This window comes from Anopheles gambiae, chromosome 2, assembly GCF_943734735.2.
Source record: "Anopheles gambiae chromosome 2, idAnoGambNW_F1_1, whole genome shotgun sequence".
Lineage (NCBI taxonomy): Eukaryota > Metazoa > Arthropoda > Insecta > Diptera > Culicidae > Anopheles > Anopheles gambiae.
The window spans coordinates 23,972,423-24,110,743 of NC_064601.1; the positions used below are offsets into that span (position 1 = coordinate 23,972,423).

The 138,321-nt window shown below is 48.7% G+C and overlaps 14 protein-coding genes across 27 annotated transcripts; 10 read left to right on the forward strand and 4 right to left on the reverse strand.

Annotated features, from left to right (window-relative positions):
- The first annotated feature begins 13,252 nt into the window (after positions 1-13,252).
- Positions 13,253-17,514, forward strand: LOC1273350 (peroxisomal N(1)-acetyl-spermine/spermidine oxidase). Its single transcript, XM_312316.5, has 3 exons — positions 13,253-13,857; positions 14,276-15,634; positions 15,704-17,514. The coding sequence occupies exons 1-3, from the start codon at positions 13,636-13,638 to the stop codon at positions 15,884-15,886; spliced, it is 1,764 nt and encodes a 587-aa protein (XP_312316.4). The 5' UTR covers positions 13,253-13,635; the 3' UTR covers positions 15,887-17,514.
- Positions 17,515-21,572: 4,058 nt separating this feature from the next.
- Positions 21,573-23,221, forward strand: LOC5667408 (protein Aster-B). The gene has a single exon (XM_001688321.3). The coding sequence runs from the start codon at positions 21,847-21,849 to the stop codon at positions 23,011-23,013; it is 1,167 nt and encodes a 388-aa protein (XP_001688373.2). The 5' UTR covers positions 21,573-21,846; the 3' UTR covers positions 23,014-23,221.
- Positions 23,196-27,404, reverse strand: LOC1273349 (symplekin). Its single transcript, XM_312315.6, has 4 exons — positions 27,029-27,404; positions 24,330-26,961; positions 23,517-24,259; positions 23,196-23,437 (listed from the first exon to the last, which is right to left on the reverse strand). Exons 1-4 carry the CDS (start codon positions 27,113-27,115, stop codon positions 23,327-23,329), a joined length of 3,573 nt encoding a protein of 1,190 aa, XP_312315.5. The 5' UTR covers positions 27,116-27,404; the 3' UTR covers positions 23,196-23,326.
- Positions 27,405-27,593: 189 nt separating this feature from the next.
- On the forward strand, positions 27,594-32,144 carry LOC1273348 (uncharacterized). 2 transcript variants are annotated; one of them, XM_312314.6, is made up of 4 exons: positions 27,594-27,708; positions 27,827-28,441; positions 30,034-31,438; positions 31,513-32,144. In XM_312314.6, the coding sequence occupies exons 2-4, from the start codon at positions 28,364-28,366 to the stop codon at positions 31,551-31,553; spliced, it is 1,524 nt and encodes a 507-aa protein (XP_312314.4). In that variant the 5' UTR covers positions 27,594-27,708; positions 27,827-28,363; the 3' UTR covers positions 31,554-32,144. The 2 variants fall into 2 exon arrangements, with proteins under 2 accessions (XP_312314.4, XP_061497158.1); XM_061641174.1 differs by lacking the exons at positions 27,594-27,708; positions 27,827-28,441 and adding an exon at positions 28,592-28,777.
- An 11,689-nt stretch (positions 32,145-43,833) lies between these two features.
- On the forward strand, positions 43,834-44,684 carry LOC1273347 (uncharacterized). The gene is made up of 2 exons (XM_312313.3): positions 43,834-43,987; positions 44,128-44,684. The coding sequence occupies exons 1-2, from the start codon at positions 43,961-43,963 to the stop codon at positions 44,557-44,559; spliced, it is 459 nt and encodes a 152-aa protein (XP_312313.1). The 5' UTR covers positions 43,834-43,960; the 3' UTR covers positions 44,560-44,684.
- A 2,534-nt stretch (positions 44,685-47,218) lies between these two features.
- On the forward strand, positions 47,219-49,299 carry LOC3290653 (keratin, type II cytoskeletal 1). The gene is made up of 2 exons (XM_563533.4): positions 47,219-47,346; positions 47,942-49,299. Exons 1-2 carry the CDS (start codon positions 47,329-47,331, stop codon positions 48,626-48,628), a joined length of 705 nt encoding a protein of 234 aa, XP_563533.3. The 5' UTR covers positions 47,219-47,328; the 3' UTR covers positions 48,629-49,299.
- A 4,798-nt stretch (positions 49,300-54,097) lies between these two features.
- LOC1273345 (sodium-coupled monocarboxylate transporter 2) lies at positions 54,098-58,726 on the forward strand. Its single transcript, XM_312311.6, has 5 exons — positions 54,098-55,540; positions 56,538-57,038; positions 57,110-57,469; positions 57,540-58,202; positions 58,276-58,726. Exons 1-5 carry the CDS (start codon positions 55,338-55,340, stop codon positions 58,370-58,372), a joined length of 1,824 nt encoding a protein of 607 aa, XP_312311.5. The 5' UTR covers positions 54,098-55,337; the 3' UTR covers positions 58,373-58,726.
- A 1,838-nt stretch (positions 58,727-60,564) lies between these two features.
- LOC11175680 (protein pygopus) lies at positions 60,565-69,231 on the forward strand. Of its 7 annotated transcripts, none has more exons than XM_061652800.1 (3): positions 60,565-60,952; positions 64,453-67,854; positions 67,934-69,231. In XM_061652800.1, exons 2-3 carry the CDS (start codon positions 65,312-65,314, stop codon positions 68,052-68,054), a joined length of 2,664 nt encoding a protein of 887 aa, XP_061508784.1. In that variant the 5' UTR covers positions 60,565-60,952; positions 64,453-65,311; the 3' UTR covers positions 68,055-69,231. The 7 variants fall into 7 exon arrangements, with proteins under 7 accessions (XP_061508784.1, XP_003436178.1, XP_061508787.1 ...); XM_003436130.2 differs by having other exon boundaries at positions 60,574-60,893; XM_061652803.1 differs by having other exon boundaries at positions 60,890-61,014.
- Positions 69,232-71,288: 2,057 nt separating this feature from the next.
- On the reverse strand, positions 71,289-78,937 carry LOC3290654 (tubulin polyglutamylase TTLL13). Of its 2 annotated transcripts, XM_061652797.1 has the most exons (7): positions 77,798-78,937; positions 77,234-77,724; positions 75,152-75,220; positions 74,429-74,722; positions 74,110-74,367; positions 72,389-73,559; positions 71,289-72,294 (listed from the first exon to the last, which is right to left on the reverse strand). In XM_061652797.1, exons 2-7 carry the CDS (start codon positions 77,626-77,628, stop codon positions 71,746-71,748), a joined length of 2,736 nt encoding a protein of 911 aa, XP_061508781.1. In that variant the 5' UTR covers positions 77,629-77,724; positions 77,798-78,937; the 3' UTR covers positions 71,289-71,745. The 2 variants fall into 2 exon arrangements, with proteins under 2 accessions (XP_061508781.1, XP_061508782.1); XM_061652798.1 differs by lacking the exon at positions 75,152-75,220 and having other exon boundaries at positions 77,798-78,936.
- Positions 78,938-80,854: 1,917 nt separating this feature from the next.
- On the forward strand, positions 80,855-83,914 carry LOC1273342 (zinc transporter ZIP3). 6 transcript variants are annotated; one of them, XM_061652807.1, is made up of 3 exons: positions 80,855-81,141; positions 82,184-82,856; positions 82,933-83,914. In XM_061652807.1, the coding sequence occupies exons 2-3, from the start codon at positions 82,387-82,389 to the stop codon at positions 83,546-83,548; spliced, it is 1,086 nt and encodes a 361-aa protein (XP_061508791.1). In that variant the 5' UTR covers positions 80,855-81,141; positions 82,184-82,386; the 3' UTR covers positions 83,549-83,914. The 6 variants fall into 6 exon arrangements, with proteins under 6 accessions (XP_061508791.1, XP_003436180.1, XP_061508789.1 ...); XM_003436132.2 differs by lacking the exon at positions 80,855-81,141 and adding an exon at positions 81,184-81,917; XM_061652805.1 differs by lacking the exon at positions 80,855-81,141 and adding an exon at positions 81,265-81,998.
- Positions 83,915-84,445: 531 nt separating this feature from the next.
- On the forward strand, positions 84,446-89,430 carry LOC1273341 (uncharacterized). The gene is made up of 3 exons (XM_003436133.2): positions 84,446-86,652; positions 88,071-88,546; positions 88,633-89,430. Exons 1-3 carry the CDS (start codon positions 86,462-86,464, stop codon positions 89,238-89,240), a joined length of 1,275 nt encoding a protein of 424 aa, XP_003436181.2. The 5' UTR covers positions 84,446-86,461; the 3' UTR covers positions 89,241-89,430.
- Positions 89,431-91,044: 1,614 nt separating this feature from the next.
- Positions 91,045-108,242, reverse strand: LOC11175989 (uncharacterized). The gene is made up of 6 exons (XM_003436134.2): positions 105,981-108,242; positions 101,965-102,074; positions 101,743-101,875; positions 101,428-101,629; positions 100,865-101,083; positions 91,045-100,341 (listed from the first exon to the last, which is right to left on the reverse strand). Exons 1-6 carry the CDS (start codon positions 106,634-106,636, stop codon positions 97,114-97,116), a joined length of 4,548 nt encoding a protein of 1,515 aa, XP_003436182.2. The 5' UTR covers positions 106,637-108,242; the 3' UTR covers positions 91,045-97,113.
- Positions 108,243-108,398: 156 nt separating this feature from the next.
- LOC1273337 (presenilins-associated rhomboid-like protein, mitochondrial) lies at positions 108,399-110,285 on the forward strand. The gene is made up of 5 exons (XM_312303.6): positions 108,399-108,882; positions 108,956-109,175; positions 109,238-109,535; positions 109,607-109,929; positions 110,013-110,285. The coding sequence occupies exons 1-5, from the start codon at positions 108,833-108,835 to the stop codon at positions 110,202-110,204; spliced, it is 1,083 nt and encodes a 360-aa protein (XP_312303.5). The 5' UTR covers positions 108,399-108,832; the 3' UTR covers positions 110,205-110,285.
- Positions 110,247-111,422, reverse strand: LOC1273336 (S-formylglutathione hydrolase). Its single transcript, XM_312302.5, has 2 exons — positions 111,251-111,422; positions 110,247-111,179 (listed from the first exon to the last, which is right to left on the reverse strand). The coding sequence occupies exon 2, from the start codon at positions 111,175-111,177 to the stop codon at positions 110,326-110,328; it is 852 nt and encodes a 283-aa protein (XP_312302.4). The 5' UTR covers positions 111,178-111,179; positions 111,251-111,422; the 3' UTR covers positions 110,247-110,325.
- Positions 111,423-138,321: the final 26,899 nt, after the last annotated feature.

Here is a 138,321-nt window from a genome sequence, read left to right on the forward strand (position 1 = left end):
GACGACTGAGAACCACCCGACGCGGTGGTGTTGGCTGTTGATTGGGCGGGTGTGAGTGACAAGGGCGATGGAGGATGATTTTTGTTTCTTCTAGGGAAAAAGACTTATACCTAGATTGCTACTAGCTTTTTACATAGACTTTTACTTCAGATATACAAGGTTATTGTTGGGTAGAATATTAAAACTATGCTAAAAATACTGTAGCGGCCACCCAAAGTCGGACATCTCATATTTTCACCTATCTGCTGACTTTGAGGCTTCCTGCAGAGTTCCGTAGACTACTGATCGGACAACTGTCTTCGTACAGTTGCCGAAGATACTCTATAGCTATGCTTCTGCTAAAACCAGGCAGATATCTTCAAAAATCCCAGAAATTCATTAATAAATGTCAAAAAAGATTTGAAATTTATGAGGCTTACTGAAAGTCAAACAGTATCCAAGCCCTAGCGAAATGATCACAATATTGCTTCCCAATATTAGCCCAATCTGATACTGACGCTGAACAATAATAGTTATTAGTCAATGGTGCTGGTCAATAGGTCTCTATTACAGGGTTTTCCAAGTCACTTTCGAATGTAAAGGTTATTATTTACCACATGCAATATGTTAACCCACATCAATCAATTTCATTTCCATTATAATAAGTTTCTTCAGTTTGATTTTCAACAATTAAACTGTCTATTGCCATCTTTTTTTCACTGCGAGTTTGAAATCTTTTACAAATGTTCATGAGATGCGGCTTCAAACCCTCGGTGAAAAACTGATGACAATATACCGTTGAAGTGTTGAAAATCATACTGAAGAAATTAAAAAAAATATATTACAGGGTTTTCCAAGTCACTTTCGAATTTGCACATCATTATTCACCACATTCAAGGTGTTTTTCAACAGCTGTCAAATGGTGTATTTGATACAAAATGAAATTTCAGTTTTTACCCATGATTTTCAACACATAACAAAGAACTGTCAAACTAAATTCCACCTTGCAGCGTGTTGAAAATCATGCTGATGAAATTAAAAATTATTGTGATGGAATTGAAATATCAGATTGATGTAGATTGACATGTTGCACGTGATGAATAACAACGTTTACATTCGAAAGTGACTTGGAAAACCCTGTAACTTATGTTTAGGGCACAAAGTTCCGATTGCCGAATTTACAAAATGTCTATACACCTGGTTTTCCATCATTTTGTGTAGATAACAGCCTGAATTTTATTTCATTAGCACATACATAGAGTATCCTAATCGATATGTGAAGACGGTATTTTGATGTGCAGTTAATGATCTACCCATAAAGCGTTAAATAACTGCCCAGGAAGTCTCAATGATTCTCATGATTCTTTGTTATCTCCATCAGAAATCTGCAGGGTATAGCAAATGTGTAGAAAATGAAACTAAATCCATTCAATATGTGATCCAGCCATAAATACGTACTCCGGTTCGTGTCCCTGATTCACAAGAATTAAACTAATTTCGTTTTTTATAACGAATAAAGTATAGAAGAGTCGCATTTTTCTTAGATGTAGTAAAATCCTTATCGCTTTTCAAAATATAAACCTAAAACTTGTTAACCAAATCAAACCAAATCAAAAAGCTATACCACGGTTGGTTAAAAAAGTCAAACCCAGATGACGAAAATCGATTTAACCCGATCCCAAACCATCGAGCCAAAGGTCGATCGATCGATCGATCGATGGCTGACAATCGGAAGCATGCCCCTCCCTCCCATTACAGCCACCCTTCTACATCTCTATCACCGAGCGAGCAAAATAATGAAGCTCACACAACCTCACACACACAGTCGATGAAAAAAGAACACCCCCACTCGGGTGGAGCATGATGGAAAGGGGTGTGTAAAGAGGTCTTGGTCGCCCGTTTTCCACAGCCACAGCCCCCTTGTGTGGTGCTGTGGGATTCGCTTTCTGGTACGCTTTTCCCATGCATGATGCCCTGGCGATCAGAGCAGGCATAGAATCGACTACTACCACCACCACCACCACCACCACGGGCATGTGCTACTCTGTGTGTGCGCCTGTGTATGTGGGGGCTGTTTTTTGTTTATGTTTCTCCCCACCGCCCCCCACCCAGCCCAACACCAAAAAAAAAATCCACACACCCCGCCTGCCAGCAGCGGCTCTGTATGTCAGTGAGGCGCGCCGAGGGAAACCACGACCGGTGGCAGCACTCCGGTCGACAATCCGGTTTGCTTGCCGCGTCACACACCCTCCACGATGGAGCGAAAAATGCGAAGTGTGTGAAGGCTGCGAAGGGGGGGGGGGGGACGGGGGGACAGCCTCTCCACTCCCGGGCCACCGAGAAGCAGTTCTTTCCTGTCTAACGCTGTGCTGAAACAAACCCCTTCCATTCTTGCCGTTTGCCGTTGGCCATTGGACGCACGAAGCGTTGGCCATTCCTTTCACGTTCCCTTAACGTCTTCAAACCTCGTTCCCGCCCCCCCCCCCCCCCCCCCCCCGCAGCCCTTTCCTTCGATGGTTTTTTTTCAAGAGTACACGGAACCGGTTTTCAATAGCTTTGCTTTTTTCACCTTCCTCTTTACTGTCCCGTTCCGTGGTAATGCGCGCTCGTGTGTGCGTGTGTATTTCGCTGTGTGGCGACTTCACGCAACAAACGCGTTGAGTAAAAGTCGCCATTGGCAATGGCGTGCGCGCGCGCGCGCTCGCTCACTTGCTCTGTCTCACTCTCACTCTCCTGTTTTATTCTTCATCACGCTCTGCCTCCGCACTCTAGCTCTCTCTCTCTCTCTTTCTTTTTCCATTTCACTCCCTTATTTCGCCAGCCACAGCCACCATGCGTCTCCACGATCACGCGCACAGCCGACTCCTACGCTACCCTTTCTGGTTTCTTCGGTCGCTTGGTTTTCTTCTTCCACCGGTTCCAGCTCGTGTGCACGCGACGACGAACCGAGCGAGCAAAGCAAAATGTGCAAAAAGGGGAGGTGGGGGGGGGGAGAGTAAAACAACAACAAAAAACACACGCCAGCAGACCCGCCCCGAAACGCGCAAAACGCGCGCGACCCCAAACGAACGAATCGGAGGATACCACCGTTGATGATGCGCATGATGGGGATGATGATGATGATGATGATGATGATGATGGGTTTGCTTGATGATGACAGTGCTTCGCTTCTTGTGGCACATACACACACATTCATATAAAAGCGTTTCCACCTACTTTACATTGCGCGTATTGCCCGCTGTGCCGATGTGTGAGTGAAGCATCAGGAGGTGGTTGAGCAGGAGGGGAAGCGTAATGGTAGGAGGAGAGGAGATGGTAGAGAATGGCGGGTTCGGAATGTGTAGACAGTTTTGCATCGCAGCAACCCTCCCGTCCGTACCAATCGCTTGTGTGACGTCACATTTAAACGGCTTGTGTTTCTTCTTGCTCTCCTCCATCGCTTTTCTTCCCTCCGCCCCGTGTGTCTTTCGTTTTGTACTGTGTAAGTGTGTGTGTTTGCATGGATGAGTACAACGCCGTTTCGAGAGAGTGAGAAAGAGAGGGTGCGTATTTGTTGTCTGGTAAGCAAGCGGGTTGTAGGGAGGGTTGGGGGGAGGGGGATAGCCGTAGTCGGTCAGTCGAGTCCATCCCCCCTCCCTCAATTCCACTCCCATGTTCCCTCATAGCACCCTCCGACTGTAACGAACGGATTGGAACGCGTCAGCATTTCAAGTGGCGGGGTATGTGAGTGTTTGGAGCGATGTGTGTGTGTGTCTGTGTGTGCGAGTCTGTGCGCAGTCACGCCGAAGAATGTGACGAAGAGAGAAGGGTTTTGCTTGTTGGGTGTCGCACGGTAAGAAGAAAAAGAAGCACCAACATGGGGGGGAGGGGGGGAGGGGTAAAGCAAAGCGAAGAAGAACCTGACCTGAAGTAAGCAAACTGAGCGCGTTCTGTATCAACCCCTTACCACTTCTTCCCACTTTGCCACAACAGCACTGCCAAGGGGGCCATTGGCAGCGTTGGCAGTAATTGGCAATTCATTGTTTTATTTTTCGCACACAGCCCCACCAACAACAACAACAAAAATAAAACCACCCCACAGACCGGGGCGGGTGGGCAAAAACCGGTTCGACAACGACGGCGACGACGACGACGACGTTGCCGCACTGACCGCTCGCCCGGCTGATGATGGTACAAGTTCACAGTCGTCACGTCCTCCCCCTTCCAATCGCGACTGTGGGGTCACGATATGTTGTTTGGCGGGGTGTTAGTGGGAAGTGGGGGGGGGGGGGGGGGGGAATTGATTCTGCCTATTTTTTTTCAATCTTCTTGTGTCTGTATAGTCGGTCAAACACGCCAGCGTCAGGCCCGCGATGCAATGGCAGCATTTAAAAGTATTGCTTCAACGTGTAGCTGAACGTACAGAGCTGACAGAAGGAAGAAGAAGAAGAAGAGTACGAACGGCGATCCAAGTGTCTCCTTATGCCCGCTCCTCTTTTGCCACCTCTTCTTGCCGTAGCCTTCTTGGATGCTGATGAACGCTTGCCCGCACCGTTCTCCATACCGAAGGCAAACATCTTGCGTACGAAGGAGTGGAGCAAGGGGGGGGGGGGGGGAGGGGGGTGTTGCGTTAAATGTAGCACTCGCTGTGCCGTTTTGGGTTCGATTTTTTTATATTTCGAGACGAATCGATTCAAGAGACGTATGCCAGAAGTGATGTACTTCAAGATTAGTTCAGTGGTTAGTTTGAGGATTTATTAAAGGAGCTTTTTATTCCATGTACAACGATAATAATGTTTAGTACATAAGAGCACTATTTGATGAAATCAGAGTGACCAGAAATACCGATTTATCTGTATTCCTGCCGATATCTGTATTCCTGCCGATTTTTGATATTCCTATATGGAGCTTTCGTTTTGCAAATTAGATCTAAAGACCTAAAGTAATCATTCCAGTACATATTGTAGCAAAAACTTGAACATACAGGGATTTCCGAATGTTCAAGCAGCGCAACCTTGAAGTATGCTTCATTTCCGATCCGTAAAATCCCATTCCAACTCTGTCAATTGTTTGCTGAATGCAATAAATCCAAGCAACCGATGACAGTTTATTCCAGTTGCTATTGGCATTGTTGAATACAGTGAAATCTCTCTGAGGTGAATTTTCAAAGCTTAGTGAGATCTTCATTTTGAGGAAAACTAATGAAGATGTTGCTATGAAGTATCCAAGAAACCACGAGAAAAACTTGACCTCCTTTGACCAATATTTTTGTGAACTGTCCCCCAAAAATTAATCTGAGATAATTTGAGCCGCCAAATCGCATATGCAGGTTGGAGAATATTGGCCTTAGTAAGATCTTCGTATTTAAGAGACATAAAATGTATGGAATATGACGGGGCCGTCTAAATGTTCATCTTAAACAAATTATTCATCTTGAAGATACTTCATCTCAGACTGTAGTATGTTACTGCTTTGAAATACAGCTAAATCTCTCCAAAGGGAATCTTCAAGGGACATACCACAACATCAACTTAGCTAATCTAGGCGGTCAAATTGCGTATGCAGTTCAGAGAACTTCACCATCGAGAGACATTCTCAATATTGAAGAGATCAAAAATGTATGGAATGTGACTGTGAACAGGCTCGTCTTAAACAAACAATTTATCTTGAAGAGACTAAATCTTAGATAGATTGCACTGTTGTACTTGCTTATGGTTTTACGAGATGTTTAACTTAACATTAATAACTAATTTCTTTAACATAATTTTTAACCTGGCACAACCTGCTATCAAACTGAATCCAAATTGTAGAACAGAAACATTACTGTGATGAAAAGTAAAATATGTTGCAGCTGTTGAAAAACATCTCGTGCAACGGGGAATAATGCTGTTCACATTGGACTCAGAAACTTCTCGAATAGTAACCGTGCTTAAATATTCTCATGGATATTAAGTTCAAGCCAGGGTAAGAAAGACACAACAATTTTATTATTTGCCATAAAGCGTCTCCCATGTGGTGTATAAATATCCACTCAAAAAGGAAGTTATCAAACTTCTGCTAATTTTATAGTGTCCAACATCTGTTGCACATCAACATTAACAGACAGAGGATAATTAAAAGAGTGAAAAAAATGGCATCCATTTTGCTCCATTTTTACATTTACTTTGCATCGAAATTTTGCTGACCGATCGTTCTGTATGCTGCACTCATCTCATGATTCACAACCGTTCTAACCGTTTGTTTTTTGCCAACACCATTGCGACATCTGCTATCCAGATTCCTCGAGCACCAGCGCAACACCGGATCGCCGGTTTGGTGTATGCAAACACGCCGACACTGTGACCATTCAGACACGGCTTCCGCTGTCCTCTGTCTTGGCCGCTGCTTAAACGTTACTTTGCAACATGCGCTTGTACGCGGCTACGTAATTCGCAGACGAAACACACAGATGTGAGTAAATAAAGCAAATCTACCCTAGCCGGAGCCGTTTGGCCTCAAACGAACGTGACGTAAACCTGTCGTCAGCTCCCTTTCCCCTCCGGCGGGAACAAACCTAAAGGAAGGTTTTCAAAACCAACCAAAATAACGAAGGGAAGAGTAGTGTGGGAAAGGGGGAAAGAGGGCGGTAGAGGCAGATAATCTTGCTCCTTCGTTTATACCCCTTTCACATACCTCCCCCCCCCCTGCCCCTCTTGAAACCAGTCACGTCACCAGCTCAACGTCATGTGAAGGCACGCGAGTGACGTACGCCGCGCGACGAAAACGACTTTTCGCCATAGCTTGCTTAGCTGCAAATACGATTTGCAAGTTTCATTTCGCACACAAACCACAGCAAGAGCACGAACGGTTCGTGTTTGCGGCACAAAGTGAAGGCACAAAGCAAAAACTGTCCTGCGACCCCGGGGGCTGTACTGCAACCGTCCAAATCGATTTACCGTTACCGTGGGGTTGCAGTTTTTTGTTTTGTTTTTTCTTCTCTGCAAGCCTGATTGCATCCCCCATGCAAACCTACCCGACTCCCCCTCCCCCCCTCGTTCCCCTATTTTCCCCCACACAGGGTCAACCGGGCGAACTGTGTGTGTATGTGTCCTCATTTGTGTGTGCGTGTGTGTTCTAGCCATCTTTTTCGCGTGGCGCACATGACGACAAAATGCATTTGCATTTTGCGATGCGAAGGTTTTTCATTCGCCACATTTGGCCACATATGTTTGTGTGCATTACGCTGATGATGGTATTATGACGATGATGCACACGCACGCCCCGCCAGAGTCCCCAGAAAGGCGAAGAAATGTGCCATACCCCTTTTGTCTGGGACAGGGCAGGGTTGAGACGGGCTGGGCGGTACATTCTCCACCAAAGTTCAATGTCAGCCGAGCTAGGTGGATGGAGCTGAAGGTGGATGGGCGCGGTGAGCTGGTGAGGAAACTTGCAAGCGATGCACAAAATTTAGCTGAACCGGAAAACTCGACGCTTTCGCTATTGCGATGTGTTGGGTGGTACCGTGGAGTCACCCGGGTTGCAACCCGGGTCCGGCACGTTTTGTTTGCCACCTGACGACCGGGCTGCAGGGATTAGGCGTGTGGGTGTGCCAGGGAGCCAGGGAAAGGTGTTACGTTTCCGGTAGCGGTTCGTTTGTTTGTTATGAATGACGGTGGAAAGACAGACAGAGGGTCCCTCGCTCCCTCTAACCGGCTTGTGTACCCGGTCAATGGCGCCCTGGTATCCTGGTGCTCCCTCCCCGCCAACCCATCTAACCGTGTGGTGTGTGAACGCTGCGGATTCGGGCGTGTCGTGTTTTGTCGCGTTGCAATACCCAAACTTGACCCTGTAACCCAGCACCAGCGGCACGGCAGCGTTGGCCGTGATGTTGGTGGTCAGCCATGCGATGCATTTGCGAAAGCGAACAACACTTTGACCTACCTGCAGACTCGAGTGCAAGAGATTCAGAATTGCAATACGAAATACCCGCCCTTGGATTGAGAGTGTTTCCGGCAGATTTTAGACATTTTCATATTTCATTGCAGTTTCAGGAACCTTTGTGAATTTGAAATCTTGAATTTTCAGCCAATGGTTGGCATCAAAAATCTTCAATTTCTCAATATACAGAGTCTCCCACACAATGTGTTAAAGTTCTCAATATTTTCTATACCCTACAACACTGTCATGCGATTTCCAATTTTTCCTTCCCAGCATCTCCATTTTACCAACGTATACACACACACACACCTACTTACTGGACTCGATCCGGTTTCGATCGGCCACATCATGACCTGGGCTTACAAGAAGCGACGATCGGCTCGGCCGGAGAATAAATATTCCGCAAACCGTGCGTCCTGCAGCAGCAAAAAAAAAACAGCAATAACACACATACACACACAGACATAGTACACATAACCGGTTCTTGTTGCTTGAGCAAACGCCGGGAACGGAAGATGGTAAGCGACGGTGTCGCCGTTCAGCCGCTGTCTCTCCCGAAATGCAAAGAAGGCCAAAGCAAAAGCGAAATTCTTTCCACCTCGCTCAACAAAACATTGGCAACAGCGCGCCCGAAGAACAAATCCGGCCATAGTGGCCAGCTAGTGTGTGCCTGGTTTGGGGCGAGTGAGTTGTTGTGCTTCTTTCCGTTCCTGCGCCTACATCAATTCAGGCTTCTTCTCCTGCACACACGCGCACGCACGCGTTGTCTTTTTTGTTGTGCGAAATTGTTAACCAGCCGGAATTCTCATTCCCGCACCCGGACGGGAGACCATTCCATTCCGCTGGTGCTGGTGGCTGTATGTGTATCGTCCGCGTTGGAGAGATCTTTGCACGCAGCGGCTGCTCGGCTGCCGGGCACGATATCGGAAACGGTTTCGTGTAATGTGTGTGGTTTAGCTGTTTATTTTAGCGTTCTTTGGCTCCACTACCGCCCCTACAGAGACGCGCTGCTAGCTTCAAACATTCGCACCAACACCACACACACACACACACCCACCGACTCCGATTCCTTCGGCCCGTACCGTTCGGCGGCGATCTCCTCGATGATACTCACACACAATGACGCGGTTTTTAACTTCTGGTGCGTTTTTGTTCGTAGTGCTGACGGCGGGAGTGCTTGGATTCTAATGTTTATTTATACCATCCACACACATAGACACATCCTACACTGACTCAGTTTCCCTCTAGAGATACAAATCTACCGTGCCGTGTACCTTTACTCTCTGTACCGCGTTTCAGTTTCTATTTCTATTGCACTCCTTGGTGCGCTTGGTTGCTGGGATTCATTTTCAAGTTTTGGAGTCGTCACTATTGTTCTTGATGCACAATTTGCTTCACCCACTGCGAACAGGCAGCGGCGAATCATGTTTTCTTCTGCGTTTGTTTGCTTCACCCGCGCGATTGTTTCTACTTCAGTATTCTTAGTAGGCCTGCACTCTAACCTTGCTCTGCATACGTGAAGAGACAGTTGGACATACCGATGTAGTATTGTGTGCAGTTAAACTGTATGGCAACCAGGTACTCTCATAGCCTGTTATGACCAAATTTGAATTCAGTAAAACGCCGTTTATCCGGGCTCATCGGGTGCCTCGACCTTGTCCGGTTACTCAAATAACACGGATAATCGGTCCACATTTTTAATCGGACTACATTTTTAACAAAAATTATTTATGGAATCTTTGTTATATTTTGATGAAACCTAGCCAGATTTTATTACCTTCATGAATGATTAATGAAAAAAAAAATTAAATCTGCCATGAATTTTAGTGTTTTTTGTTATGACAATGTACTATGAAAATGATAAATGATTTTTTTTTTTCAGATTCTCCTCAGCACGCAATGTCGCCTTTGTATTGACCTGTCGTTTCTCAACAACATGGATATGCGGACAGACGGATAAAAGGCGTCCCATTATACATTAATATTTTCCTCTATAGGTGGCCAATATAATATGTATAAGGTTGGCGATTCTAAATAAAACGATACGATTCTATAAAAATTCATTTCTAATTCAAATATATAAATTCGATTGTGTCCCAATAATTCACACAAATATATATTGAACAGTAGCGCCATCTCCACAGAGACTTGCTTACTAATGGTGACTTCTTACTTACTAACGCGACTTAAAGTGTCAGACCTCCTTTTTTTGTAATTTATCTTCAACTCTACAGATTCACTGTGTGTTATCCACTTCTCATATATTTTGTGTTGATTTTAAAACGTATGGAATGATTTAATAACCTAGCTGTTCTTTCGTGTGGGATTCTTTTGTAACGCCACGTCAGTGTTTTAGTTTTTGCAATCAGTTGCATAAGATGTAAAAAATGTGGAGCTCATGAAATGCCATTTGTAATTTTACTGTCGAAAAAAAGTTATTAAAACTAGAATAAATAGAATTAAAATTTAAAATTTAATTCGTTACACCTACGGAAGCTTGGAAAGCAGATGATTTAATTATTTTTTTTAATTTTTTCCATTATTTTTCACTTGATGCAATCACGAAATATTCCCTATGAATAGTGCTTTAATAGTGACTAGCGTATAATAATCTCTGATTTATTAATACACCAATTAATACATAAGTCGTTCAATAATTTTAAAATCCAAAAGGTAATCAATGTATATTATCAACACCAAACACTAAATTCTTACTTTATGTACATTTGCATCATAAAAGAAGCGCCCACAGTCTGGAAAGCGTAGCAGCGATCGTAGAATCTGGGGAGCATTACAGAAAAAAATTGTTAATGTTTAAAAAGGCAGTAAAAAATGTCTAACCCATTAGCATTTTGTAAAAAAAAAAAAAAGTAAATATAGATGTTATAGAGCAGCATCCCAAACACACTCATGCACGGTTTCCGTCGGGAAATAAGTTTCCTTTTTAAACAACAGTTTGCCACGGTGCTTGGAAATGATTCAAATCTCATCCTCCACCGTAAGACACACACCTAAACATCCCCTCCCCGGGTCCTGCACCTGCAATTGTGGGACCACGTGGGGTTTAAATTGTAAACTTTGTACAGCAAACAACAAACAACAAACACATACATTTAGTAGTAGTAACCACTGGCCCCGACCAGAACGCTCCCCATCGTCGGTAATATCTGATAAACAGACCGGGGCAGCAAACCCAGACCGGGTGGTGTGTTAATTATTTTCTTTATCGAACGGCCCCCGAAACGGTCCCGAACAAATGGGCGTTCTGGCTTTCGGAACGATTTGCGAACGAAATGAAACAAACGTGTTTGACCCTCAACAACGGTATGGGTATGGTGGTTTTGTGCGTGAGTTTAGATAATAAATTTGCTATTAAATAGCGCTCTTCGCCAGCAACTCCCCGACGGCTCTTTTGCTTCTGGAATGAGATACTTTAGGATATAAATGGAAGATGGGGGAGTTTTTTTTTCTTTAAATATATGAATAATGATACAATTTAGCGCACCCAGTTTACTTAGCGCTATCATAAAACGCATGCACGAGCGTACTACTGCTCTGCGCTGCTTTTGAACTTCATCGACATTTCCTTCATCAGTAGCGCGGACACGTAGCATTTCTCATTTCCGGTGACAACTTCAAACCGGAATCAGACAGAAACATTAAATTCGTTTCTGACACTGAATGTTTACGTGTGCGTGTGTGTGTATGTGGTTGTCGGTGGTAGAATTCGGCGTACGCTCGCAAGTCATCTGGCGTCACGTTTCTACGATGCGCAAACCGAGCGAACACGCCAGCAACGCCCGAAAGCGGAGAAGGTAGTCGAAGGTTTTCAGGTTATTGTGGTCTCAGGCGAGTGTGCGCGACTCTGTATGGTGCGAGAAGAACCAGCTGTGTGTGCCATTTACACAGGCCATAGCACCACCGGGGGAGGAAACGGAAGGGAGTTCGTGGAGGGGATGGGGGGTCGGGTAGTCGATGCACGATGCTCCAAAGAACAGACTTCACATAGCGTTTCGTACGCGCGCTATGTGAAGAGATGCAAGCCGGGATCAAAGTAACCACAGATGGAAGAGAAGTAGTACAAGGAAGAGATGGAAACCGTCAACGCCGCCACCGCCTTTCCGGATGATGGTGCATCCCGAGCTGCTGCCGGGGCTGGATGGTATTCTTCTTCTTCTTCTTCGTCTTGCTTCGCTTTCGCTAACGATCGCCGACACTGGACTTGGCCTCCTCTCGCACAGGGTTAGCGCACTGGGTTGCGTTGTTTTCCCGTTTTCTGTTACAACGTGTCTGCCGTGTGCTGCGCCGATGGTGATGATGCTGCCGACGGCCGTGCCTGTGCTCCAATTACTTTTACTCTTCCCACCGCTACTACCGCTAGCTGCAGAGGGCTAGCAGCACTGCAATATGCGTCGACTACCCACTGCTGCTTCTACTTCCTCGGTGCCTCTTGGCCGTTTGTTTTTTGTGTTTGGTTGGTGCGACGTTCAACGAACATTTCGTCGTTTATTTTTGGCATCACGATTTTTGCGGCTTTGTCATCGCCATTGGCTGCTCTCAGCTTGGTTCTAGCAATTCTCTCTTTCTCTTTCCTTTTTTGTATCTCTTTCTTTTTCCGTAGATCTTTCACCATCTGCTGTGACGTGTTGTTCTATTTCTTTCATGTTCCCTCTTCGCCCCCCGGTTCCCTTTCTCGGCCGTTGGGGTTTCTTACTTCCTCAACACGTCTTGGACTTATTTTTATCCTGGGAGCTTCATTCGAAACCCACACACTAAAGCAGTGTGCACGCGTTCTCGGCTGTTGATGTTGTATGTTTAGCTCAGCTTTTGAGGCGTGCTACTCGCATAATGGAGTTTTCATACGCATACGCGAGAGGTATCTTCTATACGATGTTTTCCCGATTGCTGCTGTTACTGTTTGAGAAAAGTAGAAATGTTGTGAATTCCAATCGCAGCGAAGGTGGGTTGGAACGCTGTTTTGCTTAAGCAGCACGATTGTTTATGCGAGAAATTCTTTACGTTTTGATTAGTAATGGTCAAGAATTCAGGTTTATTTTTGGTGGGCATACCTTATAGAATAGAATTACCTTAAAAATAGAATTTATACTTTAATTATTGTATATTTTGTGTTGGCAATGTCTTAATTTGATTTATTGATTAGTAAAACCTTTTAAAATTATGAAATATATATTTTTAATCGGATTAAAATTATGTTTTCATTCAACATCAAAATTACACCATTTAACCGTCAATTTGAAACGCGCACGATAAAAACGTTCAGCTGCGTGCAGCGCCCTCTACTCACCACTTGCGCCGGCCCAAACAACAACTCACCACCTTTACGTGGTGTAGCTCCGCCTTAATTGTTTTGATTGTCACATTATGACAGCGACCAGAGAAGGAAGAAAAAAAAAAGTGTTGCACTCTCTGTTGTTGTTTTCTTTGCCGAGAAAGTGGTCACGGTGGTGCTTGTGAGCGTGTGTGCACACGAATGGTTTGCTCGCCCGTAATTCTGTAAGCCTTCCCCCCAAAGGCGACACCATCTACCAAACGCCCGTTCCGCCGGAAGTGTCCTTTTCGCCCGGCCTTTATCCTTCCCTCGACGGGAGGGGGGCGGACGCGAAGTGAAGCAAGACGACCACAGCTCTCTCTCAGCTGGGCTGTGAAAACTTGCCCCATTCCACATCCTCAACGTATGTGTGTGTGTGTGTGTGTGTGCGGCTCTCGGGAAAACGCGTGAAAAACAGTGGAAAACTAGTCATGAGTGAGGATGGGACAGCGACCACCAGCACCGATCAGACGGCCGAAACGATGAGCAGCAAGGAGAAGCGCAAGCTCAAAGTGATCATAGTGGGCGCCGGGATGGCAGGCCTGTCGTCCGCGAACCACCTGGCAAAGAACGGTTGCACGGATTTTCTCATCCTCGAAGGGCGCAACCGTGTCGGCGGTCGCATCGTGTCGATCGATATGGGATCGCAAAAGGTGAGCATGAAGATGCGGCGGCCTCCCACCATAAACACATCCGCCAGAGAAAGACACGGGATGTGGGGTAGGGGGTTGATGAGTGTGTTGTTGGTGTTTGTTGCATTTTCCCGTCCCGGCCTACTTATGTAAGTCGGGGCCCTGGGGGCTCCCGGTGTATCGATTATTTATCAAATGCACCTTTCGGTAGGGGATGTGACGATGGTTCGGAACGTTGCGCGGATTAGATTGCAATATCAGTTTGATGCCTTTTTCTCTCTCTCTTTCTTTGTTGAAATTTGGCGATAACGATTCCGTGCAGTTGTCGCTGTGCAAGAGATAAAAAGGGTGCAAATAATCGGTCGAAAATGCTAAAGGGTACACATAATAATAAAGAAACAATACAATATATCGATAACTCTTGCCTTCCCGTCGACAGATCGAGCTCGGTGCGAACTGGATCCACGGTGTCCTTGGCAACCCAATGTTCGAGCTAGCGATGCAGCACGGGCTGATCAGCATCATCAACATACCGAAGCCGCACAAGGTGGTGGCCGCGACGGAGGACGGCAAGCAGGTGCCGTTCCAGATACTGCAGGAAATCTACGAAGCGTACGTGTGCTTTCTGCGGCGCTGCGAGGAGTACTTCCTGTGCCAGTACCTGCCCCCGCCCGACATACACAGCGTCGGCGAGCACATCAACCTGGAGGTGGAGCTGTACCTGGACGGGGTCGACTGTGCGAAGGAGAAGCACCTGCGCAAGCTCATCTTCGACTGTCTGCTGAAGCGCGAAACGTGCATCACCGGGTGCCACAGCATGGACGAGATCGATCTGCTCGAGCTGGGCAGCTACACGGAGCTGCAGGGCGGCAACATCGTGCTGCCGTCCGGGTACAGCTCCATCCTGAAGCCGCTGTGTGACAATCTGCCAAACGAAAACATCGTCCTGTCGTGCCCGGTGCGGCGCATCCACTGGAAGCGGAAAGCGACCCGGCGTGCCGGCGGTGCGGCTACCGCCGCCGCGGCCGACACGATCCTGGAGGAGGATGAAGAGGAGCAGGACGATGGCAACGAGTCGGACGATTCGGATCGAACCGTCACGGAGGTGCCGGTGGGGGCAGGCGGTGCTGAGCCGACGCAGGAAGAGCGCCGGGTGGGCGAGGAGGCGGCCAGGCGCATCAAAAGCTCCACCGCCAACGTGGTGGTGGAGTGCGAGAATGGAGCCATTTACGAGGCGGACCATGTGATTTGCACCCTGCCGCTGGGGGTGCTGAAGGAGCAGGCGGAAACGTTGTTCGTGCCGGCGCTGCCCCAGTACAAGGTGGAATCGATCGACAGCTTACTGTTCGGCACGGTGGACAAGATATTTCTCGAGTACGATCGGCCCTTCCTGAACGCGACCATCAGCGAAATTATGCTACTGTGGGAGCAGCAGCAGCAGCAGGAGGATGATGGGGAAGGGCAAGAGCGGGACGGACAGTGGCTGAAGGACAACTGGTACAAAAAGATCTGCTCCTTCTCGAAGGTTTCCGACACGCTGCTGCTCGGCTGGATATCGGGCCGGGAGGCGGAATACATGGAGACGCTCTCGCACGAGATCGTGGCCGAACGGTGTACGGACATTTTGCGCCAGTTTCTGAAGGACCCGTTCGTGCCGAAACCGAAACGCTGCGTGTGTACCAGCTGGCGCAAGCAACCGTTTAGTCGGGGCTCGTACACGGCCATTGCCGTCGGTGCGTCGCAGGACGATATCGACAACATTGCCCAGCCGCTCTACTCCAGCCCTCATCAATCGAAGGTTGTGGCGGGATCGGGAACTCTCGGTGCTTCGGTGTTTAATGTTTCTCCTTTCCCCTTTCCCTTTCAGCCCTCGGTAATGTTCGCCGGTGAGCATACGCACGCGAACTTCTACTCGACGGTGCACGGTGCCTACCTGAGCGGTCGAACGGCGGCCCAGATCCTGCTGACGCCCGACTCTCCGCAGGAGATTGTGATGGAATCGGACAGTAGCGATCTTAGCTCGTGGATTCAGGGCATTGCGCTCGATTAGTCGGTGGCCAGTGTGGTGCACATTTCCCCCACCGGAAAGTAGCTTATGCTTCACTTCCTTTATCCTACTCTCCCTGTCCTGTCCTATGTTTTCAACTCCCCTGTCTTCCTCGTTTCGATGCAATGTCGCGAGGCTAGGCGTTCGTTTTTATTTTTACCTTTTCTGACGTGTACCAAGTGACTGAAAACTGCTTACGATAAACACAGTGAACAGTGGTGGCTAATTGCAGCAACGCGACAAAGAAAAAGGCACACACAAACTCCTAATAGCTTCGTAGCATTACGATTAAGATATACGAGTGTTAGGGTGCGCGTAACGATAAAACGAAAAACTTACCAAAAAAAAAGGGAAAACAATTAGACAGGAGAATAAGGTCGCTGCTCGGTTTAGTTTGTACGTTAACTTATTAGTTTATTAAGCCAAAGTGTAGGTGTGTTGGTTTGTGAGGACGATAACACGATCATGACAATTCTCATGCGCCTTGTGGGTTGTAAAAAACGGCCAAACCACGTACATTTGCGCACACTTACTTAATGTCAGGGGGACCTCCAGAGAGGGGGTACTGCTTTCTGCTGTGTTCAAAACGCTGCACAAAAGGTGAATTTGACGCTCGATGTATTTGGGTACAACAAGCGAACATAAGTGATAAGTGGAAGTATTGTACCGAGGGCCGATTGGGGGAGGCAATCGCTTTGCAAAACAAAAAACAAAAAAACAATGTCCCTCTTAAAGATGGCACATATACCTTACACGTGTCTAGTATTTCTTCTGTAAGCGAGCAAACAAGGCAGACGCTTAGCTTCTGCGGGTGTTAGGTAATGTTAGGTAATGTTAGTTTCTTTCCTTTGTCCTACGTTTTGTGTTATCACTGAATTCTAGTCTTCGGAAGTGAAGATTCGCTTCAGCAATAGTTTAGTTAGTGCTTTTTTTCCATTCGTTGATAGTGCGTTTTGCTCCCTCACTACCCCTCTGAAGGCATTTGCGACACGCGCGCGCCCCCGCAATCAGTTAACCAGATTAGGAGAATAATTTTATGCCAAGCTTTTTCGTTACCCCGCGCACACACTCGCGGCTAAATGGCCCACAAAGAGGCCCCGCACACTCACTTCGTTCGAAGACAGAAGCGTGTGTGTGTGCGTGTGTGTGCATTTTCCCCCCATTTTCTTCTGGTCGCTTGTAGCAGGTATCGTTTAGTAGAAGTTGCATTTAAGTATGTAGTGCTTTTGTTTTTTTTTTGTTTTTGGTAATCCTGCTGTAAGTTATTGCGTTGTTATATAGACTATCTTAACGGATTTCGTTAGCATGAGTTTCGGTATGAGTAAGCGGGATTTTAGGAAAGAGGGCAAGAGGAAGTAGGTGAAGACAAATGTGCTGGAACATTATCGAACGTGATAGACACAAAAAGTGTAACAGAAGAAAAAAAAGTGCGCGCCGGTATGAAACGTGCTGTTCGAAGGGACAGGAAAGGGATTGTACCAAAAAATGAGAAAGAAAACAACCACACACACACATAAGTATTTTGCTAGAAACAACAAAAAAGAAACAAGTATGTTTTGCGGCGAATGATGATGAAAGAAATAAAATAAAGAATCACAAATGAACTGTTGAAAAAAAAATCAATAAATGAATTATTTCGGTTTTTTTATTTGAAAAGAACGCGTTCTACGCCTTAATTGCCACCCTGTGCGATGGTTGTGTAAATTAGTGATGGGTAAAGTTTCGTAAAAATCCGGAGTCGACTCCGATCCAACTCCGAAAATTTCGGAACCGACTTCAGAAGGTAGGACCGCCCAGCATTAACGGGAGTCGTTCGGATTCGGTCGGAGTCGGCTGGAGTCGTCTGGAGTCGTTCGGAATTGCCCGGAGTTGTCAGGAATCGGTTGGAGTCGGGCTTCGAAACAAAGGCATGTATGCGAAAACAACACAACGAATTGAAATGCCTGATCACTAGCACCTCAAGTGCCATAACTCCACTAAACGACCACTAAACGTGTTCTAAACGACTCTAGCTCTCAAACTAAAAGGAAAAAGACTTCGTTTAACAGACGGTGGTGAACGACTGTTGCATTCTAAAAATAGCAAAAAAAATCTGTTGGCGACACCTGTTGGTGGGATAGCTAGCCAGTGAAGCTTTCCTCGCTTTGAGAGCGCTCTCATTCCCTCTGCACTGTTGTATGGTTTCGCTTTGAAGTTATACGATTGTTTAAATACTAAACTCCGATGTGAACCATCAAAATTGAAGCAAGTGAAATTTGAGTAATGGTCGATGGTGTTGATATCCGCGTATCTTACCCCACACGACCAGCTCGAACTATATAGCTGATTTGAGGCTGTTGAACGAAAAATCGTTCCGATGTCCTACATTTTGTGGCTGATTTAAGAGATAAATAAGGGGTACTTTGCGGAACTATGGTGCTTTTTAACAAGCACTTGGTACTCTCATTGAAGTACTTGGGAGAGTGAAGGTGAGGATTACAAATTTGTACTTTTTAATACGAGTTTTTTTTTAGTTTGAGCGAAGGGGAATTTTTTTTTTACTGATATTTGATGCGTCAAATCAGTACATTTTGCTCAAAGAACTGTAAAATTTAAACAATCGCGTATATCGCGTATAGCGTATGTAGGGAAATACATGTACCGGACAGCTCCTGTTGACTCCGACCAATTTCGATTGACTCTGAACGACTGCGGAAGACTCCGACTCCGGTCGACTCCAGACGACTCCGGGCGTCTCAGGACTACTCCGGACGATACCGAACCACCGACAAACCGACGTGATACTGGCGTTACAAAAGTGTCCCACACGAAAGTACTGTCATTTACCACCCAAGCGCCACAGATTAAGCTTAAACGACTGGAAAATTGAATATCCATAGAAAAAAAATGAAAGCTCCACAGCTTCATTGGTTTGATCAATAGATGGCGTATTACAACTCATCATTATATTGCTATCCTTTTCTTGCAATGTGTTTCGACAAGTTTCATCTTATCATGACCAATATAGCCTTCTAACTTTCTGAGCAAAAATCTATATTACTGGTCGTGTGATCAGATACGTGGGTATCAACACCAACGACCATTACTCAAATCTCAAAATATATTTTTAAAGAATATTTAATCGAAAAAATGGGGTTGATAAATTATATGAACAAATTTAATAAATGTAAACAAAGTTTGAATCCTGGGAACCTTACGTCAAGTGACGAATTGTCAAAATGCACTAGAGTCCACCACCTGATATTTTTTAATCCACCTTGCTTGCTTCAGTGCTGGTGGTTTCCGTTGGAGTTTAGTATTTAAACAATCGTATCGCCGTTCTAGTTCTAGCGATGCATAACTTCAATACGAAACCATACAACAGTACAGAGGAAATGAGAAAGCTCTCCTGCAAGCGATGAAGCTCAACTGGTTGGGGTATCCCACCAACAGAGAGCGCCACCAGCTTTTTCGCTATTTTTAGAATGCATGAGTCGTTTGCCGTCTGCTAAACGAAGTCTTTCTATATTCCGTTTAGGTAGAGAACTTGAGTCGTTTAGAAGCCGTTTAGAGGTCGTTTAGTGGATTTGTGGCACTTGGGCAGTGAGACGATCACTTCTGTCACCGCGCGGCTACACGAGGTGAAATATACAGCGAAATGAACTATTTGACAGGCGAAATATCTGACGGATAAAGCATCACAGCAACCAGCTGATGTGCAATGTAAACAAATAACGTGCACAAAATCGTAATTAAATCCATTAAATAACTTCAATATCGAGTACTTCGTCAATTTTCAGTCAACAGTTCATAATTTCTTCTAATTAGGGAATTTTCTACTTATGAATATATTATTTTTAATAGAATTTCGAAAGCGGATGTTGTGTCTCCCCCAACCCTTTAGCTGTACCTGTCAGATATTTCACCTGTCAAATAGTTCATTTCGCTGTATATTTCACCTCATGTAGCCGCGCGGTCAAAGTAAGCTCTGTTCACTGCTGCTTCGATGTAAACAACTTTTTAATATACAAATTGCGAAGGAAGTGTGAGGCACGATTTTGTGAGAATTATTGGACAAAACACCCAGGAAAATCATTTTATAAGTTTCCAAATCAATGCAAAAGATGTGAGAAGTACATGAAACAATAAGCATTGAAATTTGCGAAGAAAAACACCCAAGTAGCACAATCCTGTTAAGAAACCGTTAAAAGTATGCCTAAAAGTATTACTTTTAGCTTTCCATACAGCAGTAATTTCGGGGCTTAAAACACTGCGTAACGCATTCCTGGCTTCGTCAATGTTTCGTTAAAATTTAAAATTTAGCCGGTATTTTCAACGAAAAAGATCAAAATTAACGAAAATATCGACAGGGATGGCTGTATTGCTGTTTCTCTTTCTATACGAATTTTCTAGATCTTCGTTAAGTTACAACAATGGGTGTTATTATTTCATGCATAAATGCAACACGAATGCTTTTATTCGACATTTAATCATTTTGCCACTGCATATTATTGTCACTGTATCACATAAGTTTCATTCATTCCATGGGTTTCTTCCATCAATTTAGCATGGAGGTTAGCTGCAGCCGTGGACGGAAAACATGATGTCCAAACGCTATCCGAATAGAAAATGCTGCGAAATATAAAACTTATGTAGCTCATGTGTAGAGATTGGTAATATCGATACACTGACCTGTTGTAAAAGCATGATGATACACAAATTAAACGATAGCTGATAGAAATTGTCGCAGACGCTTGGTTTTGTTGTCATCTACACACAATACACACGAAGCTTGACGAACTTTTTGACATAAGAAATGGAGGCGCCATGTACGTGACCATATACAGTATGTCTCAAAAATTATCATCATCAAGAATATATTATTTTGTACAAAAAATATTTTTTTATAAACATTTATCTCATTAGCATATCCTTCATCAAACTCATTGCATATAATATTAAAAATTTTGAAACATTATTTTTTATTATTTTTTTTTATTAGCACCGTAGATTCAAGTCAAGGAAAAAAAGAAAAACATATTGTACGTACCGTTTAACAAACAAATATATTGTTGTGAAAATAAATGCGCATTATTACATAAATAAGAATAAAAAAATAATTTTCCGAATATTGAAACAATAAAACTGGTGTAGATAAAATTTGAAAAACACTGTGTGTTATATTGGCCCGAATCGAAAAAAAACAGGGTAACGGAATACGTCGTTATGCTGTGACGCTGACAAATGTCACATTCTCTTAAGAAACTCTATTTGATTTTTAAAGGCTTTAAAACACTGTTAATAATCAAATAAAGTTTCTTAAGGCTACTTGGGCAAAAAGGGGATTTAGCAGTTTCTTCTCTGTGTCAGTGTAGTAAGCGAATCATTATAAAGATGGCGCTAGTGTTTAATGTATTTTAATTTGAAATAAGGAGACAACTTTTGAAGCTCATTTTGTTCGAAGTGTCACGTCGGTTTGTCGGTGACCGAACACCGACACCGACTCCGAACGACTTCGGGTGACTCCGGACGATTACGAACGACTCCGAACGACTCCGGACGACTCCAACTCCGGAAGGAACTAGAGGTTCGGATTTTGCCGGAGTCGGAACTGGTCTAACAATAGCCGGATTCGTAGGTTCCCTCCAAAGAGCACATCACTAGTGTAAATAAAGCAAATGTCAAAACAGTGCCCTTCACACACGCACACAACCCCTTATGTCAGTACACGCACACACACGCGCATGAAAACAGATGACACAAAACAATGTTATCATCAATTTCGGGTGTACCTTTTTTCCCGTCCGTCTGCTAATCGCTCTTGAATCATCATCCAATTGGGACTTTGCCTGGTACAGGCGTTATCGATTTCTGTCGCCGTGCGGTCATTCGCTGCTTTAATCGACAAGTGAAGGAGGAAGTTTGGTGTAGTGCCTGAAACGGTCGCAATCATCTCGCTAAGAAGGAGGAGGACAAGAGGCAAAATGGTATCGTCACCCTCGGAACGGTTGGCCACGGATTCGTCCGACACGACGGACGAGGAGCCGGAAAAGACGGAACCACCGAACACGGCCGAATGCGACTCGCTGCACAGTGGCCGCCAGCTGGTGCACACCATCCTTCCGATCAATGTGGACGTAATGTTTGAGCTGCTCTTTTCCCGCTCCAAGTTTCTGACCGAGTTCCACGAGGTGCGCAAAACCACCGACATGGTGCCGGGTGAGTGGAAGCTCAACAAGGACGGGCTGAAGGAGCGCGTCGTCACGCTTACCATTGCGATCACGCAAACGATCGGGCCGAAAAATGCCCACGTCACCGAGACGCAGGTGATGCGCAAATGCTCCCTGCCCGGGCAGCTGTACGCGATCGATGTGACGGCGGTGCAGGGCGGCATCCCGTACGCGGACAGCTTCTACGTCACGCAGCACTACTGCATGTCGCGCACGGTCGACAACCATACCGTGTTTTCCGTGCACGCCCAGGTCCACTACCGCAAGTCGATCTTTGGCTTCGTGAAGGGCTTCATCGAGAAGAACACCTGGGTGGGGCTGGAGGATTTCTACACCTCGCTGTTGCGCAACCTGCAGAGCGAGTACTGCATACCGCCGGCGAAGGGCAAGGGCCGCCGGACGCGCCGCAGCGGCCATGGGCAGAGCAAGGCGATGGAGGAGTCGCTCATCCTGGCAGACCATCATCATACCAAAGCGAAGCCGATCCGGGTGCCCGCGATTGTGGTGGGCGGTGGCGGTGTGGGTGGGATTGGAATTGGTGGTGGCGGTGGTGGTGGCGCTCCATCGAAACCGGCCAGCAGTGGATGGCGATGGATCGTCGCGTTCATGCTGCTGGTGCTGATCGTCGTCAATACGACACTGTACGCGAAGCTGCTCGAGATGGAGGATATGGAGCGGATGTCCCGGTTGGATAATAGCGAGGAGCTGGACTCGCTACTGCTAGCGAAGAGCGTCCGGACGCGCAACGATTGGTTGACGATCTTCCAGCAGCAGGAGTCCCGGTACAACGACGAAATGCTCGAATGGCAGAAGGTCCTGTCCACGGTGACGGAGATGCTGAACAAGGCGAGCGTGCTCTGCACCAAGCTGTGCCGGATGCCGGACAATGGTACGGCCAGCAGTGGCGCCAGTGGTGGGTAAGCCGCGCAAAAGAAGGGGGAAGGTGGTTGTTTATTTGGCTGTTCGTCTGTTCCTTGTTATAGTATTAAAAAGAAAAACGCGGTCGCTAGACGATCGTATATGCCCCGTATTCACTTTCACCGTAGACGGTTCCAGGGAGATGGCCAAGGGAGGATATGTACACTTTTAATGTAAAATATACATTTATTTTTCTGTGAAGTTTTGCCAACGTTGTGGTTTCATTTCTATTTTCTTCATGTCTTTAACAATAATCGTTTCATCGGGTTTCGATGGGGGGAACATACTAAGGAAACAGACATACTAAGGAATTGGGCTACTCCTTGCTTTGTGGCGGTGTTGGAGCGGCAGGTGGTTCCACATCCTTTTCCTGCTTAATTTTCACCGGCATGTGGGAGGACATTGGCGCCTCTTCGCTGTAGTTACCCTGCGGGAAGGGAGAAATAATACGAAAATACCATTAAACGAACGATCATCACGACACCGTTCCCACGCACCGCACTTACAACAATCTGTAGGTCGGCCGATTCCGTCGTCGAGTAGGGCGAGATGCCGAGCAGCACGTCCATCACCTGCTGCGACACGTGCCCAATCTGGTGCTCCATGATTTCGCGCGCATGCTCCAGCATCGGCTCGCGGAACTCGGGACAGATGGTGATCGCGTCCTGCAGCTGCTGCGCCGGCAGCTGTATCAACACACCGAGGCTTTGGGGCGTCAGGCGCTGGGCGCACTTGATGAAGCCATCCCACACCACCTTCTGCTTCCACACCTGCTTGAGGATGAGCCGCTGCAGCAGGTTCGTCACGAAGCCGGCCAGCCGCGGGTGAAGCGTTAGCGACTGGATCACCGTGCGCATCAGTAGCGTTGGTAGCGGCGTAATCTCGACCAGCTGCTGCAGCACACTCCCCAACACATCGTGCGTGTACACTTCCTTCTCGGCCAGGCACAGGGAGGTTGCTTTCACGATAAACTTCAGCTCCACCTTGCTCGTCTCGATCGTGTGCAGGGCGACGAGCAGCTCGACCGAGGTGAGCGGCAGCTCGGCCGGCCCGTACTCGACGCCGATGCCCAGGAGCCGATTGAATACCTCCTTGACGACGCCCGGGTTCAGTTTGATCAGTTTGGGCAGTGCCGATAGGATCTCCTTCTTCGTCAGCCCATTGATGACGGGGATGAGCAATCGCACGTCGGATACCTTCGTTTGGTGCAGGGTGCGCACACGCTCCACAAGATCCGGCGAAGGAAGGGCTAGAAAAAAAACGGCAATGTTACACGGGGTATTAGGAAATAAAGTGAAAGAAAGAACACTTTTTCTTACATTTCTCCGTGAGGATGTAGATGATGCGTATGATGATCGTTTCCGAGCCCTTCGGGCACTGTTCGATCAGCCGCAGCAGCTCCTCGCTTTCCGAGCCAATCTTCCGGATCGGGCCCTCGATCGCCCGTATCACGGCGCGCTTCATCTCCGACGTCGCCTTAATGTACACCTCCGAGAAGCGCATGAGCAGCGTCTGATCGTACACCATCACCTCCAGAAACAGGCCCAGGCAAACCTTCGCCAGCTCCTCCGTCCACGTGCGCGGATGTTCCGCTCGGCCGTACTCGGCCGCAAACATCGACTCCGGCGGCAGCTCGTTCTCCAGATGGGCCAACCAGACGAGGGCCTTCTTCTCGATGTCCTCCGTCATGATGCGATGCACGGCAAACACGCTCATCACGTACTCGATCGCTTTCTCCCGGATCGTCCCATTCTCGTAGTACGCGTACTTGAGCAGAATGTCCAAATACTGCTTCTCCCTCGGTGGCCGCCGGATCAGCAAATCCTTCACGATCTGCATGCCACAATCGACCAGCTCCTCCAGCTCGCACATCCGCACGAGCATATCGATCAGCTCCTGGGGCAGCATCGGCGCCTCCAGGTAGAGCCGCTTGAGCAGAGATTCCTTCTGGCGGAACGTATCCTTCGGCCGCTCGGTCACGTTCGTGACGAGGCGCACCAGCAGCTGCGTGTACGGATACTGCGGCCCATTGTCGTGCTTGACGTGCGTGTAGCGCGTGAACCCCTGCATCAGCCCGTACTCTTCGAAGATCCAGGAAAACGCCAGCTCGATGCGCTTCGGCAGATCCTCCAGTATGTGCTCCATGATCACGTCCCGCACCGGGTTGATGAAGGACGCACCGAACGCGGTGATGATACGATTCCGCTGCATGCTCACCCCACCGACCAGGGCCTGCCGTTCCGCTTTGAGTATCCGCACGACCGCATCGAGCAGGAACGTTTCCTTGGTCGCTTTCGGCAGCGGTTTCGTGATTTCCTGCAGCTTCAGCATCTTGATGCGCTGCCTTAGCTTCGGTTCGCCCGTCGCCGTACCGCCCTTGACGCGTTCGAGCGTTTCGCGCAACTTGCGGGTCGCTTCCAGCTTTTGGCGATCCTCCTCCGACAGTGCCTCGTCGTCTTCGTCCTCCTCCGGTAGACCGGCACCGCCCTCCGGCAGATCTTCCTCCCCAATCGAGGGAGGAAGTGGCGTTGCCGACGGATCGACCGGCTTCCGTTTGCCGGAAAGGATAATACTTTTCTCCTCCTCGTCGCTGATGCGCACCTTCATCGGGGGATCTTTCGTGAAGGCGCTCGCACCGGGCCCGGCCTTCACTTCGCTCATCTGGGCGGCCAGCGTTTGGGCGATCTTCTGGATGTACTGTTCGACCGTCAGCACGGCGGCGGGTTTCGCACTCTGCAGCATCTGTTCGGTCAGCTTGTCCATGTTCGAGAGCACTAGCTGGACGACGAGGTCCGTCTTTGGCAGCACCTCGAGCAGAAACTGTTCGTTCTGCTTGGTGGAGCGACTCTTCTGCTCGTTCAGCTCCTCATAATCGATCTCCATCGTGCGCGGCTGATCGCGCGGCGACTCACCCACCGTCCCGCCGTCATCCCTTTCCTTTCGTGCCTGCCCGTCCACCTTGGCACGCTTGGCCGCGAGCTGCGATGCCATCGAGTTTTCGAGTGCACGTTTCGCCCGCCGCTGCTGCTCCCGTTTGTCCAGCTTCGGAATGGCACGCGTAATCTCACCGTTCGACGCACCGAGATCGACCAGTATCTGCGCAATCGTTGCCTGGTGCTCGAAGCTGGCCGGATGCTTGAGCAGATTCAGAAACTGCATCTTCAGATTCTTCCGTACCGAGCTGACCTGCGAGTTGGTGAGCGTTGGCGGCAGGTTGGAGTGCAGATGTTTCAGCGCCTCGACCACGCGCGTCATCGTGGATGGGCGTAGCTTCGCAATCGTGCACAGTGTGCCGGTACAGGCAATCAGATTCACCGAGGATATGTGGGACGCACCGTGAAACTGTAGCAACAGCTCAAAGATGTTGGTCGCTTCGTCCTCCAGCTTCCGGCGGCGGATCTGCTTCATCGTGAGCGGTACGTCCTCGAGCGAGAAGTCGTTCTCGCGCTTCTGGCTATCCTCGTCCGGGTAGGTCTGCAGGATGACGACACCCTCTAGGAACTTGATCGCATTCGTCCGTATGCCGTCGTTGTCGTGGTCGATCATGTCCAGGATGGAAATCTTCATCAGACAGAGCGTGTTCCAGGCCTGCTCCACCTCCTCCGGTATGTCGTCCAGCTGGCAGATCCACTGGATCGCCAGCCGGTAGATCGAACCGCAGCCCTGTATCACGCGCTTCGTCACGACCGGGGCCGAGTCGCGCAGCAGCGAAAACATTGGGCCCACCACCTTCGGCAGCATCGCGATGTGCTGCTTGCAGATTTCGTCTATAAAGCCGGCGATCGCTTTCCGCACTTCGGCCACCGGGTCGTGCGCAAGCACCAGCATGTTTTCCAGAAACTCGTTCAACAGTTCCACATCGGTGTGTAGGAGCAGCTCCTGTACTTTGGCAATGATTTCACACTTCTGGCCGCTCGTTGCCAGCTGCGCCTCGTTCAGCGCTTCGACGATCTGAAGGGAAGGGAAACAAGTGGGTCAGAACACATTGGTGGTTACATTTTCGGGATCATGTGTGTACCTTGGTTCTAGCACTGGCAATCTTTTCGTCGGTAAATAGCATCGCAGCCTCGCTGAAGCTAGACGACCCTCGCAGTAGGTTCTCCATCGTGAACAGGAGACCGGCAATGCACTGCGCACAATGAAACCACAAACAGTTCGCTTTTTTTCACTCAACTCTGGCTATGATTATTCTGAACAGTGTGTATCGTAGACGCAATTTACAAATTTTAACCGTAGGGAATTCCTCTTGGCATGGATCGTCCTTGTTTTCTGCGGAATCGAAAACAATTTGCCGCTTGACAAGCGGCAATATTATGCGGTGCTGTCAAATGCGGAAGCGTGCCAAGACCGAGCGAAGCGTTTCTCGGCCACGGACCCGTTGAGTTTGGTGTTTTAAATCATTTATAGCAACGTTTCAGTACGTTTTATGCAGCAAAAATGGAAAATTACAATTTTATTAGTTGATATTTGTGTTCAAAAGTCTCTCTTTTTCCAATTTGTTTATGCATTTCGCCATGCAAGGGGGAACGACTCTGTCGCTGACTTACCGGTGAGTGACATTCCTACCCCCCAGCTCGGCGGTGAACGTCTGTCAATTCTGACACGTCCCTCTTTTTCATCGAATCATACAAAAGCAGACGCTCTCGAAGAACGATCACGTTTGTGCGAAATTGTGCGCTAATTTCCCTCCGCTTCAAGGTAATTCCACAGTTTCCCCTGCTTAGCAGTGTTCCAGCGATAGAAGGCATCGTACTTCGACGGCGGTTCATCGACAAAGGCGAACTAATCATTCCATTTTCCGCTATCCCTTTGGCAGTGCGAGTGCGTTCGTGTGGTGAAAAACAAACACAAGAGTCGCGCCTTTCCAGCAGCACACTGTGTGTACAATCGTTCGCTCTGTCCTGTTCTGACAAGAAAAAAAACCGGCGGGAATTCGACAGAAACCCAAACACAAGCCCACCATCAGCAAAAGCTAATTCGGTCGTGTGGTTGCTGGTACGCGGAAAAGCCATCGCCTATTGTTGTTGCGGTGTCGTAAGCGGAACGCGCTAACCTACACCGCGCTCTTGGTGACGGAGACACCCGTAGAAGGCGTACGGCGTAGGTCGCAACTATATCGGTGTGTTGGTGTGTGTGCGTGCGCGTATGCTGTTTGTAACACCGCGGTCGAGCGTGAGTGTGTACGCGATTGTTCAAGCACGGCTTCCGTTTGGTAAGCGAAAATCATCATCAGCAAGCCATTTGGCGTGTGGTGTGCGCGATTCACAGTCCCACAGCCGAGAGAGAGAGAGAGAGTGAGGGAGATAGAGAGCGAGAGTGGTTTGGAAGAAGCGGAGAATAATCGACGGTGAAAATGTCCGAATCTAAAGCAGCGGAAAATGCAAAGCCGATGGAGGTGGAGGCGGACGCGCCATCAGATATGAAATCGCCGGTAAGTAAAGAACGCGCCGTGACTGTGGGGAGGTTTCTTCGATGGAAAGTCAATGTTGCCATCATCGTCATGATTATTATCACGTCAGCCTTGTGTATGTTGTGCGGAGCGGCAGGTTGCATGGTAACGATGATGTCGAAACATTAAGTGCGTGTGGGTTTAATGATGCATGCGAAACAAGTGTTAGGGACCGTGTGTACATGTATGGCAAGTTGGAACACGTATGAGCTCGTTGACAACTTGCAACTGAACAGTACATAATCAGCGGGAAAACTGGAATTGCATTTGATTTATGTGTTTTTCAGTTGGATGTTCCGGTTGAATGTGGAAGAAGAGGTAAAGAAATGGAGGAGTTGTACGTGCGTCTGTATGTGTGTAGTGTATCAAGTATGGACGAATACTTTGTTTACAGCCTCGCGTGTGAGCAATAATGAATACTTTAAAGAAGTTTTTAGTAGGTAATGAATTTAATAGCAAGGAAAAGCTCCCCTGTACCCTTCACCCTACCAAACTTCTTCAATCATCAGCGAGCATACAGCAGCAGTGTGTGTGCGATGTGTCAGTTTGTTGGTATGTTTACCTCAAGTGCAATCTAGTATTCTGGTCATATTTATTTTATCGTTTCTGAAGCAGCACGGGGTGCGTTGCTACTAGCTCACCGTGAAATCAGATGCAATTGCATTATTCGTTTCAAAATTTAATATCTTTTTGAAGTTCATTTCGGTGTGAAATTAATACTGCCAGTTGAACCCTCCTACCACTGAAAATGCATTTATAGCGCCACCGTAATTCTAAACCCTGCGCCAGTGCGACACACATAAACGCTCTCTTATCATCATGCGGGTGTATTTCATGGTTTCGCGAAAACAACCCCCACCACCCTGACGCAAGCGAGAGAAACAACCGGCGAACAAGATTCATCGTCCCGTTCGTTTGCGCTTGTCACTCTACCGCCACCAACACACAAGCAAGCAGGCGATGTGTTCGATGTTTTGTTGTTGGTGTGCTGTGCCGGCTGCCGCTTTGGAGGCGGGAAAATGTATGTTGCCTTACCTTGTTGTGTTGCTGTGTGCGCAAACAAGCCGCTGCACGTTCGCCTGCTGGACATACACGCACACATACACGCACGCGCGGCAGCTCAAACATTCGAAAGTGAAAGCGTAATGTTCTTTGCGTGGGGGGAAGGGGGAGTTGATTTCTGGGAAGAACGAAGTCGGATTTGGAAAAAGGCGGGAAAACGTTCCCGAATATCATGCTAAAGGGCGGTTGTGATTGAATTGGAAAATTGAAATAATTTTCCACGAGGCTCATAATTTCTCGGAAAAGCGAAATCAATAAGAAGATTATTTCTAGGGAAAACGATCGCCTTAGCTCTGTCAGCCTTAGCTTGCCCTTCACTTGCACACAAAAGCGTGTGCATTGAGCGTAAACTAGAACTATTATTTCTGGAATTCTTTTGGTACGCCGGCGAGAGATGTGTGCGATGACACCATGTGTGTAACATAAGCTGGGTCGTATTGTTCTCTGTTCGCGCGCGTGGACTGAATGTGTGTTCTCATATTAATTTTCCTGTTCTCGCTGTCCATTTGCAGACAAAGCGCACACCGAAGAGGAAAGCGGTGGAAGCGTTTCAAAAGGAAAGCGAAGAGCTGCTGAAATCACTCGGCGTTTCGGTCGATCTCGAGGATGGACGGCGCCGCACACGATCCAGTGCACGCGGAGCAACGCCAACGACAGCAGCAGTCACTGCAACGCCACCGTCCAAGCGAGCACGCGGCGCATCGACCACACCGAAGCGCACCGAAAAGTCGGCAGAAGCAGAAGCAACACCTAGCAAGCAGCAGTCTCCGAGCTCGAAATCGTCCACCCCGAAGAAGCGTGCGATCCAGGCCGAACCAAGGAAGCTGGTAGTGCTGGTAGACTCGGAACTGCCCAAGGAGTACACCCGCGAAAGGATGGCGGCAAAGACGGAGAAAATGGACACCACCACCACTGCCACGGAGGCTGTAGCTAAGTCGGATAGTGTGGAGATGAAGAAGGAGCAGGAGGAGGAGGAGAAGAAGGCAGCTACTACCGAACCAGCGGAGAAGGTAGAAGAGAAGAAGGAGGAATTGGCGACTAGTACGGAAGAGAAGCAAGATGAAGTTGAAGAAACCAAGGAAACTCCCGACACTGAGAATAAAGAGGAAGCAAAGGAGGAGGATAAAGAAAGGAAGGAAGAGGAGGAGGTGACTGTGGCGAAGGATGCGGATGCTGCCGCCCCAGCAAGCGATGCACCAGCGAAGGAAGAAACGTCCCAAGACAAACCACCGGCTGAAGAAAAGGCTATGGAAGTTGATACTCAGGACGGAGGTAAAGCTGCGGAGGCGGTAAACGACACGCACCCAAAGACGGAAAGCGCGGCGGAAGCACAATCTAACGAGAAGGAAACAAAGGATGTAGTAATGGAGGATGTGTCGGTGCAGGAAGTGGGGAAAGTTTCAGAGAAGGAAGTGGAGAAAGTGGTAGAAAAGGAAGTGGAGAAGGAACAAGAGAAGGTGACCGAGAAGGAACAAGAGAAGGTGGTAGAAAAGGAGGTAGAGAAGGAGGTCGAGAAGGATGCCGAGAAAGAGGCACAGAAGGTTGAGATTGAAAGTAATGGAAGTGTAGTCGACGCTACCGTTGATACTACAACTCCCAAGAAGGAAGTTAGCGAGCCAGCAGCTGCTGCTACTGCTGGTGGAGTAAATTCGGCTGAATCGGCAAACCATGAAAATGCAAAGGAAAGCACACCGAAGAAGGCGTCTGACGATGAGGTGACAGAAACTGTCGATGCGTCGAAGGCGCCCGCTGAATCGAACGAGAAAGTGACAAACCCTGAGCCAAAGGTGAATGAGGATGTCGCCGCTCCTGCCATCGGCCCGGATACAGAGCAGAAGCAAACGGAGACGAAGGATGTGACGGCGAACAACATCACAACAAAAGACGTGGATGTGGAAAAAGTAAAAGCCAGCAATGGTAAGTGAACTGCCAAAGTCATCTTGTATGTATTGCTAACTAATCTCCCAACATTTGTCCTAATCTACTTCCAGAGCCAGTAATAGAAAAGGATGGTGTCGTGGCCAGCAACTAGATACCGCTCGAACTGGGGTTGCTTGTTCTTCTCTCCCAATGGCTCTGAACGACGACGATGACGGCGGCGATGGACATGTACGAGGCGTGTTAAAATTAATTTACGAACCGAAGAAAATAGGTTTGCATTTTACTAGTTAGTACACACAGAATTTGACGGCTTGTTTTAAAATAGTAGTTGGTTAACACTATAAAGAGTGTCACCTGTCTCGGTGACCCAGCAGTACTTTCCTCCTTGTTTTCCCCGTTGGTTTTGCCTTTTATTCGATCTATTAATAATTTTCTTCAATTTTAAATTTGATCTCTTTTTGATACGAAATGAGGGGTGAAATGATTCTTTTTTCTTCTTTTCTGGACAAAATGGAAAAACAATCAACCAACATAGATGATAAAAATTCATACGATTGTTGGCAGCCACTTTGGTAAGGTTTAGAGAAGGGTGTATAAATTTAGTACCCGGTAGGATCGTTCTCCGAGTTTGGTACACTTACTTTCATCGACACATGAAAGCTAATTAGACAGCGAGAGCGAGAGAGTGAAATACATATTTTTAAATTTAAAAAAATATATAACATCATGCAGATATGGAGAAGAGAGTAATTTTTTTTTTTCAAACTAGCCCGTAAGTGAATGAAAATTTTAGTCAGTAGATAGAACTAGCCGAGAATGTACAAAGTAAAGCTGAAGTTGATGCGATGATAGGGAAAAAAGCAAACAAACACACAAAAAAACCATCCGTGTAATCACCGTGCATAGTAGCAGTTGTGTGTATAGTGTTGAAATATTATCTTTTTTGTCCTTTGGATGCTTCTTTGCGACGACGAACGTAATAATAAGAACAAACAACCTCCACCACTCCACCGACTCTGCTGTGCTGTTGTGCACAATTTTCACGCGACTCTGGTGGTGGTGTGATGGAAGAAAAACAAAAAGGTTTGTGTGTAAAACAGAAACAGAAAATCCTTATAAAAGAACGACCACCCTACAAATTCTAGTTATTGCCATTTGTGTAGGTTAGCGTTAAGAAGATTTCTTTCGAGATTCGTGTGTGAGTGCGAAGAGGAGGAGCAAGGAGGATGAATTGCGATAAATTTCGAAGCAATTGGCCAAGTAAAGCCGCCGCACACACGAGCGTTACAGGGTATAATAGTAGGATTATGTGTAGGTTTAAGTAAGTTGTTGATAATGATGCGCAACACCTTTTAAATGTAAACCATTCGGGGTGGAAGCGGATAGATGGATGGTAAGAAGGCACAACTTGTTCAGAAACCGACAACCGCGCATTCAACCGATTGTCCATTCGCGCGATTTGAGCGGAGGGTCACGTTTCTATTTTGACTACTTTTTTTTTCATACTTTCCAAGTTAACCGTTGTGGTGTGTGTTTTTTGCCCTGGTTTAAAAGTTAAAAGCACGCGTCCGTGTATCATACAACTTGTACGTGTAGAAAGAACTAGTTTGTTATTAGTAATGCACAGAAGTAAAAGGACTATCAAGGAGAGGGGTTGTAGAAGAAGGAGACCTTTGTTTCTGGTTTACACGGAGGGGCCAGTAGTAGATATGAATCAAAACTATTTACACACAAACAAGAAAGCTGTCTCTTTATAGCTGGTACAACCGTGGAGAAGATCGTGCAAACACTTTATACATACACATGTACAATAGGCGCAACTCGGGCAATCATCATTCTATACAAGCTATCTTGTCGACGCGGTTTGTTTTGGAGTGTTTGCATAATGTACAGCAATTCAGTAAAGAGCGCAAGGGGGAAAATCACAACAGAAAGAAGAACTATAAAGAAACAAAAAGGATGAAAAAGATATGGTACAAAAGAGCATATACTAGGTGAGAGGAATGAACAACTTTTCTTCACACTCAATCGGCAAATGGGGATACACATAGAAGGTAAAATGGAGACAGAGAAAGGTAGCGCAGTAGGAGCGGGAATAATCTCAGCTAGTAGGAAGCGGCAGTGGTGGCGGTTGTGGAAGTGGTATTTAGAGAAAACCACCAATACCTGATGTGTTGTGTACGTATGCTCGCGCAGGTGAACATTTCGATGCAGTTTCAGATTATTATTTTTTTTTATATTAAAATGTTTGTCGTATGAAACGTGTTAAAGGCATTTTCATTTCAAGCTATTATAAACCATTCCGAAATGACGTAATTATTGTTGTAGAGTACGGTTGTGGCTCTCTCGAGGTCTAGTAGAGTAGTTGGAATGCCCTATTTCACACGCACTGCTAAGTTGTCAACTGGAAACAACTGTGGTCATTAGCAGAAGGCGGCAGTGGTCATACATACGCGAAGCTGTGTCTTACAACTGTGATTACAAACCCAAAAGAAAGGGCCCCCTTGTGTGCAGTTTGTATCCTTTTTTTCTCAGCGCCAGCGTTCCACAATCGACACAAATGTCACAGTTCACAACAGATGAAAAGGAGGAGGAGATGTAGGCTCGTCTGCTCCGTCCGCGTGAAAAGTACACGATGTGTTTAAAACAAAAGAGGGTAGCTGTTGTTGTGTAGGTAACACACCCCAATTTATCTCCCTCCCTTCGCACGCCAACAGTCCAAGGGATCGCTTGCGGAACGAGTTTTTTGTATCATCGTGTGGTTCGTTTCGTTGGCGCGCGCGCTACGGGAAAATGCCAACCCGTCCGGCCGTTCCCGACACACAATCCGTCATCATCCTACAGTGTGGGTCTTTGCCGCCCTAGGGCGGAACGCGCTACCCTTATGTCCATTGTGTTTTGCGTCGTTACCTTTTTGTTTTGCTTGTTTTGGGTTTCACGACCTATGCCAAAAGTGGATCATCGTGTCGATCACGGAATAGCCGGCTAGTTTGTTGCTCTGCATGAGATGGTTTCCAATGCGAAAGGCCAATGGCGACGGCGACGACGACGACAAGCGGTACGAATTGCAAAGTGCGTACCATCTACTCACCCCAAAAAAGTAAACAAAAAAAAAAGACTCCCGAGGAAATTTCACGGACGGAATGGGCACAACACCGATCAGGACGGAGTCGAACCAGGTCGAGAGAGGGAAAGCGAGGGCCGCGTCTCGTCTCTCTCTCTTTTGAGGGGGACGCCTTTAATGAGTTTTCAATCGTCGTTTTTGTTGATGCTTTTGAGGAGTTTGCTGCAGAAAATGTCTACCAAAAACAAAAATGGGGACGACCTTGGGGAATCTGCTTCTCTCTGCTCTCTGCTCTCAACCCAACCCCTCTTCCTGGGCATGGCATGAAGGCGGGTTTAAATTACAAAAAAATCAAAAACAAATACAATGCGTGTCAGTAGTGTGGTTGGATCTCTTGATGGTGAGATGAGATGAGTACGACCGACTCGATGGGGCCAATTTCCCACAAAACTCGCTTGGTAAAGAGACGCAGAGTGAAGACACCATGACGCAATCATCCTGCGCAAACGTAATTTTGTTCTTCATTTTCCCTCGCCCTTTGCTTCACTTTCCCCGTGTGTAACAGAGGGACCTGGTGCACTCCTGGGAGATGGTAACAAATAGAAGACTCTCACGTGAGCGTGTGTGTTTGTGTGTGGGATGGATCATCAGATCGGATCATAGATGCATGGAGCCGGATCAGCAATAGCACAACATCATCGGCAATTACATCACACAGCCATACGGGGAAGGATTCTTCGGCGCGGTATCGATGGGCTTCCGTACCTTTCACCAAACGCGGTAAAGACTATCTTTGGAGTCTTCGTGTGTCTAGGGTCGTCGTATGGGGACAACGTGGTGGCTGTCCGGCGTGTGTTGTAGGTTTTGTTTCTTTTGCCTGGCGTGATGAAATTGCAATGATTGGACCAGGACCAGGTCTTCTCTCTCTCTCTCTCTCTCTCGCCGTTCAGCCAGTTGTTAACGGGGATAGGAGGGAGGTCACCCTCAAGCGCACAGAGAGGGTAAAGGTTAAATTGGATACACCTGCGCGTCTGGCTGGATGATCGCGAGGCAAGGGTTCGCAAACGGGAATGATCGTCGATCGTGTGGTTCGTTGAGCGGGGTGATCTTTGAGTCTGGTGGAGTTTACTATCACTTTTACCAATAAAGCTTGGGGGGACGATTTGTGATAACCGGACTGATGATACCGTCCCATCCCGGGGGGTGAACGTTCACAAGTGACAGCCACATAAAGTGTAGTCTTTAGCATCAGCCGTCTGGTGGGGGTTTGCCGTCTTCCACACGATGCAGCACGATGGATCGATCGCTGGGGCACTGACCAAGGTTTTGGCGAAAACAAATGAAATGCAACATAGACAAGCTATTGATCAGTTTTTCGTTCCTTTTCCTATGTTTTAGATAACATTATCTAAACACAAAAGAAAAAAAAAGACAAAAATATCTTCAGTCGACCCATTTCTCATCTGAATTAGTCCACAAGAGCAATGAGTTAAAAACAAACCTGCAATTAACATAAGACATTAACCCTCTCTCGCTTCATCTTTCTCTCTCTCTCTCTCTCTCTCTCTCTCTCTCTCTCTCTCTCTCTCTCTCTCTTGCTCTTTGCCATCATTATACCGTCCAATTCCAACAACTATACACCAGTCTGTTAACGGAACTGATGATGATCGTCAGCCGAACGGGCATTCCAATTTTCTTGGGAATGTTCCTGGGGCTGGAAAAACATTTGGGGTAGAAAATTAGGTAATGATTATTAACCCCTCACGAAGCGCACGGCCTCAAGGGGTAGTACGACCGTTTTTTTTGGGGCCCTTTTTTGTCCATAATTTGTACGTAGCAAGACTATAATAGCATCCCTAACCTACCCGGTGGCCTTAAACAATGAATGCACTTTCCTGGCAAAGGCAACAGCTCAATAGCAAGCAAGCAAAGGGTACGGCGTGCCAACAGTAATGTGCTTAATGTTTGCTTATTTAAATAAAATAGTAAATTGAAGATAAAAACCCCTTTTCTCTAGCTTAACCGCTTGTCCAAAGCGTTTGGGCAATACATAACATCCACACGGTAAGAAAGTGAGATGATACCTTAAGCTTCAGCCGATTTGTCGGGCATGACGAGATCACGATTATTACGATCACAAGACGCCTGGAGAAGGCGCATCCCAAACCCGGCGCAAAAAGGGTATGAGGAAGCCCAGGGCTCTCTGAAGATGGAAAAAAGAAGCGAAAAATCCCATCGTAAGCCGTAAACTTATTGCGTAAACGCTGTAAAGGGAGATAGAAATTAGAAATGGACAAGAAGGATGAGTGACGTGTCTTACACACACACCGAGCGTATCGAGGCTGCTGCTGATATGGTGGTAAGTGATTGTGGTTGAGGGTGAGGAAATGGCACGAAAAAAAAGCGATGCCATGAAGTTGAATTTGTTGAACCGCACCGACCCGCGCTAAAGGTAATCCGAATCCGGGGAGCGGCGGGAGAAAAGAAATAAAGATGCAACCGTCATTCCGCTGTGTCCGCTCACGCTCTGTACCGAATCAAGTGGCTTCGGTTGATGACTACTGTGTCTGTGCCAAGTGACACCGAGAGAGAAAGAGAGAGAGAGTGGTGTCTGAATGGGGGCTTTTTTCACTTTATCAAATCCCTTTTGTCCAAGATGACGAGCTGTGCACAAGATCGTCAAACGGTGCGCCTGCAATTAGGCAGCCCCGACTCCCACTTATCCCAATCAATGGGATTCGCCCCCTTCGGGTGCATATGCAGTGTGGTTAGAATGTTGGAAAACCCAATCCGTTGTGCAATACCGCGCGCGCGCGCGCTCAATAGCATTATTGGAATTAGGTCCCGAGTCCGAAGTAGACAGTGCCAGGCAGGGTGGGTTGTGGTGAGTCTTCGACTTCGCCGTCCAGCGCCGTCCAGCTTGCATAACTGCCACACAAAGGAGGGGGGGAGTTCATCTACCGATAAAGGGACCATCGGTAAGGTACTACTCCCAAGGCGCGTAAGGATGCAACGAGAAAACAACTCGACACTAATAGCACTAACGACGAGCCGCGATGGAATTGGTGCTGAAGAATGCTCCACCAAACATCACCGGCAACAGGTGTACTCGGTGTACTGTCATCATCATCATCACACCTTGCCGAATTGTCTATCATCACTGGTGATGGTGCCTTCGTTTTCGTTTCGGTTGTGAAAGTTCAACTGCTCTGTGCCGTGTGTTTGTCTATGCCCGTGCCCGTGCTCTTGTCCTTTTCGGGGAGAGCCCTCTTCAGCCTACCGGAGGGGGGCTTTACCATCAATCACCTTCCCCCCCGGGTGAATGTCCCCGGGTACAATACATCTAATGATCCGTGTCACTTAAATGTGGTCAAAACTGTCTGTGTTTGTCTACTACTACTCTCTCTCGCATAATCGTTCGCAAATGATGAGGCAAACATGAAGCGGGCAGGCGGGTAGGTGATCCACTTGTGAGCCGTTAGAGGTTGATGAAGGGGGGGAAAACAGTTATGAGAGGCCTAATGTGCGTTTGCGTAGGCACAACATAACAGAACGGGTCATGGATGAGACCGTTCCCTGTCACCGTCACGATCAGCCTTTTTGCCGTCGTCGTTTGGACCAGGATAATGTCGGTCAAGGTTGCAGTCCGATTCGTACTCCGTACAATCGGTTCCCTGTTATCGAAGGCTGGTGAGGTAATTAAGCACGGTACGGTTTCCACTCTAGAGCCACTTCCAGAAGACGCGCAACGATGGTGATGGTGTTTTGGGTTGCGCATTTAAAATGCCACCATGGTGATAGCAGCGTCCGCGCTGATAGTGCCTCCCCTTTTTCGTGCTTGCAAGGGAACATCCTTGTCTTGGGCAGTAAATCTTCGCTGCACTGATTGAATGTTGTCCTTTTAATTGAATTAACTACCAACAAAAAAAAAGAAAAGAAAATAAAACCCCTAAGTCGCGTAGATGATGATGCGCAGCGAGGCGCTGTTGGCGCGTAGGTACATTCTCTTTTGACGTAAAAGCATTGGCGTTTTGCAACCGTCGTCACCATAGCAACGCGGGGATGATTAATCGTTAGCTGCACGATCGCGGGACACAGTGTGTGTGTGTGTGTGCGGTGGAGGGCATGCGATGAGACGTTGATCAATTATGCGCAGTTTATGTCATCAATCTGACCCAGCAATAAACCGAAACCGCCACGAAGGTATGCATTTCATTGATGCGCTTAGGATGTACTAAATAGGTTTACATTCTTTGGTGGTTTTAACAGTGGCTTAACTGAGGTCTTCTTTGGCAATATCATTTTTACCAAACTACACGGTTTTTTGTTGTTGTCGAGAATTAGAAGAACTAGATTAAACTCTTTGCTGACATCTGTGATTACGTGTGGTGTCTTCCTTATTTATATAGCGGGTCTATGTCAGTGTAATGGCTCCAGTTATTGAAGTCACTGGTCGAAATATGCAATCATCCAATGATATGTTGATCATCATAAACTCAACATCAACTTGTACGATTATTTGAAGAAGGAAAAGAGCTGCCATGTAGAGCTGCGATCAACGTTTTAGAACAATTCCATTGGTTCAATGGTACAATGTGAGGTCCTTATAAAACCGGAAATATATCGTTTCTTATTCTAATCGTATGGTCTGTTTTGCTGTCCTGCTGCAGCTTGAATTGAACCACTGAATCGCTACCAGCTAAAAACCGGAAAATTAGTATCTTTGGATGTAAGGTACATGCGAAGAAGAAGCATTGAAACTTAATATTTTAATGAATGTGGGAAGTTCAAAGATAAAATCGTTTAAATACAACAATTCTATCTTTTACAGTACATCAATAAGTCCTCCATTAACAACGAAAGCGTTTGCGATTGCTGCATCTAAACAACTTGCCTGATGAACTATCTGGCCATCTGGATGAACAGACACGTGCCAATCATAAAACAAGCGCCTGGTTTGCGTCATGTCAGACGCCGACCCCGCTGCGATGGACGATCTTATTTGTTTGTCTTTATCGCCACTAAACAAATAGAAACATCTATTACTGCGCGACTGCTGTTTCAACACATTCCACACAGCCGAACCGCGTTCGTTTGGGGTTTGGGGAATTTCATCAAACTGTCTCAGACAACGGATGAGTGAAAACAAAAAAAAAAAAGGTAAAACACCTTAAAGATGCAACGGTCCGATAAAAATGCGTACCTCGTACCAGCGAGCGCAAGGGGAAAAGTACAAAACATTAAGCGTTCACACGCCCGTCAACGTGCTAACGACGGCCAACGGCGGCGGCGGCGGGTCCAACTTTTGTGGGAGCCGATTTCAAACCGCTCCAGTTTTTGGCGTACGTGAATGAGGCTGAACCCACCTGTTTCGCCATTGGAACAAAGAATCTTGTTTTCCCGCGTTGGGATGGTTTCGCTGTGTTTTAGCATGCGTCACACCACAAGTGCACTAATCAATCTCTTAACAGCAGCTTGGTGTACCACGTTTGGCAATTCGTTCGATCGTGCGATGTGTGCGGCGTGAGAATTTCCATATCAACACAAAGATTGGCAACATTTGCCGTTTGTTGCCACCGGTCGGAATACCCTCGACGGGCAAGAATTGCATTCCAAATGTGTGGCAATGTGTCACATGCACAACGGTGGCCAGCAGGCCGTTACGAAACGTATCATCCGCTGCTGCCCACGCGCGTGAGAAAGCTATGCACTTAAATTACAGCCTCACTGATACAAAAGGGGGAAAAAACCCCACCACCACCGCACGGTCGAGTGTCTCTGGAGTGCTCTTTTGCCCGTTGCAGGCTGGATTCGAATGGGGTACAGATACATACAGATAAAAGAAGGAACGAAAAAAAACACATAACTCCCCGGAAGCGTCACTCTGGATTTCACTCGCTTTTCCTACTCGTTTTGCCTTATCGCACGATGCCGTCTCGGAACGGTTGGCTGCACTTTACCGGTACTTGGTGTGGTAGGCGCTTTCCACCGTTGGAGGGTGCTTCTTTTGCGAACTTGCACGAACTTGCCCAGGGCCAGGGGGTAGCATTCAGGGACATGGGACAGCGAATTGCTCGTTGGATAATGCTGCTGCGGGATGTGCTCTTTTCTGCAGCGATGCTCCAGCAAGCAGCCGGGCCCATTAGCTGTGGATTATCGCATCGTTCGTCCAGCTAATCCGCATTTGCAATGTCGCGGTGTGGCTCTTACCGAATCAACGAAATGTGCTTCGCTACCGGTTACATTGAACCGTACCCGAATTGGCAAACGGTTTCCGTTTCGAATCAAGCACGAACCACTTGCACAGAGCTATTAAAAGACACAAATGTTGCTAAGAACATAATTTAACGTCTTAATGCAATAACGCAGGAAATAACATGTAAGCGCATCAAACCAAACCAAACCAAAGCGCGCACACACACACACACACACACACACACACACACACACACACACACACACACACACACACAAACGCGTTCGTGTGCGCTTTATGTTTGTGCGCTCCCCTTTCGGATTTGCATCGGATCGCGTGACGATCAAACGAGCTGAGCACAACGGAAAGCGACGAACCCCTGGGCAACACGGCTTGAAGCATCAGCGAGCGCGCGCGCGTCACGTTTCGGTACCACTACAATGTACTGGAGGATGCAAATGATGTTGGCCTACGTTTAGATTGCACCGTAGGCGATTGTTGATGCAGTAGTAGGCAGTAGGTCCCGCTGCAGTAGGTCAAAGGTGAGGCTTGATTTTTCAGTGAAAAACCGTCTCTCCTTCCTTTCCCGAACGTGCTTTCTTTCGATGGAAAGCCACTTTTCTGCTTACGAACCGGTTTTTTGGCAAAACACCGATGGTACCGGATGCACGGCAGTGACTTGGCTTGGTGGTTGTATAAGCATCCCTTCCCTTAGAGTAGAGTTTAATTCGTTTCGAACAGCCGCTGCTCCGTGACCTTAGCCTAGTCAATCTATCAATCGAAAAACGTTATTATTATACCACCACTACCACCACCACCACCATTACAAACCAGCGATCGAGCGCATCTCAAGATCAGTTCTCGCATCTCGCTCGCTGAATACGATCAAGCTCATTACATTGGCTCCTATCTCTATTTCGGCAACCCGGCTCGATCGCTTGCATGTAGAGGTATTGTAAATGGGTTTAAGAGAGAGAGAGAGAGAGAGAGAGAGAGAGAGAGAGAGAGAGAGAGAGAGAGAGAAGGTGGCATACGAAGATGGGGGTCGATCAACATTACAGTGTAAATAAAGTGACCGCTCGGTTCCTTCCGGTGCGGTTATTTTTTGTTTCGTGTTTGTTTCCGGCTACATTGCACCTTCATGTGTCAGATAAAATCACCTTCCCCCACTGGGGCCAAAGGGTGCAAAATGTATGCGCATAAACACCAAAACCACAAAAGAAACAAGCCAATTAAATAATCAAACCCAATACACACACACAAAAAAGAAACAAAACCTCAAGCACACTGTTCATTAAATGTTAATAGTTTTGCATGTTGCCTTGGTTTTTGACGGGGGGACTGGTGGATCGAATTGGCGATACAATAGGGAAAAGGCTAGACGCTGGAGCGACGGTCAAGCGACGATCATGAGCGGGATGAAGCGGCACAGGATGGCCATTGTAAGCGCTAAACGGATTATGATTGCTTAGGATGGTGTTGTATAACACTGGACACTGTAGCGCGACTTTCGAGTGCCACACAGAAGAGAAAATAGTTCATTAGAGCAACTAAACGTTAATACATATGTAGAGCATGTGAACCCACACAAAAAAGCCAACACAAAACAACTACTTTTCGTCAACATTAAAAATAAACAACAAAAAAGACATTTACGCCCAGCAACAAACCCGGTGTACGATCGTTAATGATCGTTTGCCCAGGAGCACCGAAAACGTACACGTACACCCGTGCAGTAACTGAAAGGGTGTTTAATTTAAGCGCTTCTTAATTACACGTCCAGCAGCTTCCGAGCAGGAGGATCGTTAAAGCTTGTTCCTATTGCAGGCATCGTCTGTGTTTTGTTTTAAGTATGACAGCTTAACGATGCGGACGCTCTTTGTTGACTGACCGCTGCTTTCTGCGTCGAGTGACATTTTGCGGGCTCTCTTTCGCATACCGCAACACCACGTACGTAGCCGTCTGGGTAACGAAAATAGCCTCAATTAGCTATTGTTAGCAAGCAATGACTAACCGCAATTACTATCATAAAAGAAACGGTCGCGCGTCAAACAACAACAAACCCTTTCGATGCGTAAGAGCATAATTACACACACACACACACACACACTCCATGGTGCAAATCAATTGAGCATCGATCACACCGGCACCAGGATCACGACACCTTTGACCCGAAGCCGGAGGTCATACTGGCTGGAGCCGAGAGCCGCAAAAAAGCCCTTTCCCCAGCCTTGAGGCGCCTTGGTGGCAGTATGTTGCGGGCAACGATGTACCAACCATGCTCCTGCAATGTCCACCAGCATCCGCATGTGTGTGTGTGTTGCTAAATGGCCCCCATGAAGACGCTTGACACTACAGGCTGTATGGGTTTGTTGGTTGTGGAATTAGAGGGTTTCATCGGTTGCAAGCCACTACTCAATCCACAGAGCACGATGACATGCCGCGACATGTGTGCCAATTTGGTGTGCATTATCCGATACTGTACAGCCTGCCGCTGTCGAAAAATTAAGCGGGCCTCCCCCCTAAATCATCGGCGACGCGCGATCGTCCTCGGATGCCATTTGCTAATTCGATAGTTTCGGCTACCGACGGGTAAGCGATGGTTTGAAAAAGACGAAAAGAAGAAGGTATGTAGCTATTGTGTAGCTAGAAAGAGACATACTTGCGGTTGCTTCCCTGCGGTTGGTACGTGGTACAAGGTACACCTGCCGTTGGATGCAGTGGCCCTCACGGAGCGGAGCGATCGTTGGGGAGCTTCTTCACACGCACGCACATACAAACCGATGTCTAATGGCCAGGTTGGAAGGTACGGCAACCGGGTGCGATCAACATGGAAAAACAATCACAACTCTGCGCTGAAATTAATTCGTGTGTGTGTGCCGCTTGCTGGCTGCCATGTATGGAAATGCGCGCGTCCGCTTGCTGTGTGCGCATCTTCCGATCGTTACACGGCCGCGTTGAGACGAAATTCGACGCAAAGCCGTCGTTCTTAGTAGGACAATTAACTGCCCCCTCTACCCTCGCCGTCTGGCTTTAACGGTCTCTCGCCCCCCCCCGGTACGTGATGTGTTGTGCGAAACGATCGGTGCCCGTATCTGGCCGGCCCGATCGGAAGCAGGGGGGGGGGGCATTAGAGGCATTAGAGCCGCTCAAGGATGCGTCGGAACTGGCGCGATGGTTTTGTTGGTATAAATCGGTAGGAACAATCGTCCGGTCAGCACATTCTGTCGTGCGGCGTTCGCTAGTGAAGGTAGAACTTTGAAGTCCGACTTTGTAGAGCCCGGTCCGGTAGAGAGAGATGCGCGCTTTCGGTGTTGCCATTGTGGTAAGTGGGTTCCCTTGTTCGGGTGTGAACAGTGTACAGTGTTGCTACTTCCGGTGGAACCTCTTTAGTGAGGGTTTTGGTGAACAAATGGACATTAGTGAGGTTCGAGGTTCTAATTCGCTATTCTTCCCCGCTTACAGTGTGTGGCCCTGGTGGCCGTGGTACTGGCCGAGGCACCCCTGCCAGGCGGTTTCGGTGGTAACGGTGGCGGTGGCCACGGTGGCTACAGCAACGGTGGCGGAAACGGTGGCTACGGTGGTGGCGCCGGCAATGGTGGTGGCGGTTCCGGTGGACCGCTGCTCCAGAAGCCGACCGGCCCGCAGACGATGGAGGGACTGATGATCGACCCGCAGCTGCTCGAGCAGGTGAAGATGGTGCTGCTGCAGCACGAAAGCGAATCCGCCTCGAACGGTGGTGGCTCGAACGGCCCCAGCAGCTCGTACGGACCGCCGCGCAACACGGAGCGCATCGTTGGGCTGATGCTGGAGCAGCCCGTCCAGAGCATTCAGCTGGCCGAGTACTGGCAGGGCGATCAGCAGCCACCGAGCAGCTCGTACGGACCACCGCAGTAAGCAACTCCGGAACTCTATTGCTGAGGAGGGAGGAGAGGAGCGAAAAAGAAAGAAAATAAGTAAAGAATAGGAGGAGCAAGAGAAAAAAAATCGAAAAATAAATAAAAAATTTGTCACCGTTAAAATATCCCCGCGAGGAGTGGTTTTCTAAATGTTCAAACAGACCGGTTGTGACGGTTTGGTGTAGTGATGGGACAAATGACGTTTCGGTTGGAATCGATCGACCTTTTGTGGACGCGATTCCGGATAGTAGGTCCAGAATCGGTTTCGGAATCAGAATTGTCTCCAGAATCGGAATCGTCTCCAGAATAGGAGTCGTCGTCGGAATCAGAATTGATTCCAGAATCAGAATCGGCACGGGAATTGGAATCGACTCCGAAATCGGAAACCACTTTGCAATCAGAATTGGTTCCGGAATCAAATTCGATTTCAGGATCTCCTTAAGAATAGGCGTTAGGTTCCTATGCAGCTATGATTGTATCGATAGCCGACACGAACTCACATTTACTTGTAAACGATCCATTCACATGGAGATTCCGAGACTAATTTTGTTTCTAAAACTTCCGATTTCAAATCAAGACCTGACTCTGATTCTGGGGCCAATTCTGATTCCGATTCAGAAGCTAATTACGATTTCCGGGCCAATTCCGATGCCGGAGTCGATTCTGATTGGAATCGACTGCAAAATCTAATCCAAAATCGGTCCCATAGTCGACACCGGAATCTGAATCGGAGTCGGCTTTGGAATCGGCATCGATTCTAGAATCGGAATCAGCTCCGGAATAGATTCCGAGCTCCCACCACTAACTTTGGTGAGTAAGCGCAAACGGCGGATGCGTGCCGGTGTAGCCTGACATCACCGGCTCACGCCTTCATCCGGGTTTGCGTGTGATTATCGCGTTGCAATTGCAACCGCTTTTGCGTACCCAAATGCGATCGTAAGTGCGATCGTAACTAACCCCCAAGCGGACGCAATTACTGCTTGCTTTAGCTTGCAAGGAATATTCACGATACAGACGGACCGCGGATCGAGCCAGTCCGCTCGCCAATACCCAGAAACGAGTAGCGAGGAGCCAGTGTGTGCGTGTGTGTGTGTGGAGCACGCTTCTACGCTTCTCCAGAACCTCCCCAAGGCACCGATGACATTCACCGAAGAGCAAGAGAGGTTAGGTCCAACTCCATTGGCAGGCGGGAGGCAGGCCGGTTGGATAATGCTAGTGATGTGGCCATAATCATAGACTTGTTTGGATCGCGCGGGTACTACCACCAACAGCTTGGCTTCGCATTGCTTTTGCTGGTGGGAATTGGCAAACGAGCGAACGGAAGCGTATTTGCACGACAACACTGACCTCTCGCTCGCCGTGGGGGGGGTTTAATACCCCAGTGCCGATAAATTCCGAAAGTGATCCATCGAAAATGTCTCTGATGGTAGTCAGCCCTTCCCCTGCCCCTGCCAATCACCATAAAACAATCGGGCCGTTGGGATGCCCGGGAGATGCGCAGTAACGTAACAACTAATCATAAAGAAAACGACCCACGATAAAACGCCAAATATCTGCCGGCGAGAAATGTCTTCGAGAGGGCTTCCTTCTTCTTTTTTTTTGGCGAGAGTGCAATAAGCAAACGCATGCGCGATGGAAAGCGCGCTGGAAAGTGAAAGAAGAATAGTCAGCGATAAACTATCAAACAACTATGCTGGGGCTCCCACCCGGGCCACTACTGTTGAAGATGTACGGCTGGTGGGATGCACTCCCGCCGCACTGGCGCTGCTGCAATCGCTACCACTCAGGTACCCCCCTTCAAAGGAGACGCTAGTGAAGAGTCTTGCGAAGAACCTCCGCATAAGCGGCGGGAATTGCATGCCCGAAGTGGAGATGCTTTATCCGAACAGAAGGGGTGGGTTTAACAACTATCAGCAACGAATGTCGGCGCAAGCAAGCTTACGCCGCGGCGAATAAGCGAACGCAAGCGGGCGTGTGGGGATGAGTTTATCGCGCGCGCGCACATCCAACAGCAACAGCAACAACGGTAGCTGAGGCTGACAAGCAAGCAACGGCAAGGAAAGGCAAGAAAGCAGTAAGCAAAAACAGCAAAACAAAAAAAAAAAGAACCGTCAAGACGAGCACCACAGCCGCCTAAGATAGCTCCCAGCCGCCGAAAGAAGGTTCACGTACCCACCGAACGAGGGCGAGGGGGGGGGGGGACGAGATGGACCCCTTACACACTTACCCTTGCAGCATCCGATACTACTCTCGCCTTCTCACGGCTTGCTTTGATGGAAAGGGAAAGGATGAACGACCCTCACATTAAGATGGGAGGGCGGCCGATTTGGGGGGAAGCGTCCAAAAAGTGGGAACGAACGAAAGTGCGCGCGAGCTGCGTGCTGTGGCCGTGGAAGGGGAGGAAAATAATAATAACAAAAAAAAAAATAGCAACGAAACGCTGGTGTGCAGCGGCGCTAAACAACGGAGCAGACGAGCAGTAAGAAAACCTCGTCCCTCCTTCCTCTCCCTGCATCGCCAACAACATAACGAGATATGCCACTCCACGCCGCTTCACGTCTTGGTTTTGTTTTTCTTTTTCGGGAGAGCCAGCTCCGGTGGGCGCTCGGGAGCTAGTCCGGGGCCGCCGTCGCCGCGTCTTTCGGGGGTATAAAGACTGCAATTTGGCCCGACAGAAAGCACACTCGGTCACAACACTCGCTTCAGTAAACATCTAAATTTTAGTCCCCGTGTTTTTTCTTCTTCTCCATCCCCTACCTTAAGTGAAATGAACAGCTTTGCCGTGGTAAGTACCCCGTGCTAGTACCCCGGGCGGTGCAGCGCCATCTGGCGGGTTTTGTCGTTTGTGCCGTTTGGGATGATCTCTCGAGCAAAGGATCTAGTGTGATTGTGTGTACGTGCGGTTCATCGCTTGGTGTGTAACCTCCTTGTGTGTGTGTGTGTGTCTTTGTTGTGCTTGCCTACTGTGTTTGCCGCGTGTTTTCGGTAGCCTACTGACGTTCTATAATTAGAGGACGATAAAGTTGCCCACTTGTCCACTTGGTTTTATTGTTGAGACCCTTAACCAGGGGACAGTACTTGAGAAGGTTTGAAGAGAGTGCTTGAGCTTGTACTAGCGGAAGTATGGTGGTAGTCCACATCACATGCCCCAAGCCTTGACCGTGTTTTACTTGAGGATTGGTTGCCATTGCTGATAGCATTTCATTCAAGTTCTGGCTGGAATAAGCGTCACACACTGTAGTTCGGAGAGTAAAAGTGCGTCCGAAAATGTCACACCACCACAAGCAGACAGCAACACACACACGCAGCCAATCCTTCGCCATTTCTTCGATCATTAATTGGAGCAAAAGCTAACGATTTTTCCTTCTCGGTTTTCACAGTTTTTGGCGTTCGCCTCGCTGGCGGCCATTGCCGTTGCGGAACCACCGTCCCCGTACAGCTACAACCGTCCGTCCGGCGGTCATGGAGGTAGCGGCGGCGGTGGCGGCTACAGCCACGGTGGTGGCGGTGGCTACAGCCAGGGCGGCTACTCGAGCGGCGGCGGCTACTCGAGCGGAGGAGGCGGCGGTGGCTACGCCGCCAGCGTCGGCAGCTTCTCCGGCTCGTCTTCGTCGTTCTCGAGCGGCGGCGGCGGCTACCAGGCCGTCCCGGCCGGTGTCCAGACCTCCGAAGGGCTGAACGTCGATCCGCAGCTGCTGAACGAAATTCGCCAGATTCTGCTCCGCGAGGAAAGCCAGTCGTCGTCGTCGTCGTCGTCGTCCGGTGGATTTGGAGGCTACCCGTCCGCACCGTCCGGTAGCTACGGCCCGCCGTCCGGTTCGTACGGCCCACCGTCCTCCAGCTACGGCGTCCCGTCCGGTGGCCACCGTGTCGTCGGCATCGACCTCGAGGGCGTCAAGCAAGCCATCCAGGTCGCCCAGTTCCTGCAGACTTCGTCCGCTTCGGTCCCGTCCGGTTCGTACGGTGCGCCGTCCGTGCCGTCCGGCTCGTACGGTGCCCCGTCGGCCCCGTCCGGTTCGTACGGTGCGCCATCGCGCCCATCCAGCACCTACGGTGCTCCGTTCTAAGCATCCTCCGGTCACACCACCGGGATCATGCGGCAAATCACCACATTGCCCAAAACCGTACAACATCCAACGGCCGTCCGGAAGTACTTTCTAACTGTCCACCGGTCGCCGCCGTTGGAGCAACATCAACAACAAACGGACATGGAAAAAACGGGCCTCCCCGTGAGATAAGGTTCCCGGCGCCCGGACGAAACGACGACACACATTGGACACTGGACGACCGCACTGGCACAGAATAACACACACGCATACACAGGCAAATGCAGCACATACACATGGAAGAAGGAAAAAAAAGCACGCAAACACCACCAACCCCGCCGCCGAACATCTGGATGGCGAGGAAGGCGCAGCGCGCACCTGTCCCGCCGGCAAAGCGGAAGACCCTGGGACGGAACTTGCATCCGTGGAGCCTTTCGCGGGCACCACGGATCCGGGACAGGTGGTACCACTGGGACCGTTTGTGTACGGAGACTAATTTGCTGTTTCCAGTGTAAATATCTCTCTCTCTCTATCTCTCTTTCCCTTCTATCACTATCTTTACTATCACACTCTGTCCCCCTCCCCCGTAAGTAGTACCAAGCGTTTTTGTTACTCAAGCAGAAACCGTAACCGAGGAAAAAAAGTTATGAAAAAAAAACAATAAAAAAATCGAAAAATTTGTCACCGTTAAATGAAGTGTGTTCTGGTTTTTTACTGCCCTTTTTTGAAGTACTTTTACCCGGTGGAAGAAAACGTGCAACATTTTATGGCTCTTTTTAAGAGCCGTTTTAAGAGGGTGTACGGTTCGCGTGCTTTCGTCTCTGCAGCCCGTTCAAGCATATGATTGGATTAGTCTAGGGCAATGCTCTACAACACAACAGAGCTTCCCTCGAGTCTTCATAACCTTCTCTCGTTACATTCCGCCGCATAGCACAGTTATCTTGAAGCGCTTTCATATCCGATCAAGTACCGATCGTTAGCGATCGAAAGGCTGCAATACGGTGAGTATTGTTCTCCATTCACTGATTTAAAATTACCAAAAACGCGATACCATAATGCGAAAGGGCTCTGCTTTTGGTTGTAAAGATACACGCGCACTGTGAGATTTTGATTAATTGACAGTGATTACTCAAGACGCGTTTTGCGTAACCGTTTTGGGGCGGAGGGTCTTAATCTAATCGGATTACAAACCCCACGATGGTGCGCGCTGTCGGTGGATGGATCCCTTCTACTGATTGCGGAGAAGGGTGTGTGTGTTTCTTCTTTTTTTTTAAGTTAAAATGCCCCAAATTTGACACGCCAGTGTTGCAAACTAGGAGGGCTTTTGAAGTTACCCAAACGCTGACCCAAGGGCTAGGGCTTTGTTAATTGCGCCCCCAGCGTGCTGGCGCAATTTTGAAGTTTGATGTGGTGGTGTGAAGCAAACGCACATAAATATCTTAACGTTACGGGGCGATCTTAATGGGTCAACAGGGAACAACTTCCCTTAAAAGCAGTTGCTTAACAGTGGCGATCGTTTCCGATCAGCTCCGGTTGAGGCTTGCTTCGGCTTATGTGCACGTAGTCAGGAAGTTGTGGCACTACAAAACCCTCCGTAGGCATTTTGTTTTTTACGTAGTCTCTGGAAGCACACTTGCAGCATCCGGTGCCACATTCGGGGAAGTTTGGAAAGCATCGTCAGGCAGTGCGAGATTAATTACTGAAATTATAGCATTTGCATCTATTCGGAAGCGTTTGCAAACCACACTAAGCAGCAATTCCCTTTCTCTCCCACAGCAAATCCCTACCCAATAAAAGAATCTAAATATTTAATGAAACATTCCTTTTGCACCGTTTTCTCCGTGGGAGCGTCAAACAGCGGTCCATGCATCTTCATCGTCACCACCGTCACGAGATCGTGATCACACAGACGAGAAGAAAGTAAAGTTCAACAGCAATAACAACGGCAGCAAAGAAACAAAAACAAAACGAAGAAAAACTGCACACCGAAATTGCAACGAAAGCGGATTGTCGGGTCGGAGTTTCCAGTTTGTGGTTTGTTTCAACCCGTTCGGAACGTGCGATCATCTTCCGGTTTGCCATTTTCTCTATGTGCAGGCTGCTCTTTTTTATTTGAGCTAAGTCCTGACTCAAACGGTAAGAGACGGGCAGTAAACAAATCCCACACAAACACTAACGATGCAGAAGTGATTTGAATTGTGGAGGAAGGCAGAGATCTAGCGAAAGAAATTATAATTCTCTTTTTGTTATAAATTAAATGCTCTAACATTTCATTTTCGTTACGTGTAGCGCCTATCAGCATATAAACACAAATCTAAGCAGCAGAAAGCTCGTTAAACGAAACACTTATTTCTAACGATCTCCAAAGAAAGGATGAAAAAAAAAAACAAAATACATTCACCACTCCCATGTCGTAAAAGGCGTTTAAACATTCACCCATCACCCAAAAAAAAAAGCCGCTCGAGGACGACGATACCGGGGTGGGAGCAGTGTGCGTTCGCGAGTTAATAATGATGTGCTAAACCTACCAACGGCCAGACATCACAGACATCACAGACATCCCAGACAGTCGTCACTAATTTATGGAGCTCAAAATGCTACCGCGATCGATTAGTTCAGGCGACCGCTTAAACCAATGCGTGCTTGCCTGCCTCCCCAACCCAGGGATGCTTTCACCGGGTGGCGGGCGATCCCCCAATCATCACATGGCTCGTGGCGCATTGTGTTTTGTCGCATATTCAAATGAGCATCGGTGCATGAGAAGATTGCCCATTTTTGTCATCGCCATCATCAGCTTCAAAAAAAAAAAGGCCATTACCATTTAATCATCACAGGATCGGTATGCACATCCACAGGTGGTGATGCCCCAGCTGGTGGCTCTTTCCTACAAGGAATGTGTAAATTAAGTGCCGCCCATTCGTATCTCGTTCAAAGTAAACGAGCTACCGACTTGATTAGGCTCGATTATGTCTGGCTGCTTGAGGTAGGTTCGGCTCAACTATGGGGCGGAGAAGGGCAAGCTTTCAATGATTAGGGGGACATCAAAACAACACTTTCGTCATCGGCAGTGGCATTACAAATTCCGGCTCATTTGCATAAATGGTTTGCGGCGTATTGACGAAACGGAAAATAAATAATACTCCGCACACTCTTCATCAGTTTTTCGACGGCACGAGGGGGGGGGGGGGTCATTCCATGCCCATTGATCGTGTGTGTGTGTCTTCATTAACCGAATGTGGTTTTAATTCCTACGAGTCAAAAATAAAAAAAATAAACCACCGTAGGACCACCACTACAGAGGAATGTCCTATTTGTAGTTGACGTAACGGAAACTAATTAGATGCGACATTCAATTCGATCACGGTATGGCACCGTAATCACGGGTTTTTTTTTTGAGAGGAGAGAAGTACCCAGGCTTGATAAGGTCATGCTCCTCATCTTCCGGTAATGCAATCTGCTGAAGACCGGAGAAGACACGCAAGTGACATCAATTTGGACATCAATTGAGGCAAAGTGAAGTTAACGTTATTGGTGCGCCCAAGTGGACCCAAACGGAATTACTGGACTGCATCTGAGCAGCGTAAAAAAGGTCTTCCGTGTGCTTTGGCCAACTGTCGACTACCCATCTTCATGTCTCAAAGCCGCACGCAAGTGATGCAAGTCACAAGACACTTCCACTCACGCTCAGAGGAACTTTTCAATCCATCATTGATAATCAAAAGCACAGCAGGCGCAGAAACACACTCGCCGTATGATCGTTTTCCCATGCTGCTGATTAAAAGGTTCCCCCCGCTCCACTAAACAACAAAAGGCACGCAAATTAACGTACTCTCATTGCCAATTTCGGGCGGCGGCAGATTGCCCAATACGACCTAGTGTAAAAAAGTTTATGTTGAGGAAGCACCCTCAAAAAAAAACCGTTTTTAATGAGCATAACAATCAAGGGTAGCGATGGGGGCCTAAACAACGGCGCTGATAACACGCCGCGCGATGCACCGACTGGTGATGGTGATGGAGTAGTAGCGGTCCTAGCCAAACCGTAAACAGCTTAACCGCGCACCGTGTTCAGGGCGAACGTGTCAGGGTTAGGAAGCGAAGCAGTTTGGTAAGATAAGCGGAGACTGCGCAGCAGTATTGTAATCCCGGATGGGTTGCCCCTCCGTTGGGGTATTTCATTCCAATTCAGCACATTCGCCAACTTATATTAATTAGCCACGAAATAGCAACGATTCTGATACTGCAGCATCTCAACCATGACGCGCCTCACACTGCCAGCAGCTACTGCACTGTTGCAACTGATGCATGAAATACAATCATCTTTACCTTCTTATCGACTGCCTGGGACTGCACAGAGCCGGAGGGGCCCAAAGTCCGCTGCGTGACTGAAGCGCGTAATCAAAAGCGCCTTGTTTCGCCATTCAACATTTCGGTTGTCCAGATTGACGGGCCGTCCCGATACACCGTACGTTGTGTGGGAAGATGTTTGCGAATAAATAAAAAAACAAACCAACAAACAAAACCCCTCCAGAGGGGGTCAAGATTGCGATCGATCGAGTCCACGAGCGTCAGTATTCACAGCTTCTGGAACTGCCGGGAGCAAGTGATTGACGCGTCGATGGAAGGAAATGGGACTCATCTGGCTTTACAGCGGTCTGCCTGTCTATCTGTCCGGTGCGTGCAATAAAAGTAGCAAGAAAATAAATAAATCAGCAAACAAACAGAAAACCGTACAATAGCGCCGAAGTACCGAACAATCGTTACACGATAGCGTGGTGAAATGGCGTTATCTTGTGTGGATGTAGCAGGGTTGGAGTATATGGCGACGGGTATTAATGCTACTCGGGGGCCGTACTTTGGAAACTCATATCAATATGCTCAGAACGCTGGCGTTATTGCGAAGGAGATCTTTCGTCAGTGCTAAAGAATGCATCGGGAGTGATATGTCCGGGCAAGGCTCGAATAGCATAATTGAAACACAAACACACGTACAGGCGGACAGGTGGACAGTGTTAAGGAATTGACACAGCCCGAGTACGAGTGAGCGTTACACACGAAGCCATACAGAGGACACACACCTTCTGCCAGACGTTTGGTTGTGGTTGTCGATGGCTGGCGGGTTATTGCCCGTTTTGACTGACTGACTAACTGGCTGCTATCCATTACAAGCCCTTTCGGTGCCTCGAATCCGCAACGGAGGCACACAACTTGTACCAATAATTTTCATAAAAATAGAACTCAAGAAATTGCCCCCAAGCATCACAGGTAATCGGTTACGTCGGAAGTGTTTCTATTGCTCCCGCAGTGGTACTAATCACAAATAATTATACAGGAATTTGCAAACAAGTTCCCACAACATCTCCGGGCAGGTAGAACTTAACGCACTTCCCCAATCCCCCCCTTGGAGGGACATCCGAGAACCATTTACAGTAAATCACTCACATGTAGGACTGGTGTATTAAGGCAACGGCGGCGCCACCTTCCCGATACAGTCGGCGTAAGGCGGCCAGTATTGGCCCGATTGTCAACGCGTGCTGTTCTGGGCCACGGCAGCCACGACGGGCTCGTTGCAAAAGTGTGTAATTTTACGTTTGCTCTCTGTCGCTCCTCCAACCTTCTATCCCTTGCCGCACTGCTGTAGAGAAACCGCAGGCTCTCGCTCTTTCTCTCGCTTATCCTGTAAGTCATCCCCGTGCGTAACTGGAGCACACGGCAAACACAGACGTAGAGTTATACTGTGCAAAAACGAATAGTCTGTGTGTGTGAGTCTGTCTGACCGCAAAACTTGTTTTAAACCACATCCTATAAGATGGCTTGGATTTAATTAATCATACGATCGGCCGAAATAGCACGCAGCACGGCAGCCGAGATACGAGGGCGCCACCACGACACGGCAGAAGATTTAATCGAGATCAATTGTCGGCTGCTTTACCAGTTACGGATTCAGCCGCACGCCGATCAGTCAAATCGGTGATTGGGTAGATCGAGCGATAAACGTGCACGCACTATCAGACAAGCGTACGAGCTCAAACGAGACCGCTACATCGCGGCTGCCTAGATGAGTCAGAACTCCGCTCCGGCAGGGCAGGCATTCCATTCTTGACGTGACAAGCGTACGTGTCGTAAAAGGCTCTTCAGGTGGCTGGCAGTGGCTGGAATTTCCAGGCCCACCGATCGACAAGTGTCTTGCCGAGAGTGCTGGTGTTACCGGACGTGTGATTACCGCCAGGATTAGCTACCCTGTAAGGGTACGAGAGTGTGCGAGAGATCGTAAACCAATCCGAGAGGGGTACTGCAAAGTGAAGAAGCAAAAAAACCCTCCGCACCCCTCTCTCCTCCACTATCAGCCACTATCGTGTTCGTGTTGTCGCTTTCACCGAACTGGGGCGCGATAGTTTATTAGGCGGCAAAACCATCCTAACCCATCCTCAAGAGGGGCAAAGTGAGAGTGACAAGCTAACAAGGGTTCTGCCACCAACCAAACCAAACCCCCCAAACCCAAGAGCCAGCAATCACACACAGAAAAACGTGTGCAACAAATCAAATCCTTATCGTCCAGCGGCTGCACAGTATCGGCTTTTTGTTGTTTGGTGTCTTCGCTGCCTGCCTGTTCATCCAAGCAGGCCCAGCACGGACGAGCGTTCTATCGGTCCGGTCGATCAGTCTTGAGTGTCCCGGCGTCCCAGTCGGTCCAGTGTCCAGAGCAATCCGAGCAGGAGCACAAAACACAACGATGGTGAAATCAATTACGGCCAATCCGCAGGGCCAGTTCTCGGTCGAGGACTACGCGGTGTTTACGATCATGCTGGGGATTTCTACCGCGATCGGGGTGTACTTTGGCTTTTTCCAGAAGAAGAAAAACCAAACCACCGAGGAGTATCTGCTCGGCGGGCGGAAGATGAAAACGTTCCCGATCGCGATATCGCTGATCGCAAGGTAAGTGGAGGCTTTGGGCGGGGCGGGTTGGGAACTAAGGGTAATGTACGAAGTGATTTGTGTAGATGGTTTACGGTTAATAGTATCTGTCTTTCAATTTTGTAAGAAAACTACAAATCTTACTGTTCCAAGTGCTTCAAAGTTGTTCTTTTACATAGTTTAAATCGACATGAGGAGTTTTTGTTAAGGCTTCAAAGTTCAAAATCCTTCAAAATTTGTGTAGATCGTTGAAATTGGCATGAACGATTCTTCAAAGTATTTTTCACAATAAAAACCAGGAATTGGGGTTCCGTCGGACTCTTCCACGCGGCAACAGCATCAGTAACATCTCTGTTGCGAAATACCAGCAGAAAGATCCGTCCTTGTTGATAGAATTGTTCCGAAAAAAGGAAAGTGTGCCCAATCGGCAAACGGTCGGCATGATTCAGTCGGACCACGCGCCAGTTCTTGATATTTTTTTATTAAACTACTAAAAAAACACCATCAACGTTGATTAATCCAGGGATGGCAGTGATAACAGCAGTTTTTTTATGATTGACTTTAGACTCATTCATAAAAACGATTCCGTAAGCGTGCCTAATGGATTTTGTCAAACGTTACTACGGCTGCGGTAGTAGATTTCAAACGATCCGCACTCGGGTCAGTGGGAAACTTTTTTTGTGATCGCTTGATTTAAAAGACGCTATGGCTTTTTTAGTGAATTCTGATTAAGAATGTGATGTGGTTGTGACTTCGTTTTTTGCTTCTTCTTCTTCTTCCAAAGAAACTCCAAGTAAAGGTCACTGTAACTTCCGACCGATTTGAAGAGCGATATTAATATGAACCCACACGAATGGGGTGGTCGTGGGCAGTAAAATTTGATGGACATTTTATGACGCTCTGAAGCCGTTTAATTTCCTGTCCCGGTTTGGGGCGAGTTTTCCCTTCCAAATTGCTTCACGCTTATCGATAGGGAATTTACTGATTTTCCATACCAATCTTGCCTCCCGCTTTCCAGCCAACTGTCCGGTGTGTCCATCATGTCGGTTCCGGCGGAAATGTACTCGTACGGGGCGCAGTACTGGATCATCGCCCCGACCATGATCCTCATCACGATGATCATCAACTACATCTTCGTGCCGGTGTTTTACAACAACCACATCACCAACTGCTACCAATATCTGGAGGATCGGTTCAGCCCGGCGGTGAAGAAGTTCGTCACGTTCACGTACGTCCTGAACATCTACCTGATCCTGCCGATCTTCATCTTCATACCGGCGCTGGCCTTTTCGCAAGTCAGCGGCATCAACATCCACCTAATCAACGGGATCGTGTGTGGCGTGTGCATCTTCTACACGATGCTCGGTGGCATCAAGGCGGTCGTGTGGACGGACGTCGTGCAGGGGCTGATTATGTTTGTGTCCTGCTTTCTGGTGGTGGTCATCGGGGTGGCGAAGATTGGCGGACTGTCGGAGGTGTTGGAGCGGGCAGCGGCCGGTAATCGGTTGGAGATTTTTGAGTAAGTGCACTCTAATGGAGCGCGGCAACTCGGCAACAAGCTAATGTAATTCCTTTCTGATTCCCTTGTAGCATGACACTGGATGCAACTACGCGCCAAACATTCTGGACGGCTAGTGTGGGCAATCTGTTCCTGTGGACCGGTTACCTGGGACTTAGCCAAAGCTGCGTCCAACGTATCGTGTCTGTGCCGAGCATGAGCCATGCCCGGGCCGCCCTGTGGATCTTCTGCGCCGGGTTCATCGTCATCATGACGCTGAACTGCTTCACCGGCATCGTCATCTTTGCCAAGTACTTCGACTGCGATCCGATCAAGGTGGGGCTGGTGCAGAAGGCAGACAAGCTGCTGCCCTTCTTCGTGCAGGATGTCGTGGGTAACTTGAAGGGTATGCCGGGAGTGTTCATCTCTTGCGTGTTCAGCGCTGGTTTGAGGTAAGATCCCGGATCGAACCGACTAAAAAGAGGAAATGTTTTGCAAAGCCTTACTTAATTCGTATTTCAGCACAATGTCCGCGAACCTAAACTCGCTGGCGGGCTTAATCTACGAGGACTACATACGGCCGTTCAAGCTGTTCAAACACACGGACGCGTCGGCCAATACGACCATGAAGGTGCTGATTCTGGTCAGTGGTGTGTACTGTATCGCGATGGGCCTGATCGTGGAACAGTTCGGGCACATTTTGCAGATGGTCGTCACGATCGCCAGCGTTACGCAGGGTGCCGTGATGGGCATCTTCTGTCTCGGGATGCTGTGGCCGTGGGCCAACAAACACGGCGCCCTCTGGGGCTCGGCATCCAGTGTGATCGTGATGTCGTGGATTATCGCTGGGGCACAGATTGCGATCAGCAACAAGGAAATTAGCTACCCGCCCAAACCTACAAGCGTGGATGGGTGCTACGAGTACGGGTACAACGTGACGTCCAACGATTTCCCCACGCTCGAGGCGCCGCCGGACGAGGCCGAATTCTCCATCTACAACATCTCTTTCGTCTGGTACTCGACGGTGGGCACGTTCATGGTGTTTCTGGTAGGGATTCCGGTGAGCTACTTTACCGGTTCGCAGGATTTGCGCAACTTCCGACCGAAGCTGATCTCACCGCTCGTCCACTGGCTGCTCCCGGAGGAGGTGCTACAGAACGACTTTTCGCTAAAGGCAGAGAATGAGTAAGTGACACGAGTTATAAGTATACGCTGCAGGTCCTCTTATTCAATGCATTTCTGTTGTTTTTTTTTGCAGAAAACTTAACCCCGAACCAATCAAAGAGTGGACCTTTACGGCGCACGAAGAGGAAAAGTACAAGGAACGGCTCGGTGTGATCGAGCAGACGCTTTAGACAAACCAAAACCCCTCGCCAGGTGTTTTTGTGCTGGATTTATGCAGTGCGCAAACACGTGGTGCACAGTTCGTGGTGGTGCGTAGAGTAGAGGCTTTTTTTGTTGTATAAGTTTCACCTAGGATGTAATGCATGTTTACTCAAGACGGGCAGAAGTTGCTGTATGTTAAATGTTTACGCGAGACACACAAACATACACAAAAGTGTCACGTGTGCCTTCGTTCATCTCATCGATGTGTAGTATTAATATGGTCAGTTTTAAACCAGCGTCCTCGTTAACGCTATCGTTTCTTTATGATTCCTGTAATAGAACCAAGTCGTAGTGTAATAAACCTCCAATCATTGTTTCTAGTAGTTGAATGAGTTATTATTTTGATCTGTAAACGAAACAATTCACTTTTGATGATGTTCTATAGGCAAATGTAATGGCAAGCAAATGCCGTGTCGACGAGACTGAGCCTGTGAAATTATATGTCTATCTGCGAACATTACACGTTCAAATGGGATTGTAAAACTTGATTTTAATTACTTCGTTTTAAATCAGATTTGACTTCTAATTAACATCTTTCGTATGAAAAATTGTGAAACTCAAATATGCAATATCAGTAACGATTGTTTTAAACAAGCCATGACGCCTAAAAGTATGCAATTATGAAATTATCGTTTTTGATCCTGAAGCTATGCAATCAACCACCCTGTGCTGGGAAGGTTCAAAGCGATTTTCGTGAGCTCGCCGACGCTCCAAATCGGTGCGATTTTCCCTGAATACACGGACACGGTGCTGGCGAGCGTTTTTGTAAGTCGTTGTGAGGGTTGCTCGTACATGTTCCGCTGTTGCGTTAGCTGATCCAGTGTTGGCTTTTTATGTACAGTCTTCATTCATTCATCTTTTAACGGTGATTTTATCAATGTTTTTTTTTTCCGTGCCAGCTCTGACGAGGCCGCAAGTCACACAGACTTTACGACAGTTTTAATGGATTTATTTTATTTTATCTTAAAAAAGACGATTAGGCGGAAATGTAATTAAAATAATGCAAACTTCTGCACTTTGAACGGTACACTTCAGTTGCGGGCGCACGAGCACTTTGAGCGACGATTCTATGCATTGCACAGTAATTTAAAACCTTTCAGCTATTAATCAAATAATACGTGTACCCAGTTTCTATTGATTTCCATTCAAAATAATCAGCCAAATTGAGCACTTCTATTTCGCACCGGCCAAGAAGTTGTTTACATTTTTTACGCGTCCATGTGCGCGAAAGAGACGGTAGACAAATCGAGCGAGAACATACACACCTCGGTATATGATGCGCGTAGATTGTTACTAACACAACGAAAAGCATATGGACAAAGGTGGACGAAGTGCATGGAGTGAAGTGGGAGACGGGGGTACAAAAGCTCAGGGAACGGTCAGAACCTCGCCGTATGCGATTATGCCGCATGCGGCAAGAAAATAGTTTTCTCAATTTTCTAGCTTTTCAATGTATTATAATGATATTTTGTTGTTTTTTTTTATAAAGATAATCATTATTTGATATGATTTTAGACATTTGGCTAGATAATGGCTAGATAATGGCTAGATAAACTAAGCTTACTGTCTAAAATTTGACATCTGAAATAAAATCGCATGCGGCGATGCGGCAATATTAAACGATTTTGATTTTGCCGCATTGCCGCATGCGGCAGGTTCGCAAGTGCTGTCATTAACGTCAATTCCCTTACAAAAGCTTGCGGCAAAATCGCATGCGGCGAGGTTCTGACCGTTCCCACACCACGAAACGAACACTGTAAGCGAGTAAAGGATGGCTTGAGAAAATGAGCGAGATGCAGCAATTTTTTGAACGTCAAAATCTTTCGCCTTGCTCAACGGGCACTGACTGTCAGAATTAACATGACGGTTTGGCAAAACAAATTGAGCATTATGATATTTTACCCCAAAAATACATTCCGCGTTGGTGTTTCAAACATGCAATTTCTTTCGTTATATTATTGCGATTCAAGTTATCAACAGAAACATATCAATTTAGTAAAGGCTATTCCTACACTGTGGCTCACAGGAGGAAGACGTTCCATTGAAGAAGAAGAAGCATGCTGAAGGTTTCATGACGTCACTGAAGACTGGCTCCCTAATAACATATAAAGAGCATTTAATGCAATTTAGCTAACTATCAATAAACAAATTTTCATCGACATAGCGCTCTGAATTTCGGATTACCCCATATCCGTGTGCGATTTGTGCTTTGCCGGGAAACGATCTACCATAGGAAACTTCACGCCAGCACAGTGTAGCGGTACTGTGGCTGTGTGCGTGACATCGAACATCGACGACCACTCGCGCTCACGTACACCAGCGCAGTCGAGCAGCAGAGGGCAAGAAAGAGAAGACGTTTCTGACGTTAGGAGCCAATCGGAGCGAAAAAAGGTCGCGTTGTACGAGCCGCAAGGGAAACTCTGTGTGTGCATCATAATAATAATATCCGCAGCTACGGGATCGCGTTTTGCCGCGGGTGATGATGGAAAAGTAAGTGAAGCGCAACGTGCGACAGCGTTAAAGGACGCGCTAACGAAATTGGTAAAAAGGTAATCGTCTCGCACTCGCACCAGCAACAATGGTCGCCGTTGTCCTGCAGAATTGTCCATAGGTACGGGTGTGTGCGGGTACACGCGGGGTGCTGGGTACGTGCGTGCCGCGTGCAGTGGTGGTGCGAGCGAGACGACACCCGGCAGCAGGCAGCAGGGAAAGCGAAAAGCAAGAAGCAACGGGTGCGTTTGTGGATACGGCGGAAGCGCAGGCAGGCGGACGGACACAACACAAAACAGGGGCATAATATTGTGTTTGGTAGTGTTGGTGTACCAGGCAGGCTACAGCGCGCAGAAGAGTCAGACGAGAAGAAGGTCCGCGAAAAAGCGAAAGCAAAAACGCCGTGCAGCAAATCACGATTTCATCACTATGGCTCTCTCTCTCTTTCTCGCACGCCGCGCGTTCGCTTTTCCCGTGAATGCGTGATTGCCGGAACCGATGCCGCCCGGTTTGTGTCTGGGTGGGGGGGAGAGTAGGGTTTCGGAGCAAAAGTGCAACGCGTCGTGGCTGAAGGGGGGAAAAGACCCACTACACCCTCCTCCGCGCGGTGGCGGTCCTGATAAGCGATCGCAGCGGCAACAGCAGAAGCATTTCTTCTCCCGTGCGTGCGATTGTTCCGTGCACGCGAAAGACGGTCAAGGGACGGGGGGGTTCCATTCATCGACGGTGCGGTATTGCATGAACGTATGCGCGCGTGTGTGCATGTGTGTGTGTGCGCGCTTTCGAGCATAAACGTGTAGTGGTGCGGCAGTCCGGCAGTACACGAAAAGGGGGCGAAAAGGAAGCGCGAAGAAGAAAACACAACGTAAACGACACTCTCGCAGCGACGGTTTTTTCAGTGTGGCCAGCCAGGGAAAGGGAATGTGTGTGTGTGATGATTATTCGATAAAACCGATCGGAATAGGTGAGAAAAGAAGCAGCAAAGAGTGGTAAGGGGTGAGGGGTATGGAGCCGATAAAAAAAAAGATGCGCGTGGTTCTGTGGTTTCCCGAGCCATTTGTGTGTGTGTGTTATGTTGCCAGCTTGTGCGGTGGGTTCCTGGGTGAGAACGGCGAGAGGAGAAGGAGGTGTTTTTGGCGGCAGCAGCAGCCGTTTTTGCTTCGTCGCTTTTCTCGACCCCTTGCGGAAAACGCAACAGAGTGCCCCGTGCGAAAAGGGACGGATCATCAACTAGGCAAACCCCTGCGGTAGCGGGGACACGTACGCGTATCGGGAGGGATAAGGAACGCGCGCGTGTACCGATCGTTGTGTGCATCCTTCCTCCTCCGGCCGTCCGTCCTGGCGCACGCAATAATTGTTTTGATGGAAGGAAATCGAGCGACAAATCGCGTCCACATTCGGGTGGTGTGTGGAATGCGTTGAAGGTGAAGGAAAGGAGTTCTTCAAGGTGGTGGGAAATTGTGGTACTTTTTCTTTTTTAATTTTCCACCGTGTTCCGTGTATATGATATGGCGGCGGCCGCCCTCCGCGCGCACTCTGAAGAAGTGACCGCCGCTGCCGCCAACACTCTTTCTCTTCTCTCGCCTAATGCGTGCTGTGCTGTGCGTGTGTGTGTGTGTGTGTGTGTGTGTATGGTGTGACGCGAAGAAATCAACGACGACGGTGGTGTGTGTGTGTGTGTGTGTGTGTGTGGCAGGATTTGTCAAACGCATCATTTCGGTTCTGTTCCGCAACTTGGCCACAAATGACTGAAAAAGGCCATACAAAAAAGGCGAAGAAAAAGAACGACACACATCCCCGGATAATCGCGACTATCGCTTACTACCTGGCAGGGCTGGTGGTGGTGGTGTGGTGGGGTGCGAGGCGGCGGTCAAATAATCGAAGCATACCAGCTGAAAAGTAGTTTTGTTTTGTGCTTCGGGGGTTCATGCTTGGGAGATATCTTTCTCCCTTTTCCGGAGTCGGTCGGATTTGGGGGGGGGAGGATAAGGGATAAGGGACAGTGCAAAGAAAAAGAGGACACAGGGGCGGGAAAGGTAAAGAAAATACCGAAAGTGTGCGGTGGCGGCGGCGACGGCTGGCAGGGAAACAAATGGCCAATAATAATTTCCTTCACACCACCGCCGCCGCGTTCATGTGCGTTTCTTCGTTTTTCCACCGCAAATGAAACAGCAGCAGGCACCTTGGTAGGTGAAGGCGAACGAGAGAACGAGAAAGATGCCGAAGAGTGATGCGTGCCTAGTGGTCTCGCTCACGCACAACAGACACGTATGTGGGCCTTTGTACGCGCGAGCGGGAAGATCAGGCGGCTGCTGGTGCGCAACAGAGAGCAAGCGATTCGCTCTCTATCTACGCGTTCTGTTTTTGGAGCTACAGCAAAAGCGAGAGAGTGAAAGAGAGAGGAAAGAATGAGAAAGCGATACGGACAGCAGCAGCAGCAGCATCAGCGGACGAAATGTTAGGTTAGCTTTTGACATTTCCGAAAAGAATCATTACAACAAGGCACCTTGCTAGAAATTTGGTGAACTTTTTTTTGCTTCCCGTGTGTATACTGGCAATGAGCTTCTCGTAAGTGACCGAATTTGGGGCACCGTTTAATCGATGCCGGAACATAGCGGCTGCACGGAATTAGTGAATTAATTAGTGTGTGCGTGTGTGTGTGCGTGTTTGCTTTTGCGGCATGGTGCGAGAAACCCACAGTGGTGTGTTGTCTACCCTTTTTGATGCGATTGCTTGCTGTTGCTGCTGCTGCTGGATGAAAGCAATAAAAAAAGTCAGCACCTCAGCGGTATTTATGTGTCGCGCTACACACACGCACAGAGAGAGAGAGAGAGAGAGTGTGTGTGCGAATAGTGCGTGCATTTAAGGATATCATCCCATTGTAGTGTGTGACACGAGCGACCAGGAAGTGTGTAAAATCGGAGCAACTTCCTAAATGCACGTACGCATACGCACGCACGCATACACACCCCAGTGGTCTGTGCCAGTACGTGCGATCGAATGTCACACGTATCCATTTGACAGCCCGGAGGGAACGGATGGGCGCGTGTATCGGTTGTTGTGTTTGTTGATGCTGTGCTCACCTTCCTTTGGGTCGCCTGCGGGCAACATTTCGAGGACAAACCGCACAAGGAATGCTTTCTGCTTGCTTCGGCAGTGTGCCATGGAAGAGAAGTGCTGCTGTGTTTGTGTTACCAATCCCTCAATAATGTCGATGGACGATTGCTTTTTCGTTTGTTTAATAATATTTTGCCCCTTTTCCGGGCAACTTCGAACGGCGAATTGAACGAGTAACAAATGGAAAGCCACAGTGCTCCGGATCGCGCGCGGTGTGCATTTTATATTGGCCACGATACGATAACGTTTGCTGATAGCCGACACTGGCAACCGTATGAGGTGGCGGTGGTGCTGCCCGTGAGTCACAGGACGATCATTCGACCAGCCCGTCGATTTGAGTTGCGGGAACAAATGCAATGCAACATTGGGTTCTTCTATTGGGTTTTTATATTCACACTGTTCGCAAAATGCTTATATGTTTCTTCTTTTTTGTACATTTCAGATTGTTAACCCAGCCTCCTCAGCAAACAGTGGCAAGCGAATGATACTAAAAACATTGAACGATTGAAACACGCACCGCATTGTTGGACTGGGCAGCAACAGCCAATCCGTTTGCAAGGGATTAGTACGTACATCGATGGATGAGCCAGTTTCACGTGCCAGCCGTAGCCGGTGGTGCTGCCTGCAGACGACGGACCGATGAATCTGGCTGGGGGCACGCACGGCAATGATAACGCGCGGCAGCAGCAGTGTGAAAGTGAATGAAAACAATCGGAAGCAAACACATCATATGAGCAATATTTTAGATAATAATAATAATAATGTCGTACCGGCAAAGTGCAGTGCTGCTGAGGGATCGTATTACTAGTATTTAGACAGTTGTGGCCGCAGCTTATCGCTGTTTCCGCGCTAGTATCTCCTACGTTTGCGCGTGTGTGTGGACGAGACACGAACGGGATGTCCGTTCCGATGTGTGAAATATGTGTGTACTGTGCGTTTGTATTGTAAGGACAGCTTGTGTACGTTTCGGATACGATTGATTGATCGTTGTGCATTTAAAGATCGTTTGATCGGCCAGAGGCAAAGAGAGCGAAAGAGTGAGAGAGACTGCTGTGCAGTGAAGTGATGAGGCAAGGGAAGTGCAGCGAGTTGTAATGGTGGTTTGGCGGTACGTAAACACCGGCTACACACAAAGATCGCGACAGCGGCGGCAAGGAATCCGTTGACGTCGTCCTGTTTTGTTGCACCATAAAGCAAACGAAAACACAAAAAGCGTCGAGGCACGCAAAAGAGAGTGAGAGAGAGAGAGAGAGCGAGAGTGGGACCTGCGTGCGTAGCTTGTTGCACTAACGCGCAGTAGTATGACACACAACCTGGGCATGGCGTCGTACCGGCTACCAGGACCCGGACTCTGTCCGCCAGATTTCAAATCGCCCTCGGAATCGCCGCAGCTCCCGATATCCGCCCCGAGCAATCCGAAGAAGCGAAGGAAAACGTCGAACGTGGTAAACTCGAACGCGGTGACGTCGCAGCCGACGCCGACCCCGTCCCCCCAGGACCTGCTACCACCGCCCCCGACCGGGTACGGCGACACGATAGTGGCCTCGAACCCGTTCGATGATACGCCACCGCCAACGCCTGCCTCGCACATGGGCCACATGGGCCATCCACACGGCGGCCCCGGCCACGGGCCGGGCCCGGGCATGATGGGTCATCTCGGGGGCGGTGCGATGGGCCACGGTGGCCCGATGGGCCCGATGAACCATATGGGTGGGCCGATGCACGGAGGCCCCGGTCACCATATGGGCCCGGGGCCGATGGGTGGTCATCCGCACGGGCCACCGCACGGCGGACCGATGGGTGGCGGCATGGGCCCGCACGGCATGGGTCCGCACGGGATGGGGCCGCACCATGGGCCGGGCCATGGGTCGCCGCATCCGGGCATGGGCCCGGGCGGGCCGCCGCACGGCCCGCCGGGCATGGTGGGCGGGCCGGGAGGACCGGGCGGACCACCGCAGGGACCGCCGATGCGGGGCATGAGCCCGATGGGCATGGGCAGCCCGATGGGCCACCACCATCCCGGCATGCACCTGAACTCGGGCATGGGCCAGATGGGCGGCATGCCGCACGGGATGCAGCGCGGCGGCATGAGCCCGATGGGCGGACCGGGCGCGCAGATGGGTGGCCTTAGTCCGATGGGTGGTGCCATGAACCAGAGCATGTCGCCGATGGGTCCGATGGGAGGAATGTCCCCGATGAGCCAGCAGCAGCAACAGCAGCAGCAGCAGCAGCAACAGATGAACAGCAAATCGGTGGGAAGTCCGCTGAGTGCCGGCAACATTGGCAGCCCGATGAACTCGTTGCCGGGGATGGGTTCGCCCCATGCCGGCGGGGGCCCGGGAGGCGGTGGCGGCGGTGGAGGAGGAGGAGCAGGTGGCGGTGGCGGAATGCTGGGCAGTCCGATGAACACGAGCGGGGGCCACCTGAACAACGGCCCAATGGGTCCGCCGATGAACAGCCCGCTCGGGAACGGCCCGCCGAACCATGTGCCACTCGGGCCGAACTCGGCCGGACACAGCCAAACGCCGCAGCCGGTGTCCGCCGCGAACGTGACCGTCGGCGGGCAGACGTCACCGAACGTGGCGATGAGCAGTGGACCGGGCGGCATGAACAGTAGCAACAGTAGGATGAACCTACCGAACGGTGCAATGACAAATCAGCAATCAGGGAACTTAAATCAATTACCTCATCAACTCGGACCCATGGGTGCGAACCAGCAGCAGCAGCAGCAGCAGCAGGGCGGTGGCGTCGGTGGCCCGCAGCAGAACAGTAGTCAAGGGCCTAGTAATCAGCAGCCCGGTGGCGGCGGCGGCCAGCAAGGGCCGGGGTCTCAGGGACCGCCGGGCAGCCAGGGACCGGCCGGGCAACAGTCACAACCGCTACAGCCTCATCCGCCGCCGCACGGTGGCCAGCATCAGCAGATGCCGCTGCCCCAGCAGTCACCTCACGCTCAACACAACCCGGGTGGCCCGGGCAGCGGCGGTCCCGGCGGCCCGGCCGGGCAGCAGCAGATGAGTCCCATGATGGGTCCGGGTGGTGGAGGTGGACCACCGATGGGTAACAGCATGGGCGGCCCGATGGGTGGCGGCATGATGGGCGGTCCCGGCGGTCCGGCCAACTCGATGGGAGGAGGAGGGGGCGGCGGCGGCGGCGGCATGAATCATCATCCGCACCATCACCATCATCATCATCACGCGGGCAATCATCAGGGAGGCAATCCGCACATGGGTTCCGGCATGGGCGGTGCGAACAATATGCACCATCACATGGGTGGCGGCGGAGGTGGCGGAGCAGGAGGAGGAGGAGGCGGTGGCGGCGGCTTAATGCCACCGCACGGGAACCTGCCGCCGGGCGTAGCGCCCCACAGGCCCCCGATGCACGGTGGAATGGGCGGCGGCGGCATGGGCCCGGGCGGCATGATGGGCGGACCGCCGATGGGTGGTCCGATGGGTGGCCATATGGGAGGTGGAGGAATGGTGGGCGGCGGCGGAATGGTCGGTGGCAGTCCGATGCAGTCGCCCCACATGATGGGGGGCGGCGGCGGCGGCGGCCCGGGCGGTGGACCGATGGGTGGCGGCGGACCGATGGGCGGACCGATGGGCGGACTGGGACCGCCGGGCAATGGGCCGAACGGGCCGAACCATCACCACCACATGGGCATGTTCGGTCCGAAGCCGATGCCCGTCACCTCCGGCAAGCTGTACCCGCCCGACCAGTCGAAAGTGTTCAACCCGCAGAACCCGAACGCCCCGCCAATCTACCCCTGCGGAGGATGCCATAAGGAGGTGCATGACAACGACCAGGGCATCCTATGCGAATCTGGATGTAACTTTTGGTTTCATCGGTAAGTAGCAGCGGCGTCTAGTAGGCGGAGAGCTCGTTTTGTTGTTAACCCTTGTCACTTTGCCACTTTTTTTTTGCAGGACGTGCAGCGGACTGACGGAGGCGGCCTTCAACCTAATACACGCGGAAGTGTACGCCGAATGGTGCTGCGACAAGTGTCTCAACTCCAAAAACATACCACTGGTGAAGTTCAAACCGTAGTAGAAGCGAGCCCGTAGCTCGGCCGCAGGACGCTGTACCGCACAGCGCAGGGCCTGAGCCACGTCCAGCACTGCTTACCTAAGTGACAACCACCTGCACTACCACCACCACCACCATGTCTCTTCCCATTTCCTTTGATCCGAGTGGCTGAAGCTCTGGCAGGGGGAAGTGAAATCGGCGGCGGCGGCTCGACAAATCGTTTCCCTCGCCTGCTTCTCCTGTGTTGTTAGATTTAAGTGGGGACAGGGACAAGGGAACAGCGACGGAAGAAAGGAGCAGGGGTAGAGAGGTCGAGAGCCATTCGCTTTTGAAAAGCGGCACTAGAGTGTGTGCGTGTGAGTGTACAGAGAGGTGCTTCGGGAGATAGGAACTAGGAAAAGGGAGAAGAGGATTAGCGACGCGCCAGATGAATGGGTTGGGTCCGTGTGAGGGCGTGTATGTGTGTGTGTGTGTGTGTGTGTGTGTGTATCATCTTTGTGTCCGCTGCTTTTAGAAAGACTGGAGGAACCTAAATGGGGAAACTGCTGGCACATTAACTAAGACGAACTTGACGAATCACGAATGCTTTTCTGTTTAGTGAAATTAAACGATTCTTGACACACACACACAACAAAAAACGGTTCCTTTTTTAATATGACTGACCAAGGATCAGCAGCAGTGTTTGGTGCGCAACCATAATTTAGCTAGGATGGGTGGGCTTTTGCTTCGTTATAATGCAAATTGAGCGAAAACGTAAGGGTTTACTGTGGGGAAAAAGGGGATAAAAACAATGTTTGAGATTACTGTACCGAATGGAGGAGTCCTGCTTGTGAACACTTGCCATATCCTTCTTATCGTTGGCTCAAAAAAGGACACAAACAAACACACACACACACACATACACGCTTAACACGCATCCAATTCCATCCTCGATGTGTTATTTGTAACCGGGAAAGGTCGCGTTATGGAACTTCTTCTTTAAAGCTTTTGAGTGAGATTGACAGTTGTACAGTACAGAAGAAAAAAAAACAAACAACAAACCCAAAACACACACACAACATGTTGGAGTAGCAGTCGATATAGGCAAACATACACTCACAAACAAAAAAAAACACACACACACACAAAGAACTCAAATAACAACGATACCACAAAGTTGTGTAACCCGCAATGTGTGCTCTGTGTGTGTGTGTGTGTGTGTGTGTGTGTGTGTGTGTGTGTGTGTGTGTGCAAAACAACAAAAAACCGGGGGGATCTGTACAGAAACAAACGTGCGCTTGTGGGGGCTAGTGCGATGGGGGACGGGCGATGGTTGTGTAAATGGTGTTAAAAGGAAAAGGGAAAAGATTAACAAAACAAAAATCGCTAGCCAAGAGAATTACGTGTAGCAAAAGCAAGCAAGCAAGCAAGCGAGCAAGCAAACAAACAAGAAAGTAAAGTGAATGAGTGAGTGAGTGTGTGTGTGTGTGTAAAAGTAATAAATGAAATCAAAAATGGCCTTCTCAAATATATTGCAAATATTATATAATGATTTATACATAAATACATAGACTTTAATGTAGCAGCTTAGGGGACAAAAGAGAAAGAGAAAAAACAGATGAAATAAGTTAAAAAGAAGACAAAACAAACATGAGAACGAAGGAGAGAACAACAGAGCGCCGAAGTAGAACAGGCATTAGGAAATAGTTAGAAACAATCTGCCACCTGTAAAAGATAGGGATGGGGAGGGGGGACTTATGTTCTACAGCACCATGCCCACGTACTGGGGATGTACGGGCTCAACTCCCCCCCCATGCAGCAGCAGCAGGTAGCAGCCAGAACTCGGGGTCGGGAAACGGACTAAAGTTAAAGGCAAACGTTTTAACAGATAAGCTTAAGTAAAAATATTTAAATTATTTAATGCGAAACTCTGCGAAACCCTCGGGATTGTGGCGCGGGGTGCGGGGAATAATTCCCCCATGGGAGACAAGCGAAAGAGATTGAGTGCGTGCGGGCGTGTGAAGAATGATTGCAGTGGTAGTGTGGTGTACAGTGTGATTGAGCAAGTAGTGCGTGATCGATCGTTAATCGGGATTTAGAATGAACGTGTGAAACGGCCCGCCAAAAAGCGTTTTTTTGCGTCTCATGAGACACACACACACAAGGACAGATCGATTGCACCGGTGAATGAATCGGTGAGCGGAAAGGTGGAAGCGTGTAACGAAAGTGATGATGTGTAAATTGAAGTTGAACCGAAGTAGGCTTTCGTCCTGACACCGTTGGCAGAAAGGGGAAAGTAGACACGTACAAAAAAAAAAACACACTCACCACAGTTTCTTTGAGGCGTTCAGAACACACACACTAAACCTATTGTTTCATCTTCACTCACATCTTTCTCTCTCGTTGCTCGCTGGAACTGGAAAGCAAAACACGAAAAACACACACAGACAGTACAGCACTTAATTAATAGAAAACACGGGGCAGCAGGAGCAACAGCAGACCACACTTGAGGAGACGTCGATCAGGAATGAGCTCCTCCAACAGAGTGAACTGGACAGTACACTCACACACACACACCTAGATACGATTGTAGTAGGCTTTGGGGCAGTGTGAACAGTGGAGAAGGACAATGAATGTGATAGTAGAGGGGGAGAGGGAAGCCGGAGCTTTAATTTAATGCTGGTTTCATGTTTGGCCAAGCTCTCAAAACGAGCTCAGGAGAAATGTTTGCTTTTGTTTGCTCATACACTCGTGTTCCGTGTATTGTATAGAAGAGTGGTCCGCGAAAGGATATCATAAGTGTTTCTCAGGTTTCTTTTGTGACACTTTTGGGCAAACTGTTGCTTAACTTAAAGATGAGTAACAAGCAGCTTGCCTATTAGGTGAATCGTAAGGGCAGGTTTAGAAGAAGGCAACAATAATGGGTTAATAGGTGCTAAAACCTTTCGAAGGTGCTTGCGCAAACTTTACGGCAAGGCTCCGTTGATTTCCGCTGCGTTTCTGCTAGCTTGACAGCAGAGTTTGTACAATTATTTTAATTATACAAAAAGTGGTGCTGCAACTCCAACCAGAGAAAGAGAGCGAGCGAGAGAGACAGAGAGTGAGTGAATCGAAACATGGTTTACATTGACACACGCAAAGATCATCCACAGCAACAAACCACAAAACAAGCAACCACCCCCCACACAGGCAGCCGCATCCCCATTTAGGACTGTCAAAAACAACGGTCAACCCGCAAAAACCCGCCCCCGTACAGAGAAACGAAAGATTGTTCAATTTACCGTGTACATATAGATGCTAATGATTATTATTTGTTATTCCTTTATTATTAATAAACATTAAATTTTTAATCAAACGGTTTCAGCGCTATATTCCCCCCCGTCCCCTTCCTGTTGCTGCTGCTTTCTTGCTTCCTTGCATGCGATGGAAGTAAAACTTTAAAGAACAAAAATACGAAAAACAAATAGCAAACAATCATAAACAAACATATCGCGTCGCTCGCGTCCACAGTTTGCGTGCTGCGCTCGGTTGAGATTAAAGTAGCTTTTGGAGCGAATGAAAGCGGATACACCCTGCTTCGCCAAGGACGACAAAACAGCAGAAAGTAGGCAGCAGCATCGTGGATTTGCAGCCAGTTCAAACGCCCTTTTGAGTGGGACGCCCGGGCGGCGGCGGCAGTGTTGGCGGCGCTGATGCTATCGCACGGCCCATCGTTGCCGTGCCGGAGTCAATACTAGATGAGCTTGTCCGAGGTGTAGTACTGGCGCGATTCCATGCTGTGCCGCTTGACCACGTTCGTTACCTGGCGGGCCATCGTCGACTTGGTGCTGCGGTAGTTGGTCGGTTGCGTCGCTAGCAGGTACGGTAGCGGTGGCCGGCTCTGTACCGGCACCTCCGTGCACTGCATCCACGAGGTGACGTCGTTGATCGCGACCAAGCTTTTGATCTGCAGCTTCTGCAGCTGGTTCGTGGAGGAGGAGGAGCCGGACGAGTGCTGCTGCTGCTGTTGCTGCGCAGTGCCAAGGCTGGGCAGGCAGGTTGTGGTGTTGCTGTTGTTGTTGTTGCTACCGGCTGTCACTCCACCGTAGCCATGGTAACCGCCGGTTGACGTCGAACCGGCCACCGTGCTGGTACTGTGGATGGTCGAAAACGTATGGTTGGACTGTGGGGACGACTCGGACTGTGGCAGATGCTCGTTGGTGATCAGCTTCGCGTACGTTTCCTTATACTTGCGTCGGTCCGAATCCGTGAGCAGCTTGTTCCGGTGAAAGTTGATGTATATCTGGTGGACAAGGTGGAAACATACAATTCAATTACTTATTCCTTTACTCTCTCTCCCTCTCTCTCTCCACATCCGGCCCCCCGGTGATACTTACGCTCTGTACTAGCCCGCAGGTGCGTATGAGAAAATCGCGCTGCCCCAGCAGCGCCATCCGTTCCCGCTCCTCGTAGTCCGCGATCTGGTCCGGCATGAACTCGTCGTGCTTTTTCGCCACCTTCGCGACCTTGCGCTTGCGGAGCTTCTTCTTGCCCGCCCCGATCCCACCGGCACCACCACCGCCCGCCCCATTCCCGCCGGCCGCATCCTCGCCCGCACCCAGCCCGCCGCCCTTCTGCAGCTTCGGATTGTGCTTGTGCAGGATCGCCTGGTTCAGGCGGAAGCGCTCCTCCAGCTCGATGCGCTGCTGCTTGGCACACTCCTCCCGGCGCTTGCTGGCCGCCGTCTCGTTGTACACCGACGCCTGGCTCTGGGCGATGAAGAACTGCAGGTAGCGGTTGGGGTCGCCGGGCGCGGGCAGGATCCGCCGATACCCGCCCAGATGCGTCTCCTCCCAGTTGATCTGTTCGGCCCACGGGCCCATCCCCTCCTCACCGTACCCATCGTCGTCCGGATCGTTCGCGTCGCGCCCTTGCTGCTGCTGCTGCTGACCCTGCTGCTGCTGTCCTCCCTGCTGGCCCTGCTGTCCCTGCTGTTGCTGCTGCTGCTGCTGCTGATCCTTGCTAGCCGTCTGCTTGGAATAATCGCGCAACCGTTGCAGCAGCCGGTTCTGGATGCGCCGTTTGTCCTCCTCCAGTACCCGCTTTTTCACCTCCCCGTTTAGGTTGAGCATGATGAACGTGTCCGTGATGAGGGCCTCCTTAATCTCCTTGTCGATCGCCTCGTCCGTGTGGAACGATGGCGAATGGTTCACCTCCAGCACGTACGGTTTGAGCTTGTGATCGATCAGGATGTCGAACCCGAGCACCTCGAAGCACGCCTGGATGATGTCGTGCGTGGGAAAGCTGGCAGTGTACGTGTGCTTCAGCATTGGCCAGGCGCTCATCACCGTTTTGACGATCACGTCGTCGATGTTGCTCCACAGCTCGGCAATGTCGTAGCCTTCCGAGGTCAGGATGCGATTGAGCGTGGAGAAGCGTCGCTTCGAGCCGGCCTCATCGTCGTTCGAGAACGTCCGGCTGTACTTGTTCACCGAGTAGTTGGTCAGGTGCATGAACGTGTTGGACGCGTTCGTAACGCACGGTTCCTTGTACTTGTTCGTGGCAAACCTAGGTGCGATAAGGAATTAGCATTAGCAAAGTCGTCCGACATTCACACGTAGTGATGGACTAACGGTTCTGAACCGACACTGGCTTTTGTTAGTTCGATTCTGATTGGCTGGATTCCGGAACTTAAGTCGTCCAGAGTCGAAGTTGTTCGGAGTTTGAGTTGTCCAGAATCGAAGTCTTCCGGAGTTGGAGTCGTCCAAAGTTGAAGTCATCCGAGTTGAAATCGTCTTAAGTCAGAGTCGTCCGGAGTTGGAGTCACCTGGATTCGGAGTAGAAGCCGATCCGAGTTGGAGTCGGTTTCGACTTTTCAATCCCGAAAATTGCCCTATCGTCTAGACACAATGTAACAATCAAAGTCCTGTGTGTGGAGTGCACGCAGAATCTTTCATTCGATCATTCCGAATTCGATCAACTCACGCCGACCCTGGACAACACTAACTCCGTATGGCTACGAATGATTCCGGCAGGCTAGGAATACTTCTGGATGAACCTACCGCCAGTATTTTACCAACGCTACCCATTACTGACCTAAACAACCTTCCACTCTTACCTAGCCAATCCTTCGTTGTAGACAAAAATGCGCAACGGATCCGTCGAGGTGATCAGCGTGTAGACGCGCAGATCAAACTTGTACCCGTCGATCAGCAGCGGTTTCGTGATGTACACTTGGCAGATCATGCGATCCTTCGGATTGATCTCTTTCAGGTTTTTCGTCAGAAAGATGCCCTTCCCCTGCGATCCCTGGTCCGGTTTGAGTATAAACGTTTTGCTGCGATGCGTTCGGCTGTAAGCGACGGCATCACCCAAGCTGCAGAAGAGAACAAAGATCATCAGTAGTTGTCACCAGCTCCACATGCAATTATACTTACTCGGCCGGAAAGCACCAAGTTTTGGGGAAGATCTGATAGTCCAGCGGGAACAGCTTCAGCATCCGGTTCAGATTGCGGGCCAGCAGATCCTTGCGGCAGATCTCGAACATCCCGGGGAAGTGGTTCACCTTCTGGAACCGGCGCATGTCGCGGCAGAAGTCGACGCCCACGAACGAATCCGTCCAGCAGACGTTCCACAGGTCGGACTCGCCGACCAGCCGATAGCCGAGCCGTTTGCACACGCGCGTGATAATGTCGTAGCGGCAGTTTAGTATACAAATACTGATCGGTAGTCTGCAGAAGGTGGAATGCAGCAGTGGCAAGCGAAATGGGGGGAATTAAAGCAGAGTGAAAGATGTGTTGTACTTCGAGCTGGGATCGATCGCAGAGTTATGATACGAATGAGTTTAGTACAAGACGAGAGAACGAGGGAGGGAGCAATAGATGATCCTGTTATCGGTGTGTACTACTGTAAAGAGACGATCGGGAGGGTTCGGTTTTGGTGCAGTCACGACAACAAGCAGTCCAAGGTGTGCGGAGAATGTGTGCATAGTAGTGGCCTGTGGTTCCAAGTCTCCCCCCAGTAACATGGGGGAAAGGGAAATATACATTCTGGTGGAGTGGTGTGGAGTGATGTCGATTAGAGAGGTATGGAACGAGCGATATGAGTCGAGTAGATGACATAAGTTGAAGTAAGCTTCAGCTGAGGGAGTGAGGGCTTACGTTTTCTTCGCTTTCTTGAGCCTATGTACAAGGCGCGCATTTTGGTCGAGAGCAGCACTTCTACAACAGCTGCACATGACACAGCAGATCGTGAACCGGGAAGAGAAAGGAAAAAGACACACACATACACACGATTACACGCACTGATGGGAGCGGATATTTAGTGGGACAAGGATGTCTAAAGTAAATCAAATTATTTACACTTTTAAACGTGCATTTTTTGTTTCTCAATAACTGTGGGTAGAAGGAAGGTCGCAACTATTTATAGACAAAGAACAGATGTGCGAGCCAGTGTAGTTGCCGGGTGCCATACATAGTTACTACACCACGTGGAGAGGAGGTGCATCGTAGTAGTCGGTGCACTGATACGACACGAGCGGACATTTGGAAGTGCCTACTTTAACAAAACTACACCTAAACATCCTCTTTATAGAGACAAATTAACAAATCGAAAGGAAACATAATGAAACTCTATAATTATAGATCAGTTTTAATGATTTAATGGGAGGATTTTGGCAAGAAACTACTGCAATGCAGCAAACATACAACCAACTCCAGTGTCTGGAGAAAGAGAGAAAGAGAGAAAGGATAGAAAGAGGCCTAATGTCTAAAAATAGAAGTCCCTAAATAAAGGAAACTTCGCTACCTCTGCGTGTGCACTTCAAAGCAACCCCCGTTAACAGTACAACTAATTTGTGTAGTGCCCAAAACGCTCCCTTCCTTCCCCTCCAACTTTTGTCCCACAATGCCACAAGAATGAAGGCCTACGAACCATAAAACCCCGAACACACAGGAACACAAACTTTCCTACTTTCGTCCCATTTTGGGACTTGCTTCGGATAAATATAATGATTCCCCTGCACGAGAACAACCTTCCGGAGACACCACGCCCCCGGGTTGTGGGGGGCACCTCGGGTGCAAAATCGTCTGGATCGGTGGTCTGACTCCAAAAATAAAACAAGACCCCGAAAATAGTAGTTGACGGTACACGCTCACGCACTCACAGTGCTAGGTACAAAGGGTCTCTACCATCTCTCCCAGCCGAACTTCCCAGCAGAAGCAAAAGGGAACAGACGGGGCACAGTGCATTGGTGTATGTTTTTTTTTTTGCTAAAATGGCCCGTCATAAAGGGGCAACAAACAGTGGGGTCGGCCCCGTCCGAAGCAACAAATAATCAACAACGGAAAGGGGTTCTTGTTCCGGCAACGGAACGTTGCCTAGGCGCCAACAGCTCGGGTAGAGCTGGGAGGTACGCGTCAGACCCCTCCGCTTCCTGCCTGCTCCTTACCCCCTCCAAAAACTACAAGCCTAGAGTACGTGTCTATCGATTTATGCAATCTAGTTCTTTGCTACTAGCTGGCGGGGTCTGTTTGTGTCTGTGTGGGATTGCCTAAATTTCCACTAGGCCACACAGAAAAGAGGGTTCAGGTGTCGGCAAAACAGCCGACGAGTGTTTGCGAGGATTATTTGCAGGAAAAAATAGACTCCCTCCACGTCCAGTGGCCACCGGCTAGACAGTACCTCCTCTTTCCTGTGTGTTGCCCTACCCTTTGACAGTGCTTTTGCGGAAGATTGCGGTCTGTACGATAGCGCTTCAACGTGTTAAGACCTTCCACCCCGGATATCCTTTAAGCCGAACGGGGTGTTTTTCGTTCTTTCACCCACACGAAGTGCTTTCACGCCGACAACGACACGTCGGCAATATTCAAGCTCACTGCTGGGCACTGATGGAACGAGCTCAAAACTGGAGCAAACTTTACACCCCACCCACGGGTGGCCTCCTTTTCCAATGGTGCGAAAAAGAAACGGGACCTCTGTGCTGGATTTGAACTTATTTTTGCATAACCGTCTCAAGGTGCTGCCTCAACTCTGCTTGTGCTTTTGGGGGTTTTGGAAAGGCTTAGCAAGTGGCAAAGGAATCTAAAAAGCGGGTTGTCCTTTCTACTTTCACCTATTCGCCAACTAATTCACTATACCTACAAAGACAACCTAAAATCCTACGGAGATGGGGCCGGACCCCAGTAACAGTATCTCCTGCACCACACAAACCACAAACCAGGGGCGGTATGGGGCATACTCACTTCACTTCCTTCTTGCTCTCCTCATCGCCGTGATGATGATGGTGATGGTGGTGATGATTGCAAAAGTGTTTGGAATTTTTCGTATCCGCTTCACCGCCGCAGTACACCGCGTAGTTGCGATTGTTCATCCGCAGCAGCCCCTGCTGGCTCTGGAGCTGGCCCTTGCAGGACGGGCCATTGCCACCACCGGTGTTGCCACACTCGGTAGCACTCTTCGACGAGAAGGACGTCTCGGTAGTGTCCATCTCCGACTCCGAGTCCGAGCTGGTGCCCGACTCGGCCGTACCGGACGAGGTGTCCTCGTTCGAGTCCTCGCTGCCATCGTCGCTGCTTCTGGCGGTGCTCTTCTTCTGCACGATCGGCTTCGGTTTGCTCTGGCTGCTACGGTTGATCATGGTCCTTTTCCCCCACAGGGCTGGCTTGCTTGCTTGCTTACTTCACTGAACTGATTTGGCAGTTTTGTGCTGGAAATTTCACTCCTTCTCACACACCTGCAAACGCACAGACACACAAAACACACGGTGAACTGCGCGATAACAAGAGACACATCAACGCTCCCCTCACCTCGAACTTGGGCCGAACCTACTCCAACCTAGTGAAACGAACAGTCCTGGTTGTCCACCGACCGCTGTCCGCTGTGGCAGGCAAACAGGACCGCAGGTGCTGCTGCTAGCGTATCCGAATGTGCATCGCCTGAAGGTAGCGCGCGCGCCTCCCGAAACAGATCCCGTCGTCTTCTACACTGCTGCGACCGACAGTGGTACACTTTCGCACTGCACCATTCGCACGCTGCGCGTAACCAATCGAGGTAGGCGGCTAAGCGGCTGAACACGGCGCCCGGTGCACATACTCTGCTGCGCTCTTCCCTCTAAACAGTATTTGTGTGTGATTGCGTGATTGTGTATGTGTGTGTGTTTGTGTGGATTTAGTAGCAATGAGGCGCGCGCCTCGCTGGATCGTCGTTCGGCGGTGACTGAGCTGGTCGTGAGTCGAAAGGATACTAAAAATAGTGGCAGCAGCAGCACGGGCGCGAAACCACCGACTCCGTGCATTGAGGTGGGCTCGTCACGGAAAGGACAAGCGCGAAAGTCTACAAACCCCCCCGTCCCCCTCTCCCCGCCATCCACTTGGGCTTGCGGCCTGTCAGTTTCGGCGTTTCGGGACGGAAACGGGTAAAGGGCGAGGTTTAAGGGGTAGAAGTACGCGCAGCTCCGTCTCCATCGCTCGAAACACGCCGTTGAATGCGCGGGAAAAGTTTTTCGCGTAAAGTTCTGTGCAGGGCGGTGGTACGCGAGTGAGGCGCTGGGACGAAGTAGCAAAAGCGAACGAAGGAACGATGTCACGAACAGAACGCAGGCAAGGTGGAAAAGCGGACGGCACTTGGATGGGCTGGTGTCTGATATAGTGAGAAGGAGGAGCGGAGGTTGGATCGTTCCAGTTCCGGTAAACAGCCGTTGCTGCGTCGCTCCACGGCTAGGATGGGGCTCTGCTGGAATTGTAGCTGGTAGTTTGGTAGTACTAGTAGTAGTAGTAGTAGGTAGTGGTGGTGGCGGTTGTGATAGTATCGGCATACAGAAAAACAACTATTACTACCCCTTTTCACAGGGGAAGCGAAGGGGAACCTCCTCCTGATTACGACATTAAGGTCTTTAGGTTTGGAAGCTCCCTTTACTCACGGAGTAACAAGAGGGAGTTCCTAACAGTTCCCTTTTCTTCCCCCCCCCCCCCCCCCCCCCGCCAACCTGTTTAGGTCCTAATCCGAACCCTTTTGTAGAAAAACTGTGTTTTACTTCAGGCTGAATAAATTGACCCTTTTTTGTTGCAGGGTTGCTGCTGCTCATTCTACCCAGGGGTCGCAATTTAATAAAAGTTTCACTATCAGCCTCGAGCCTCGAAAGTTGTGAATATGTATCGTGCAGCTAAAAATATCTCTTTTGAACTGTTGTTTGAAAGTGGAGGGGAGGCGGATGTTTTTTGGCGCTCCAGGTATGACCTCGCGCGGGTCGTTGACTGTGAGAGCGTGTACGTTCGCGGGGATTTCCTTGGGCGGTTTTTTCGAGGGGAGAACAAAAAAAATGAAATATTGATCCTTACGATGAGATGGATTAATTGTAATTTACAGACAATTATTTACTACATTTTGAAGTAATCACGTGGATTCGGTATTGGAATTGCTACTAATCAATGAATTGATATGGATTCATACTTCTTCTAACCCATCAACACATCAGTCTCACTCCATGGTGCAAGAAGGAGTCATGGGTACGAGTTTATAAATCATCGCCAGTCACGACAACATTGTGGCGGTACAAAACGTTCACATTAATTTGATCATATATTTTGCCCTTACTGACCCGCTTTGGGCATGTAAGGTTGGAGATGGAGTTTATATGTTTGTCTATTTTTTAAAATTATAAAGACAAAACAACACGCCAACAAATGATGAATTTTGCTCCCTTTTTGTTCGTAACCCGGGGAATTGACCAAAAAGACATGATTCAAATGGCGCGATTGCACGATGCGCACGATATAGTGCGGGGATAGGGACCTCCTGCTGTGGGTACCACGGAATGTGCCACGTTAGCCCTATCTTCTGTATTGCATGACTGGATTGTTTTATTGGCTCTTCTTCTTCTTCTTCTTTTTTCTTCAATGATACAATTTTCTTTCCGCCCCAAACCCGTGCAACGTGTTGCATGTGTGGTACCATTTACAACCACGAGCAAAGGGTTTGCCTGAATGAGTCATTAACTCATGCCAATTGCTTCGTCTTCTATCTGTGCGATGGTTCAATTAAAGCGCTTAATTAGATGGTGAAGATTGCCACACACCACGAGGGGGGGGGGGGGGACAGGCTTTCTTCAAGTAGAGACCATTGTGACGATTGATCGGTCTTTTACGGTGTATCAATATTCCACAACTCATTATAAGCTCGTTTTGCAAACTGATCTCCCTCCCCCGTTCCTTCCGGGAACGTATCGTACCAAGGTTTTAACATAGACCTCTCCAATTCTCCCTCCCTTCGACCGTGACATAGCGCGATACCGGCAACACTTCGAAACTCCGGCACATGTTCACAGCAAAAGTTGTTATAGTAACATCGAAATAATACTTAAACCATTCAAATGCAAAAAACACTCTCTCATGCTTACACTGGGGAGGGGGTGGGAGGGGGAGGACCTTTTTTACCTGTAATGTTGGGGAAAAAGTTAAATTTAATTCGTTGCGACGTGTTGACGGGCCGAACAAAGTTTCTCGCTGCCAGCGGCTAACAATAATAGTGGCAACGGGACGTGTTTTTTAAATTATATTTTAAACACTGGTTGCCGCCAAAGCAATAGATGTTAGGGAGGGGGAGGGAATCGACGACGTGTTTGATAAGCGGGCAGAGTATTTAATTTATTTTTGCTCCCCCACCACAGGCACAAATCAATCAGAGGTGATTGCCACTTCGAGTTTGTGCGTTAGAAATACAAAGAAATGAGTTAAAAATTCCGTTTCCTTTTTGTTTTCAGTCAAAAAAGAGGACTTTTTCAAAACGTCTTTCATTTTCAACGGTTTTTTTTGTTCTGCCGCACCCGTTTGACAGCTGTAGCCAACGAATCGGGCATGGGCGCGTGTGTGCTAACCGTGCCTAATGTGCGTCGCTACGGGTTGCAGCGGGGTGTGAGTGTGTGTTAGTGCAAGGCGACGCGCAGGTCGTAGCGTGCAGTGATGTTATTGTTTGTCCCGCGTCCGTACGTGCCGTTTTGGTGGATCTTTTACCTGGTCGGGTTTTTTTTGTACCCTTCGTTTCGAATATACCCGTTGCAATCACGTAAAGCTACCAAGTCTTGCAAACTGCTGTTAATGCTGTTAAGTGTCCAGAAGTCAGCTGAAGCGAGGAGTAACAGGGTGCTTACCTGAAGGTTTGTAAAATTGAACGCAGTGCTCGTACAGACCCGCATACGGCAGAACGAAGGGTGTGAAGCTGTACGCTTTTTTAACTGTGTGAAGGAGATTGAGTGATTGTATGGAGACATCAGATATGGGTTTGAATGTTGCAAGCTAAAAGAAGTTGCGATAAGATAAACAAAAACATATCCCTCTGTATGGATATCGCGGTATCGTTACGTTAAAGTTGGATTTTTTTTTTATCGCCCCTTACAAGGACAAAATAAACAAAGAGGAACATATGATTGGCCCAATGCGCACTCTGTTTCTGCATACACACTTTGCTTGTGTAGGTGTGTGGGTTTTGACGTTTCCCCGAACAGGGTGACTCACCGCGGTGCTGCTGCCGGCAGTTACGACGATTACAGCGTGCGCGCGCTATCGCCGTTCGATTAGTTGAGCCAAAAGTTGAAAAAACAAATCAAGTGTAAAATAATAGCAACAAAAAACACACTTTTTTGTACCTAAAACACCGTTTCAATGTTGAAAAAGTGTATCATGCAGTGTGCTACTTATTTTTTTTTGCAACAGTGAGTCACGTTCCTGCAGTAGTACCATCGCAGGTTTACGTTCCGTTCTCACGGCCGTTAAATGGTTGCACAAACACCGTTGGTCTGTTTTTGAACTTCCTGGGCTCCTGCTGGATGGACAATGTTTGCGGAGCGTTTGTTATCGTACATGTTAACACTCTAAACAGCAACAAAACATGTAGAGTCGATTTCGAACCGAGCGACCGAAACCCGACCCTGAGGTTCAGTATTCCAGCGTCTTATCGACCGGTGCAAGTTCGGTGTGGCATGTTAAAATCTCTCTGTTCTCTCTCTCTCTCTTTGTGCGTATCGCTCCCTGTGTTCTACGAAGTAGACTTGTTTTATTGCTTTATGTAATGTGCACAAACATTGACCTCCTTTGCGCTTGCAACTCATCTTCACGGTGAACAGATCGGAGTGATAGCGAACTGGGAAGATAACTAGATTACCAGAACTAACCTGTCTCTCTCTTGTTCTCTTGTTTTAGGAGCAGCCAGGCAGGTGTCTTTACACATTTGCAAACGAAATGCTACACAACGCTTGAAGGAAGATAACGAACATCCGAAGGTCCGCAGACGCATCTCGCTCGTCACGCGTCACTTGCTGACCAGTTGCTGCTACTCACACACACACACGCTGGATGGTGTTGGCGAGCGACTTAGTATAACCGGGAACCGAGCACGAGCTGCAATGCTTCCATCGAACGGATCCGAACCGGCCGGGCCCGTTGGCCAGAATGAGGCCAAACTGTTGGCGATCGTAGTGCTCGGGTTCGGCAGCTTCCTGTGCGGCGTGCTGCCGATCTACATATCCCAGCGCAACCGGCAACGCTACCCGGGCACGCTCTCCTTTCTGCTCTGTCTCGGGGCGGGCGTCCTGCTGGCCACCGCCATCGTGCACATGCTGCCGGAGATACGCGAAGCGCTCGGCGAGTACGCGGAGATTGTGTTTTGCAGTGGCTTTTTCCTCATGTACGCCATCGACGAGCTGGTAGAGTTTTGCGGCATCGCTGGACACGATCATGGCGAGGACGGAGAGGGTGAGCGGCGGGCGGAACAGGAGGGGCGTTATGGGGACGACTCGGACGCGGCAAGCACCTCGAGCCGCCGGGAGCGGCGGTACGGTGCGAACGAGGAAACGAAATCGCTTCTCGGCAGCGGGTAAGCAGTAGGCAGAATGTGCCTTTCCTCTGTGCGTCTGTACTGATCATCTCTGCCATTTGCTTTACCTTTGCAGCAATGACTCCGAAGTGACCGCCTCCCGACGATCGCTGGAAAGTGTGGTGGGGTTGGGCGGCAATCTATCCCGCCGCTCGTCGCTGAATGGACCGCCGCCCGCGGGAAGAGGACAACGATCGGCACAAAGTGCTGCCGAGCTGCAGCTGACCGGTGTGTTCGGGCTGCTGCTAGCGCTGTGCATGCACTCGCTGCTCGAAGGGCTAGCGATCGGGGTGCAGAACTCGGGGCCGAAGGTGTTGCTGCTGCTCGGTGCCGTCAGTGCGCACAAGTTCGTGGTTGGGTTTGCGCTTGGCGTGCAGCTGGTCGCGAACGGTGCGCGGGAGCGCTGCTCCCACGTGCTGCAGGTGCTAACGTTTTCGCTCGGCTCGGTGGCCGGCATCGGCATCGGCATGGGGCTGGATGGGCTGAACGAAACGCTTACCACGCTCATCATGCCGGTGCTGCAGGGATTGGCGGGCGGCACGCTGCTGTACGTCACCGTTAGTGAGGTGTTGCCGCGCGAACGGGCGAAACGACGGTGGCACACGCGGGCCATGGGACCGGGCCAGTTTGGGGCCGTTGTGGTGGGCTTTTCGCTCATGTCCGCGTTAAGCTTGGTGTTGAGCGATGAGTAGAGTAGGGCGTCCCTGCTCATCGTCTGCCCGTTATCGTATGATCGTAGTTCCTGGTGGTGGCGGACACTCTACAAGCTGGGCGAACGAACACAAATGCGCGATGCTCAGAGTATATCTCGGATCGGTCACCGGCTGTGCCAAAAATGTTTTAATACTAGGATTTTTATGTTAAATTTTACAATCGAATAGAGAAGTTGAGACGATGTAGTTATATAGTAGCTGATGTACAAATGGAAGGCAATGGCGTTAGTATTACCAGAAAGTGTGTAGTTTTGTGAGTTTTTGCAGGGAGGTAGGTAGCAACTTTGGATAGCTTTTAATCGTACAAGCAATAAAAAGAACAAAAGCTGCCATTTTACACTTTTACACACACTGCGTGGAGGGAAAATGAAGGCGAACCAACGAGTCGCTCTGGACTGGTTTTTCGGGAAGATGGCCATTACTTTTACGACGGGGGCAATCTGTATCACTGCCGGCTGCGATTTCGATCCGCAAACGACTACCGTTGACCCACTTTGCCACCGGCTCAGCATCACATTCCCGTGGCTTTTGTGCGTTGTCAGAAAATGAAGGCTTTAAAAAATTCAGCAAAATTTGCTTCCCCTTTCCCTTCCCCACACTAAAACGGAAGGCAACGGGTTATTCCGTTGTCGTCCTTGTGGAGATTGCGGGGAGGGGAGCGACATCGTCATGCAAAAAATAAAAAAAAACAGCAAAAAAGCGCGTCCGGGAGGTGAGGTACATATCACACAAAGAAGAGAAATGCAAACATATGATTTAAATGCTGCATTAAAATAAGGTGGAAAAAACCACATGCAGATCACCTGAACTGGAGGGATAATGAAGAACAAAAGAAACAAAACAAAAAAAAAGCAAAAAAGAAAGACGTTCGGGCTGGCGTCGTCAAAGAAGTTCGGAGGTAACCTTCACGGTCGTAAATGCGATTTTGCGCACCCGAAGGAAGAGCGCAATCGGCGAAAGGTGGTGGGTGATAAGCGAAGACGACGACGACGACGACGCTCGACGAGGCTCGATCGATCACACATCGCGTGGCCGGAGGTGCGTGGTGGGGATAGCTGCCCCGATCGTGATGCAAATTTTGTATGTGCCTTTTCTTGTCTGTTTCGCGCACGGAACCACAGCACAAACATGTGTACGAAGCGCGCAGCCTGTTCGTTTCTTGTGGGACTTTCGAAAAAAAAAAAACAAGGAAGGGAGATAGAGAGAAAAAGCGCACAGGGAAACCACACGCACGGTGGGAACGAAACGTCCGGTGCGGGTGGCCAACAGATTCCGAGCTGTGCTAGTTCATAGGTTTATGGTTCACATTTCGCCTGCAATCGGGCAGAAAAATTGGTCCACCTGGGTTATAAACCTTCTCTTGCCGGCGCGCGCGTGGAAATCAGGTCATCGGGTGGCACAAAGCAGGCAAAGCAGGTTAGGAACTTCTTGCTCAGCGGGCGCAAAAGCAGAAGCTCACACTAGTGTAATCTGATCGATCGCACGATTGCCGTAAAGCTTTACGTTGCGCGCAGAGATCTTTGCCACTCAAAGTTGAAGATTGACCTTCAGCGATCATGCGATCTGTCTGGTGGAGCGATTGGGCGTGATAAGCGTTTTTCAAATATTTTAAAACATTTGCAACATTGTACGGCAATCCGTCTGGTCTGGAATTGTAATCTGATTGCGGAATTTAATCTATTCATTCTAAATCACGAGCCTAGACCTACAACAGACATGATGATGATCAGCATTCTTGATTGGAGCGAAAATAATCAATCAATACTAGAGAATTTCTCCAAAAACATAACCTTAGATTGACCTCTTAACGGACATCTCGCTTTTGTCCATCTTGAAACACCTTCCCAAACCCACTGTGCGCCTTGGGACTCTCCCCCGCCCCACGGGGACAGTGTCTGAAGACGGTGCGAAAAATTATGTCCCCACCGTTTCTGCACCACCCGAGCCCAAGGCCCCACAAGGGTGGAGTTGTTTGCTGTTGACATGAGCGTTGATCGGCTTCAATTCACTCCTCCCCTTTTGGGGCGTTCTTCAGTCCCCTTGTGCCACTCCTGCGGTGACTTCTCCTTTTGTTGCGTTACAACTCCCCCCCCCCCCGCGCTGCGAATGCGAAACGGATGTAGAAAGTCCCACCGTAACGCGTCATAGCAGGCACCCAAAAAGCAGTGTGTGAGGAGTTTTAAAATAACAGCACACACAGACACACGGGGGCTGAGGAGGAGTCCTCCCCACTCCATGGCTGGACGTTGAAGAGCACCGATCCGCTGCAGCCCGAGCAATTTGGTTTGGGTACGGAATGGCTCTCTTTCGCATGGTTTGACCGTGGCAGACACATTGTGTAAACGACCGCAGAAGCGTGCGGATCGCGATCGATACCTCGTCCCCGCGCGCGTGTGTGTGTGTATGTAAAGTGACCACACAAAACGTGTCACCGTGACGATCAAAAAGGGATAGATCAGTTCCCATCCCTTCATCATCCCGCGGCGGTTTGTTTGTTCCGGCCTACGGTTTGGTGTCATGCCGGCGTACCGCGATCGCGATCGGGCTGTGTCTGTTAGATAATGCCATTTACCCGCCGGGCGCCGATCGGATCGGAGTAGAGGTGGTGGAAGTTCGGTTGAAAGTGAAATTAATAAACAACAGAACAGCTATTCAAAGCGGAAACCGCAAAACGTGACGCAACTTACGCACGCGACGTGCTGGTGAGTGAGTGATCGCGGCAACAAGAAGGTAACGTTCGCACTTCGGAGTTTGTGTGTGGTGATCGTGTGTGCGTGTGGTCGATCTGCAACGAAAGATTTGAAAAACAAAGAAGAAAAGACCACCGGTTGAGTGTTTGTCACTGTTTGCGTGCATTTCGTGCGAAAAATCATTCACCGCGGGAGTGGTGGGATGCGCCGGTACACGCATCTGCTGTCGGCGGTGGTGCTGCTGGTCGTCGGGCTGGCCGTTGCCGCCAGCGGCATCTATGTCGTCGAGAGCGGGGGCAAGAAATCGTTCCTGCAGCTCGGCGCCCACCACTGGACGGACGGGGCGGACGACGATGGGCTGTGGTCGAGCCTGCTGGAGGAGTACACCGTCGGGTGAGTTCAAAATAAACCTCCATCAACCACCGGGCAGTGCACGGGGAGTGTGCGCTCATTTCACACCCCTCCCCCTCCCCACCGGCTCCGAACCGGAAGTGATTGCATTGAGTGTGTATGCGGGGGGAATCCAAAATTGGAACTGAAGGTTGTTGTTTTTTTTGTTGTTGTTGGGAAATTGAGTTCACTTGAGAAACCAACAATGGATCGAAAGGGGAGAAGCTTTGTTTGTACGGCCTACCAGTGTAAATTGGGCTCAATATCGTGAAGTTGATAGAGAGATACTTCTACTGCGGAAGAATCAATCCCACATCATATTTTAAATCAATTTAAAATGTGTTAATGGTACCTTTAAGCAATTCAATTTTTGCACATGTTATCTCAAAGTTTACATGTTTCACTATTAACTTATGAATAGCTTCAGCAAAAGTCGAATAAAAAATAAGGGAAAATGTGCTTCCAACCCCTAGCTTTTTAAAATAAAATGCTCCTAAACGTAATGCATAATCAAATGTATTATTTTTGGTATTGATTGTTTGCATTATCTATTCATTTATTCGTTTATAATAATACAAAGTAAAAGATATTGAAATTAATTGAAAAATGTCAAAAAAAAAATTATGATTGAAATTGATAGAATAAGCGATAAAAACTGAATGATGTGCAATGAAATTATCACTCTGAAAATAATAAATTTTATTGTTTAATTACTTTTAAGAGCATTTTGTGCACAAATGTTAATAAATAAAAAATGCTTTACTTATTTTTGTGCCTTTTTTTTTGCATCATACAACATCTATGCGGTTCAAAGAGCTTAACGCACTATTTCAAAACAGGGATTTAAACCTCTCCTTTGATTACACAGCTTAAACACTTTTTTTAAATGGTGTAACTTTCTGTTGAACCTAAAAAGTAAGCTTAATAATTGCTAGTTAAATCCAGTCCAAAAGGTAACAAGCAAGAATTGAATCACAAAGATAAGTTAAAAAAGGAAAGAAATTAAAAAGAAAACAATGTAAGTGAAATAGAAAACAAAGTAAATGAAATAGAAAACAAAGAGGTAATAGTTTGCAACAACCAAGAGAAATCAAGTGGTTTAGCACGTGTCATATGAAATTCTCCAATTGAATATCATTTAAAGGCTTTAAAAAGGCACATGAACGTTCACATATTCATTTTAACCTGCTTAACGTTAAGCACTGCGTGCGTATCCGTGATTTAAAAAAAAAGTCCCCTCACGAGTGCAACAGACTCCCTAAATAGAAAGCAATCTCACCCCGGCGGCTGATTGCATCCCGATCATTGGCGCTGCCTCCGGGCGCAAGCATGCGTAATGCTTGATCATGTTTGTCTCATATGTTTATGGTGTTTTTGTTGTTATTGTTGTTGTTATTTTCGTTCACTGCACGCCCGGCCAGCCTGAACCAGAGTGGCACCACCAGCGCACCGAGGGAAAGTCGCGTAATGCAGGCGACCGTCGTAGCAGCGGCAGGACCGGCGCCAAAGTACATACCCACCTCCAGCTTTTACATCAACAAGCGCATCGGCGAGGCGCTCGAGCTCGACCCGCAGCACCACGCCGCCCACTCGCCGCACCGGCCCCGACCGCCGGTAGGGAAAGTGATCGCCAGCACTGGGGCCGGCGGCCTGTACGGCGACAACCAGCTGGCGGCCGGTGCCGGCCACGGTGCAACGTTTACGCCGATGCGCCAAACGTTCGGTGGCGCCAGCCCGACCGAGCTGCTGGCCTCGCCGCGGGAGGTGTCCGAGACGGACCTGTACCTGCTCGGTGCGATCGAGAAGCTGGTGTACCGGGTGGACTACATGGAGAACCGATTGCGGCGCGCCGAACAGATCATCTACTTCCTGATGGCGGGCAACAGCCAGAAGCAGGGTAAGTGGCTGTGGGGGGGGGGGGGGGAGGATATTTCGGCACAATTTTCACCACTTTCTTCTTCTTCTTCTTCTCCTCCCGCACAGAACCGTGTCCGCAGAACTTTACGCAGGTGCACGATCGCTGCTATCACTTCGATATCGAGCGTGGGCTGAACTGGAAGTCGGCCAGCACGATGTGCAAATCGTACGGGGCGCATCTGGCGGAGTTTGAAACGGTGGCCGAGTTCCAGGATGTGGTTGCGTACATACTGAACAATCCGGTCAATCGCGGGAAGGACTTTTGGCTCGGTGGACTCAACCCGGGCCTGCTGTGGATTTGGGCCAACTCGGCCAAACCGGTTAATCCGAACACTAACCTTAGCTCGATTACGAGCTCCAGCTCCAACAAACCGGGCTCGAAGGGAACGGCCTCCATCAAGCCGACCAATCTGGCCAACAACGGTACGGAAGTCCCGTCCGGAGGCACCAAGATTGTGAACAATCCGTCGGCGAGCAAGCAGCCGATGCTGGAGATTACTGGCAGTGGACGGTGCCTGCGGTTGAGCTACAACTCCGCACTGTACACGTACGGGTATCGTGGGGAGGACTGCTCGGCACAGTTTAGCTACGTGTGCGAACTGAAGGACAAGTCGTTGGACAATGAAATCTCCCGGATAGCGAAGCAGCTCAAGCTAGCGGATGATGTTTCGTAGGGCTATAAGGGTGAGAGAGCTGCGATGTGGGATGGTCGTTATTTATTGAAGCCAGCAGGAACGTTATTTTTATTACATTGTGATGAAGATTATGGTGGGGAAGATGAGCGTTTTTGTTACTTATTTAATGAATTTAAGGTACCATAGTAAGTGATATAGAAGTAAATAAAGTCCCTATTTATAAAATGAATGTATCTTTTTCTGCATGCATTTCAAATTTTAAGTTCAAAAGATTGTAAATAAGGTCAGAGTAGATCAACTGATAGCAAGACAATCTAAAGGCTAAGTGCTTCTTGCCTGTTTTAGATGAAGTCACCAGGATTAGTAAAGAACTGAGGCAGAAACTGATCTGCCAGCCGTGTTTGACAGGGATCTTCGCTGATCAAGTTGTGGAGGAGTCGTTGAAGTTAGCATTGCCAGCGTTATTTGAGGAGTTACTTGGTACAGTAGGTGACCGCTAACTGGATGTGTTTTAACTGGAGTGCTTTTTAACTGGAGGTTCGCTAACTGGAGTGATTCTCAGTTAACGAACACTTAAACGTCAAAACATGATACATCCGGAATCTCATGAAGAGAAATTTGTCGCAAATGTGCATTTTTCAAACATATTTAGGGTTTCTTGCCTACGTTTGCTATTAATTTATGTTATTACACGAATTACTATACTTTATATCAACATAAATGAAAAAAAGTTTGGTATGTTTATTCCAGTCAACGCCAATCAAAACAATCAATCCATAGAAACGTCACTCCAGTTAGCGAACATTGTTCGTTAACTGGAGCTTGTTTACCTCTCAGTTAGCGGTCACCTACTGTATCTATGTATCCAATGTTCCAATGTTTCCAATGGAAAAAAAGTTAATAGTGAGTAGCTATTTGAAAATAAGTTATTTGAGGCTAATTCTGAACTATTTTGTGTTGCTTATACTATAGAATGAACACTTGGAACCCCTGTTTGTAAACCTTTTTTTAATGCGGATTATATGGACCATCATGGGGCGGTCCCGTGGTATAGTCGTCAACTCGAACAACTCAATAACACGGGCACGTCGTGAGTTCAAGCCTGAAATGGACCGTCCCTCAGTAGCAAGGATTTGATTATATCTGGTTGATGCGTGGTAATGAAAGAAGTCTCGAAAGCCTGTATAGGCCGGGGGGGGGCATGTCCGCGTAGGACGGTTACGCCAAATAGAAGAAGAAGAAATAGACCATGATAGGGGAAAGTAGCGAAAAGTGATCCTCCATTAACCTTAGGCGATCGCGCGATACTGTACAATGTTCTCTATTCGCGGTACATAAATGAAAAGAAAGCAATATTTGTCACGTGAAATCGATCGAAAGGGTGTTAGACAGCTTCGTTTACGAGCTTCCGAGTTTCCAGACATCAATGGGTATTGCAAAATGCTAAAGGTTTTTGCTCATAACTTTAAATTTAATGTTGCAGTGATGAAGACTTTTGACATGTGTATCGTTAGGTGCGTCTTCTCTTGTTAGGAAAGCCCAGACGCGCAGTGTACCACTTGAGCTGATCAGGATCACTTTTCAGACCTTTGGCTCCAATTCGGCAATGTTGAGATGAATTAAGCTGGAGTACATTTTTGTGAATGCCCACAGACACGATATATAAACGAAGGTTCCTTCGGGTGTTTTTTTTTCAGATTAAACAGAGTACAGGACACACCATAACTCACCTGCAAAGAAGTCGACGTTGGCGATCTTTCGAGGATCTTCTACAGACAAAAACTGGCGCAACTTCAGCGAGATTTTCGGATGTGGTTTGCTCGAAAAACACCAAACACCACAATTACAACTGTTTCCACTATATGTGTGTGTGTACGTGTTGTTTAGCTTGTTCGTATATTGTTTTAGGCACATCCATCATATGAATATAAGTGTGTTGTGTAGTGTTTTCGTTTGGCTGCATCCTGCTGCTGCAGTTCTGCATCCAGCAATTTGTTCGTATAACTTCACTGACTTACGCAGCATTTTACGACGCGCAATAGTTTTATCTTTCCGTTGATTTCTTTTTGTCCGACTGTGTCTGTTTTCTTCACCTAATCCTCCATGGGAACGATTTTGAATCGTTCATCTTCTCTCACAAATGCGCTACTCTTCCGCTGATGGAGGGCAAGCTATCTAACGCTGCTTCGGCTGCTAATCCAATGTGAACGGATGCTAAATCTACATGTCTACATGCTTAGCACTGTATGCTTGTGTGTGTATTTTTAAACTCACTGTGTTCGATTGTTTGATGGCTTGTTTTTTTTCTTCTGCGAGGAGCGACGGGGGTACATTGCAAACAGTGACACATTCACCGTCCCACCACAACTCCTTAACCAACACGCGTACGAATTGGCTTTTTAAAATCCCGAAAATTCAGCGGTACCTACACTTAATCAACATTGTTGGAGGTTTTGGGGGGTTTAAAGTAAAAGACCTTTTCTTTTGTTGCTGCAAGGCCGGCTAAAAAAGAGTAACAAACAAACAAACGTTTAATAACTACGCAATAACATATAGCTAACAAACACACGCTTCCTTTGTAAGGATAAGGGATAATGATTGTGATCATCATCCGTACTAGACTATCTCGATCTCGGTTTGAAAATGTTACACCACCACGATCGGTTTTCTCGATCGATCGCGAATGTTTGCCCTTCCTTAGAACAAGCACGTGCACCACGTGTACGAGCATCGTTGTCTTAGTCTTAGCACAACATCATACACATGCTTCCCATTCATTTGTATATATACACACACACACACACTCTACCAACGTATCAAATTCACTTTCCTTTAGAATAACAAAAACAAAACAAAACAATCATAAACCTAATCAAGTGGGAGGTTTTGAAAGGGAGGCAGATTAGAATTTTTGCAACAACTCAACACTTAACAATTAATTTGCACTTTCTGTGTTTTTTTTTCTTTTATGCGCGCGCCCACGTGTGTACAGGGAGACGGCAACAACGAAAATGGAAAGGGGCGCAAAGAGGGTAAGGGGACTAAGGAGGAGTCCTGCTGATCCTGGTACACACGCGTTCAATGTAAATCTAACAACCTAAGGACTAAGACGGTAGAGTTATATAGTAGTTATAGTTTTAGTTGTAGTAGTAGTAGTAGTATTAGTAGCAACAGTTTCGTTGTTCTCCGGACTGACGGCACCGGAGAAAGGCAACGCCAACCTGTTTGTTTTTGCACATTCATTTCATTTTACTCTGTTTTGTTTCCGTGTGTGGCTGGGTTTCGCGCGACTTTCTCCCGCACTAAAGATATATACTACTTTTACACACACAACTCACACGCACATACCACCGATTTTGGTAAAGAGTAATGCAGCAGTTCGTGCATGGGGATGACGACTCGTGTGCGATTGTGTACCCGGTAAAACCGATTTTCGATCCTTTTCACTTGTACCTTTTCGACTTCGTTCTACAGACACGGACCAACTTTTGGGCTGCCGCTTCGATACTAGGCAACAGTGCGCGTATGGTTTCTGGCTTTTCTGGTGGGATTTTTTAGCTCCTTTGCTTGATCGTCGTGTGCTGGGGGTGGTATGGTATACCTGTTCCACTTCGCTCTCTACCTGATCGCCACAACATCATTACGGTGCGAACGCCATTCAACAGCAACATTCGCGTACAGGCGTACAAAAGGAAAGCTCCGTCTCGTTTGTTTTCTTGTTTGTTTGTAAGATTCCTAAATTTGCTACAATACCGTTTCGGTTAATTTTGTATTTGTCCTAAAAGAGTTTCGTAATATAATTTGTTTTTTAGCACTTGATTTTTTAATTGGTTGGTTCTACTACTACTTTCGTAACATTTTGCTCTCTCTCTGTCTCTCTTTCTTTTTCGCTAATTCGTTAATTTGTTGTATTTTCCTATTCTTTTTGTAAATAATTTTGGTCCGAAATGTAAACCTTTGTGTGTTACACACGCGATGGGTGTTTTGTTTTTTTTTCGTTTTGTCTTTTGATTACGTTCAAATTTGTGCATGTTTTCACAGTTTCCCCATTCAGCCGTTCTAAATATCGCCAAAAGCTCAATTTGTGTGTGTTTTTGTTGCTGTTGTAATTATATTACTCTGTTACTACCAACATCGTTGCCCAAAATATTATGCTTTATCACACCACGTGCACGCACGCCGCCCCAGCAATTGACGTCGAGATTGGGTACGTTCACTCAACGAAACTATAAATTAGGAAGGGGGGGGGGGTAAGGGAACGAAGTGGGAAACTGTTGAAAATCAAATCAATAATAATGGAACCCCATTCTGATAACATTGTTGTACATTAAAAATACAAAGGCCACAGCCAGCTCCACAAATAAAATAGCGACAGCGAAAGCCATCAACAACGCCCATCGGTTTTGCTAGAATTGACATGCCGGCTGACTATAAATTTTGTATGCAATTAAACGGCCCCAACCGGCCCGGTCGACCAAGTAGAAAACAAACAGTACCACCCCTGGCCGGCTCCTCTTTGTGTTCCCTTAGGGATTGGTGCGATTGTTGCCAGGGCGGCACAACACCAATGCAAAATCATACTACCCCTCCCCCGGCGCTGGCACTTTATCCCAGCCACTCCAAACAACCCCCCATCACCCCTCGGCCAGTAGTTCCGATCTCTAATCAGTTGCGTTCGCACTGCACCGAGTGCACTAAACAAGCGTAAATTTACATAACGCCACGCCTGACAGAGGTGGGAGCCGATCTGTCCGGGGAAGGAGCGTGCGGACAATGTATGTCTCTCTCAATCTCTCTCTTTTTGTAATATATACTTCTTTGCAGTTTTGCGTTCGAGCAGGGTTTAAAAATCTCAATCAAATCAGTGCCAGCAAATCGATACACAGCTGACGCGCGGCGACGAACCCGATCAATGACGGCAATGCAATACGCAGCGCAGTGCAATAACGTAAATTATGCACTGCACCTGTGTGGTGCCGGCGGGTGATATATGCACCCGGCAAGGCACCCGTTACACGTCAGACCTAGTCGCTCTCCCTGTGGTCGCTCCGGAGAGTGACGGCAAGATGCGCATCTCGGCCGGTCGGCTCCGGCCGGGCTCATGTTTTCGTCAGCACACTAGCACACGCTCGTATTAGAGATTCGTTACACAACACGCACTAGTGTCACTTGGCTCCGGGGCGGAACTGCATACGTGCACATCGCACAGGCCCATCGGGCGAGCCGAGGCGATGTCGATGAACTTGTGATACCGTTCAAGGGCAGGTCGCTGCATGTTCGCCCGCCTGCATCATTGCCCGTTTTTGCGCACAGCGCCCAACGCGAACGTACGCGTCACAAAAGGCAGCATCAAAACGCACGCTCGCGTTGTACGATTAGCTGGAGGCAACAACGACAAAAAAAAAGCGGTTTCAGAAGCAACCCTTGTCGCGCGAACCACTTTCCCTCGCACTCCAATCGATCGATCGATCGACTTTCGCTCGGATCGATCGCACTCGCCGAATGCAATTTGCACGTGCAGGTGGTGGTGGTGCTTGGCAAGTGCTTATTAAATTGTACAAATTTCCCTAATCTCCCCGTCATTTGCACCATATATCCCGGGGTGTGCATTCCTGGAAAGGCCATTTTTCATTACAGAGGGGCAGAGGGGTCCGATAAGGTGCAGCAAACACACACACACACACCCGCCTATTGCTGTCTGTCCACTTGGTCCTGGAGTGGCGCAAAAGTTTGCTGTGCTTGTCTGCGCTTCTTTTTTTCCTCTCCAACTACACCCCCTGCACAAATCAGCACTACCGCAGATACGTCACCTGCGATAGTGTTTTCCACTCTTATCAGTAGTTTGCCTGCCCTGCCCTGCCCGTCAGCTCTCGCGAGGCAACGCGTTTAAAAGTGCTACATTGTATGGTCTCCGGCAAACGGCCTGACTGATAAGATCTATTTCCACTTTCTTCCAAAAGCAAATAAAACTATTTTATGGCTTTGCTAAAGCTGCACCACAATTCGAAGTGGATTGGACGGGAAAGCAACGGACATGACACGGCGCATGTGAGAGGGGCCACACATGAAGGTGGTATCTGTGACTCACGCGCAACGATCAGATTGCTCTCGTGCCATCCTTTGGAACCACCGTTCTGTGTGGTGTATGTCTTCTAGCAGGATTCCGGCTTAGTAAAAAAAACCCGCTCCTAAACTGCGCAAAAATTGCCTGTCGTCGTAATTTTTTACATCCCCCTCTACCTGTTGTGTCCGTCATAAACGGGCGGTAGCGCGACTACATTGTAGCGCGTCGGCCGTTCGGGCCTATTAGCGATCGGCACGTGTACGGACCCGCATGGAGCATACGACGCGCAGAACCACATGTCCGGACGTAAATCAGGTTGGCGCACGGGAGAGGATCAAGAGATGTATTGATTTTTCCAACTGCTAATTTACATGCCACAGTCACCACATTGCACAACACAAGTACAGTGTGTGTGTGTGTGTGTGTGGACGCACGCGATAGCAAAAACAACTTTCGATTAGTGGGAATGCTTGCTTGGCACGGGAATGGCATTAATGACATTGTAAGCGTGCGCACACTAGCAAATAAATAAGGCGGGATAATGCTTGCAGCATTCCAAAGGGATGTCACTTCAAGAGGGAAGCGGAATAAAATTGTAAAACCTTAAACACATATACAAAAAAAAACAACGTAAAACAGCAATTGGTGGCCAATAACATTGCACGATACGGTAACAGCTAAAACGGTTAAATAAAAAAAAACGAACAACAGTGTATTTGAATAAATATTTAAAAAATACACACTACCTCCGGACGTGGTGTGCGTGTGTGTGTGTGTGCGCGGGTAAGAAAATGATTAAAAATAGTTAACAAACCGATACCGTCGTTAATATAGCAGCTGCCCGCTCTCTTTCCTCTCTTTGGCACATGCACAAATTAATGCTTTTCCGGCCGATTTACACCGCGGGGCGGTTCGTACCCTGTACGATATTCGAAATCTGCGTGCATGTGCATCCTCCTGGTGCTTTCCCGGCTTCATCGGCAGCGCGAACGGGCCACAAACACAACAAGAAACATTAGCTCGTTGTCCCACTCTTCCTCCCCTTCCGTTCTAGGGTGTGCCGCCGGCCGGCAGAATCGAACACACAGCACACAGCGACCACAGCACGATGTGCGCAAGTGTGGAAAGTGTGTGCACTATTTCAAGGCCAATGTCACACGACGGCGTCGACGGCGAATAGAAGAAGGCGCGGTGTGTGCATCCGGGCACGTGTGTGTGTGTGTGTCTGGGGAGAGGAGGTCGGTTCGATGGGAATGTGCAACACCCGGCACACAACCAACCAATCGCCCCCTAAACCCATCCACCCTCTGGTCTGTCGATGATGCTGCAAACAACTATCGTACATCGGGACTGTGGCAGCAGTAAATGCACTCCCCGCCTTCTAAATTGCACTTATTAAGACAGAGACAGAGCGAGAGAGAGAGAGAGAGGGAGAGAGCAAGCAAGGGAAGGAAGAGAGCTCTGGTTGAGTGCATTTAGTGCACTTACTAGTAGCCACCACCAACCCCCTTCATCCCACCCAGTGGAACGCGTGGTTGTGTGCACTCTGTCTTCCGCTCTCCGGAATCCCCCACAAACCGACCCCCTTGCCGTCCGCACACGGGGGGAATGAACGACAGATCGGGATAGTGCGCACTGGTGTAGTGTGCGCGGTCGTACGTAGGGGCGGGCGTCACAATCTCGACCGCCGTTTGATGGCGGCACGTGGTGAATAAATTACCAAACAAATAAAACGTCGACCTACATTGTAGCTACAATGTTGCTTTCCTCCTCCCCCCTGTTTCCACCGCTTTGCCGCGGCTACCTCGCCAGCCCTCTTGCATTGTGTTTGTTGGCGGGTTTTTTGTTTTACAGATTCCGCAAGATGTCGGAATTGATCATCGATTCCGCCATGCTGTCCAGCTCGTTCGAGAGCCCCTCGATGCCGTCCGATAGGTTGGCCAGATCGGCCGACGGTGGTACGATCGGATCGGCCGTGGCCGAAGGGCAGGAGGACCGGCTACCGCCCATCCGCCCATTGCCATTGGCACCGGAATGTGCAGTGTGTGGCCCCGCTACGCCAAGCTCTCCGGTAACGTCAGCACCGGCGGGGCCGCTGCCCGCGATGCAGCTGTCCGATCCGTTCGCATCCAGCGCGAGCGTACCGGGCACGCCGGCGGTTGCGGTGGTGCCGCCCGGACCGCCCGCCACCGGCGAGTAGAACGAGGCGGCGGACGATTTGCTCCGATCGACCGAGTTGCCGTTGATCAGGAAGTCGCGCGACGTTTCCGGGCTGTACTGGAACATGGATTCGCCCGGGCAGCTGCCCTCGTTCAGCCCGATCGGTGTCGATGGCACGGACTTGGGCAGCTCGAACAGTGACCGGGTACCGGTGACCAGGCCGAGTCCGCTGGGACCGCCAGTGGGACCCATCGGACCGATGCAGCTGCCGGACCCGGCCGAGGAACCGAGCGGTCCGAACCCGCCGAGATGGGGCAGCGGAGTGGACGGTACGGAGCGCGACACAATGTTGTAGTTGACGGAGCGGGCGAAAAATCCACCCTCCTCTTGCCGTTGCTGCTGCTGCTGCTGCTGCTGATCGAGCAGATCGGGCAGGGTTAGTTCCGACTCTTCGATCTTGACCGACGCCGACAGCTGGCTCGACTGTTCGTTCAGCATGTCCAGAATGTTGCCCGCCGTGTCGGTGAAATCGTCGTACTCGGACGGGACGGGCGTTTGCGACACGGAGTTGTAGTTGGAGTTGCAGTAAGGGTCGTAGTTCGGGATCAGCGGGACACTGCTGGAGCGCGACTCGAGCGAAGACACCTGCCCTGGTTGCCCGGTGCTCGAGCTGAGGCTGCCGTGGGGATTGCAGATCGGCTGAAACGTGGTCGGCATTGGCGAGAGGCCACAGTTGAGCCCGTTCATGCCGACCGCACCGAAGCGGTACGGTTGCATCATCGAAGGGCTGGGCGGGGCCGACGCGGACAGCTCGTTCTTAATGTATCCGCCCAGGTAGGAGCGGGACTGGGTCTGGTGTGGCGGTTGCTGCTGCTGATGGTGCTGACCGTACGCTCCTCCGCCAGCGTGTGATAGTTGTTGCTGAAGCTGCTGCTGCTGCTGCTGCTGCTGCTGGTGGCCGTGTTGCTGCATCAAGTTCAACGTGAGCCCATTCGACGCCTTGTGGGCCTTGCGATGGATCGGCGTGCTGCGTGGGCTCACAAACGGGCTTGCGGTGGGTGTGTGGTTAATGTTACCACCCCCGGACAGCGGTTTGCCGCCCGAGCCAACGCGCGGCTGCTCCGAGATTGGAACGAAGCTAAAGTTCTTCCGCCGAGCGGTCGGACTTTGCAGCGCCAGTGCTGGACCACCGCCGGCCACCGCCCCACCATTCATTTGAGCCACACCATACCCCTGCTGCTGGGACCCACCGGCAGCTACTCCTGCTCCTCCTGCTCCTCCTGCTGCTTCGTGCTTCAGCTGCTGCCGCTGATGCTGTTCGGGCGCTCCGTGCGGCTGATGGGGACCGCCGGCAGTTGAGGCAGCACCGCCCATCGCCGCCGCCTCACCGGTGGACGTGTTGTGGCGCTGAGACAGTGCGGCCAGCGAGGCAGCCGCCGAACCGGGCTGCAATCCAATCGCTCCACCCTGGCCCATCGAACCAACAGTATCGTACGCCGCCAGATGGGACTCCATCGTTTGCTGCATGTGCTGCTGCTGTTGCTGCTGTTGCTGCTGCTGCAGCATCTGCTGCTTGTTCTGGTTGCACTGGTTCTTTTCGAGAATCATGCGTATCTGAAACAGCTTCTCGTTGTCATCGAACAGCGTGCCGCCGAAGGCGGAAGACGCCGGTCCACCACCCGCCGTACCGTCGTGCTCCGCCGAAGCGTCCAGCAGCTGCTTCGGCTGCGACGGCCCACCGGCAGCACCATCACCACCGCCATCCTCCTCCGGGAAGTACTTGAGTAGCTCCTGGTCCTGGTCCTGCGAGTTTTCCTCGTCGCAGTTCAGGTAGCCGTCCAGTGCGTTCTTGTCCATGTTGCAAATACTGATGACCCGCTCACGTGGAATGATGAACTCGTCCTGCGCCACCGAGTCCTGCGTTTCGATGAGTATTAGATTGCCCTGCTCGTCGTACCGCGGTGCACTGTTGTTCTGCGCTTCGAGCGAACGCTGCTGGCGCTGCTGCAGCAGCTTGAGGCGCTTCTGCCGACCGGCGAACGCGGCACTGGTCGCCAGCTGCCGCTTCTGCACGCTCGTCGGCCGGTTGGGAAAGAATAGGGGTGACTGGGTCGGACCGGCCGGTTGCTGGAGTTGCATTTGCTGCTGTTGCTGCTGCTGCTGTTGCTGTTGCTGCTGCTGTTGCTGGACGGCCTTCAACTGCTGCGCCTGACGCACCTTTTTGCAGTACACATTCTGAAGGAATTGTTGATCCTGCGGGCTGCGCATACCGCCCTCCAGTAGACGCTGCTGCATTAGTTGCTGTTGTTGCTGCTGCTGCTGCTGCTGTTGCAGATGCTGCGGTGGGTGAGCGATTACCGATGGCACCCCGGTCGCTGACGGTGGAAGAAACCCGCTGGCCGCCACTGCCATCATCAGGTCTTTGTTCAACGACTCCAAGAAACCATTGCTAGTATCACAGTTGAGATTTGTACTTTGCTGCTGCTGCTGCTGCTGCTGACGTTGCAGAAGCATCATCTTGCCGGTGCCGACGAGCCCGACCGCCGGGGTCGTGTTATTGTTGTCCTCGTCGAGGTACTCCTGCTGCTCGCGCTTTATCATGTGCTGGAGCAGCTGACTGGTCGCACCCGCCGCCGACGTGGCAGTCCCGTTACACGCTGGGTTCATTCCATCGATCGTGGTGGAGTTTGGCTGTTGCTGGTTCTGCTGCTGCTGCTGTTGCTTTGTACTTACGGTTCGCTGCTGAGTTTCCACCGCACCGAAGGCTCCCCCTGCTCCGTCTCCTCCCCCGGACGACGGTGGTTTCGCCTTGTCCGGCGGTGTGCCGGCAACGGTGCGGGACAGTTCCGGCGCGTCACAAATGCTTGTCGAGAGTGTCTTCCTGCGCTTCTTGCGCCGCTTCTTCATCGCCACGGCCTATGCGTAAAGGGGAAAGAAGGGATGGAAGAAAAGAAAGAAAAAAAACAAGGAAACATGTGGTAATGAGGCAAAGAGGGCCATCGAATGCGCGCTGCACAAATGTGCAACAGAGGCGACAGAAACATTAGACCCAGTCAGACCCCCCCCCTCCTCTACTTCCGCACACCGTGACAAGGCTAAGCTTTTGCATGTGTTTGAGGATGATCGCGCGCGCACTTGAACCAGAGTCACGTTTCAGTGCGCGTGCGGCGGCATTTGCGCCACGTCGCCGTCATACGCGGATATATAGCAAACGCATACACGCAAACATGATCATGGTGTGCACCCACAGACGGGGGCGGGTGGTGAGGGGAGCTGTCGACTGTGACTCGAGTTCCCACGGCACGACACCGCAGCGATGCCGTCACCACACCTTCCCGAATCGGTCCCACACGCTCCTTGCACACTGCAGGAGGGGTCGGACTGGCGCTTTTGCCCGATAAGACACCGCCAGAGCGCTTGGGTACTACACACTACTTACCGATAGCTTTCGCTTTTCCTTCATCTCGCGCTGCAGAATCTTCTTGTGCAGCTGCTGCCGGCTCGCTAGGCCGGACGGTGAGTTGAGGTTGTTCTTCGCGATGAAGCCGGCCAGCTCGTTGATCGTGGTGAAGCAGGACGGTAGCATCGCTTCCGCCCACCCCTTCACCACCTTCCACGATTCCTCCTCGGTGTAGTGTTGGCCCTCGTTCGGTTGACTCTGAAACAGTTGCAGTTGAAGTGCGGAAGCAGACAAGAGCCATCGGGCAATGGTGAGAGCGGGCCTATCATACAAGGTTTTTCAGAGGTTCTCATAGCTGTGGGATACTTAATTGATTCTTTCTTAGTGGAAATGAACTTTATGGGATTCAAAGTGGACTCTATGGTACCCTTTTTGGACAGGCTTATTGGGAATTCCTATTGGAATTGTCCAAAAAAGATGCTATAGAGCCCAATTCCTTTCTCATAAAGTTCATTTCCTGTACGAAAGAGGCAGGAAAGTATCCCACAAGCATGGGAACCCCTGAAAACCCCTGTAAACTTCCAGAAGGTGCTATTGCATACCTCGACGGCGGCGGCGCTGGTGGTGAGATCGGGCAGCTTCGGGACGGGAAGCTTGGTGGCTTTGCGCATCGCCGCGTAGCAGTAGCGGGAGTGGCCTCGCGTGCCGAGCCGGCGGGGCCGGATGCCGGGAAACACCTGCTTCATCACCTTGCCGAAATCGGCCGTCGACAGCGGCTTAATGTTGATCCGTGCGCAGTAGGCTCTATATTCCGTTTCGTGGGTTTGGGCGGAGAGAGGTTGCAAAACGCACACATTAGCGCATGGTCTGGCGTAGTAGCGCCGAGCCAAACAAAGCACGTGCGCAATCATACTTACACATAATCATCGTACACTTCTTGCTTCGGAATTGACACATTCGGGTCGTGCTCCAGATGCGACCGGACCCAGTTGATGGTGTGATTAATCTCGAGCCGCGTGCCGAGCGGATTCTGTGACTGGCGCAGTGGATCTACCGGCGAAGAGAAGGGAGAGAATCATGGACATCATGAGTCGTGTGTGGTTCGCATAGCAAAAAGCGTTTGTTTGTTTCTACCGTACCTGTTTCCGGGTAGCCACCGGGCATGCGAAGATACAGCAGCAGCCGTTCCGGCGGCCGTAGGGTCGATATTTTCTCCAGTATTTCCAATATCTGTTTCTTGGTGTTGTCGCTGTGAAGTGAAACATTTCAATACAAAATAAAAGATCCATTTGTACAATTCGTAGGTTGCAGATAGGAAAGGAGTAAAGACCTTGACAAAATTATAATTATTAATATTAATATTTCCTGTTTTAGGTAGTGGAATTTCACCATCATGACTAATGCGGTGTCCTTCTTCGTTTCGAGCGCGAGTATCGAGATCGTTCGCCGAACCAATCCGATCTGCTTAGGACATGATCGCGTTGGAACGGTTGGCGGCGTGTGCCGGATAAATAATAAGCCGTGCGCTGCTAATTGAGATGGTGATGCATCAGACATCGAAACCCGCGGAGACTAAGACACAAGAAGTGGCCACTCATGGTGCGAATTAGCAGGCAATTAATACACCTATCGGAAGACGCAACTTTCCCTTTGATCTAGTGTTGCCTGAAATTAAGACACACGTCTGCATTGCCGTTGGCTTTTAGAGTCCAATCGCCTTTTTTACCCTCACGACAACAGGCCACAGACAAAGACAAAAGTCTCCTACGGCTGGGGAACATAAACACGCGACAATACGGTACTCCCAAAACCATATGCCACCACCGGTGGGAGAGGAAGGAACCAGTGGCGGCACCTGAAGGGCAAGAGAACACAACAGAAAAACAATCGACTGGGAACGCCAAAAATGGGGGCGACCCACGAAGGGAAGAAGAAACACTGGAGCAGGCCAAAATCTTCGAGCACGGGCGCAGAGCAGAGTGAAGCTCAAATGGAATCAAAATCAAACGATAAGCGTACGCGCGAGCACACGGCCAGATAACGATAATAGGCGGGCCGGCCGCGGGGCTCGGATGATTTGTTTTTCTTTTACTGAACATTGTGCACCCTCCCGCCCCCCCATCCCACCCCTCTCCTTCCTTCTCCTTCTTTATGCCAGCCATTCAGCGCATTCGCCTATACTGCTAACTTGCTTTTTGGGATCGCAGAGCAGTCCACACTCCGCGCGAATGACGTTCGAGGGATGGAGTGGAGAGTGGGGTGGTGCGCAAATGTTTTTCTCTTCTTTCGGGTCGCTTTAGCTGTCTCTGTGTTTAGCCTATTTCCCTGTGTGTGTGAGAGAGTTTTTTTTTGTTCTCCGTTCGAAGGGAGCTTGACCGAACTCAAAACATCATCAAGCGACCCTGATCGATCAGGTTTGGCGGATTGTGCAGGGCTTTTCGTTCGGTTACATCGTTACATTCGATGTGACGTAGGGGTTCAGATATTATTGTATATTTTCTATCTTTTCACCAAAAAAAAAGTGTTTGAATACGGTTTGATCTCACTAGGATAGGTTTTTTTTTGAAGTCATATTACGGTAGTTATTACCTGCTTCTATCATTTATTCGTATTCTAAACAACGGGGTATAAATTATGACAAAATTTTGGATGTTGCTATGGATTTATGAAGCATAGCTTGTTTCTGGATGTTGGATAAGTTATAAGACAAGCCAACGGAACGGGATCCAACCAAAGACTGGGAGCGTTCTCATACATGGGCTGTACACATAATGTAATGTACTATTTGTTTCCATTTATATGGCATCTTTTAACATGTGGTAATAATCGTGTTCGAATGAAGAAGTTAGACATTTAAGGACATAAGTAGGTATTAGCAGAATCGTCAGACTATGGGGCGTTCGGTCAATTTGAGCTTTTTCAAGACGATTAGCCCTTAAGACTGTAAATTTGACGTCTAAATTAGAGGTTTTTTTTTATTCACGAGTAACGGTCCAAAAAAATGAGATTCATCAAATTGTTACTGAGGTGTGGGATAGCCTTGTGATTGGAATCTCTGCATCATCTACCCCATATACAAGAAGGGAGATAGGTTGGACTGCAACAACTACAGGGGTATTACGGTGTTGAATACCGCCTATAAAATATTCTCTCTGATCCTTCACATCGAAGAGATAGTCGGAAACTATCAAAGAGGATTCCGATACGGAAAATCAACCACTGATAAGATCTTCACCATGCGGCAGATCTTGAAGAAGATGGCTGAATACAGACACGACACATACCATCTCTTCATTGACTTCAAAGCCGCATATGATAGCATATCCAGGGTAAAACTGTATGACGCTATGAGCTCTTTTGGAATCCCGGCCAAACTGATAAGGCTAGTTAGAATGATTATGACCAACGTCACTTGTCAGGTGAGGGTGGATGGAAAACTCTCAGGAGTTCTACTCTACCACCAAGGGTCTGCGCCAGGGGGACGGGCTTGCCTGTCTCCTATTTAACTTGGCACTAGAGAGGGCCATCCACGACTCGAGGTTGGAGACTACGGGAACCATCTTCTATAAGTCAACCCAGATGATATAGACATCATTGGTCTGCGGCTCTCCTATGTAGCAGAAGCCTACCAAGGGATCGAGCAGGCGGCAGAGAACCTCGGATTGCAGATAAACGAGGCAAAGACCAAACTGATGGTGGCAACATCAGCGGGCCTACCAATAAATAATCAGAATCTACGTGGGCGTGACGTGCAGATAGGTGAACGCACATTTGAAGTCGTACCACAATTCACCTATCTTGGGTCAAAGGTCAGCAACGACAATAGCATGGAAGCTGAGTTGCGCGCAAGGATGCTGGCTGCCAACCGGTCATTCTACAGCCTGAAAAGTCAGTTCACCTCAAAGAACCTGTCGCGACGGACGAAGCTGGGACTATATAGTACCTATATAGTACCGGTACTCACATACGCCTCTGAGACATGGACACTGTCCAAATCTGACGAAGCCCTCTTAGCCGCGTTCCAGAGGAAGATGCTCAGAAGGATACTTGGCCCCGTATGAGTGGAAGGACAATGGAGGAGCCGCTATAATGACGAGCTATACGAGATGTACGGCGACCTCACTGCCGTGCAGCGTATCAAGCTCGCCAGGCTCCGGTGGGCTGGCCATGTTGTACGCATGGAAACGGACGACCCAGCCTGTACAGTCTTTTTAGGCCGTCCACAAGGACAGAGGAGGCGTGGTAGGCCCAAATTGAGGTGGCAAGATGGCGTGGAGGCGTCCGCCATTAAGGCCGGGATAACGGACTGGCAGACGAAGACGCGAGACCGTGAGCGGTTTCGGACACTCCTGAGGCAGGCCAAGACCGGCGCTACGGATAAGTAAGTAAGTACGTGAGTAATGGTCCAAAAAGGCCGTATTGCTTAAAAGTAGAGGTCTAAATCAGAGTTATAGATAGAATTTAAGCCAGTATTGTAAATTCTGTGAATGACGTGATTCGTTCTGTACGCGGTTTCAACGAGGACATTTGTTCACATTTGTTGTGTAGCTGAGACAAACTGGTCCAATTTGATTGATGATTTTATTCTGGTGCGCAAATCAATTCGTTTATAAGGGAACATTCTGATTCACTAATACTTTAAAAGAGCTGATATCGTCTATATGTTACGTCAACCTGGTTAAAAAGCAAATTAATATAATTTTTTTCAGGGATCGGTTTGTTCAGGGAGCGAAAAAGCAAGCTATTCTGAAAAGAATGCTTATTTTAGAATTTGCAAATTTCCTTGTAATGTTTACGAGCCAAAGATTCCAATCAGCTTGATATACCTAGATATAATGATTTCTGTTATAATGATTTTAATATAATCACATGATTTCTGCAGAATTCGTGATTAGACTTGGGATTATCGACAGTCAAGTGGTGGCGCTCTCATGACACTCATGATGGTTTTTAGGAGCCATGTATTGGCTTCAGCACTCGGTCAGCAAAGAAGCAATCAATTCCCATTTTAAACAGATAGAAATTGAACTTAACATTAAACATACTGCACTCGAACGGAAAACCCCTGCCCTGTGCTCGACAGCAAAGCAGACAAGGGAGAGAGAGAGAGAGAGAGAGAGATTGAATAGAATAGAAAATAAGGTTCCAGGCTCACCTGATGGATTTTTCAAATATTTGCTGTATCTGCTGTTCGCGCTCTCGATCGCCGAGGGCCGCCGGATTGTGGCAGCCGGAGCTGGCCAGCATCGCCCTCATAGCGGCCACGCTTGCCTCCTGTTCCGCTCCCAGCTCCCCCAGCTCCAGCTCCGTGCTGGCCGCCGTCTGTGGCGCATGGGAGGAGGCGACCGCGCTGCTGCTGGCGGCCGTCAGTTCGTAGCTGGCGTTTAGCTTTCCCACCTTCAGCTTGTTGACCGCCATTTGGGCGAGAAAGTCGGGACCGCCGGCAGCGGGCCCGGCGGGCGACGGTGGGAGCGGGGTCGCCGTCGAGGACGATACGGTGCCGCTGCCGGGCGACGGTGGCACGGTCAGCAGCGGGGGGCCAGCGTGCATGATCGCGCCTAGCGGTCCCGGGGTAGACGAGCTGACCGAACCGAGCGACGACGAGGAGGATGAGGAGGACGAGGATGGCGACGGTGTCGGTTGCAGTGGTGGTGGTGGTAGCAGTGGTACTTTTCCATAGCCTGCTACTACTGCTGCTGCTGCACTACTGCTGCCACCTGTGGTGCCACCGAAGATGGCGGTGCCAAGGTTGGACGGCAAACCGACCGGGAGCGTCTGTTTCCACGGCTGGAACGAATTGGTCTGAGACATTTCCTTCCGTCTGCTTTCACCACCTGTTACACCGCCCGCACTTTGCACACACTGTGTGCAGCTGGCTGGAGAAACACAATCTCTTTCGCTCTCTCGCTCTCTCTCTTACACCGCCAATGGACACAAAACAGGCACACACAGAGGCACGCACGCACGCACGAGCGAGGAGCCTACACACGAGCAATGCACACTCTACCTCTCTGCTCACTTTATTCACACTAACTTAACACGCACACACACACACACAAGCACACTCATCGACACCAGGTGGCTCGTGCCAACAGGAGTCCCCAAGGGATTGTTGTGGGTGGTGAAGGCCAAATCAAAGCAAAAAAAAAACACCAAACTTGATCCCCAAAAACTGAACGGCGGCGAGAAAAGGGTGACCAATTGCGGTAAAAGGGCAGCGCGGGCTACGACGAAAGCGGTGAGAAATATTCAAGCAACGAGCAGGCAACTTGCGAGAGAGAGGCACTTCTGACTGCACGAATGCTGCCTGCTGTATAGGGAGGGCACACAACTGCTTTTTTGCTTTGCCGAAGGTGTGGAAGGTGATAGTAATGGCAGGGGAATTGCAGGAGCCACACACACACACGCGCGGGGGCCCGTGAAATTGGAACTACTTTTTCTTCTTCATATCACTGCTTAGTAGCGGTAGTGTACAGCACGGATGCAACGGATGCACTAGTCGGATGCTTTGTCGTGGTAGTAGTGGTGGTAGACTAGCAGCATCTCATCTCACTCACTCTTCACTGGAGACAATTACGTTTTGCCATGCGTGTGCAGCACATCATCACAGTTGGCCACTAGATCCAGGGTGGAGTAAGCGGAGTAAGGACAGGCAGGGCCAAAGACAGAGGAAACTGCGGAACCACTCAGTAAACCCGACGGTAAACACACACGCACACTTTACGCACTCACGCACACATTTCACGCACGCACGGCCAAGGCCAAGACGAGTCGTGTGTCGAGAAAGAGCACCTTTTTTTACCTTTACACTGCCGTGCTTTGTCGCCCGACGGCTGCCCAACGACCGGCCGTCGACCACCACCACTGGGAGTTGCGAGATTTTCTGTGCACGATTTGCATTTGCGGTCGCGAAGTTGCTGGTGTGGGTGGGGGTTGGGTGCGAATGGCCGTCCGGACAGTCAGGAAATCAGGAACGAAACTGGTGCTGCACTGGGCCTGCGGACACGAAAAGCCTCTCCCGATGGCACGCGAGCAGTAAAGGGCGATAGGGAAGGATTAGGAAAAATCGGTCTGCGATAAGGAGAGACGGGCGCACACTAGAAGGCACTGGCAAAAAACATTCCCGATTTTTCCTCACTCCGTGTGCGCTGTTGTGGCTGTGTGTGGCTGCTGCTGTTGCAGAATCCGAAAACGAGACGAACTGGTTTGAGCAGCAGATCAGCTGCAAAACGGCGAAACGTCGTCACGGTGGCCCAGGTACGTGTCGGCGATGGGCTGTCAAGTGACTGCGCAGAAAAAAATGGGTGCATCGTTTGACAGTAGGCGGTCTGGTAGGTGTGGCAGAAGCATGCGGTCAATAGTGTTGAATATGTGTAAATTTGGGCATCAGATAGTTCAATACACACAGTTTATGATAAGCAATAGAATTAACGGATTTAAATAAAAGGTTTAGAAAAGCATTGCCGTTTTTGAGAAAAGGATGGAAGATGCCTGTCAAAAACGATTTGAAGTGAACGGTATGAGCTCACCTCCTGTTTTATCGAAAGGGAGGCGTTCAGCTGTCAAATGACGATTTGACGTCAACAGGGTACGGGAATCTGGGGCCAAGAGAACCACAAAGGGTAAATGTGTAATAAACTTTTATTTTGGCAAATTTATTCGCCCCAACCACACAAAACGAAACAGTTTACGCAAGGGGTTTGAAGAAAAATGGTTAGTTAAGAAACATTTGCTAGATGCTTCTGAAAATGCTACCATTATCATCAATTGATCAGTGAATTGATGGTCCAACCCGACAAACTATCCTATCGTAACCGCCTGACAGCTGATTGTTGTTGTGGCCCCAAAGGCAGCGAAAACAAATCCCGGAAGGAAAAAAAATAACGAAATCTTGTGTAATATTCCCCTCGGATTGCACACGCGATTAAGTGCAAATGTTGTGGTAAAATATGAGTGCACTACCCGGCAGCAACACAGAGTGAAGATTGTATCAACGAAACAGCGACCATGCCACTTCTATCGGTGTTGATTTGTCGGACGGGACCGGCGGTGATCAGGTAAAGAAGCCACGCTGACCAGCGAAGCGACCCCATTCACTTCCGTTACAACTAACCCGGCACTCTGTTGCAGATCCAGCTTCCTGCCCCACACACGACAATGCCTCGCCCGTAGTGGAAGCGACCGACAGCTAACGATCGCACGGTACAGCAGAAATGCGAGGAACAACACGCGCACGGAATCGTTCGCCCCGCGGGAAACAATCGTACCGACGGAAGTGCAAGGGATAGTGGTTGAGTCGGGCTACATCGATCCTTCGAAGATATGGCGCTCGCTGCTGTTTACTGCCGCGGTAAGAAGGTTCGCCTGCCACCGATAAGGACGCTTTTTATTCTATGTGCATTCCTTCGCTAGTTCTCCACCGGAAGCTTCATAGGGGTTTCCATCTGGGAGTACGAAACGATTCGATCGCGCGCAATGCAGGCACTGCGAAGCAAGCTGAGCGTCAATTGGTTCAAAGAGCGCATGAAACACCAGCGGCAGGAGATGGAGCAGTGGCGCAAGGATTTGACCGGCTGGTGGAATAAGCTGTCCCCGGGCGAGCGGATATTTGCCCCGATCTGTGCGCTGAACGTGATCGTGTACGGGCTGTGGCGGATACCGAGCCTTGCCCCGACGATGGTGAAATATTTCGCCTCCAACCCGGCTGCCAGTAAGCCATCTCGCAATGCTCGGTTTTCGCAGATTGGGTGCTAATTGTTTCGGTGTTTCCTACATTTGCAGAAGCAGTTTGCTGGCCAATGTTCCTGTCCACCTTCAGCCATTACTCGCTCTTTCACATCCTGGCGAATATGTACGTGCTGCACAGCTTCTCGCATGCCGCCGTCGCCACGCTGGGCCGGGAGCAGTTTCTGGGCGTTTATCTGAGTGCCGGCGTGATTGCGTCGTTCGCGAGCCACGTGTTCAAAACGGTCACCCGGCAGCCGGGCCTGTCGCTCGGTGCGTCCGGCACAATCATGGGCATACTGGCGTACGTGTGCAGCCAGTATCCGGACACGCAGCTTAGCATACTGTTCCTTCCGATGTACACATTTTCGGCCGGCGCTGTAAGTACGACTTTCGGAGGGATGGGCGTGAGAGTAGAGTGAAGCGGGTTGAACTGAAAGCTCTTTTTCTTTTGTCTTGACAGGCCATAAAGGTTATAATGGGCATCGATCTAGCGGGCGTGTTGCTGGGCTGGAGGATCTTTGACCACGCCGCCCATCTCGGTGGGGCACTGTTTGGGCTGTTTTGGTGCCACTTCGGTAGCCAGAACGTGTGGCCCCTGAGGGAATACTTTGTCGGCTACTGGCACGAGCTGCGAGGGCCACCGAAGAAATGACTGTTCACCGGTGAGAGGGAGCGTATCACACGGAAAGATGAATAAAATTCAAAAATCAAACCGTTTATTGCTTCACTCCAATCGTGTTGCAGTCGTTTTTTTGTGCCCAAACCCATGGCCCTTACTGCAGATGGCGCGCATGGTACGCAATGTGTTCGCCGATGAAGGACGCAACGTAGAAGTAGCTGTGGTCGTACCCTTCCCGCATGTTCAACACGCACGGCACCTGTGCGGCACGGCACGCATCGACCAGGTTTTGGGGCAGCAGCTGCCCATCCTTCAGGAAGCTATCCTCCGAACCCTGATCGAGGTACAGCTCCAGCGGTGGCCCATTGTAACCGGCGACCAGCTCGCTAGCGTCCCAGCTTTTCCACTCCTCCTTGCTGTCCACGCCCAGATAGCCGCCGAACGCTTTCTCGCCCCACGGGCACCTGGTAGGGTTGCTGATGGGCGCGAACGCGGACACCGATTTGTAGAGGCCCGGGTTTTTCAGCGCACAGATCAGTGCCCCATGCCCGCCCATGCTGTGACCGGCGATGCTCATCTTGTTGGCCACCGTCGGGAAGTTGCCGTTGATCAGCTCGATCAGTTCCTGCGTGACGTAGCTGAACATGCGGTAGTGTTTGCTCCACGGTTCCTGCGTCGCATCGACGTAGAACCCGGCGCCCGATCCGAAATCCCACGAATCGTCCTCCCCTGGGAGGTTCACGTTGCGGGGCGACGTGTCCGGACAGACGACGATCAGATTGTGCTCGGTGGCGTACCGCTGTGCGCCCGCCTTCTGTATAAAGTTCGTCTCGTTGCAGGTGAGCCCGGACAGCCAGTAGAGTACCGGGAGTCGGCGGTCCTCGGCGGCGGCCGGCAGGAAGACGGCAAACTTCATCTCGCACGCCAGCTCCTTCGACTGGTGCGAGTAAATCTTTTGCAATCCACCGAAGCATTTCGTGGACGAGATAAGGGAAATCGCCGTCATCGCTGTGATTGGGGAGGGAAATGCGCAAGTTACTTCTACTGCAGAGAGTGCGAACTGTGGAGAAGGTACTTACTGGAGTACAAGCTAAGCCTTGACGTTGACACACCGAAAAGACTTCGGAAAGAACGGGTGAGCGTGATAATGGCGGACAATTGATAAAATAATTGATAAATGCAGTGTACTGATACGGCGAACGAGAACGAAAATACGATTTGTTGTTGTTATCAACACTATCTCCGCCGTCAAAAAGGGGAAATGTCAAAAGTGCCGGCTACGAATGACGTTTGATGAACGGCGGGAAATTTTAAATTGTCCGTTAGTTGCGTGTAGAGAAGGGGAGAGTTTAGAATTGCTAGGGATTTGAAATTAAATGTAAAGAGAAACAATGTTTTAAACCATATAAAACTAGTGTGAAATCAGTTTTAGAGCTTAGAATCAGAATCCAGGTTTCCTTCGATAAAGATTGCCCGGCTAAGCTGTAATGAAATTTCACTGCACCACCAAAAACGGAAACTGTTCATCAAACTGAGTTACGATCGTGATTGTTTCTGCTTCCCCCTCCTTGGTCCGTGGTTGTCACAAAACCATTTGAGCAGAAAGTTGTCAAATTGCAATCAAAGTGTGTCCAAGCAAGAGAATACGATCGACGAACCGACGACCCCCGACAATGTGTATGTGTGCATCGAAACAGGCAAAGTTTTCTTAACTAAGTTTATTGGGCGGAAACATTGGCCGCCGAACAATCGGTAGCTGAGCTGGGCCCGTATCGTCTGTCCGGTGTGATGGACTCGGGGACCGATTTCTTGCGGACCCTTTTGAGGAAAGTAAACTCTTCAAGATTAAGTGCAAAAGTGCGACCAAAGTGCACCGATGCCACCGATTCGTGGGACTTCTGCCACGAGCAGAGATGATTGTTGCGGTAACTTTTTGAATAAATATTTTTCTCTCCGTCTCTTTGGGGGCCCGCCGGGCAAGTACCAGTCGCTAACGCTCTCGAGCTGGAATGGGGAATCGGGTAGGCGAATGATTGAACTATGACCACTCGATAGGAGCAAGGAGATGAAAGTTGTCGAAAGGAAATTGTGTCATAACGATTCTTCCCCAGTTTCGTAGAACTAATAAAAATGAAGTAAAAGTTGGGGATTTGTGAAGAGAAGGTAGATAGTTCGGGATATAAGCAATATATTTTTTATTCCGTTGATCTTCAAACTACTATCAACACTGTGAGTGGTTTTGCTGCAAGTTCACCACCCCCTGCGCAGCTTGTGGGTTGTCGGTAAAGTGGTAGATTGTTGAGCTATCTTCGCAGCAGCGGGTCAGGGTAAATGGAAATCCACAACGATGGAGATAGTTCCATTAAGCGTTTGCCAATTAAAACAAAATCCATTTTATCGTTTGCATAGAGCAGCAGCATCCCATCACTCCCGCGTGCAAAGGTATAGAGCGCAGCTTCTCGTGAGCTGACAGCATCTTACGGCTGACTGGTGCCTTGGGCGGCGCTGTGTGCAGCACGGCAAGAGGAAAGGATGTCTTGCAATTGATGCTAATTAATTGAGTGTTCGTGATTGTTTTATGGTCGTCCATAAGGAAAATGAATTTCTTTCATTCACAGTCATTAGCCTGTACCGTACTGTTAGTTAATTGCATCTGGGTATGAATTGGCACATTGTTTCACTTCTGGCAAACATTGCAAGTGCGTGGAATTGCTTTGTGGAGGTTGTGATTGTTACGGGATAATGTTTAAAGGGATTTTCTGAAGTAATTAAAAAATAGCTTAGTATTAAAAGGAGTGCAATATATTAATAGTAGCTTCCATCCAGAGTATTAAATACCGATAAATCCGTTGAAGCCGTAGGAAGTTGTCCTGGAAGTTAGAACTATTTAAACCGTTAATTTATGTTATATCTTTCTTAATTAGCATGGCAATAAATATGGATGTTTAATATCTGTTAGTAAATTAGTAAAATCTGCATACATTTAGGCGCTTTCGTCATGAGAAATGAGCAAATCGGGGAAAATTTAATAATTTACGCCCGAAAGTATGCTTTTATGCTAGCAAAGCGCCTAAAAGTATGCGATATGTAAAGTATCTTAATTCTCCACCCATCAGTGAGTGACTCGCGCTAAAAAAAGAGGTTTCTTTGCAGATTTTTCTTTACCATGCTCTGTAACCCTACCGTACGTATGTGTTTGTGTGTTTGTGGTCATGCCGTGTGCAACAAGCGATAATTCTCGACCGCACGTCTGTTCTGCAGATTCAACTTCATCGTAGCAAAAACAGAAAAACCATCCGACCTAATGAATGAGCTCTCCCAGGTACGCAGGTACGGACAACACCACGGTACCGGTTGTTACCGGGCACTTTAATGAATTAGGATTGGCCCGCCAGGAGGTTGCCCGCTTTGCCCAGCCGGTCGGTTCGGTCGGGAAGTTTGCGCTGATTGCGAGGAATTTTATTCGGTTACTCATTTGCATTTTAATTGACTCCCCAGTGGAGTCCCCGTATGAGGTGGTGGCTGATGGTGGTGAGCTGCAGATACACGCGAGGTCGTCACCGTGTGTTCGCGGTTTTAGCAGCACTGGTCCACCAGCATATCATACGGTGTCATATTTGTGTTGGCAGAACAGCGGACAGAGGTTTCGGTTGGGTAAAGCGGATTTGTACCACTGATTGGCACGCTCGGTATGCGAGCTTGTGGTGAAAATTAGGGAAATTAGTGGTACTGGGAAGAGAAGAAAGGTTACGTTCTATGCGCTTGGTTTAATGCTTGGTAATCCTTGGAGATTCCTTGCGCTTTTTTCGGAGAAACATGTAACAATATGCTCCACAAAATGCCGGACATGAAGCACTTCAATTAATGAAGAACTCCTAATACGAACGTATGATCCTTAGATGCATCAGCTTCTAGCAGCGTCTGTTTCGCGGCCCTTCGCCAATAAACTGTGTGCCATCAGCTGTGTGAAATCTTCTCGATCGTAAACCAACGCAGCGTGTAAAAGCAGGTTAAAGGCGTTGCACTGTTTACCTTCGTTGGCTTTTGACTTTCTCGCGGCACTTTCACCCCCGGCAGAGTCACAACCCAGGCCAGGCCAGGGAGTGCCGCAACCATATATGACGGGTCGTTTGCGCTTCATTACACATGTGGTGAGGTGAGGTAAGGTGGGGTCAGACTATATCATGCACCAGACCGTAAACTTTTGCTGTCAGTAGCACTTCGGTTGGCTTTAGTGTGCAGGATTAAACAGGCTCACCGTTCTGTCGCACCGAAGGCGCACAGCGACACGCAGCGACCTACCCGCGTGTGCGATTGTAAGGCTTTGTGGTTAAGGTGTTAAGGCTTTTTCAACCCACCGAAGCTGCACCCTAAGCTGCGAGACTATTGAAGATCGTACCCTTAAGGCGCTCAAACGCCAGTGCGTTTATGGGAGAGCGTCCTTCAAAACGAAGGAAAGCGGTGACATTTGTGGGAAGAAAAGCGTGCATAATTTTCACCATTTACGGTAATGCTTTTACGAGTGGCTCGAGCCTACCGAGCTGTTTGACGGCATGCTAAAGACAGTCCACCAGGTAGTAGTGGACCTGGGAAACTAATGAAGAATGGGGGACGGACTTCTTTTCTGCCACTCCTGTAGAACACGGTTTCGGATGAATACTTCATTTCTTCTTACGGAGCTTACTGGCGATGTCGTTTCCTTTCACCCAAACGCATTCTTCCGGCTGGTTTTTCCGTCCATTTGTTGTTGTGCTTGTTGTTCGGTTGCTTGCGGGTTCACCGCACCGGCAGCAGATCACTTTAATCGATGTCGTGGGAGTCACGTTCCGCCGGAGAGGGCGGAGTGGGCAGATGAAGAAACTTCCTGCGTGTTCCAGTACCCTTCCAGTAGTTGTGTGTGTGTGTGTGTGTGTGTGTTTATGTGTGGTGAGTTGTGGCGCTACCGGGCAAGTAATCTGATCTGGCACGAACTGGCTTCAGCAAAGATGAACCAGTTCTAAGAAAATAACTATATACCACAGTGTATGTACCAGTGTTAGAACACAGGGATGGAGGGGGGGGGGGGGAACGCTTCCAATGTTCTGGGAAGGAGAAACATCTACCATGCCCACATTTCCCACCCTCATGGTTGTTGTACTTATATAACCTTTGGGGTGGATGTTTTACGACTGCTTTTATCTGGCCTGCCTTTTTAACCCAGTTGTTTGCTGGCTGACTCCGACAAAATAGTAAACCACACTCGCAACGCAACGCAGTGTTGCAGTGTAAACGCTTAAAACATTCATCTCACCGTGGCACAGACGTGGCAGACGATTTACGCTTGATTCGTGGTGTTTTTGTTGTTGTTGTTTTGTAACGCACACACACACACGCTCAACAGATGCTGTGTAGCGTAGTGATGGTTCCTTCGGAGTCGATTCCGATTAGCTTTGAAGTATGATCGATTCTGATGAAGTATCGATTCCGGATAGTAGGTCCGGAATCACTTTTCGGAACCGGTTTTGGAATCGGTTCCAGAATTAGAGCAGGTTTCAACATCTCCATGAGAATAGGATTTTGAGATCTAAGTTGCTACAATTGTATTGATTGCTACAATGAATAGAAATAACTTGTCAACGATCTATTCTCATGGACATTTTGGGACCGATTCCGCTTCTGTTTTCATATCCAGATATAATTGCGATTCCGGAGTTTCGGGTCGATTCCTATTCCAGAGCCTACACTGATTCCGAAGCCGAATCCGATTCTGGAATCGATTCCGGAATCTAAATCAGCTTCGAAATCAGCCCCCGAATCGACTTTGGGATCGTCCACGGGTTCGGAATCGATTCCAGTATCGGAATCGGCTCCAGAATTGATACCGAACACGGAATCGGAATCGGGTAGCTCCAATATCGAAATCCAACCACTAGTGTATCGCAACAACAGTAAGGCAAATGTGCAAAGGAACGCTTACCATCACAGTAGCACACAGGGAGGGTGTGTGTGTATTGTGCGTTCATCCCAAAGTTACCCGGTTACTATGGGCAACCTGGCGCACGAGTTATTAGAGCACTGGGCGCTAGGGGTTGAACCAAACAAACGCAAAACAAACGCAAAAAAAAAAACACATAACGCAAGCATGTGCGCTTGGCGCATTAAACAGAACGCGTGGGTTTAAAAATGTGTGAGGGGATATGTTTTTTTTTGATAAACAAGTCGCAAAAGGATTCCATTGTTAGACCAGAGGAGGGGGTGTTGGTTGTACCGCAATGTTTTTGTGATTTTTACGACCGGTACGCGGGCTCGTTACCGCTTGATGAGCAGCGCACCGGCCCAACGTTCGCAACAGGCTGGCGCACCACCCGGGACCGGTCACTGTCCGCGCGGGAATGGGTCCGGCGGCGAATCAAAGAAGCAGACGGGCAGACGAACGCTTGCCCGAGTTCTACCAGGGGGCGGAATGATTTCCATCGCTTTTCGAAGCGAAGTTTTGGCCTGACCGGCAACGCTGCCGATAGTTTTGGGACGACGTTCGAGGGGCGGACTTTTTCGCTTTCGGTGCCGAATGTGTTGTGTTGTGATTGGAATTTCAATGAACCTGCCAGACCACCGTGGTAGAGGATGGCAGAAACGCCACTGGTGCCGGTGCGGTTTGGGGCAGGTGGTGCGTGCGAATGAAGATGTTTATGGGCAAAGGAAAGCACACCCACAGGCAGTACACCCATTTATCAAACCAGAAAACCACTTAGTGCCGTGTAATGAGTGCGGTCGAAATGTGCTTGATCTAGCCATTAAAACCTGTGCAACTTGTGCTCCATCTCCTACGAGTGTTTGTGTGTGGAGCTGTTTACAGCACTTCGAAGCAGTGCCGAGCGATGGATGTATGCAGTGTTGCTATCAATTTGTCATGCTAATGGATGTGCAAGGCTGGGCCAGGCTTTGTCCCATATCGATATCGTCCTCGTGATGGGTGTGAAGGACATCAGCAGCTGGTAATAAAATGCCTGCGTAAATGCACTTGCCGAGAAGGTGTTAACGGGCTGTGTCGTTGGACCTGGGTGATTCACTACAAAGTGGACAGATTGGCAGTATATGTATAGAGAGAGAGAGAGAGAGAGAGAGAGAGAGAGAGAGAGGGAGAGAGAGAGAGAGAGAGAGAGAGAGAGAGAGAGAGAGAGAGAGAGAGAGAGAGAGAGAGGGAGCTTAGAAGGAAGGATAGTGGATCCTCCCAGTGGTACTAGTACGAGCGAAAGAAAATGGAACGGTTGTTTTCTAAATATTTGATTTAATATAGAATATGCTATTCCCTCTCGGCACACACAGTAGACATGCCGGGGGACAAACACACACACACACACACACACACACACACACACACACACACACACACACACACACACACACACACACACACACACACACACACACACACACACACACACACACACACACACACACACACACACACACACACACACACACACACAAACACACACACACACACACAAACACACACACACACACACACACACACACACACACACACACACACACACAGTGCAATTGAGTTACCCCGGGTCCCGGCAGATTGTTGTCGATTGGTTCCCGCAAGGCAACCCGGTAAGACTCGCCTTACCGCTCCTGATGGATGCTGTGTGTCACAATGTAGACGTCGTACGGGAACCGTTCCCCTTCCATGTCAGTGTGCGCGCGTGTCTGTGCCTGTGGGTGTGTGTGTGTGTGTCTTATGGGAGCTGGAGAGCAAACCGAATGGTTCGTATTCCTCGCACGTACCATTTTTACCACTTAGAAGATAACGAGGGCAGCAGTAGTAGCAGCAGCAGCAGCAGAGGGAAAACTACTCATGGGTAATCATTAAAACATTGTCGGTACGGACGCTGGTAAGTCGACCACCGATTTGCCCCTCCCCGGAGGGAATGGATTTGTGGCACATTGAACTCAATTCGGTTGGTTTCAGGTACCGGATCGAGCACTTTCCGCTTCGGAGTTGATATGGAGATTTGTCTTTCGGTGGGATTTTGACCCCCTTCCCCCTCCTCCATAACCATCCCCTCCAGCCGTAGTGCCCGCTCGTGAGGAGGTGAGCAAACGGTTTAACCCGCAGTGAATCGAAACCGAGCGCCAAGCACGGGTCCTTTTAAGTTTATTTACAATGTGGATATCTCATTCGTACCGTGTGCTAGGGTGTCCGGTGCACATGTTCTTTTGATTTGCACCAATCCTTTTCGGTAAACATTGGTAGTTCAATGCTGCAGGCTGCTTATCGTGATAATGGGGTAGAAGGGTAGAACGGCAGCAGTCGGCTAGCGCATGTTGTACATACTATTGAGAGGGAAAGAAAGAATTGCTGGATTCGATTGCTGGATGAGCTTTTTTGAATGAGGGTTTGAGTGTATGTTTTTTTTTTGGATGATGAAAGTGCTACTTACTACATCACCGATGTGGTTGGATGGGAAAAAGGGTGATCGGTTAAAATGACCCATACAGGAGCTAATTGAATTGCTGTCGGGCAGAGCAAAAGGTACACCAGCATCTCAAATCTAAAGTTGTGAGTAATTGAAGTTTATTGCGCTGCACTTGTGCATCAAATCTGGAGTTGGTAACGGGTTTCAAGGGAGGGAAAACCCCCCGACACCCGTCCTATGCACTGGGCGAGTCGAGACATACGTGAAGAGCGCCGGAAACGAGCGCTAGAAATGACTGGCAAATCGAAAAAGTTTATCATTCCGTCGCCCATTTCCGTCCCGTGCGTCGTTCGTCGTTCGTACGGTAAACGCCACAGACAGTGGCAGTGTCCCCACAGCAGCCAGTCCGTCAATGTCACCGTGCGTGTCTGCGCGAAGGGACGGGTGGGACGCGTCAAACGCGTCCGGGTGACAGGCAATGTAAGCAACAAAAAAAAAAAAAAAAAAAAACGCGAACGAACGATGGTACGATTTAGTTGATGGTGGATGATTTCCGTTCCGAGCGTTCTTAGCCCCCCCCCCCATGTGTAAAGGGGTACAGACGGGCGCGTCTTGTGTTTCTTTCACCTTTACCGCGACAAGCGTCGAACGGGGATGTGGGGGATCGGCGGGGAAATCTTTTACGTGCCGCACGGTACACCATACACTCCCGGGATACACCGGACGACAGCCGACGCAGGATGTGACACGTGCCACCAGCACCCGCACAGGACGAAGGAGTTTCCTCCGCACAGTCGCGGTACACACACACACACGTGCAAATGCAAATTGAATCACGTTTGGGGGATAAATTTTTTCAACAAATAAAATTCTCATCACTCGGATGATTTATGAATAAAATATGCAGTAGTTTGCAGCTGCGATGGGAGCGGTGGCGAATCGTCTGCTCCACAACTGCTGCTTCTGTTTGCGTTTTTGGGCGCACGAATGCCCTGCGAGTCTGTTGCGCTCGCCCGTAGCCTATTTGTTCCGCCCGGGACGCCAACCGCCGGGGCAGGGTGCTGGGACAACTTGAGCAGTGAATCAAATTCACTTGAACCCGCTTTCCGCTTACGGCAAGCGGCAAAGTCGCGCACTTGCCGCTAGTGTGTATTGCCTTTCTGGCCGCTGGAATCATCAGCCACCGCCACATCCGCTTTCATCTCCGGTCCGGGGGGAAATTGCTGCAGTTTGCCGGAACGCAGCAAGGGAAGTTGACAAACTTTTCTGGCCCGGTGTTGCTCTCTCGCTCTCACTCTTTCTCTTCTCCTACAGCAACGCCATTTGTCTTGTCCGCCTGGTAGTTTGCAGGGGTGATGAACGTGGTGGTAGTGTCACCCGTAGCTGCAAAGTTGTGTTTCGATTGTGCGAGCGAAAGTTAGTAAATACGCAATTGATGGAGCTGCACTGTTGACGGGTGGTGGTAGGCGAGCGTTGTATGTTTCAGTTTTGTTTATCAACAGTATTGGAGTGGCTGTGATATGCTGTATCGTGAAATGCCATTCCGATCCCAAAATCGCGGAGGTATCGTCAATGGATTGCAGATTTTGATTTGCCACATTTTTTGAACCAGAACGCAATAAATATAATGCTCTTCTTCTTCTTCTTCTTCTTCTTCTTCTTCTTCTTCTTCTTCTTCTTCTTCTTCTTCTTCTTCTTCTTCTTCTTCTTCTTCTTCTTCTTCTTCTTCTTCTTCTTCTTCTTCTTCTTCTTCTTCTTCTTCTTCTTCTTCTTCTTCTTCTTCTTCTTCTTCTTCTTCTTCTTCTTCTTCTTCTTCTTCTTCTTCTTCTTCTTCTTCTTCTTCTTCTTCTTCTTCTTCCAGAGTTATTAAGTACCACTCAACAAGGATAGTCAGTCTTTGCTATGCGCGACGGTTCATACGAGACTTGAACGCTTGACGGGCATGTTGTTCGATCGTATGAGTTGAAGAATATAGCACAACCAGCGATACAATGCTATTAGGAACCCTTTCGTCTCGTTTAAATGATCTCTAATGGATCTATAAGATCGAGCTGATTCAATGCTCCAATGGAAATGTTCGATGGAGTATGTTCCTTAGCATACTCTTTAGTTTTTCCATTACTTATTTACTTATTCGGCGCTACAACCGCTTTGCGGTCTTGGCCTACCTTGGCTGCGGTCTTGGCCTTAATGGCAGACGCCTCGACGCCATCTTGCCACCTCAATTTGGGCCTACCACGCCTTTTCTGTCCTGTCTGTGGACGGTCTAAAAAGACTCCATTAGTCAAATATAAAAACATAGAGCCGTTGAGAGGTATGTATGTGTTTTATGAACTTTTTTTTAGTAAATGGTTCATTTAATTCGCATATTCTCGCAAAAACCACACTTTATTGTTCTTTTGCATACTTTCAACCGCTAATTAGTCTACATCCGCAGGGTAGTATTTCCTTCGTATGGTAAATGTAACTTTGCATACCTTCAGGCGTTAGTCTATAAATCGAAGCAAGAAAACATATAATTATGCCGATTAAATCGATTCACTTATAGCGAATCGAATCCATTTCAACCATTTACTACTTTCATTAGTTGTTGAACGTCGCCGGCATACAATTAAACATTCCAAGCATTCGAAATCACCAGACCAGAACAGGTTGTTCGCACACTAGCTGCTGCATTTCTCTGCTCCGCTACGTTGCATAGTTCGCTAAAACAATGCTGAAACTTACAGCTCTATTTCGTTTGCATTTGATTGAATCGCATCGCAGCTGGAATTTTGAAAAAAATATTCCACCCAAACATTGATATTCAAATGAACCGCCTCAATTGTCGCGGTTGTGTGTACTCCCAGCCTAGAATTTAATTACTACTCAACACGAAGCAACAAATCTGCATCGAAATAGCGAAACGATGTACTTCTGCACCAACCCGTTGTAAGAAAAAGCATTTGGCATGCAAACTTCGCTGCAAGTAAAGAACCAGTAAAATACACAGCGTGTCAAAGGAAAAGTGGCAAAGTTTAAGAATGCACGGTGTTCTGGGACTTTTTTTTCTCACACGCCGCGCCACAACGAAATCAAAGGTTCCGAGCGGTAGAACTGATGATCTGCTTAGCGAGCTGCAATATTCATGAGGCTGGGTGATGGGCTAAAGCACAGCAAAACGGGCAGGAATGTGAAATGAGTGCCAAAAGCAACAGAGGAAGAGAGAGAGAGAGAGAGAGAGAGAGAGAGAAAGCGGAGATGGTGGAAAGGATGCAAATTATGGGAAGATGGAATGGACGCTTGGTTATAGCGAAAGCACTTGGCAAGCGAAAATGTCATCCCCGTGCGCGGGGAAGTGATGAGGTGGGAATGTGGGAATGGCTGAAGACATCTACAGTGCCCGGCTGGAGGCGAAAGAAAGACTGCCGGATCAAACGGAGCGGTGTACAAGTGTAAGAAACAAAAAGCTGAATGAGACGCGCAATATGCAGCAGAAGAAATGAAACAAAGGAGCGACAGAGACAGAGACAGAGAGGGAACAAACGTGGCGAAGCTTCAGGCTTCAGCCAGGCCAGAGCAAACCATACGCAGGGCCCAGAAATCCATGCTGCAATGAAAGAAATTCATTTAATTAATTTAAATATTCAATGCTGATATCATAATCACATTCATGACTGCGAACGATACCACCGGGCGGTAAGGATATTGTGGCTGAGCGTGCTCTAGCGTACGCGCCAGGGCACGATGTGGCGAAAGAAAGCACAAAAAAAGGATTCCACTTTTTTTCGGCTTGCAGCAAAGTTTTCCCGGCACGGTTGGGTGGTGTGCTGCGCAAAGGTCATGGGGAGGTAGAGTTTACTTCATTAGAATAAGAAGGCGAGGTGTGTAGGTAATGGAGATCATTGGTTTTGCTGGCTGGTGGTTTGCAGTACAATTTTAATTGCGTTTTTTCCAAACGCTAACGTGCGACTAGCGTTACAATGGTGGGAAATGAAGCTTGCGTTCGCTGTTGCTTCATGTGTGCTAGTTTGGGTGTGTGGCTAGGTGTGTGAGTGTATGATGCTGTTAGCATGGCTGACGGGGTGTGAAATTTTGCTTTTGGGTAAGCTGATAGCGATCTTTTTTTTGTGTGAATTTCTGAAGCAGAGGTTTGCAACTCAATTAAAGACACTAACGACGCCTTCTTAAGCAGATGTAAATATAACTAAATTTAACACCCGTTGAGTTGTATGAATTAGAAAGAATCAGAATACTCAAAAAAATTAAGAGTAGCTTAATTGCGTTAGCAATTGCATACTTTCAGGCATAGCAATAACATCGCCTGTAATGTATGCAATCCTTATAATTCGTACAGACAATTGCAAATGGTTTGCAAAGCACTGTATCCGAAAATAGGGATTAAAAAGAGACATGTTAAGCAGAAATATCAATGGTGTGCCATCATAATGCTGCTAGCCACAACAGAAATGCCAGCACGATGAAATTGCAAGGTCTTAAAAGGCATTTTGTACAGCGCAATTTTACCCTTTTAGCGATGAAACGGAATCAGGTTCAATCCGCATGCTAATGTTCGTGCACCGCGATGCAGTTGAGTGTAGTTTTAGTTGAAAATGTGATTACATTATTACATTCTCCCTTCACTGGTGTCAGTCTACGTGCCTTCGTTCGATCCCTTGCGATAATCCGTCATCGGGCGCCATCATCGGAAGAGGACGATGGCTTGTGGTATGGAAACGCCATCAGAACGCTGCCACTGCAGCCCACGCGCCCAAGCACGAGTATAATTTCACCTTAATTAACTGATAATTAAATATTTAACTTTCATATTAATTAAAATGTAATCGAATTTTAAGCTTGCTGCCCGGGGTCGTTCAGCCACCGGCACGGCGGTACCCACGGCGGCCTGAATGGTGGATGAATGGAATGGAGTTTCGTGGAAGCATATTCGATGCTGCGCGGCTGCACACTGTCTGATAAGGCGTAGTAGCGTCTTGGTATTGTCGTTACTTCACAGGTAGTGGAAGTGTATGTGTGTGTGTGTGTGTGTGAGTGTATGTGAAAGATTTAAACGTCGTTAGCTAAGCGATTTCAAGCATCGCACCGCTTCGGGTGCGGTAAAACGAGAGGCTGGCGTTTGCGGAAGACAATCCATTTGTAAATATGCCGATCCCCGTTTACTTATGCATACACGCATACACACGTGTACAGCGCACAGTATGGGTGTGATTGTTTCGTTTCTTTGTTGTTGTAGTAAATGGAAGCGAATGCGCCTCTCTTTGCCACTAAGAGCTCGGCAGGAATGATAAATCACTTGCACGCTCCCGAATGCGCACTCGGCACCGCTCTTGTGCAAGTTCATTAGCGGTGCGTGTGAATTGGAAAGAAAAAAAGGGAAGAGGTGAGGACCGGGGAGCACCACCAGCTGTACGGTATAAACTTTAGATGGTACACAGTTTTCATCATTAATTTTCCATCCATCGTTGCTAATTGATATTTTAAACCGCGTAACGTTCCACCGATGACGACTCCTCAGTGTGCCATTGTGCCTCACTTCGCAGCCACCCGCTGGGCCTGACCTCCCCCCTCGATGGATAATTAATAGTCTCGCGAAGCGCGAATCTTACACGCGCGTACGCTCACGCACGCACAAACGTACCGGGGCGCAAAGGAAAGGAAAGGAAGTGAAAGCTTATTATTACTACTATCATTATGATGCGTCCAGCAGTGGCAGCTTCCCCGAAACCCGTGACGGACCCGTGCGGATGCGTTGTGCGATTTGCAAAGCGGCGCTTCCGTGGGCAGTGCGGGAGCGTGCGCGCGTCCACTAACGCCGTGTGAGTGATCATCTCCCGCTGACAGGAAATGAATCGATGACAGCTAATTAATAATTATTCCTAATCCTGTTTGTAGCCACGCGAACACCACGCGGTGCGAGGATGGGCCGGCGTTGCTGTCGGTGGAGGGGGCGGACAGTTATGCATTCGGCGGTGGTTGATTGTTGTGTTGCGGTTCTGATCTTTTGTAGGCCCAGACAGCGGCGGATGATGATTTATGATGGGTGGTTTTAACGGTGAAGGAACTGGGAGAGAGCGAAGGAATTACAGTAGGTTGTCAAGCAATAATAATAGATTTCCGTGTCGCAGAAGGAAGCGTACCTGATTGGAACGCCGCACGAAGCTTCAGCGAGGAGTTATGGAGCTTTAATAAACAGCACCATGAATTGCGAAGTAGCTTTCGTGTGATATAAATAACACGTTAATTATCAATCGCGAATGGATGGAAAGTGATTAATTGTAATCTGCCATTTGCAAACAGTTTACATCTGCTACTTTTAGGCGTTTTTTGCCATCTTTATTGTTTAAATCTTTTCCCCGGAACTCGTTGTTTGCCATTTTTGATTAGGCGTTCTTTGGTAGGAGCTCGTGTAGCATTTTTGTAAAATACAGGTTGTAATGATTTGTATGATTTATTACAATTTCTAAATATACGGTTCAACAACTCGAGCTGTCAATAGGGTTTAATAACACTATGATGTAGAAAAAATGATAAATAAGTTGTTAAAACAGATTCCCAGCGTAGAGCACCTGCATTGCATACCTTCAGGCGCATATTACACTAGGGAAGACTTGCAGCACGGCAAACGATTTCTATTCACTTACAAGGTACGGAACAGCCATAGCTCATTTACCTTGAAACGGCATGGCAACAGCTACAGTGTACTTGAAATAACGAGATAGTAAAGTGGATTATAATATGTTTCATACATTCTCGGAAAACGCTATTGTACCGTTGAAAGCTCAATAGTTTTCTCTGAATGTTCTACAGATATTGTAAGCCTTTTTTCTAGGCAGCTGCTTCGTTGGTAGCAAAGTGTGCTTTCAATATTTCGAAGGCGATGACGCTTTCGATTCGAGCCAACAAAACCCTCTGTATTAACAAGAGTTTCGTACGAATTTCACCTGTGCCCGGGAATGGAGCTCAGACACAAACACCCATACACACACAGAGATACTGAGCTGTTGTAAGAGGTGACTATTTTTACACCTGCTGTGTTGCTTCGTTAGCGATTTACAAAAAAAAGGGACCCATTTTGTTGCTGTTGGTGGTAACAGTTTGCTGCAATATCGTTAGATTTGTCGAACAAAAAGGATTCTGAGCACAAACGTACACACGTGAAAGGAGGGCGTTTGTGCCGCTGTGTAAGGCTTTGTTGAACGACTGAAGAAGAGGCACGTGGGTGTAGCAGCTGAATGTAAACTTTCACCTGGTAAATAAAAGAAGCCAACTGCTCGACCACCCAAAAGGGAATGTGAAAATACGTCCTGAATGCTCATTCGAAAGCGGTGTGATTGAAAAAAGCGGTGGTCCCGCACCGTCAGCACACTGACTGCTGCAATTGAAATGTTCCGTGGATAGTAGGGGACATTTCATTGCATTTGATACATTGAATCCGCAAAACATAATGTACTGGCCCAGCCGTCCCAGGAGGCTTCGGCTCTGTTTTTTTTGTTTCGATGATGTGAAAATAAATCAGCTGTTTCTACGCTTTAATAGCCGCCAGGGATAAAGTGTGCGCAAAGGGAGGGGCGTTTCTATTTCAACCTTTCTCCGCACAGAACTCCACATAGAACGTCGTCGTTGGTGAGATAGTAAATGTACACGATAGACGATGTAGTTTAACAGTTCAGATTCTCTTTGCTTTGGGCTTTTTCTTCTTCCTCCCTTTCATCCGTTGCCTATCCAAACGTAGACTAATAGTGAGAGTGATTCTATTTCCATTTGCAGAAGGCGGAAGATAGTTGATAAAACGCTCCCTCAGTCAGTTCCGTTCCCTGCCTTCCCGGTCCCGGTGCCCGGGGATGAATCCGTGTGGCTCGAAATTGAATGCTACAAGCAAAAGCAATTAAAATTTTACAAAAGCTGTTAACGGCGAGGGGCGCAAACGGTTCGTTAAAGAGTGTGGGAGGTTGTCAGCAAGCCTGAAAGGGCCGTTCTGAACGGGCGCTTTTTTGTGCTGATGGCTGTGCTGACAAAAAGGAGTAACTGTCTTCAGTATTCAAATAGTCGATCAGTTCAGTTGGCAACTGGGGTTGTGGCTCCTGGGAAGGGTTGTATTCGGGTTGCCTGTTTCATCCACCGTTCGTTTGGAGAGCGTCCGTAGGAAACGGGCCATCCCACATACATGGAGACGCATGGTGGATTGTAGCGAAATGGAGACGCCCAGTAGTTTGTATGGGCTGTGCGGGAGCTGAGTTTATTTTTATTCGCACAGCAAAACAAAAAAAAGGTACATTAATTTAATTTTTGATTCTTCTTGTCGTTTTGTCTCATTGATTGTTTTTGTTTCGGGAATTCACTTTGCATGTACGGGAATTAATTTAGAAAAAGGTATCTACATTTCCTCTGATTACCACACATTATACAGATGGATACTGCAAAACGATCCCTTTTTTCTAACGTTATACGTAGGGTATACAGGTTGCGTGATACTATGGAGACCGATTTGAAAACACACTTTCAGGCTCAAGCCACCGGTGTTGGATGTTCCGTTTTCCCATAGATATGGGTAAATAAAAGCACAGATTATTGCCGGAACTCCAGTGCCAAAAATCCAAAATCACTATCCATAAAAATCTCCCATTTGGCCGAAACCGGGGGATGCTGGAAACCAGGGTGCTGGTGTAGGCCCTCCCATAAACCCCTTTGTTTTGCGCACATCCCAGGAAGGAAACAAAAACCATCCAGCGAGCGGGTGTAATAATACGACAACGGACTGTTTCTGCAAAAGTTTCCTCCCTCTGCAGCCGACACTATACGGGATGTGAATATTTTCAAACTGGTAAAACAAGCGTTACACAACGTTGCCGTATATGAGATAACGTTCACTGTCGAGGCGAGACGAGGGAAAGCCATAGCGCAAAAGAAAAGCCAACTTTCCCCTGCTGTGGAATAAAACTAAACGAAGGTAGGGTTGTTATCTCTCTCTCTTCCTTCTGTTAGTTTCATTCCCAGAGTTGGTTATTTAGATGTTATTATGTTTGTGTTATTTTTCGGCTGATTTTCATTCGGTTTTATGGTGTAGTTTTTCGAGTGGGTGGAACGATGCCTACCATGCTTGGCCGCCCACAGTGAAACAGCAAATAAAATAGAAATCCGTAGGCGGCGTCGGCAAATCAACGAACGCATTAATAAAGAGGAAGCATTTCCATGTTGCTGCTGTGTTCCGTTCGGATGCAGCCCTTTTTTTCCCTTCTCCGGCTTTGAGTTTCTGTCCAAGCATGTGTCTGTGAATGTTGTGGTGTGTTGGTTTTTTTGGGATGATCTTTTTTTTTGGCCATTGGTTTGCTTGGCTGGTTTTGTTCAGAAATAAAGCTCATCGAATTGTTGATGCTTCCTGTTGCTGGGGTGAATAAAATGAAGAAGAAATGAACAGAACCACCATTGTCAAGGTTGTGACAGTGGATTATATTGGGGAAGGGATCGAGCAAAAAGTGAAATATCGGAGGGTAGATTGTACGATGGGAGAATATGAGCTATAATTGGATTGGAACCGGAGGATAGACGTTAATTTCCATGAAATATCAACCGTGGAATATTTCTGACAGAGTGGTAATAATGCAAAAGGCAATGATGCTTGTTATTGTGGAAAGCTAATTTGAGATTTATTTTTCACACAAAATGGCATTACGAGATTACTTTTGATGAGGAGAAAAATCAACTCAATTTTTAGTCTAAATTGAGAAAACTTTTATTTTTTTTAAATGCGATTTGATAAAAGACACAATATTTAGTTTAAATTATTTTAAACATTATGCTAGTTAGGATAGTAATGCATGTCTTTTTCGAATTATCGTAGCGCTAATCTTAATTTATCCTTACTAATTATCATGATCTTCAATACAAGTTTTGCTTTTAACTCCATTTTTATCAAAAAATCCGGACCAAATTGCAACAATCTCATCTAAACCAACTCCACCAAACACGTTGAGTTTCTGTCGACCCGTCCGATCAGTTCATTGCCCCATCGGCTTGCTCGCCTTTTTCGTATGCTTAACCGCTAATTTAACAGCGATTGATAGCCATTGAGCACACGAAATTAATTTGTGCCGTGCACTGCACTTTACCTTTCAATTACTTCCACCTGAAAAGCGACACGTTGATCGGCCCGCTGCTGGCTAATAGAATCTCTTTCAGCCCGCTGCACCTGAAACCCTGAATGGGTTTTTGCGCGGCCATGGTGTGCGGCACGTGCACCGGCACGTTATCCTAATCGCCACAAACCTGCACCCTCCCCTATGTCAGCGGCACAATGTTAAACGGTGCTCCGATTTTGGCGCAACTGCAAGGCGGGTGATAAAATTATTGAAAGCGGCATAATTAAACTTTTTGCACCGATAAGAACCATGAATTGAATGCCGTTTGTGGTTTATCGCTCCACAGGCGTTCGCTCGCTCCACATGCACCCATCGGGGCGGCTGTGTCTCTGTGTTGCGATTAAATACACTCCGTAATGCAACGCTCATCCTCACTAGCGAGTGGTTGCCGGTACGACATCATGTGCTGGCACGAATGTGTGCTGTGCGAACGCGGTCGGCGTTGTGCGAGCAGCAAGGCCTGCCCGCTTGTCTGCCTGCCTGCCCGCAGTGCAAATAGCACATAGCAGTTGTGTAAACAGCGAGTAAAAAGCCTTAACAAGCCATGCAAAACAGTGGTAGCAAATAGAGAGAGAAAGAGAGAGAGAGAGAAAGAGAAACATACACACAGCACACATGATGTGCAAGTGCACCGCCGGTAGCATCGTGAATATTGCACGAGCTTAACCACTTGCCAGGCACAGCCGTTAGGCTCACAGACGGGGGGGGGGGGGGGGGCGTTCATCGTTAACCGTACCGAGCTGGGACGTTGTGCCGATGCGTTGGTGCTGTGGAAAAGCGGTACAGCAGGCAGGGCGAAGGAACGAAATCTAAAATTCCAAATGCTCGTTTGTGAGCGCATTTAATACGAGATTTAAAATTAATAATTGCACACCATGGGAGAGTTCGTGCGGTCGTGGCATGGGCTGCACCGAATGGGCCACCCAAAGGGTGATTATGAACTCATCATCGGTCTTTGAGCGTGTGTGTGTTTGTGTGCGTACAGTGTTCGGTCGTAATGGTGGACCGAAATCGATTAGGTATGCTCAACGCAACAGACCTGCAAACAATGTAATTAGTTTCCACGACGCGGTTCGTGTTTGTGTTCTTGGCAGGATCGATGCAGGAAGGTTATTGTAGCCCATAGGGATGTAAAAGGGGAGTTTGTTTATTTTTGCTGCGCAGTATCTTTGGAAAAGCAAGCTAGTTGTTGCGTTAATTGTATATTATCTACTGCTGGTAGTAGAAAACTAAGAACGTAAGATTTTGTTTCAACAGCGCGTGTTAGTTTTACGGCTCCACGACTTTTGCTATTATAAATTGCATACTTTGTGGCGTATTTGCAAGTTACGATTTTCATGTTACGCCTAAACTTATGCAATTTTTTTATATTTTAATATTTATGTCATTTTTAATATCACATAGGCTACACTGTTAAAGGTCCAACGTAGCAGATAAACTTAATTTAATTTAAATCTTCTGTCGTAGCGTTTACTTTTTGCTCCGTCTTTACATTTACGGCTAGCGTTAGTGAGCTTTGTTACGCCAGTGGCTTTGCGCCGTACGTTGCTTATGCCGCCCAACAAGAAACACATTTAATTAGAAGCTCAAACAAGGGGCACGTAAATACGCCCATTCATCAACAACAATCAGCGGAATGGATGTTCGCAAAAACCTGTTGTACGCTCGCTGCCATGCCCCGTACCCAGCCAAAGTGGTTGCTCGTGCATCAGCAACAAGCGCTACCGCCGGCGCGTCACTATTATTTGCTTGCCAGTTGGAAAATTTAGACCACTTCAGCTTCAAGCCCACACTCGACCCGTTGCCTAGTAAAAAGGAAATGTTGCAACGCTGCACCCACCGCAGCTGTGAGGGATATGTTTGGCTCAACTCTCCGTCCCAGACCCAAGATTGCTGGATCGAATGAGACCCGTGGCACCGTTCACAGATTGCATCAGCAAAAGGGTTAGCATGGGCCAGTCTAGTCGATGCGAATTTTGCTGGAAATAATTTTAAACTCCACAAAAAGGATCGCAATTGTGCGAAAGATTACGAAGCCCCAGTGGCAAAAGGGTTTTGGCAGCACCAAACCTGTAATTGTGCTGGGTTGTGTGTGAGTGAGTAAGAGAGAGAGAGTGTGAGAATGATAGCTGCTGCAACAGACGACCATAAAACGAGCCTCTTAAGAAGCTGTCAGTGTGAAGGAGCGCTTGTTTCTGCGAAACAAAAGCATCGAGTGGAAGTGTTTGCCGAACAGCGCGCGCGGTGCAGCCGTGCAGGCAGGACAGACCGGCGAGACATGGTGTTGATAAAGCCAGTTTCTTCCCCGCAGCCCGGACGGAAATGCGCTGCCATGGCAGGAAGTGTGCCGGGGTACGGTGAGCTAAAGTAAATACTTTACAGCCAGGCTGAAACAAAAATCATCACCACCACCACCACCACCAATTGGCCAAGGGTGGAGACTTTCCACCGTGACGGGCGATGGTTGAGGTCGATGGTGCTTTGCCATTGTGGGAAGTAAGCCACAGCATGAGGAAGCTGATGTGCAGAAAGGGAGAACTGCACGTTGCTTCATCCAAGCGCGGCTACATTGATGGAACGAAAAAACGGTTGAATTGTTTCAACACCACCAGCAAAGAAGCAAGAAAGAATGTACGGCACAAAACGAAACATAAGCACTTTTCCCCTGTCCTTCCCGAACAAGGACAAGGGGATTTTCTTGTGCGAGCGATTTGTTTCTTTTTACTTCTCCGTTCCATCGTGTTGGTAGTAAATAGAAAGGGAGAACATAAGAACAACAGGAATGAGAATGCAAAACAAAAAACGAAAGCAGGAATAGTATGTGTGTATGTGTGTGTGTGTATCCGTTAGGTAGGGATTGTTTTGCTTTGCGTTCAACGTTCCTTCACAGTATCCCAAGCGAAACGTTTGCGAGGTTAAGGTTGCGAGGGGAGGTTGAAAAAAAAAGAAGTTTTTCATTTACCAGCTCTCGTGCCCGCAGGCACCACGCAGGCAGCGGGAACAGGGATGGCTGTCGGCGATAAAGTGAGTGTTGACAGTAGCCGTACCGCTTTTAAAATGCAATCGCTTTGATGCATTGCATCGTCGCTGCACAAAACGTCTCCGGACCTCTGCCAGCCAGCGGCTCAGTTGCTTGCTGTTGCCGTGAGTGGTTTGGTTGCTGTACGAACCACGATAGTTAGTTTTGCTTTATTTGTCATGTTTTGTTTCGAAATGTTAGTAAACGAATGATACTTGCCTGCTGGTTGAGATGGGTTTGCTCAAAGCAAAATGCTGATTGTGCTCATTGGCCAACGGCTTGCGGGCTGGCGGTGGCGGTTTTGCAGACGATTGTGTGCGTTGCGAATTATTAGACAACAGATGGTTGAAATGGTATGGTGCTGTGGGCTTTTGTTGTTCGGGCAGGGAAGATGGAAGACACGGACAAGAACTGGATGTGATTTTAATCGTTTTTCTTAATCTTTTGTGCTTTTTTTTTAGACAAGGGTGTATTGTTGAGGAGAAGAGGAATAATATTGGTGACGAAGTATCAGGTAAACTCAGTCAACAATAGTATTCACATTCTCACAACGGCGTGTAAGGTTTGAGGCGAAAGAGTATAGCGCCTAAATGTACACACTCCTTAAATTTTGTGATCAAATACAGTGGAGCGCCGTTTATCCGGGCTTCTCGGGACTTGACCTCGCCCGGATATGCGAATAACACGGATAATGAGTCAAATGATATATTTCATCACGAATTCCAGATTATTTATTGAAACATTATCTTATTTTTTGATAAAAATAACCCAGATTTTACTAACTTCATGTTTTCCCAATGAGAATATTAGAAATTTGCCATGAATTATAGCGTTTTTTGCGATGAAAATGTGCTCTTATAACCGCTTTTTAAAATAACCTCCTCATAACGCAATGTCACCTTTGTATTGAACTGTCATTTTCAACAGCACGGATTAACGGACAGCCGGATAAAACGTACCTGGATTAACGGCGCTCCACTGTGTGTTAAATCAAATAAAACAAAGCAACCACGTAATATTAAATGAGATCAAAATAAGTATACATAAGCAATTACAAGGTTTCTCATTTATTATTAATAGTTTCCCATATATGTTTGGATCGTTCTTACAAATTATTGGAATCAAAAAAATTTGGGGTACGCCCAACAAATCGTAAAAACAATTAAAAAAACTATGGGAAGCCAACAACAAATTGCGGGAATCAACCAGATAACCTTAGCAAAAACCCTATAAATGCGAGCAAAATTATAAAAAAGAAGATTATAGTTATTAGCTCTATTTGCATACATCTAGGCGCTTTCATTATACGGGGAAAATGAACTGTGAACAAGAAGAAATATAAAATGATATAAATTATTAAAGCGCCTGTTTGAGCGAGCAAAACATCATAATTGAAGGCCTTTGCGATACAAACTACAAACAGATGTTTATCAAACATTAAAACTTACTACTAAAACGGACCTTCACCACACTAATCGAATGAGCACGCCAGAACGGTTGGAGCGTTGTTTGAGCGTGTAAAATTAATTAAATCTATCGCTGGAACTACCTTAACCACTTCCTGCCGTCCATTGCCAGGTGCGATTGGGCTGACTGCACACACACACACACACACACACACACAGACGGGTACGGTCTTAAACCTAAGCCTGCTCTATCATTGAGCAGCTCGCGTACGTTTGCGCTTCGTCAGTTCAAATATGTTAATTAGCTTTGTGAAGCAGAAAACGGGCACAAACCTGTTTGCTTGGTTGAGCTTTAACGTAACAACGTTACAGCTCAATTGGGCCGAGTCCTTCCCCTCTGCACCTCTCCTTCGCCATGCATCGCTACAAAATTTCAACTACTTTTCCATCCCTGGAACCTGGCCGAGGTACGATAATGAATCCTGATTTTCCACCCGGCTGCACAAAAGATAAAACACAAACACAAACTGAGAGCGGGCCGCTTTTTAAACGCTCGTCGATCAAGGTTGAACCCATTGATCCGGTTCTGGTCTCGATGCTGGCAAACCCTCTACACAAACGGGGTGTGGCGGGGGCTATGAGGTATGTTTTCGTAACCGTTTGTTCCTCGTTCCCCATCGCTCACCACCTCGGCCGACTAGCGGACAAACGCACGGGAAGACGAACGGCTTCAAAAAGATGCTACTGCTTTGCAAGCCTTAGTGGCTTTCGCCTGCCAGGGGTTCCATCTTGGGCCACTGTCCGGGGCTGGATGGAAGCGAAAGATTCACCTAATGGAGACAACCCTCTGGGCTGTGAAATCAAGAAAGTATACAAAAGGACATGTAGGAGAAAAAGAAAGGGGGGAAAGGAAAAAAAGCCATCGAGTAAAAAGGGGGGAATGGGATTGATGTTTGCTTTTCCTCGGGTGGCTAGCTTGAGTTGGTTTAGAAGGAATGCAAACAACTCTAGCAGCAGCAGCAGCAGCAGCTCGTGTAGAACCAACACACGTACCCACTCGCATGGCAGGAAAGCACTACTGGGGGGGAAGGGGAGGGGAGGGGAGATAAGTCCTGCTTAAGTAGCAAAGAAACACAAAACCACAGCCGGCAGCCAGTGGTAGCAGCAGCAGCAGCATCAGGCCCCACTCTTGGAAGGATTTCGTCTTCCGTACGCTTTGGGACGATCTACCCGCACGAGTCCGGGAGCGAAAACGGGAAGAAAGCTTGCAGGAAAGCAGAGGCAGCACATTAAACTAGTGCCAAAGAGCCACCACCAGCAGCAGAGGGTGGTAAGGGGAAAATAATGAATGCATTGTTACTTGCCTCATTAACTACCACTTCATCTGGTTTTTGTTGTAGCTCTCCATTCGCCCTTTCCTGTCCGCCGCTAATGCCTGCCCAAAATCGTACTGTTTCGCTGTTTGAGCTGCCCGAGTTGTTGCCCGTGCTGCTGGCGTCATTGCATTCGACCGGGGGCTTCCCTTTTGTTCGTGGTTCATCTATTCTTGCATGAAGCGCCGGCAGCTGGAACCTGCAACCGATTTTGGTTTCTTTCATTCACTCCCTGCTCTATGTCTCGCATACACGATCCTCTCCTGAACACAGACTCACACCGTCGGGAAACCCTCGTGGTGATGCTAGTTATGTGGTGAGCAGCACTGAAGCTGACTTTTCTAATGGGTTGGAAAATCTTGGAGTATTTATGCGGCTAACCCAGGCACCCCGTCGCAACTCCCGTGGGAACCGTGTGTGAAATGGTGCGCTCGGGATGGGTGTAGGAAAGGGGAAGTATTCGTGTAAGCATAGGTGAGATGCTCGGTCCGATTAGCCGGTAGGTGTTGATGGTGTATGGGATGCGCAGGTGTTCGCAAATGGAGCTTGCTGTCGTCCGCTGGTAATTATGTGACGGGACGACGATAGCTTGTGATGAGTGTCTGAGAAAAGATGCTTTGTTTTTTTTTGGTGAAAATGCATGGGAACCAACGAGATGCTCAAATTAATAACAATTATGTGCATATTTTATGCTAACATACTAAATCATCAACATGTATCTTGAAAACGAATTGTTGTGGCACCAACGGGACTAAAAGTGAAAATTTGTCGTACAGATTGCATACTTTGTAAGTGATTTTCGCCTCGAAGTATGCAATTTTGTGCATGCAAATGGTCAACATAGGCTTTAAATGTCTTTGAGCAGTTTTTAAAAAAAGGAGTTATCTGCAAAAATATTTTATGGTTCACAACACTCCCATCCAAACAATATTGACTTGTTTCCCAGAAGATGTTACCTTCCCCAAACAGCTTGAGTCCATGGTCCGATCCCCGTTCGAACACTATCGGCACGACCGGTTGCATCCACCCGTGGTTGATTCAATTTAATGGCACCAGTAATGGACGTCGGGCATTGCCGGGTACGTGCGAGAATTTGCCACGCAACGGCAAAACCTCTTTTCGACATGTGTGTGTGTGTACGTTTTTTTTTCTTAGCTTCCCGGAAGCCATTATCCTGCCCCTATTGGCTGGGCAAGAAGCTTGCGTCACTGTGGCTACATACGCACCGTGTCAACAGACATTTCAGCAGCCGGTCACACATTGAACGGGCGGTGAAAAACGTGTCCTCGGGGAGATTCAAAACCAGACAAACGACGAATACCCTTACACACACACATGCGCACTTACACGGTTCGGGAAGAACCGAAGAAAAGCTTTAGCTTTGGTGAAGTATGTGCGACTAGCCGGCCGGAGATGCCTGGACCAAAAGGATACACTCACCGGATACAGCCGCGTCGCACTGGTGTCTCACCTTACAAGAAGGTTCGGCGAACAAAAGGCTCCCATGCCCGGGGGCCATAAATACTGCCGGTTACTGCCCCCGATCGGTTTCGAATTCTGATTTAGATGTTTTCGCATAAATAGCGATGCTTTCATTGCCCATTCGCCGCCGTGGTAGCGCCGCGTGTTTTGCGCCCCATTCCCGCGTGTCTTTACATCTGCTGAGCTGATGCTTTTAGGGCTCATCAATTCAACTGGCTGCTGAATAGTATTCCCCGAGCCGGCTGCTCATGTGCACGATAAAATGCGCACGACACAAGCTAAAGGAAAAACCTCGCTTTTTTTCTTACTTGCCGGTTTGTCCCGCTAATGGCAGTCGGCAGACCGCGTTCTTCGCATGTGCCACCGTAAGGGTTACCTTTGCTACCGGTTTTGCTTGGTAATGTTTTTGACAAACATCAATCATAGCGTGTTACTGTGACGCCAGATCAATGGAGTTGCTTCCATTTTGCAAGCCAAAACGCAACCCCATTCCAGCCACGCAAAATCCGCATCGGGGGTGGAACAGTAGCGCGTCAGTGATGCGCTTTGTCAACCGTTTCCACCATTTCCAGTTTGATGTGTGTCGAAGGCTTTTAACTTCGCACCGGTGTGAGTGGCCTACGTTATCTGTGTCCGGTCCGGTGGCCAACACGCCAGCCAGCGGTCACAGTGCTGTTCGTTCGCGCGTACGCTGGCAAAAGCTTTTCACACACACACACACACACACACTCGGACCGCCGTAGGCTGGGCAGCGCACCGGTCCGGTAACCGAAGTGTATTGCAAACGTGTGTCCAGTTTGTGTGTGGGTGTTGATGTGGAAAAACCGCACGAACCGTTTGCCGCTGTAGGTTGTTTTGTGTGTTGGGTTTGTTGTTGTTGTTGTTTTTTTTGGACTCCTGTTTCACGAGAACTTTTCGCAATTCCATTGCCTGCCCAGTGTCGGTGATTGTTGGTGGACTGTTGAACAAGCCGAACAGAACCGCTCGAGGGGACAGGGTGGAAAGAAGTTTGCTGTCCGAGATATGCGCGTGCAAGTGTGTGAGTGTGTGTGTGTGTGTGTGAGTCTGTTTTTATGTGGGATCGTGGGAAGGACTTGGAATGAATATCGAATGAAAGGATATGTGGAGAGTAACGAAAGAACGGCTAAACCGATACTGTAGCGCGCTGTTAGGATGTGTTTCACGTAGGTTGCCCCTGTTAGTTGCGGTTTTGTTTCACTACTAAAATACGTTTTTGTTTTGTTTTGTTTTTTACCTTTCCCGTGTGCCGTCTGCTGGAGGCTACCATTTTATGTTGAGCACAGCGAGAGTGCCTCACCGTGGAAGGTGGTTAAAATTGTTAGTTTAGTTATTGATGCGCAACAGCATTGAGTGTTCAGCAGTGTCTGAAACTACATGCAAACTGTTTGGGGAATGTTTGATATTGTTGAGTGATATAGCAGATTGTAAATTGTTTCTATTTAAGGCTAAAGCAATTTTCAATTCTAAATGCTCATAGAAGCAAAATACATTTTTGAAATATCAAGAAACATCAAGCGCCATTTTCAGCGCTTTGTTCTCTGCGTTACTCACACTGCTGATGCAAGCTCTACCGCTCATTAGCAATGCTTTGGCTGCAGTCCCTTTCGTTGCCAGTTCCTGCTAGCTAGCTTTTGTTTTTGCTGCCCACTTGCTAAGCTGAGAGCGTTTTTGTCTGACACTGGTTCATCGCACTCACGCTCGCTGTTCCAATTTTAAAGCGCAAACGTGGTCAGCGACCAGGCGAACATTTAATTAAGTGCTGATTGAAGTAGCTTATAATTCATTTATTATTTAAAGAAACGGAGCCTCCGGGCCCCGATGAGCGGTGGCCCGACAGTTGGCCGGCGAGTGCGCGTCGCCACGGATATGATGCTTTTGTGAGCCTTCGCACGATCAGGAGTGGCAGAGCTTTAAGGTGCGTTAAAGCTGCCTCCTAGGAAGTGGCAAGTGAGTGCAGCAATATTATATTAGTTCTATGCTGTAGAGTGTGATAAGGCTTTGATAAAACAAAAATACATAAATTTTTAAAGCTTTTGCCGTAGTGCATGCATTCAGGCGGATTAAAGATAATTTAAATTGAAATGGTATATATTTTCCTTAAGTCAAACAACTAAAAGGTCCGCGTTTCGTCTTCTGGCTAAGACAGTAAGCGGATAAAATTCTAACACGCGCATATATTGTTTTTGCTGATACATGTTTAATGTCAGGTTGTTTGTTCTCTCTCTCTCTCTCTCTCTCGCACCGTACACACATTAAGGGAATTGGGTTCTGCTTGATCAGTGTTTGCTGATTTATGGAGCACCGA

Excerpts from the sequence above, each read along its gene's own strand:
- LOC1273349 (XM_312315.6), bottom strand. The coding sequence starts at position 27,115 with ATGGAGAACCTACTGCGAGGGTCGTCTAGCTTCAGCGAGGCTGCGATG. Across the intron at positions 26,962-27,028 it reads TTGCCAGTGCTAGAACCAAG|ATCGTCGAAGCGCTGAACGA; the intron begins GTACACACATGA and ends CCTTCCCTTCAG. Across the intron at positions 24,260-24,329 it reads CTACATCCTCACGGAGAAAT|CCCTTCCTTCGCCGGATCTT; the intron begins GTAAGAAAAAGT and ends TTTTTTTTCTAG.
- LOC11175680 (XM_061652800.1), top strand. The coding sequence starts at position 65,312 with ATGACACACAACCTGGGCATGGCGTCGTACCGGCTACCAGGACCCGGA. Across the intron at positions 67,855-67,933 it reads TGTAACTTTTGGTTTCATCG|GACGTGCAGCGGACTGACGG; the intron begins GTAAGTAGCAGC and ends TTTTTTTTGCAG.
- LOC3290654 (XM_061652797.1), bottom strand. The coding sequence starts at position 77,628 with ATGATCAACCGTAGCAGCCAGAGCAAACCGAAGCCGATCGTGCAGAAG. Across the intron at positions 74,723-75,151 it reads CTCAAGAAAGCGAAGAAAAC|ACTACCGATCAGTATTTGTA; the intron begins GTAAGCCCTCAC and ends CACCTTCTGCAG. Across the intron at positions 74,368-74,428 it reads ACTTGGTGCTTTCCGGCCGA|CTTGGGTGATGCCGTCGCTT; the intron begins GTAAGTATAATT and ends TCTCTTCTGCAG.
- LOC1273337 (XM_312303.6), top strand. The coding sequence starts at position 108,833 with ATGCCACTTCTATCGGTGTTGATTTGTCGGACGGGACCGGCGGTGATC. Across the intron at positions 109,176-109,237 it reads CGCTGCTGTTTACTGCCGCG|TTCTCCACCGGAAGCTTCAT; the intron begins GTAAGAAGGTTC and ends TTCCTTCGCTAG. Across the intron at positions 109,930-110,012 it reads ACACATTTTCGGCCGGCGCT|GCCATAAAGGTTATAATGGG; the intron begins GTAAGTACGACT and ends TTGTCTTGACAG.
- LOC1273336 (XM_312302.5), bottom strand. The coding sequence starts at position 111,177 with ATGACGGCGATTTCCCTTATCTCGTCCACGAAATGCTTCGGTGGATTG.
- LOC1273350 (XM_312316.5), top strand. The coding sequence starts at position 13,636 with ATGAGTGAGGATGGGACAGCGACCACCAGCACCGATCAGACGGCCGAA. Across the intron at positions 13,858-14,275 it reads TCGATATGGGATCGCAAAAG|ATCGAGCTCGGTGCGAACTG; the intron begins GTGAGCATGAAG and ends TCCCGTCGACAG. Across the intron at positions 15,635-15,703 it reads CCAGCCCTCATCAATCGAAG|CCCTCGGTAATGTTCGCCGG; the intron begins GTTGTGGCGGGA and ends TTTCCCTTTCAG.
- LOC1273348 (XM_312314.6), top strand. The coding sequence starts at position 28,364 with ATGTCCGAATCTAAAGCAGCGGAAAATGCAAAGCCGATGGAGGTGGAG. Across the intron at positions 28,442-30,033 it reads CATCAGATATGAAATCGCCG|ACAAAGCGCACACCGAAGAG; the intron begins GTAAGTAAAGAA and ends GTCCATTTGCAG. Across the intron at positions 31,439-31,512 it reads AAAAGTAAAAGCCAGCAATG|AGCCAGTAATAGAAAAGGAT; the intron begins GTAAGTGAACTG and ends ATCTACTTCCAG.
- LOC5667408 (XM_001688321.3), top strand. The coding sequence starts at position 21,847 with ATGGTATCGTCACCCTCGGAACGGTTGGCCACGGATTCGTCCGACACG.
- LOC1273347 (XM_312313.3), top strand. The coding sequence starts at position 43,961 with ATGCGCGCTTTCGGTGTTGCCATTGTG. Across the intron at positions 43,988-44,127 it reads CTTTCGGTGTTGCCATTGTG|TGTGTGGCCCTGGTGGCCGT; the intron begins GTAAGTGGGTTC and ends CCCCGCTTACAG.
- LOC1273341 (XM_003436133.2), top strand. The coding sequence starts at position 86,462 with ATGCGCCGGTACACGCATCTGCTGTCGGCGGTGGTGCTGCTGGTCGTC. Across the intron at positions 86,653-88,070 it reads CTGGAGGAGTACACCGTCGG|CCTGAACCAGAGTGGCACCA; the intron begins GTGAGTTCAAAA and ends ACGCCCGGCCAG. Across the intron at positions 88,547-88,632 it reads GGGCAACAGCCAGAAGCAGG|AACCGTGTCCGCAGAACTTT; the intron begins GTAAGTGGCTGT and ends CCTCCCGCACAG.
- LOC1273345 (XM_312311.6), top strand. The coding sequence starts at position 55,338 with ATGGTGAAATCAATTACGGCCAATCCGCAGGGCCAGTTCTCGGTCGAG. Across the intron at positions 57,470-57,539 it reads GTGTTCAGCGCTGGTTTGAG|CACAATGTCCGCGAACCTAA; the intron begins GTAAGATCCCGG and ends TTCGTATTTCAG. Across the intron at positions 58,203-58,275 it reads TCGCTAAAGGCAGAGAATGA|AAAACTTAACCCCGAACCAA; the intron begins GTAAGTGACACG and ends TTTTTTTTGCAG.
- LOC1273342 (XM_061652807.1), top strand. The coding sequence starts at position 82,387 with ATGCTTCCATCGAACGGATCCGAACCGGCCGGGCCCGTTGGCCAGAAT. Across the intron at positions 82,857-82,932 it reads AAATCGCTTCTCGGCAGCGG|CAATGACTCCGAAGTGACCG; the intron begins GTAAGCAGTAGG and ends TTACCTTTGCAG.
- LOC11175989 (XM_003436134.2), bottom strand. The coding sequence starts at position 106,636 with ATGTCTCAGACCAATTCGTTCCAGCCGTGGAAACAGACGCTCCCGGTC. Across the intron at positions 101,084-101,427 it reads CCAGCGCCGCCGCCGTCGAG|AGTCAACCGAACGAGGGCCA; the intron begins GTATGCAATAGC and ends CAACTGTTTCAG. Across the intron at positions 100,342-100,864 it reads AGGAAAAGCGAAAGCTATCG|GCCGTGGCGATGAAGAAGCG; the intron begins GTAAGTAGTGTG and ends CTTTACGCATAG.